Raw genomic sequence first — 117,784 nt, 5'->3', positions numbered from 1 at the left:
TCCCTCCGTGTCGAAACCCCAGCCTGCTGCGATCACAGGGGCAAGAAGGAATTCCTGTCTGGAGATGCCAGAAGCTGTTAGTCTGAGCAGCAGCGTTCACTCGCTCAGCTAAGTCCAGTCAAACAAGAGGGAGGGAAGATGGGGCTTCGTCTATACAAGGCAGTGCTCCGAACAAGCAGTCACACAGAGACGCACGATCTCCTTCATGCCTTTTTTCTAATTCGTTCTTTTTCCTTTTCCAGCCTCTTTTGTCTCTCTCCTTCTTTCTCCGTGTTTTCCTCTTGTCACCTAGCTTCCCTTCTTTTAGAAAATCATTTTTCCTCCTGTTATTCTATTCTTTTTTTTCGGATCTATCTAATTTGTCTCCATCTTTTTTCTTCCCATCTTTTCTTCCATCCATTAGCTTGTCGGACAGTCAAACTCGTCCTGTGTCTTTGTGCCTGCCTGTTTAACCGGCCAACAGACACTGAAAGGACAGAGTTCCAGTTGCACACTGAGCTCTGTGTGTGCATTGTGGCAGCTCTTAAACGCTGCTGCCTCTGTGGTGACAGACTGCTGAGCACTGTGGTTGATGGGACACAGTTAAAGTTACAGCAGCAGATGGTAAAGCATTACAGAGAGGCACTGAGAGCTACTTCACATGCCCCTTGCCTTTGTGCAGCAGAAGTATATATACAACAAGGTATTAAAAGCAGAGGGTCACATATATCTTATGCTCAAACACATCCTGGCCAACCAGAAAAGGGAGCCTCATGGCTTTCCCACACTGCATTTGGGTGAATTTTGAAACGTCCTTGCTCACCCTACTTCCTTCCTCATTTGTCTTTTCCTTTTTTTCTCTCCCTTTCACAACCCAATATTTGACACCTCCGCCCTGTCACTTCGGCAGGTGATTTATTTCCTTGAGATGCTATAGGGATTCCCATCTTGAATGATGTGAGGCACCGGGGAGGTGGCAGGCAGCGTGGTGTTCCAACACAGGCCCTAGCCCGATTTGCATTGTTGTCTCACTCCTCTGACGTCATTTGACATTCACAGTACCTACTTCATACCTTGCTGATCTTGTTACCATCCTGCAGACGGAATTCAAGGAGAATAAATCCTCAACAACGTTTATAGGGCTCCTCGGATATTATTTATCCCTGCAGCCAGAGGGATATCCCATGTGAGTACAAGGCATTCAGGGGTTAATGTGAAATCCTCCTTATTCCCCTCATACAGGGTGATTTATTCCTCCACCCTAAGTTGTAGCACATGTGTCTCGCATGGACAAAGGTGCACATCGGATATGACTGCTAGCCTTGATGCCTTGGGAGTCATTTGTAAAGGGTCCAAAAGGGTCAAAAAGTAAATTTGACCCAACAATCAGCCAAGTCTACCAACCATGGCGTGTATATCAGTTACTTTACATGTTTAACCTTCAATATTCTTTCTGTCGCCTAACAAGCAAAAAGGTTCAAATCATATACTAACAGCTAGCAAGCATAAGTGCCAACATCTGACAAACTGTTATGTTACACTGAGAACAGGGACCAAGCAGCCATTGTACACTTATCAGATTTCTGTTATTGACTCACAAGAGAGCCTGGATGTGACTGGAGGCTACAAATCTGTAAGAGCCATTAAGGTGAGCAGCAAAGGTTAGCAATCAGGATGTCAAAGCCTTGTCATGGCTTAAAATACACCATTGTCTGTATACAAGAGATATTTTCACCCTTCTTCACCATTGTTCATCCCCGTCTCCAGTATCCACTTGACTTCTATTCTTAGGTTTATTGTAGCTGGGATTACGGTGACATATTGCATATTGTGGCTCCTACAGCAGCTACAGCATCCGCCACCGCAGGACAGACACAGTTTGTCAGTACAAGTTACAGGTGTCTTTACACGCACTGCGCAACATGATAAGGGTATGTTTTTGATGAAGCTGGTCTATAATGGTTGAAAGTATTAGAAGGGACATTTCTGTTACCAGCTAAAAGGAGGCTTTTAAATAAAATACAACTGTTTGCTTGTTAGTTGTCAGACTTTGTTTTAGAAATATAAATAGTTTAAAAAATGTGTTTGTTCACTTGCTTCCCAAGTCTTTTTTAGGCCACAACCAAGGTATTATAATAAATAAAAATGCTTCAAAATGAACCATTTAAGCAGAAATGACTTTCTCTGATTAGTCAGAAGGGGGAGTTTTTCCCCTAAAACTGTGAATGTTTCTGCACAACTGCCAGCCTGCTCCATGAGTGTGGGTCACATAAGCTTTAACAACACCTCTTCACATTATTATCAGATTTGGGGCAAATTTCTGCTAAAACAATATTTGTTATATATACACATTTACACTGCAGCTTTAACTTAGCTTATTGTATATGAGCTTATTGTATAAATCCTGGGTGCAGAAAGTAAAATCTAGGCCGACTCTGTCCGGATTAAAAAAACAGCTGCCTGCACCTTCAAAGCTCTGTAACTTTGTAGGAATTAAACAAAGAACATGTAATATGTTTATATTACCTTTGAGAAGAAACAAGCCGAATGTTTCCCCCAGTTTACAGTCTTTGTACCAGGCTAAGCTAATCGTCTGCTCCTTTAACTAAAAAGGTACAACCTTTAAAAGACCTCAAAAGTTTCTTTACAATAGGATGTCAGGTCTGGGGTTAGTTAACTCATGGAAAAGGTTTTTTGACATCAGATGTATAGTAAAGAAACAAAAGACAAGTCATATCTGGATCTCTCACTTGAATAAGAGCAGTTATTTAGGCTTTGCAATAGTGGAGCTCGTCTGCAGTCACTGAGAAATAGCTTAATTAATTACATTGTTGCCTCATCAAGCATCCAATAATCATTAGTGATAATTTACAGTGTAAATCTTTTTCAGGCTGTTGACTTACTGCTGATTGAACCAGTGACATTTATGCTTATTAACTTGGAGAGAGCAGAGCCAACGATGTAATGTTCCTCAGAGGTTACAGTGAGCATGAGAAATGATCCTGTTTCAGTGCTTCCTATAACTCAATCAGCATCATGTTTATGGAAATGTCATTTACATGCAATATACGAATACAAAAATGAAATGTTGACTTTGGTGATCTCTGGAGTTTTTTTATGAAAGCTATCACACAAGAGACTCCCAGCCCAGCACAGAACAATGTACAGGACCAGATGAGGAGAAAAATGCAGACTGGATGTGAGATACATTTGTCTTTAAAAACACAAACATGTACAGAGCCAAAGTCAGGTCAGTCTGTCAATCAAGAAACCTTGTCTCGCTGCAGTGTTCCTCACTGCGATGATCAGGTGGAATGTTTTCATACTCCTCAACAGTTTGACCTGTCGTCCCATACTGCACCATCTGGACTAGCCATGTACTTCTTCACCTGAAATATAAAGCTTCCACGCAACAAACAATTTGGATTGTTACAAGACGAATTGATCTTCCTAAGTTAAAATCCCCCTCAGTAAAAGCAAACAACACAGAGGGAACATGCAATTTCAGTCATCGCAATTAATTGTACAATGATACATTAGAGGTTGCACTTTAAGTCTGATGACTATACATAGGTTTTTAGTGTAAATCTGTTACACACATCCGATTAAGTTGGTCCCTCCCTTTTTAACAGACTGTGGTGCTACATTGATACCGTAGGTTTGGTGTTGGCTTTTTTCTTTTTTTTAATAGATGCGTGCTTTATGTAATCCATCCTCTCCATTATTGATCCCATGTGCAACTAATGAGACTTCAACAGTATCTAATGTATGCTCAGATGTAATTCATGTTTTGGCTACACTACACACATACAGGTAAGGTTTCAGCCCATTTGAAGTCCATCTTGAACAGTCTTGCCACACTGTTACACGCTAATTCAGTGAGCCTCAAACAAACCAAGAACACAACTGAAACAGCTGCATTGTTTCCTATGTGGAAAGGATGAACAATTCTGATAATGAATTAACATGTGCCTCAAATAAGAAGTGGTGGGAAATAAAGGTCAAAGTTGACATTGCTTAAGCTGAAAAACATCACAAGACACAGATATAAATCTGGCAAAGTCAATATTAGTCAGATAGTAGAGATGAGGACTTTAAAGTAGACATCTCTACATCAATGCACCGGCCCCTCGGGGCTTTCAGAGTGGACCTTGCCCCACCTGCATCCCTCCTCTCTTTAAACTGTGCCTACTCTCCAGCTTCTATCTCATCTATCTCATCTGCACAAGTGCTGGGAGGCCGCTCCTGCTCCCACAGCTGCCTGCTCAGGAATCCACATACCACCTTTTCTCCACGCTCCCCCACTCCTGCCAAGTCCCCTTTAGTCCACAAACAACAAATAACTTACCTCAGCTGATGGATGAGTCACTGTGAAACCTTAGAAGGAAGCTTTCATCTTCTCTGTAGTGCTACTGACAGCCTCATGTCATTGGAGGAATAACACAGTTTAGGTCATTTGGGGAAAAAATGGCTAAAGAAAATATTTGTTCTGTACTTGGCTGACAATAATGTTTTATTATCATTAGTATCACATTTAGCCTTAGTGCATTGAAACTGCAATTTACACACAAATAGTCTCTGTTAAAGTTTTTGGTTGAAGACGGACGGCTTAAGGGCTTTTCTGCTTCTTCTTCTACTCTTCGACTTTAAACCTTATTCGAAGTTGAAAATGTTTCCATGATTTATTAGTCCTACTCTCACAATTCATGGCTCCTCATGGGACTAAAGTTATGATGTTATTTTTTTTTCATTATTTTTTATTCTCACAGTTCACAGTTACAGTGGCAGCAATAAGAAATATAGTCATTCCTCCAGAGCAGAGATATTCTAACCAAATGGAGTGTGTCTGTATTGAACTCTCAGTCTAATCTAAAGTGTATATCCAGTAGGAGACTGACATGTGCTTGCCAATGTGTTTGTGAGTGTTAGCCTGCATCCATTTAAGGTGCATTTGGATATTGTTTCTGCTGAAGCTCAAAACACCTCACTGCATAGGCCGAATAACCTATAGTACTGTTACTTGCTGCTGTTTTGTATTCTAGTATTAAATCTACTTATTAGCCAGTGTCAGCTTGTATTACACAGTATATTCCACTCCTGCATTCAAGCAAACATGTCATGACCCAGTTTCTTTCAAACAATTGTGCTCTGCAGGGACATAGCAGCTATGCTTCTCATCTTAACAAGAGTGTAAAACCGTATTTGTCACAATTGGAACTAAATGTTTAGAAATGAAACTGGCGTGTTCCTAATATTAATGATCTGTCATTGTGACTTTATTTAAAATCATATAACCACTCTGTTCATTTCCTTTGATCCACAATCTCTGTGCTATATATCAATCATTAAATCATATTGAATTTAATCTGCATTCCAATACAATCAGCATTCAGGATCTGAACTTCCAACACAGAAAAATAAATGATTTTACCTTGGATGAATTAGCAGTCAGCTGCTGCAGACTCAGTGTTTTTATCCCAGCTATCATCACTGTTGCACAATCCAATCAGCAGCCTGAGCCTCTCTGAGACATTTCCTAGTAGCTCATACAAGTGCATTAATGTAAGTACATTTAGTATAATGAGTCTGCCATCCGCTGATGTCCGAATATGTCAGTGTATGGTGGAAGTGAACTAGAAAGAGCTGGCGACAGCAATCCAGGGAACTCTCCTCGAACATGATACGTCCATATAGGAACTGTGACATATGGAAATAAAATTGAAAATAAGCAAAGTGTTCCTTTAATCTAAAATGAGTTACCTTCTGCAGCATAATTTGCTGATATTTCTGCAGCCGGTGTCTACAGTACATTTGTCATATAAGCAGGAACAGTCAGTGCACTGTGCAGCATACTGTATGTAGACTAATGGACAGGCAGTCTGCACTCCAACCACTTGAATCGCTCCCCTCATTAGGCTCTAATCAGACTTTAATATGGCTCAGTGTTGTTTTACGGCGCATGTGTGACTTATGTGTGACTAGTCAGTTAATCAGTGTACACTTACTTTAATGCACTCTTGATAGATTGAAACAATTTTGCCCCTTGTGCTCAAGCTTGCCATTTCACTGTCATTAGACATTATTGTTATGATAACCAGGACAAAATCTTTGGAATGGCAAAGGCCGAGGGAACATTTGATTAATGCATCAATCTCTATTAGGAGCACATACGTGGAATTTATGCTTAATACATACAGACGATAAAACCCGGTGCACTGCTGGTACAAATTAAAGTGACATTTATTTAACTTATCATCGGAACAGACCTACTTGTCAATGAAATGAGATGCCTAGAATATTTATGGGGAATAAGAGTGGATTTTAAGCTTTGAAAAATGATATTTCTCTGCCAGATTGTTCAGTATGAACTCTGGTCTATCGTGCCTGAATAAGAGCTTTGTAACAGCTGCGCGGCTCACTGTGCACTATTTCTGATGCGACCATTTATAACTGAAAAGTGTACCTTGGGTAAGCCACAGGCTCAACGCATGAATTCTCTGTGCACTTTCTGACATTGCATGCTGTCTGTGAAATGTACCACTCGTTGCCGCATGCTGCCGGTTTAAATGTGGCCTCCTCCAATCAGATTTTCTTTGGCTAAGTCTAATATTGTGAGGGAAATTCCTGATACACTATTCAGCCCAACCATTGTTACACAGAAAGTACAATACTGCCTGTTGGCATTGGCTTACATAGCTTATCTCATCCTTCCCCTCCCAGCTGCTGATGATAGGCAACGTACCAGCCTATTCTGTTCTCTATCTGTGAGATATGTTTCATTATTGACTTACCCTTCTGCTTTACAGTCACAGTAGGTTGACTGTATATGCAAACGGTGGCATGTATGTCACTGTGTGATAAACATCCACCAATAAAACTGAGTCTACAGCCATGTCGACACCTCTAGAACACTCTGTAATATTCCAAAAGTTAACTTAGACGTGCAAATATTCTCTCAACTGCATTACTTACATCCCAAGTAGCCTAATGAACTCCAAGTACAGCTAAATCTCATTACGAAATTTCAGTCAAAACCACAAACATGAACCTGATGGTGGTCCTATCAGGAGATCTCTAATGTCATTAGTACTCTTCCCCTGGGGACCATGTTTGCACAAGTGTCCTTGGCAACAATCCACCAAGAAGTAGTTGAGATATTTCAGTCTGGACAAAAGTGATGGACTGGTCTACCAGCATCTCCAGAGTGCGGCTAAGAACACAGAGGATTACTGTATGTTGCCAGGGCTCCAGTCAGATACTGAAAAGCAATAGTGAAAATGCTGTAACAAAGGCTCGGATGTTCTAATCCATTCTATTTTGTCAAATTATTATTATTTATTTTTTTTGCTGAGCGAGAGCCAACAGCAACAAACACCAAAGGACAAATGCAAATCCAACAGTAGGTATCCAAAAAAATCCAGACATTTCCCCTCAGAGGGTTGGATCATAAAGATTAAAGTAACACTAATCAGACTTCTTTAACGAAAACTTCAATTACATAATGACTCCTTAAATGTGCTCGTGATGAGCTTTCTTAGGCTTAGTCAAGAAGAAATTATCCAATATGTCATTCTCCACATTACAGAAGACTTTGATACTGTGTCTGATTTCAGTGTTAAACTGGGAATATGGATAATGTTAATGGTGTAATACCACCATTTGAGTATCTATTTCAAGGGCAACTAATGGGCTACTGGTGGAACAGTAGAAGCTATGGAATGTTTCAGGTCTCTCTTTATCAACATAGATAAGCTGTCACTGAACAATAGACACAGTCAAGCAAAAAGAAAGCGTTGTTTGTATTTTAGGTTTATAGATTTAGATTTAATGCAGATTATACATGCAAGAGGATCCATAAAATTGATGGAGAGCTTTATTTTGCAGATGTGTGGGTATCAGTGACCTCTGCCCTTGTATTACATCCCTTCAGTATTAATCTACCTGTTTTTTGTTTTTTTTTCCCACAGTGAACCAGCCCCTGACAGATTGTAGATGCAGTGACCCTCAAACCTGCTCCAACTGAATTACAGCCTATCAAAAGCTATTATATTTGGCAACCAAAGTATCTAAAGGTTGCACAGGCACCTAAACCTGGGAGGCATTTTGATTATCTGGATTATAAGAATCAAGTCCAGCTCATTGTTGGGCCTGTCACAACTACCCGAGAGGACAGTGAAGGTCATGTCCTCTGTTATCCTAAAATCCATTTACATAATGGCCTGTTGTAAACTACATGTAGCTCCAGGGTTTTTAAATAATTCTTGGGGCAGTAAATATAAAGTATTTATTTAAGAAAATGTATTTTTAAACCAATTTGGAAATGACTTTAAATCCGCATTCATATATTTATTAAGGGAAATAAAAAGACTTCATTTACAGGTCTGTAATTTGCTCATAATGTACTGGAAAGAAAATCAGCTACTATAAAAGGGAATAACTACTGGAGCAAAACAACATTTTGCTACATGAGGAAATACAATGTGACAGTTTCATTAAAATAATTGATTTCCAGGGAGATCTCGGCACTGTAAGTAATGTATGAAAAAGTCTAATTGAATTAAAAATATCTTATAACCTTCTGGTTGGTGTCTGTAGTTTGACCTCTGTGTTTAGACCAGATACTTGTTAAAAACATAGTACAGTGCTTCGCTTTGGTCCGTGTTACTTGATGAGCACAAAAACCTTCCAAGTCCTGTCATTCCTCTGACGCAAACCTGCCTTTTCCTATTTATACCAGAATATTATTAGGTCTTGAATAACAACATTTGTTTGGGTTCCTCTCCAGAGGAAGTTGGTGGAGAAGGTCAGGGTGGTTATGGCTGTTTGACAGTGTGGCTGCAAAGTTTGGAGCCCTGGAACTGATTTTTGGAAGGGTCTTCATAACAGAGGCCTGCCATGTTTCTTCCCCCCGTTGAAAAACTAGACCATGAGGCCCTCAAGAATAACATGGAATGCCTGGAGCAAAAATAATCCTCCCCGTATCACACAATAGGGGAGTATGTGGACTTTGTCTCCAGCACAGTCCTGAAAAATGTGCAGATTGATAAGAATGCTGTGTACTTTATCATATAAAACAAGCACACAGGATTTTCCTGAGCAGCCGTACCATGGCTTTGACTGCATTCATCACACATGAAGAGGTAACTGAAACCATGTTCCATGTCCTAAGCAGTAATCATGATTATATGCACCAGACACAGTAGATAAGTTGTCCTAGTGCGAGTACAGCTCATTGTAAACATAAATACAATAACAGCACAGTTATATAAAGATTTATGCAGAAAACTACATTCACATGGTGTAAAAACAAGACTATTTTCTTTAATCAACTAAAGTTAGCTCAGCATATAGACTGGAAACCGGGGAGAAGAGACAGTCTATGTCAAAAAACTGGAAAATAATTAAAACTTAAAGCAGTACTTTGTGTTTTTAAAATGAAAGGTTTTAATTTAACTGGAAGCTGGTTGTTGCTTCTTATTTAATGTGCTAATCTGAAATTGGTATCACTCAATGGCCAAACAATCTTTAATACACCCGTAAATGTAATGCATCTGAAATGTTTGGGTGCTGCTTTTTAGTTGTTTAGAGTCGAGATGAGAAGAAAAGAAAAGTGACGAGCAGCTCAGAGCCAAACAATGAGAACACAGAAAGAACAGTGAATCAGTAAGTGGTCTTGTGGCCAGTGGCCTCAATAACACACATTAAATCAATGGAAGTCAGAAATCCAGTAGTAATCTTTGGATGTCTGAAAGCAGTTCCCCTATGATTACCTGTTGCATCATATGCTCATTTGTAAACAGTTTTTAGCTTTTCTCCCCAAACCAAGCAATAAACAAAACCTGGAACTACATTACTGACCAGAGCGGTTCACCAGGAGTAAGGTCCTATATAAGGCTTTTCCCACTTAATGAATATACCCATTTTAAGTATCTTGGAACAGTGACACACATAAAAATGTTCCCTGTCTAAAACGCTTACATCCTGATGGACATTTTAATTCAAGTAATCAAGAGGCTAAGATGTAAATAGGAAATCAGTCATCGGAAAAAATGTTGGTTTGGAAGATCCTTAAAGTCGGGATTATTTTTCTGGAGTTTCACTGAAGGGAGCCCAGAGAAAAAAATTCATTGTTTAGGTGATGAAAAACAAAGCAAAGACCCCGGGGACAAACACCCAAGAGCTCCTTTGACTTTAGTAAAAGTGGCTTTGAACAAAAAATTAATTTTTTATAGATACCAAAGGACTGTAGTACATCTACTAGAGATACGTGTACGTGTTTAAGGTAAAACCTTAAAGGTGAACATTGTTGCAGACTATGGACCAAAAATTTGGCCTATTTCTGTCTTTGAATTTCCCAAAGTGTAGGATAAAATATTAGGTTCATATTGTGATCACCAGACAGAGACAGACAGCCTTTGATCGTGAAATATCAGAATGCAGACCTCTGGACACTTAGTCCAAATCCACATGTTAATTTGAATTGACTCTTTCAGACAGCAGCTTGCATTGTCTGCTCAGGAGAAAAGACTTTTTTTTTTTTTTACATGCCCTATACTAATATGTTGCATATGCAGGTAAGTTTCCACTTACAGGACAGGGATAGAAAGCAGAATATTTAGACAGTGCCTGTTGTCAAAATTTTTATTAAAATCCCATTACTTTGATATCCAGAGCCCAGTGTGTGTCAGCCGCAGTATACAGACATGCTTTCCATGACACGTGCTCCTGAAGGCAGCAGATGAAGCGATGATCTCAGAAATCTCATCACATTTATCAGAGTAAGTGAACATTAGTTAAACTGGCAGCAGACGCACTGCACATTTAGATTCACCAAAGGATTTATTATCCGTGTATTAAGAAGAGAAATTTCTATGTATTTCCACTATACACCCACCTGAACAGGCTGGATCAGTCATGGAACACGGCATTCTGTTTTATTGTCTGCAAATCCACCCAGTGATTTATTGTTATGAAAAGAAACTCAAAGCCAGCAGAATTATCTGGACTCGTAGGTGTAATGTGTTTCCTCCTCTCCTCTTACCGATGTAAAATTAATCGTGTGTGGAGAGTTAAGTGGCGTTTTTATAGAATCCTAATCGGTTCCAAGATTTTTTAGTATTCATTAAAACTGAAGCAAAAATTTGTAGAGAGAGAAAACAAGCACACTCAATCCATCTCTGTTATGACAAATGAGGAGTGGGGGAAACGCCAAGCTGGATGTGAAGCCGGCCAACTAGAGGCTGAGCACCACGGGAGCCGACCAATGGCATCAATTAGCAGCGTGTTTTTTCTGGGCTTGGCTGCTGCAGACTGTTGCATGAACCAAGCCCTGCACTATTCAAATCATTATATGCACTGTAAAATCCAATCGCTTTCCTAACAAATATTATTTAGGTAACTTTACTCAGTTATCAACAATATGCACTTCTTAGTTTTCAAGTTAGATGTATTTGCAGGGTGAAGAAACCCATTTAGCTATTGTTTTTGAGTGAGCAAACAAGTACAATAGCAATAAATGAAGCACTGACACCACTACACCAGTAGGAAGCAGCAATTTACAAAAAGGTACTTGCTGGGAAAAAGGGTAGGTAAGTATTAACAGGATCAAGTAAGTATTAATGGGGTCAAAGCATCTTGGTGCAGTTCATTAACCCGGTGAATTTGACCACTGACCTTTTTCTGCCCTTGAAACATCCTCTGCTGGAAACATACTTGTGCACAGCAGAGAAGTAAAGAGAATTGGGGGAGATGGAAGGAGTAGGGGGTTAGGGGTATATCGTAATATAGCATATAAAAATAAAGGGTTGTGGTATAGTGTAGGATTCTTATATTATACATAATATTAATGCACATTCCTACATTTTGGGGAGGGGTGAGGCTAACCATCCACTACTAAAGACAAAAGGTCAAAGTAGAAAGTCATGTATAACAATGGTTTGAAATACTAAAGTTACACAAATACTAATAGTTGGCAAATTCAAGGCTAATTATAATTACATTGCTCTTAACATTTTGCCAGCTGACCTTCTGATAACTGAATTCAAACTGAGGTGGAAATGTGTTTACTTTGTGTTTGATTAAATATAACTAAATCCAACATGGGCTTTTGATCACAGGAATAAAACCAACTGTGCTGTCACTACACCATCAGTCCCCTAGTTGGAGGTGTGTGTGTGTGTGTGGGTCTCTACAAACAATGGTTATGAGGCTTAGCAAACCGTGTTGGAGTTGGAACTAATGATTTTTGAACAGTAGCCCAGTGGGTGTCAGAGAAGATGGTCTGTGCAAAATGGATGGGAGGAAATGTGATGCCACCCAGTGGGTCAATCCCAGTTGCTGTCTGTGTAGCTTGATACTGGGGAGGAGCGTGTCCTTGATAGTGTACGTGGACACTGTAACTATCCCATCACTACAGCGTCCTTAAAATCCATATACAGCAGGTCCTTTGTCTTTACCATTTCATGCAATCAACAGCGCCGTCTGTTGGAATAGCATCACTACAGGGAGGCAAGAATCTGTGTAAACTTCTGTGTAAACCTTTGGCACAGGCACAAAAATGGTGGAGCCTTTTGCTTACAATGGTGCCAAAATGGTGACCAGTTGCACACTATTTTTTGCCCCAACATTTTCACAAAATGCAGTGCAAAAACTGGGCAAATCTAGCGATTTGGTCAGGGTTGGACACAAAGACAGCAGGTTAGGTTATGGGTTAGGTACTTAACAAACATAGTTGTCTGTTGTGAGGATGTTTTGCTTTAATCCAGTTATTCACCACATAATGGCTTGACTGAAGCTCAGGTCTCCTGTGGGAAAGTCATCTACTTTGATGAGCCAACAACCATCTCAACCTCATGCTGGTAAACTTTTCAATGACCCCATGATAACAAGTTTTCCCCTGCTTGTACAAGTGACCTACCTCGTCGTAATTTACAGGAGGACAGGTGGACACAGAAACATAAATCAAGCTTCAGAATTCAGCCCAATGTGTTCAACAATACAGCAGAACATATAACAGCAGGCATCTTTTGAAGGAAAAAACACTAAGAGCCACAGTGACCTTTCTTTAGTTCCAGCTGTGGGAGAAAGATCTTCACATCAGTGGCTAATCCTCGGGGTGAAAAATAGAATAAAACCAGGAGAGATAGTTGGAAGTCAAAGAAAGCATTAATGGAGGTCACGTTTGTCCACAGGCTCATCGTTCAGTTCTGGCTATATAGGCACCACAGATAGTTGAGCATTAGCCAATTTATCTACATGTATGATGTAATGAGCCATAAATCTTTTCCAACACGGATCTGAAATGTGTTTGTTCCTTCTAGCACAGTGAAAATGTCAGTGATGGTGTTAAGCGTTCAGCCCTGTTGATAATGTTTCATCACCATTACATTTTAATAGTCCCCACTGGCTCCTGGAGGGCTTTTCAGGCCAAGGTGAAATACTGGGAGCTCTCTCAGAATGACTTAAAAAACTGAGCCGTGTTTCCACAGACTTTAGCAAATTTGAGAGGAAGGCCAGAGACGATTTTTCAGAAATTAACCTGACATGTTGATGAAGGGTTATGCTAAAAAAATGACCACCAGATTCATATTTTGACCCAGCTCTCAGCTTTGGGAAGCAATGTGTCGAGTAACACTGTCTATGAACATGGATTTACCATTTAAGAGGCGAGACTGTGCACACAAGTTAGTGTAGAGCAGACGGGAAGAAAAAGATTTAAAAATAGGCTCTGTACTCTGCAAATCGCTCTGTTTCCAGGCGTATCAAAGCTGTGGGTGAACCCAGGAGGACATTCTTCCTTTTCCACAGCTGAAGGCTTTTATTCCCTGCCACAGCCAGCCAGGCTTTAGAAGAAAATCATCAGGCAGGACTTTCCTACCTGCTGGGTGGATTTTTAGAAAAGGGTGCTGGGCCACCCCCCCCTCCCCCCCTCCCCCCCCTCCACACCCTTGAAATCTCACCTCCGCTACTTAGCACTCAAGTGGTTCTCCTTTTACACACACAGACACACACACTTTTCATTCCTCTCCCCGTGTTCACTTCCTCTCCCTCCTTTGTGTAACTGGTCTCAATGGTAGACAATGAACATCAGATGTGTGTAACTGCTGCTGGGATTAAAGGCCTGGATGCACCTGTGATGTGGGAGATGAGACAATTACACACATGACAAGATAATTAGCACGGAGAACATTGAGTCAATTTAACAACCTTGAAGATTTCCTCATAAAATGCTGGTACAGGAGTGTTTATCGGTGACAGTGGCCATGTGTGTGCCATTATCAGATGTGGCTTTGGGCTTGGTTTGAGTCCTTTCTTTTGCTGCACACGTGGGATGGGTTGAAAACCAAAAGTAACAAAAAGAGAGTTTAGCTAAAAAGTTACTGACTAAAGCAGTTACTGTATTAACCTGTATAAAAATTTGGACTGTAATTTCTGTCCAGTATATCCCTCAAACAACTCTGCTTTTCATTAAGAGAATCTGTGAAGACCGTTATTTGTTTGATCATGTAAAACATAAACAATTACAGCAAATGAGAAATTAAATGAGCACCCTGTCAGAGGTTATCAGACAGTTTCACAGCTGGGGGGCCCCATTATCAAAGCCGCGAGTTTGGAACCATTAATGACAAAATGATCCTGAGGGGAACATGTGTAACAAATTTCACTGCAATCCATCCCATAGTTATCAAGACATTTCACTCAAAATCACACGTGAACCTGATGAGGTTTTCAAAGAGATAGTAGGAATCATCCTCTGGGGACCATACATGTCTGTATAAAATCTTCCTCATATTATTTCAAAATCTTTGTTTTATTGCGCAGCTGATAAAAATTTATGATTCTCTGAGGGTCTCAAAAAGAACGCAGGGAGTTTTCAAAGACCACAGAGTGTTAGAATATCACTTTTAATGAAAAAGATCAATGCTTTAACATTTACAGCGATTTTTTTTTTTATTATATTGATATTTATTTATTTATTTGTTTGTTTTTTGTATTTTCAGATAGGAAAAGCAACATACATTTAAAAACTAAAAGTGTTAAATGGAAAATCATTTAAAGAAAAGTGTAAAAGGAAAAAATAATTCCCTTCGCATTACACCTGCACATACTGGGTGTTAGATGCAGGAATGAATAGAAGGGTATGTTTGGGAAGAACAAAATCATGCTGAAACAATCTACCAGTAATGATTCAATATGCCCCCCCCCCCACCAAAAGAAGAAGAACAAAAAACAAGCAGACCCCAACGCTATTTTTTTTTTGACTCTCTGGAGTTTCTTCTCATCTTCTAATCCTCGGTAGCAGCTCGGCAGGACACCATTGCTGTTGGGGTAAGAATGATGCTCAGCCAGTATTTTCATCGACGCATGGCCGTATCACCTCAAAGGCACACAGGGAGGAGGGGGGAGTCATCCCAGAAATAAGAGAGGACAACACATGATGTTATCCATGAAAGTACATCTACTTCAAAACATGTGTACCACATACAGCACAATAGCTTCTGCACAAAAGCAAAATGATCATCCAGTGAAAATCTAATCTTTCCCTCTGTGCTGTGATATGTCTCACCCTTTTCTCAAATGCTGTAGCTGGAGGGGGACTGTTGTTTAGGTCCATTGTGTGTTTGGGGAGTATTCCCTCTCCGTCTGTATGTCAAGTGTCAATTACATCACTCAAGATTTTCTACAGGTAATTATAGAAAACCACAATGACTTAAAGCACAAATCTACCACGGAATCCTCATCTCAGCATGACGACATCAGTCTTCAGCAATCGGTTTTAATTTCACAAGGTCCATAATAAAACAGTCACGGTCATTGTGATATTACTTTATACCCAATATTCTGCAGTTTACACCACTCCAATACCAATATTGATATTGCGGCAATGAAATGAGCTGGACACCGCTGCGTTTCATTAGGTTTTGCAACTGGAGCATGTGGATAGAATAAGCTGGGCGAAATGCTGGGAAAGGTTTGAACTCACATTTAAAAGAACGAAAACAGAGGGAGTGACAGTGAAGAGTGAGGTTTTACTGCTGAAAAGTTGGAGAAGTGACTGGGATTTCATCCAGGCTGATCGTCCTGTGTCTGAGATGGATTAAACAGCTGAGCCAGGGTGCAGCACAGTGTTGACCAGCCAAGTCCAGGACCAGGACAGGTCGAGTTGAACAGATCCACCAGAGCCTGACTCAAGGTTTCAAAGGACACCAGAGTTGCTGCGTCTCCCTCCACACTTGTAACAAAATCCCCTGATCCCTGTTATGTGGCTGTAATGCAGTAAAAATTTACAGTCACACTATGAGGTCTCAACTTGCTAATGAATGAGAAAATAGTTTATGTTATTGTGTTGACTTGAACCCCCTTATTCTATCATAAAAACTGGAAATAGGGTAAAGAGCTAGTCTGGCTGCATCCGAAGGGGAAAAAATGACAGGAAATCATGTTTTATTGCTCAAGAATTCTGTTTCATTTCTAAGATGAGGTATTTGTTTTCCTTCCATAATTTATCTCAATTTAATCTCAGCAAAAAAACAAATGAGCATATTCTCGCAGCCATGTGCCTTAAACCTGAAAGTGAAACTAAAAGGAACTTATTAGATATTACTCTTTACTTTTTCCAGCAAAGCATTAGCCAGTTACTCGCTAAACACGCAGTTTGTAATGCAGCTTTCATAATATTCTTAGATTGTTCACAGATATACAGAAATAGACGTACAGCACATGCTGTTATGCCTTCACATGTGGCATGACAGGATTACAGCACATGAATGATCACCACAGTAACAAAGAGAGGAGACCTGCAGTATGACAGAGACCAGGTCATGACAAGAGTATAAAGTGTCACTGAGACCTAAGAATGACAAGGGTATAGCGAGTGACTTTGACCTGCCAGATGATATGGCTGCTGTATACGTGAGGTGTTGATAGCCTGCAGCTACTCTGCTCCCTGTGCACACTGTTTATTCAGTGATGAATTGTGCAGAGCAGTGTAAGTGTTGAGAAGGATTGGACAATTTTGCTGATTGTTTAAATCACTATGCACAGTTAATGAGGACATTGCTTTGGGATAAAGACAGAGCGTAAAGGTTCATTCATTACTGTCACACAAATTCACATACAAAAGCCCAGAGATGTGGACTTAGACAGCCCAGCTGAGCTGGTTTGACTGGTGTGTACTTTGTGAGGTGCCTGTGATGATGACCAGTACAGCAGACTATACACTGCAGCAGCACTGGACTCTAAAGTGAGCACTCAGCCTAAAAACATGAAGATGGCTTTTTGAGCAGGGAAATAAGGTCTGCTTATTCTCAGTTTCAATGACTGGGTTCTTGTTCTCATAAACTTTCAAATGCAATAATGACCTGCAATGTATTAGTGTTTCAAGCTGTGCACCTGCACAAAGGCACATGGGCTCACATGCAGTGCTTCAAAAACGTCTGTCCTCCATGATGGCGCAAGTGTCCTGTCTCTGCCTGAAGGATATGTCATTCCCAGAGGGCTTAGGTTTGAGGCTTTCAGACACCTGTAGGAGCTTAGCTGTGAGAGTAGACAGCCTGCAGAGTGACACATGGAGCTTATGGGATTGAAGAGCAGGAAACTGCTTTATGTGAATGTGGAAACAGATTCAAACGGACATTCAGCAATCATCTGTGTTAGTGGGATTCCTAATGGGGAAGATTAGGAAAAGTCCAACAGGTGATCTGAAAGAGAAAGCTTTATTTCCATGACTAATGGGCTAAAATATATTGATGGTAGCCGGCCATAATCTGCCCATAGCTCCTGAGGGGTGATGTGAATTTGAAGCACTCAGTGTGGTTCAAATGCTTTCACTTACTGTTTTTCTGTGTTTAATGTGACCACAATAATAAGTTACCTGGGGCCTCGACAACAAACTGACACAGTAATATCACCAGAATGTTTTACCCCCACAGGTGTATGGATATGTGAGGTCTGTGGTTCTCACAGCTGTGTCAAATGAATGTAAAAAGGTTGGGTTTTCTGTGGCCAACAAACTAAAACTATTTTTAAAAGCAAAATATTGAATAAAATGGATATTACTCCAAAAAAAAAAAAAAAAAATACAAATGATCAAGAGCCAGCATCTACAGTACGAGACTCACGTGTTTGAGCCGATTCAATGGAAGAAGCACCTGGATTCTATCTGCTGTGCTTTAATGACCGATGAAATAATGTTGTAATAAACCCATAGACATATCATTTGTGGCAAAGATGACCATAACATAAAATCCAGTGATGATCCAGCCTCAATGGTAATGCAACACATTTCTCCTGATTGGACCTCTTGTCATTACCGTGTTGCTGTGTACAGAGCAGTACTGTTAACTTTATGGGCTCTTTTAGAAGACGATACATGAGCAAAGCGAAGCTGTTAATGATAAATAAATTCAAATGTAAATGGCAAATTTTCAATACAGTGTGCCAGATTGTGATAAAAGTCCATGAAGTGAACCAAACCCATTAAGCCAAACCAGCTCCTTACAGACCTGAGATACCGGACTTCTGTCCATTTTTCTAAATGTTTCAAACACAACAACTTCATGGCTATAATTACCTCCCAGTGAAACTCATATACAAACTTAGGCAGTAAAAATGATTTTAAAGGGGGTTATGTAGATCCATGCCATTGGACTGCAAGTCTTTAATAACAAAACAAAACAAATTCCATACAAAAGTATATGTACATGATGACTTACTGTACTGAACTGTATAGAGTTTATGGAAACGATCTAATATGGTTCATCTATTAGTTTTAAATACAATACTTCTCAACAGTCTGCAACCACAGTACTGAATCAGAAACAAAGTGAGCTGCTGGTATAGAGCCCATCTATGTCATGGCAGGAGAGGCAAAGCAGCTGTCCACTTCAAAACCCACACACTGCTTATGATATCAGTCAATATAAATGAGTTACAACTCATGTGACAGGGGAAAATAAAACTTAAATGGATTTCATTTGAAATGAAGCACACACAATTGAAAGAATTAAATAATGAAAAAATTGAATACCAGTGCAAGCATTCGGCACAGGGAGACAGGGGACAAAATCACTGACAATGGGATTGAGACATTTGCACATAACACTTAGACGAGAGCCTGAGTCACACATTCCAAGACACAGAATAAAATTTTTGGTCTACTGAATATGACAATCAGTCGACATTACATTGAGGTTAATAGAAAAAAGAAAGAAAAAAAAGAGAACATAGAGATGGACTGAAAAACAATTGCACTGTATCCCTGCCATGTGCTGTGAGCTCAAACCTTCCACTTTTGGGATTCTCAACTTAAGACCTGAAGAAGAGATCTCAACTCTGTGTGGAGAATGATGAGCGTGTTGAGCTGTTGAAGCAGAAGAGATGCAGCGTGTCACAGTTGGAGAGTCTTTGATTGGGCTACTGGTTCCAGATCCCACCTCACTTTGTAATAGCAAAACCCTGCTGAGTTCAAAGGTCCCTGGTGAGATTACTTGAAGCCTTTAACTGTGATTGTGTGCTTGTGGTTGCATGCTAATGTGAAGCCCTCCTACGTGCACACACATACTGCCATGCACCCTGAACAGGAAGCATGTCAACATTTGCTTGTACAATCAAAGGTGCAAGTACTGGGACAGCAGGCTCTAGGATAGAAGATGATCAACTTTGATTAAACTTACAATCTATTCTGATAACAACTCAAGAAAAGAACTACCAATAAGACACAAGCAAAAATCTTTCTTGTTCAAGTGAAACTTGAGGTATAGGGATAAGGAAAGGAGTTTGGAGCTGATGCACTCAAAAACTTGGTGTCCCAAGGCTGCACTCTGGGTGTGGATGTTAAAAGTGATTGAGAGATGATGACGTTAGGGATTTTTTTGCAGTATTGATTACAAATGAAGTGTAACCAACATGCTAATGATACAGTAATAATTTAATTTTACAGTAACGATCCTTGGCATGGAACAACAGACAACATTAACTGTCAGTTAAATCCCAGTAATATTGTGATTGATGCTAGCATCAAAAATGTGAGTTGAGCTTACTGTTCCAGTACTCCCACTTTTAAAGGTACTTCATTTGAAAGGTTATTATGGAAATATTTATAATAAGTGCAAATTGGTCGTTATTTCAGAAAAGCTTCTATGATTTTTGATGCTGTGGTTAGGCAAAGAGATCCACACCATTGTCCTCTCAGTTCATCTTCCTGTCTTGCATTTGTCCAATCCTCCTGTGCAACTTCTTTTGTGCCCCTCTCGCTCTCTCCTTAGATTCTCTCACTTATCAGAGTTCTTGCGTGGTCTTCGAAAGCTGGACATGTTCTCATTTAGTGCATAGATGCGCCTAGAGAACTCTTCAAAACCAGCCACGTCCAGCTCACCCAGCACCTGTTCGTCACACTCCACAGCTACTGCGTGGTCCACTGGGATGCAGCGATAGTCTTCCAGTCGGGCCCCATCTGCTAGCCCTAACCCTATCCCTAATCCCATGCCCAGGCCTAAACCGGTGGCTTCTGTGCCCATTATTTCCTCAGCTTGCTCCACAGAGCAGCGCAGTTCTGGGACAAGGTCAACAGGTGCTGGTCCTGGAACCAAAGAGCCATTCATGGTGCCTGCGTGCTGAACAGTGGCCACTGTTTCCTCGCCAGTTTCCTGCACTGTCAAAGAGTTAGTTGCCGCTGTGCCGCTCCATAGTTGCTCTTCAGTCTCTTCTTTATCCACTTCAATCTCACGGTCAGAGCTTCTGCATCGCTCCACCTCCACTGCCGCCTCCCCATCCTGCTCCTTGTCTTCTTTCTGTTCTACCTCCTCACTAGCCTTTGTATCCTTGACCAGGTTAAGTGAGGCCATGCTGGCATCAAGAGAGGAGGACATATGTTTGGGTGAAGGCGAGGGTGGTGACACGCCAACTGGGAGCTGCTCTTCACCCATGGGTCTGTTATAACTGGGTGGAGCGTTATGCTTGTACTTCAGCTCATCTGTGTCTGAGCTCGCCCTTTTCCTCAGGCCTCGGTCTGGGGAACTAATGTGGCAGCCTATCTCCGAGGCAGCAGACACGCTGAGCTGGGACTTGGTCGGCACCGGAATGGAGCTAGATACATGGTGTCGGTCACTGTGAGGAAGAAAAAGAGAGACATTAAATGAGAAAGAACAAAATGATGAAAGCTTTAGACTGTAATCAATTTATTAGAGTAGGATTATTCTCTAAAGCCAACTTGAATGGAAATGTTCCAAGGGGGGGCAAAAAAGAGACCTCAGGTCCTTTTTGGAACTGGTTCTCCATTGATCACATCATCAACCCTCCAACCAAGGCAACCAGCTCTTTTCCCCTGATGCAGGAGAAAGACAGCTGCAGCTCTTTGTAAATCACGCCACCTTACAACATTCCAAAAACATTTGTGCTGCCTGTGAGACTACAGTTACGTTCTGCTGAGTCGAAGAGCGCAGTAGGCGTCCACCCAAGTATGTCAGACATTCTCCTTCATAACAGATAACAGACTCTGGATCTGGGACACCCCGCCCTGCGCCAGTACTAGAGCCATAAATTTACTTAAATGGGGGCCTCACCGCCTCTTCCAAGAGCTAAGGCCATGTATAATTCACAGGACTACTTAGAGGTCTGCTTAACGTGACCAGTCCTCTATCTCAGGAGCTGAGGCACTGTATTGTTGAGGTCAAAGGTTAAGAAGAGCCTCCCTGTACTCTTTGGAGATTTACATCTGTTGGTTTAAAAGTTGAGGACAAATCTCGACTTGTTCAGCTGGACATGCAGCCATAATAGATGAGCTTGTAAATTATCTTTCCTTCTCAGCACTTGCTAAGGAGGTCTTACTTAAAACAGCAGCACTTACAAATCAGTGATGAGAGTGATGAGAGTGCTGGTTGACACGCGCACGTATTGTGTACTAGTTTGCAGTCTGATGGATAGTTGCAACACCAAGCGCAGGAGAACATGTAAAAAGGACGCAACCTTGACCCATGCAGGCACCCTGCTGAGGTGGTCCTGACAGGGTTCACCAGCAGGACAATCTGTTGAGACATGTGCATAGGCCTGTCTAGTTTTAAGACAAACTTCAAAGTGCCTGTTATATTAAATGAGAACCATCCACTGTCAGATGGTACTTACTGTATATAACTGCTTATGGTAACAACCTGTAAATACTATGGCTAACACTTAAGCTAATTGGAGGCACACAGATGTATATGTTATACAGTCAACTTGGGTCAGGGTTAAGACAATAAAGACATCGCATAAAGACCTGAGAGAAAGAACAAGAGATGGACTGTGCTGTACTTGGCAGTACATGTCCATCAAAACATGTCATTTAAAAAAAAAAATAAAAATAAGGCTTTGGCCTACTCTTCGCTAACAAGCATATGGTTAACTCTGCAACAAAGCATTGATTTGCAATGTCTGACACTTATCTGCGACTTTCCATATGGAACCATGATGGGCTTTCTAAATGTCAGTCTAAAAATTCCAAACCTGATTTGGTGGAAAGGAAAAAAGACAGATATCATGAGAAATAAATTAACATTTAAGTAAGTGGAAAATATTGAAACACAATACAGGTTAGGAAACAGGACACAACCGGTGCTCAGTGAAAAGTTTAAAGTTTCCATGCATCATTTATAGGCTAATAAGTGACTACCACTTTTTTTTTAACTTGGACTAAGCGATGCCCCTCTGGCAATGCTTGATTAGATGGCTTTAATTTTAATTATTATCAGTCAGTTTCTTCCATTCTTCCCTCCATCTGCTTCTCTCATATAATCCATTTTCCCTTATTTGAAAAGGTCATCTATGCCACAAACAAATGTATAAATGACACTGGCACAAAATCACCCCCCCCCTTTTGTTTCTGTATGATGAGGACTGTCTTTAGGCAGTGTTATTTTGTTTCACTCGGTGTGTTGGTTCAGCCTGCATTTGTTCTATTATTTGTGTCATACAGTGCTGTAGCTTTATGAGTACCTGGGGAGATGGGGTGTGTCACTGACAACTTTAGCCCAACAAACCTCTAACGGTCATAACGTTTTTTTTTTTTACATTTTAACTGTTACACTGATGACATGTTTTTAATGCAGGTAATTAGGCTACAAATATAGCAACCGTAACCATGTGTGCTGGGAAGAAAATACTGCTGAAAACATTTCCTAAAGTTGTTTAGAAATGCTGGAACTCATACAATGTCGCTACAGAATAAGCACAAAAACTCACACTGCATGAGCTAACTTTGCCTCTTGTTACCATTCTTAGTGCACTGCATTAGATTTTTTTATATTCCTAATAAACATTTACTGTTGCCTTTCTGAATCGGTCCTACCCTCATATTAATCATTTGTGCAGGTAGTGTTTCTTTTTTTTTTAAGCAGGATTGCATTGTCCCCAGAGTTTAAATTTTGACTTAGTACCATAAACATTGTGAATATTGCCAGTGCTTAACATCATGTTAATGAGGGCACGACAGCATGCTAAAGGCAGAATTTTATCACTGTGCCATCATATAACCTCACAGAGCTCTTAGCATAACTATAGACCAATGACTGGGTTTAAATATCCGTTGAAGTAGAAGTGGCTCAGGCCTCTCATCAGGCTTAGGGATTTTAATAAAGTTACTTTATGCAGTAACTTGCTATTCAATTTTGGAAGAACAGCAATAGAGAATGTGAAGTCGCATCCTGCCATGTCATCTGTTGGGAGATGCGGCCACTTCCTTGTGAAATACTGTATGCACTTTATTTAGCTGTTCCATCTACAGTGGTTAGTGTGGGTCACCTGCATATCTTTTTGTTTTGCAAAAAAGCTGTTTAAAATCAATAAAACTTGGTGGAGATGGGATTAGATAAAAATGAGTAAAAAGGACCCTACCTAGAGCAATGAAATACCAATAGCAAGCAATAATATTTAGAAAAACTAATAATTATCAAGGCAATGAAATCTGCTGATTCAAGAGGTTTTCTCACAAAGGTAAGGCAGCAGCAGTAACCTACTGTGGCTACACTTTCCAGAATCACAAGAGAAATTCAGAACTAAGACAACAACAAATTTCTCTCATCTAATGTCTTCTTTTTCTTTTTCATTCACCTCTGTTTGCCCTTAACAAGCAGTTATTGGGGACACAAACCCTCACGGAAAAAAGAACAAACAAGAATTTAACTGGGAACTGCGTTGCACTGTGTTACACTTTCAGTGTAGACACTGTGTAACGCATTCATAATACGCAAAGTGAATTCATCATAGCACCCCGATATACCATACTTGCAGAAAAAAGGCCTGGAATGTATAATAAGCAGGTATGTAATAGTCCAACAGTAAGTTTTAAAAAGTCATTGGGCCCCACTCTGCTACATTATTCTGCCGGCAACTTCACAGCATACTGTAAATGGTGCTAAGAGGCCTCTGTCTAAATCGTCATGTAGAAGACTTGATATGTTGAGCCAGAAATAGGCTTCACTCCTCAAAAGCTTCTTGCCTGCTCTCTTCCTTTCCACTGCTAATATCAAACCTGGCATACTTCAGCTCGACTCAGGAATTCGGTAAGCCAGGTCCAATCCCCTAAACAGGCTTAACAACATGTCCTTCTTCATATCCAAATCCTGCTGAGGAGCCGTGATTTTGGTCCAAAACAAACAATGGCAGATAAGATTTGGTTGTTTGATGTGGTTTAGGGAAATCCCTGTGAAACAACAAGAGCAAACATTACTAAAAATTTGATATGCACTATGGTGGAAGTTTTCTTTTTGTTCTAAACAGACTTTACTGACTGCCCAGTCTTTGAAAAGAGGGAATCACCACATCACCGCATGAGCAAGATAATCAAGAAGCTGACAACACACTTACACTGCTTAACAGTCCATTATTAGATGTGTACCACATGTCAATACACTGACATAAGAAATAGATATAAATAGATATAAATAGCAATAATTATTTCCTCCAAAACATAACAACTTGTTTATTCTTTTTAGGCAGACCAAGGCTGGCTGTTTCCTCTGCGTATACTATTAAAGTTATATTATATCCTGCTATATTGTATATCATTTTAGAAATTTTCGAAGATTTAAGGACTTATTTAAGGATTTATCTCCATCCTGCCATATATCCATTTTCAGCAGCTTATCCAAAGTTGGGCTGTGATGGAAGTAGGCTAAGCAAAGAACAATGTTTTCCAGCTCTGTCTGGGGAATTTCAAGGCCTTCTAAAGGCAGATGAGATGTATAATTTCTCCAGCATGTTCTGGGTCTTTCCCAGAAACTCATTTCTGCTGCATGCATTTGTGATCTGAAAGTTGTAGATGGGCTTGTGTGTCCCTGTGATTCCGGGAGCTGTGTAGTCAGAGGTGAAAGTCCCTAGTAGGGTCTCTCAACCCCAAAAGAGCTGCACTGAGCCACCTCTGTGCCCACCATCTGCAGGGAGAGACACTGGGTTTGGGTGCTATGTCAACTAACTGCTAGGCAAGGTTGGGGACCTACAGTAGGCTGTTGATCTCTGCCTTTTAAATGTAAACCTTTATTTTGACAATAAATACACTATTGTGGTATAGCAAGTTTTTTGTGTTCGGTTAAATAATGGTTTGGATGAAAGAGGGAGAATTGAATTGAAATTGAATGGAAATAGCCGTAGCCCTGCTCCCAGGGTCTTGAGTGGGATTAAGGTCCTGTGAACCTTTTTATTCCCAAGTGGTGCTAGAAGAACCAATGTACTTTTGCAAAGGATCACATAAATGGGGAAAAAGGAAATATGCCTGATTTATCCTGCTAATCATCATCCATTATTGGAGATATACTAAATACAAAAGGGATCTGTCAAGCTTAATGTACCTTGCAAATTTATGGTATATACATTTTAAATATTACCCTTTTAGCTTTTATTGACGAGGTTGACATTGACTAAATATCAATCCTTTGGGTTTATCATGTAACATCATGTGCAGTAACACAAGACGGTGGGTGGTGGGTTGATGGTGGTTTGGGTCTTTGGGGGGGTTTAAATCCTCCATCTGAAGTGTTCCATTTGCCTGGTCAGGCGCTCTGCCACACCTTGCCTGCCTCTGTGTACGTAGCCCTGCTCCCAGGCACCCGAGTGGGATTAAGGTCCTGTGAACCTTTGCCAGGCCCTTAAACGGATGTGGAGCGGCAAATGGGAGCATGTTGAATGTGTCTGCTTTGATCTCAGCGAACTGCAGTTCCCAAAGCACTGGTCTTTGGTACTGTCTCTGTCTCCCTCTTGGTAATAGATCCACCTTTTTTCCTGTTGTTTCTAATCCTTCAGAAAGATTAAAAAAAGAAGAAAAGACAATTTTTTCCATTTTTCAGCAAAGCTGGACTTATATATAGTGACATGTTATGATGTGTTTCTAAGACAGCGCTGTTTGGAAATGTGTAGAGATATGATCAGCAGCTTGCCAGAAGAGCATCATATAGCACACTGTACAAAAAACATTCCTGAACTCCTGCACTGCAGATTTTCCAATGGTTCTCATTTCCAAGATTCTCTTGGTCTTTACACTTTGCATGCTGAACTATTGTTGTATGAATGAAGTAGCCTTTCCAAATATTTTCTAGAAACAGTCCCCTTGGTCATATCCACATTGTCCCAGTATGGATGCATGGGAGGTAGAGAGGTAGACGTAGAGCAAGAGAGAGAGAGGTGGCAAGAAGGGACAGAGGTAGCACATTAACCTCTCTCACACAGAATAATCACCTGCAGCAGCCATGCAGCATTTTTATACATCCATATTTCATAATCTGGGTCCCAGTGCTGGAAACTGTATCTGAATTTAGGGTTTTTCAAAATAGTGGGAAACAAAAACTGGATCTGATATGGGGGGGGGTCATTGTGGACGGGTGGTGGTGCAACAGTGTGTGAGGGAAAATCAGCACATATTCTCTATATTACTGGGCACTTTGAAACAGGCACCTCTTCACCCTCAGTGAAGGCTTTAAGTTTGCCTAGAAGTACATAGGTCACGATATCAAATTATGACAACGATGAGGATACCTGCCAAAATATCTCGATACAGATACTAAAATAATATCATGGCATAAAACTAAACTCTCAACTAGAAAACATGCTCAGTGAAGAGCACTGTCACAAACGAGGTGTTCTAAGCATTTGCATTCAGTCTACTTTAATTTTCCACAGCTTGTGCAAGCTACTCCTTGTTTTGAGCTTCATCACCATGAAGTGCTTATAGCCACAGCATTTATGTTTATTTTTATGCTCAATTAAATTATAGGTTATGTTTGTTAATAGTTTTATTTTTCCCAGTATTTATTAGTGTTTTTAAATCTCACTTAAGCTTTTATAGGGTTAAATTTATATATGCAGCAGCTATTACTTGAACTATGCTTAATAAGAGTCATGGGACATCTTTGGTGGCGGTCTGCACTCTAATGAATGCATTTTTTTAGTCATAGAAATTATTATTGACAAAAATGTATATGGCAAGATTATGAAGAGATGGTGACACAACCCATTTTTGGGGGGGTTCTTTTAACATTGGCTAGTTCAAGTACTTCCAGTTCACTGTTCGGTTCTCTTGTCCCGTTTGAAACGTGTTTATTGTAATTAGGTGAAAACATGCAATTTAAAAAAATCTAAATTCACTGGGGATAAAGCTTTGCACATTGCAGCAATAACCTGATGAAAGTGGCATGGATTAAGCACTGATTTCAGCTTTCACTCAGTTTTGAAAATGGCAAGACTGGTCTGCTGTGGTCAGTGATGGTGGATGAAACAGCAACTGTGTGCAAGCACTGTACAACTCATTAGGTTTTCAACCAGATGTTTGTGACACCCTGGTGGTGCATGGAGGCACTGCAGGTGGTCCCTGATCAAACTCTCAGGAATGTAGTAGTGTCAGTGGGAATATTTGTTTGTTTTGTTTTTTTTACAATTTATTTTTTTAAATCACCTTTACATGTATTATTTAGTTTGTGAATAAAACAATTTATGCAAATATATAAAATGCAGAAAAGCTTAGGTGACTTACTCTCATTTGTTCTATAATTTAATAGGCGTCCTTGTCTCTCTCTGTCTCTCCTTTTTTCACTTGCTCAGTGTGTCTCACGTTTAGTTTTCCTCTGCTTCCTTTAGTGATAATGGTATGACCTTACAGCAGCCCCCCTGCCAAAATTCCCAAATACATATAAAGACTGTGTCTGTTCGACGACCAAGTAAATTACATAAACCAAAAATGAACACAAGTGAAGTTAATCATGATAACTTAATAAAAGTTAAGACTACTACAGAACATAACCCCCAAACATTTAAATGTGGATTATTAAATATCAGATCTCTTTCGCTAAAACTTTGTTAGTAAATGACTTAATAAGCGATCGTCAATTTCATTTATTTTGTCTTACTGAAACTTTGCAGCACGAACAATATGTCAATCAAATGAAAATGTTTTGAACAAATTTAGGGTTCTTTCATCATTCCCTTCACCATGTGTCAATACAAAAGAGAGTAGCCACTGTTACTTTACTCCTGTACAAGTTGATTATCTTGTTGATAATTCTGCAGCCTCACTACGTACAATACGTGATACTTTTCCCCCTTTGAAAAACAAGGCAAACTCACAAGCTCGCAACTTAAATCACGCAACAAGAAAGTTAGAAAGGAAGTGGCATTACACCTGGCTTGGAAAAGGTTTTAAAATGGAGAAAAAACTCCTCCGTAAAGCCAGAACAGCATATTATTCATCACTAATAGAGGACAATAAGTGGTTTCTTATCAACACTGTAGCCAGGCTGACTAAGAGCCATATTTCTGTTGAGCCTAGTAATCCCATAACTCTGAGCAGCAATGACTTCATGACTTTTATGAATAAAATTGTAGCTATTAGAGAATAAATCCTCCCCCCAAAATATAATTAATAGATCTTCATGCACATCAGTACTAGAATCATCAATAAGGCCCCAATCCCTCTTAGACTGCTTTTTACCCATTGACCTCATTAAGCTACTGTAATTCCCTACTTTCAGGATGCCCCAGTTACTCCCTAAAGACCCTGCAATTAATCCAAAATGCTGCAGCAACAGTGCTGACTTGAAATAGCAAGACAGATTATATTTCACCTTCACTAGCTTCTCTCCATTGGCTTCCCATAAAATCTAGAATAGAATTTCAAACCCTGCTTCTTAAATATAAAGCTGTAAATGGTCAGGCTCCATCATATATAAAAGACCTCATAGTTCCATATCCCAGTAGACCAGTTCGGTCTCAAAATGCAGGCCTACTTGTGGTTCCCAGAATTTCCAAAGTTAGAATGGGAGGCAGAGCCTTTAGCTATCAAGCTCCTCTCCTGAACCAGCTCCCAGTTCAGATTCAGGAAGCAGACACCCTCTCCACTTTTAAGACCAGGCTTAAAACCTTCCTCTTTGATAAAGCTTATACTTAATTATAGTTAAGCTGCTATAGGCTTAGACTGCTGGGGGAACCATCCCCCGATGCACTGAGCTCCTTCCCTCCTCTCATCCCTCTCTCCTCTTCTACTACTACTAACCTGCCCAATGTTTTGATGTTGCTCTTTTCTTTTCTTTCTCCACTTTCCACTCACCCCAACCGGTGAAGGCATATGGCCTCCCACCCTGAGCCTGGTTCTGCTGGGGGTTTTCTTCATTAGACAGAGTTTTTCCTCTCCACTGTCACCTGATGTTTGTTGTGAATTGGTGCAATATAAATAAAATTGACTTAAATTTAATTGAATCACCCAGAGGAGTTTGTCATCATTAGATTATGTCATCTGGGGGAGCTGTGAAACAGCAGGTTGACCATGATTGCAAACTCCAAAGTATGAGCACACAACAACATAATCTGAACTGAAGTCTCCTTTCAAGTGATGTCATCTGGAGGAATTTTTTAATCTAGAAGTAAAGAGATATTTTCATATGGGGAAGTCAGAGGGAAGTTTAATTCCCTCTGGCATTTATCTACATGTACTACCGAAATTAAAACCAAAAGAAGCAAGTTCAAAATCAGTGAAGGCGTCCTTCAAATGCCCTACTTTTATGATATATCACTGTAGCATGAACAAATATCTTTAACTTTTAGTGAATATTGTACGCTCCTATCCTGACCTTTAAGGCAAACAGTTGTTAACCTTGTAGCCAAATCAATGAAACGCATATTGACTTTGCCAACGCCGCCCTTGCTTACCAAAAATATACCAAACCAATAAATGTGACTCCAGAAGTGTGATCTGAACCTTACTGTGAACTTTGCCAATTGTTTCACCCCTACATTATGATAAAAATGTACTTAATAATCCAAAATGCCCTATTTTTCAGGAGCTACTTGATCTACATATTGGAAGCTGTGGTTAAAAATATTCAGTTCAGCTTAAATTATTAACATGATTTCAATCAAATAAGTAACTGTAACTGACATGATGGAATCTTCTGGAGTCAAGATGTAAACCTGCGCTGAATTGTCTTAAGCTAGAAAAGTTATAAAAAATTATAAATTGCCATCAGGTAATTTTACAGGTTTCATAGCTGCTTCACATTTGTAGTAAAGAAATGAGATTTGTGCAAATCTCTGTTGCAAAACTCACTTTTAGATCACTGTCTAAACTACCAGCCCTGGTCCGAGTCCTCCCCATGAACAGAAATACATGTTTACAAGCCGAAGTGATTACTGGACCAAATGTCAGAAACCAAACAATGATGTCGATAAGCAATATTACAAGATTTTAAACACATATGGCTCTGCATTTTATTCACCGACACGCTGAAAAGTCACTTGATGGTGACAGTTTGATGTAATCCCAGCGTTCTTACCAACCACAAATGAGGAAAAAAAAACATAAAACATTGCAAAGTTTTGGCAAACAAGTGAGTTTCATACTATTTTGTAGTGCTTTTTCTTATCCTTGCTTCCTCAAACATCCCCTTTGTGTCAAGTCCACCCTGTTTAGGAAAGCTAAGAATACCCATGGACATATTACCAGAATGCTGTAGCGCATTAGGCAGTTCTCAAAATACATAAGTCTGTAGGACAGGACTCCACAGTTCCATATTGCAGAATTAAAAAATGTGGTCATGCTGTGGGTATGATAAAGAAGCCAAACACATTATTACTAATTAGTGTACTTTAAAAAGTGATTTTGAAATGGTTATGTTACATATTGAGGCATTGAGATGTTTCTTATCATCTCAATGGTAGATCTCCACATTGCATCACAATATGGATGAATAAATTTAAATGCACTACATACGTTTTTTTAAGCTGCTTAAATAAGTCTTAATTCTGTTGTGAGGACTCCTGACTCAGCACACAACAGCTTTTGTTCCTGTCTTGTTGTCAAACAGCAGCGTCACTCTGGAAAAGTTAGATTTCTACCAAAACGTCCATAAACGTGTACACACAAATAAACATAGCTTCAGGGTAAGTGCTTTCATCTCCTCTATCTTTGGGCCCTTCCACTTCTCATTTAGGAGTAGAAGGGCGATGGAGGATTGATTTGAGAGCTCTGGCTTTTCATGGCTTCTTTCCTTTCAAAACAAGAGATTATTCAATTAATGTGTGTAATACACATTTCCCCCTCGCTGACCCTGGGAGAGGGGTAGAGATCAAAGACAGCATTCTCTTTTATAGGACCATGGAGCTGAAGCCTATAGTAGACCAACTCCCAGGTTTTAGTAAAGGGTTACTTACAGGCCATAAGTCTGTAGAAGGAGAGAGGCAGAGATCTAATCATTCCACTTTACCAGGACATTTAATGGGCTACTCAAAATCTCATCGGCAGCTGTTTTTCTAAATGTGGAGCTACTAATGATGGGCAGAGGTAAAGGCCCAGGTTAAGGTTAAAAAGGCCAAATATAGCATTTCTAACTTTTACCTGAGACACTGAGTCAAATTGAACAAATTGAACTCTTCCACTCAATGTTACAGATCAGCAGTCTTACTACAAAGTTATCATAGAAATAATTATGTCACTAACTTGATACCAATCCTATACCTTTAGTGTAGTGTATGAACAAGATGATGTTTATGCCTGGATGTTAGATATAAAAAAAAGTACATTTAGTGAGAAGTAATTTCACAGAATGTTTAGTTTACTGACCAAACTCTCATAACTGTAGTGTTAGAGAGATGTGATAAATTGCAAAAAAAAATGCCCAAGTTATAAACCAATCCCACTTGTGAGCTATTATTTTGAGCTGTCTATTTAATATCATTTTTCCAGAATGCATCTTTCAGTTTGCGTTCTGGGTCAGGATTGTGGTGTGTTAGAATTTGATTTAATGTTGTCTGTTATGTCGGTGGGTGGTTTGACCCCTGTTTTGATTAAGCTGAGAATAAATAAATGAAATAAAATCATTATTAATAAAAAAAAAAAAAAAAAAAGATGGCTATTTTAACACAAGATCAAGATGACACAAATGACTCCAGACAGGGCAAGCAGTTGAGTTAAAGGCTAATTTAAAAAGAGAGGTTGTTAACATAGTGATACCGCCTCATTTCAAATAGGAGTTTAACTGAAAAAGAAGTCAGAAAACAGCATTTTCTATCACCGTAGAGGTAACATATGTGAGCAATGCTTCCAAAATAAGTCAGAGGTGGAGAAGAATCTAAACGGGTTTCTTAAGTGCAGGTCAATTTGTTCCGCGATTGCCCAAGAAAGCTGGTTTCTCTTAGAAACTTGGTTACTTAAGTGCATATAAATGCAGTAAGTTTCTTGCTGCATAATGAAGCTCTTCCAACTTACTTTTAATGCAATTCTCTATACATTGGCAGACAAAATATTTCTATGTACAACCCCAATTCCAAAAAAGTTGGAAGGTTGAGTCAAATGTAAATAAAAACAAAATGCTTGAGATTTGCAAAATGATTTGCAAATCTCATCAACCCATATTTTATTTCCAATAGAACATAAACAACATATCACATGTTGAAACTGAAAAATTTGAACATTTCATGGAAAATATTAGCTCATTTCGATTTTTATGGCAGCAACGCATCTCAAAAAAAGAGGGTGATGTTTACCATTGTGTAGCATCCCCTCTTAACAGCTGTCTGTAAACATCTGGGAAGTGAGGAGACCAGTTTCAAGAGATTTAGAAAAGTAATGTTGTCCCACTTTTTGGGTGTCCATGGTTTCCAAAAAGAACTTCAAATTTTAATTCATCTGAGCATAGAACATTTCTCCATTTTGCCCAAAACTATTTTAAGCTTTGGCCCAGAGAACAGGGTGATGTTTCTGGATCGTCACTTATGACTTCTTCTTTGCATGATGCTGCTTTAACTTACATTTGTGGGTTGCACAGTGAACTGTGTTCACAGACAGTGATTTCTTGAAGCGTTTTTGAGCTCAGAGCTGCTTGAGGGCCCAGAAATCACATGCATGGAGTTTTGACCTTCGGTATTGTCCCTTGTGCACAGAAATTCCTCCTGATTCTCTGAATATTTTGATGATATAATATACTGTAGATGGTGGGATCGTCAATGTCACAGATTGGTAAACCTCTGCCCATCTTTACATTTGAGAAGCTCTGCGTCTCGGAAATGCTCCTTTTATACCCAGTCATGTTACTGACTTGTTGTCAATTAACCTAATTAGTTGTCAAATGCTCCTCCATTCGTTTTTGATTTGCGGCAATTACTTTTCCAGCCTTTTGTTGCCCCTCTTCGATGAAATGGAAACATTTCTCAGTTTCAACATCTAGCGTGTTGTTTATGTTCTATTGTGAATAAAATGTGGGTTGATAGTATTTGCAGATCATTGCATTGTGTTATTATTATTTACACCGTAACCATGCTTTGCAGATCAGCTTGTATGGTTTGGATCAAGAACAAATCTATTCTTCCACCACACTTTGGCCTTTCCATCACTTTCGTAGATGTTAATCTTGTTAATCTCTGTACGTTTCTGCAAATTCCAAGCTGGTTTTCATGTTAATTGATCATATTTTAACAACAGTCTTTTTGGATTTTGCCAAATAAAAGCTAAATCCAAGAGTAGGCATTTAGAACTATCTTACAGGACACACCTGGGTAAATATGGTCATATGCAAAAGTTAGTACCCTCTCTTTACATTCTATGTTTTAAAGGTGTAAAAACAGGAAACATCATGTGATCATAGTGGGTCATGATGTTAGTCAAGTACAACCCCAGACGAACAACAACATATAACTTTGTTCAAAATGCCATTATTTACTTTAACACCAAACAGAATAAAACATGTTGGCAATACTAAGTAAGCCATTACTGTTTCAATGGGATTTAAAAGGGTAAGTTAATCCCAGGTGATGCTAATCATCAACCATTGAATAATTGATTATTAGCAGGTGTGCAGACCTCTATAAAAGCAGAGGTTTTGGCAGTTTGCTGGTCTGGGCCATTCAGGTTTTATAAGTCAACGCAAACAGGGAAAGAAATAAGCAATGGCCTTGGACAAGCAATTATTGCTTGTCCAAGGCTATATCAATCTGGAAAGGTTTATAAAACTATTTCCAAACTATTTAAAGTTCAACATTCTACAAGATTATTCACATACAGTAGCATTCAGGGCAGTTGCCAATCTTCCCAGGAGAGGATGTCCTAGCACATTCACGGGTCAGACCACGCAATGCTCAGAGAAATAAAAACAAACAAAAACAAAACAAAAAAAAACCAGGTGCTCCCTCTCAGGCCCTACAAGCCTCACTGAGCATGTAAATGGTTTTCCATGACAGCTGAACAAGTACAGATTGTTTGGAAGGGTTGCCCGGAGAAAGCCTCTTCTGTCTAAGGAAAAAACATAAAGCACAACTGAGTTTTGCAAAACTACATCTTAACAAACCAAGACTTCTGAAACATTGTCCTATGGACGGATGAGACCAAAGTGGAGTTGTCCAGCCATGTTTGGCTAAAACCGAATGGCGTATTTCAGCCAAGACATCTCAAAATCACTACCAAGCCCGGCAGTGGACGGTTGATCATTTGGGCTTGTTTTACAGCCACAGGACCTGGATACCTTGAAGTCCTTGACTGGACCATGAATGCTCTATACCAGAGTATTGTAGAGGCAAGGCCATCTGTCCGATAGCTAAAGCTCATTCAAACTTGAGTCATGTCACAGGACATTTGTCCAAAGCAGACGTGTAAATCTACATCAGAATGGCTGAAAAATAAACGTTAAAATAATAATAAAGGTTAAGGTTTTGAAACAGCCTAGTCAAAGCCCAGACCTCAACCCAATTAAAGCGCTGTGGCAGGACCTTAAGAGCATAAGCAAATGCCCAAAATCCTCAATGCCCAAAATTTTATTTTTTCAACAGGGAGAAAAAATAAAAAAATTCAATATGTTGTTGCTTGTACGAGGATTTATTTGCCTAATTCTTAAGACCCACTGCAATCAGATTATGTTTTTACGCATTGGCTAGCTCCTTGCAGGGCAGCTCTGCTGTCATTGGTGTGTGGGTGTATAGGTGAATAAAGCCCCTTTCAGACATGCACTGGAATTCAGACATTTTCGAGACTTTCTCTGGGGTGGGTGTATGTGTGAACGCAAACACCCATGTCTGTTGGCCCTGACATTATCCGGAATATACCCAGCCAGCTCCCTAGTGCAAAGTCCGGATTATCTCCACCCGAGCTCATTTTTGAATAGAGGAGGTAATACTCCAGAGGATTCACCATGAGTAAGTGGATTTGTTGATGTCATCCATTTCTTGAGACTGCCACAAAACCAGGCAAATACAAACAACCGAAGGTGAAGAACTAACGCAACTGCAACATCGAACGGGAATGACAACAAAATTTGTGAACTTCTGTCGGTAAGGGCAGACCTGGAAAACATTAAACAAATACAAGGACTAGCATCAGATTCTGTGTTATATGACCAGACTATAAAGCAAAACACTGTGATTTCCAAAGCTTTGTTTTTGCATCATGTCCCGCCCTGCACAAGTGAGAACGCATCTCGCACTGTCTATCTCCCGATGTTGGTTACATGTCTGAAAGGGAAACTCCAGGGAATGTGAGGACCATATCCTCCTGACATTCTTTTAGAGTTCATGTCTGAAACTGGCTTAAGAAGAAACATTGTTAAGTGCTTTGTCTGGTAAGGTAGAAAAGCTCTTTAAGTGCAGACTCGTCCATATCAGTCTTCTGATCCTTAACCCAAATGTCTACAGGTAAAACCAATGAATTTGCCTCAACATTCATATACTGTACTTCAACATCTGCCAGGATTTTATGGCCTTCGATGAAACATTTGGTATCTAAAGTGTCTTTTTAATTCTTACCATCGGACCAGCAGGCCATGTTCCAGAAAGTTTTTCAGATTGGGTAGTGTCTGCTGCAGGTCTGGGGTGGTCAAGCCATGTTGATATCTCAGCTGCAAAAAAAGAGAATAGTTGCTGTATCATTCACCGCAAACAACCTCCAAAATTGTACAGAACCACAATATTGTGTGTATTAGTCCAGTGGAGACCATGAAGTATGAAGAATTTCCATGTTCGAATGCCATCTGGAGAAGAAGAAATATCACCTACAGGAGAGGTCTGAAGTCTACATACTTTGACCGTGACACATTTCTACTCCCCCTCACTCTTGGGACAATTAATCATCTGGACACACAATGGGCATCCTTCCCTTATAACAGGCATGTGCACTAATATGTAAGGTGTGTGGAAAGATATGAGACTGGCAAGAAATGTGTACTTAAAACCTCTGGAAATAATGAGGCAACAGAGCACTTTAGATACACTATTACATACTCCCATGGTCTTTATCTATCTCTCTTTAGTAGACCCACATCTAAATTTGGCTTTGAATATTCCCGCTTTATACCACAGTACTATATTATAGGTGATAACATCGCCTCTGCTGAAAAAAAACTCACAAGGCCACCTATAAACTTCAACTCTGGTGCCAGAAATAGTTCTTCCAACAGTTGAGTGATGTTGCGGCAAGTCAACTCTTGTCCCAAAGAGTTTATTTAACCTATATTACTGAACAGCAGAGGAGCATCATGCCGCACGTCCAGCATATATCTCAGAGGCCCCTCTGTCACACACACTGGCTGCACAAGCTGACATCTGTTTTCTTTCCACTTTGGTGCTACGACAACCACTCTACTTTTCAGACAAACACAGACACATGCAAACACACATACACTTGCAGCTGCATGTTAATAAATAGATATCATAGAAATCTTTTTTAAATTTGGAGATTAGTTTAAGTTAGTTAATAAGTTAGTTCATAAGTAGTAAATCCAAGCTACCAGAGACCATCAAAGCACAGCCATACAAGTTTTATATGGCAAACTGTATAATATTCTCTCAGGACACTGCACATACCAGCTTTTGTAAAGATTAATGGCCAGTAGTGGTATAAAAGCATTACCATGAAAGGTCGTGCTTCTGGGAATGGATGATATAGGCAAATTTTTTTTTTAAATTGTTTTGTTTTTACTGGACAAATCAAATTTTGTGTCTACGTAAACAAAAAAAGACAAAAAAGATTCAAAAATAGAAATATTTGTTAGAATATGCTGGCAAGACTGTGGCTCAGGAAAGTAGAGCGGTCGCCCACCAATCTCGCGGTTCAATCCCCGGCTCCTCCGGTCACATGTCAAACTGTCCTTAAGCAAGACACCCTGACTTAGTTGCTCCTGCTGAGTGTTGGTCAGCTCTATAGCAACTGCCTCATCAGTGTATATGTGTGTGTGTGTGTGTGTGTGTGTGTGTGTGTGTGTGTGTCTGTGTGTGTGACTGTGAGTGCAAATAGGTGAATAAGAAGCAGTGAGAAGTGACTTTGAGTGCCAATAGGTAGAAAAGCACTACATAAGTGACCATTTATCAAGATCCTAACACAAGGCATAGCTATGCACCTACAACAAAAAGTAATAAAAATAATAAAAAGCAATTAAATATTGAACTCTGAATGCTTAAAAAACACGAGAATGCCTGAGCACCTCTACTAAACCGCAGTTGTTGCTAAAAGATAGTTTATGGTATGACTTATGGTACATGTAGACACATAGTGCTTTCTTACAGCTTTTCTGAATTGTTTACAGCGATTACCAGTCCTGTTAACTAAACATCCCAAACCATCCCGCCATCTGCCAAAAGTCAAATTTCCCAGTCAAAATTATTGTAGTACATTCTATATTGTCCGAAGATTGAATAATGTCAACTGGAGTTCTTTTTTCTTGGTTAGAAACATTTCGCTACTTATTCAAGCAGCTTCTTCAGTCTGAATAATGTGGCTGGTGACCCCAGTGATATCCTCCAGAGTAGGCCTTTGTTCCACCCTGATAGTCTCGTTAAGGTGGGAGGTGGGAGTCATCAAGATGTAACAATTACGACCCTAACTCCCTAAACCCCAAACATGGGAGTTGCTACGTGTGGCCCTCTTGGCGGATGTGTGAAGTGGTCTTAATCTTCCTGGGGATGGATGAAAGGGCAGCATGAAAAATGGGAAACGGGTTGTTCCTGAGGGCTTCTCCTCTGTTGAGAGAAGGGTTCTCCATGTGACTATAAATGGCTTCAAGTACTCCTCTCTTGAACCAACTGTCTTTTCTGTCCAAAATGTGTACATTGTCATCCTCAAACAAGTGTCCTTTGTCCTTCAGGTGTAGGTGCTCTGCTGATTCTGGTCCTGAGGTGTTGCTTCTCCTGTGCTGGCCCATCCTCTTGTGTAGAGGCTGTTTGGTTTCTCCAATGTAGAGCTCTGAGTTATTGATGACAAAGTCATTGGTGAAACTGTCAGGGCATCGGTGGTGGGGATGCCGGTGAAGAGGGAAGTGAGATCAAAGGACACCATGGCTTCATCAATATCCTCCTTTCAGGTTCTTATATGTGTGATGGTCGTCTATAAGTGTGGTGACTTTACTGTGGATATTTGCATATTTGTACTGTACATTAAATTTTTCATTCAATTTCGGCACAATTGACTACAGTCAATTAAAAATGCTGTAAAGTATTCATGCCTAATGTTTTTAGATTGTGTTCATCATGTAAAGGGGCTTGTCTGGAAAAAACAAAACATAACCATCCTCATTCATTGTAGTGACAGGTTTAGTATTGTCTTGATCTCACCAATGTGTAAGAGCTATTGAGTAGTGTTTGCTGCCATTACTCTAGCTTGTTGACTGGCATGGCAAACATATGCAGGTGTGTCCAAGGAAAAATGCACAGCTTATATTACAGTAATAACTCCAGAGAACTGCTGGTGCTGGTGTTTCAGTGATAGCAGACAAAGCTCTGATTCGGATTTTGCAATTTAGACAGTTAAGAAGAAGCAAATCCTTTAATGCATCAAATTAAATCCCACTCCAGTGTGTTGTGTGTTTTGGCCTTAAGTAGTTTTTCAGTGTGTCTCAATTATCTAGACTGTGGCAACTACTTCAACTAATGTTAGCAGTTCTTGTGTTAGGTGGCACTAATCTTGCAGGTCTGATCAGCTCTCTCCAGGACTGCAGAAAGCCAAATTGAAGCTGTTGTCAGGTGTGTGCTCTCTGCAAATCAGTGGAAAATCAGACTTTAGCATAAGCACCGCTGCGTGTAAAACAAAGATCCTTTATGAGGTGAGATGCATCACACTCCTGAACATTTGGGGTGAACTGTTAATTTTGCTCTCAAAATGCACCTGACTGTTCCATTTAGCTTCTTAGGGGAAGCACGCCCCAGGACTCCCTTAGCATGTTTGGGGTCCACCCAACATAGTCTCAAAATCCTGTGGAAAACACTGACTCTGTATGGAATTTAAAGAAACAAGAGTCATGACAGTATCAGAGAAGGATTTTTATCAAAAAACAGTTCATACTGAGGGAGTCAGACCAGGGTGTTGCCTTGAAACCCAGCTGCTGATGGTTTGGTCCAAAAGCTACGAGAACAACACAGAGATCCATTCATGCCTTAGAGTAAACCTTAGGGTCTGACCAAATGACGAAGCTGAAATGTCCACAGAGCTGGCTGAATGGAATTGGGTTTGAAACTGCAGTCCAAGATCAATAACACCACTAGTTTAGAAACAGAGAGCTTAGCAACATTGGCCGGGGGGACTGCTTGTTCTGTGGCTATATAAATCTCAATGTTACTGTCTAGAAAGTATAAATCAGAAAAGAATAAATATTATGGATTTAGCAAACATAAATAGCATTTGTTGAAATGACTATATCTTCATTTAATATTTAGTCAGAAGGCTTTACAAAATGTTATCCCTAAAGCCTAATACTTGGCCTGAATGTGTATATCTACACTTGTCTCTTGCTGTTTGTGTTACATATGGAGATGTTGCCAAGCATGAAGAGAAACTGGATATTGGTAAAGACAAGAGAGATGTGGGTGATATCACTGGCTTGCTCTGAGCACACTTGATTGCTATTTGCTCATTGTGAAAAGAAAAAAAATGTTACTAGGAAGGAAAAACAGCATGTTGATGGTTTTTTTTAATTTCACAAATGTGGATATATACATTTACGTAGGCTTTTGTCAAATATCTGCCAGTGGGCACCAACAACACTTTTACTAAGTGTCTAGCTGGCAGCAATGGAGAGCCACCAGCACTGGGTGACTGTTGCCTAATATTATCTTGGTAATGAGGTGTGGTAAATACATTTAGACAGGTTGGAAGTTCTGCAGCCCCACAGCTGACCCAATGCTCAGCAGCCAGACTATCAATATTCATAAACAGGTTTGGCCCTCCCTGGTGGAAATCGCATTAAGATTCCCTTCGGAGCCCACTGTATGTGTATGCATGTGTGCTGCTCTTGAACTCCGGGGAGGGCACATATCCTAGAGGCAGGCTGTCAAATATGCAAACATCAACCCCTTCCCGTCTTCTATGCTTGCTAGAGACAAACAGAAGAACACTAGTGACCCGGCTGTGTCATCTGGAGGAAAAAAGTGCACAGAATCTTGTGAGAGAGAAGGAAAAGTGTGAGGCAGCTTAAAGACCTGGAGCTGGGTGTCATTTCCACATGACAAAGCCATGAAAGCTTTGACTGCAGAATGGAAACAAACAACTTAGTGGGAAGGTTTAGATTCTGGTCTCTAAACCTAAATATTCTTTTGGAGTGCGTTGTAACTGATATGAAGCAATGGGCTGTAATTGACATGAAGTAAAAAAACAAAACAAAAACCAAAACAAACTACTGATTGAGTTCTGGTGCACAGAAGAACATATTTTTTTAGTCCAAAAGCCAGTAAAAAGCATCAAGACAATTAAGAAACAATTTTAGTGTCTTCTGTGTTGACAGCTTCAGATCATATCATACAAATTGCACAGAATCAGTCCACTTGAGACAGCTTGTCATTTTCAGTTTCCCTTTCATACATCCTTATAATGGATGTTGTTGGAGTCCTTTGCACGCTTGTGCATATGTGTAAGGAAGAGCGCTTTCAAACAGGCCACAGAGTTCTTTGTAATGGAGCTAACTGGATCGTGGTGAGAAATTCCCACAGCCCATTGAGGACAGCTGAAAGGCGAGAGGACCTAGTTGAGGAGAGGGTGAACTGGAGGCACACACTGGGGCTCCTTTACATGATGACATAGTGAAACAGAATCGGCTAGGTCTCCTCGTTGCTGTTCACACCTTTGTGTCTGAACACTCCCTTCCCTGTTTAGCCATTCAACAAATCCCACTCTGGGCTTTGGAGACTCCACAGCATGTGTAGTGGGTAATCAGGTGGTATGACTCTAAGGTTTGGTATGTCTGTGTGTGTGTGTGAGTCTACAGGATGAGCACAACTGACCCATTACGCATGAGAATGTGGGGACTCATCCTCATCCAATGCAAAGATAAAGTAACAGCCAAAAGAATGCAGCAGTTTATCCAGACCCAGCCTGCCAATCCACTGAAGCCATGACCACACATGAACACACTCAAACTGTTTACAGTCAGTTTACAGTACATGCCACCCATCACTTGGCAAAACCTGCTTGTTTGCACTGAGCTCTGTACAGCGGCTAAACAAACACAGCCAGACTTAGGCCACGTATTACTGTTTCCTTGAGTTTGTCAGTACAAATCACGTTCAGAACAGACCTCGAATGTGGGCGGGCTGCAAAGATTTTTGAGGTTGATTACTGATGATGTAGTGTAGGAGGGTAGCCCAGGTAACAAAGCACACCTCTCCCCTCCTCATCTTTTATGCGATGAGGTCACTGTAGAAGCTGCTTGACAGCACAATACTGAAACAGTTCAATTGGTGCATGTTATGCATCATTTGAGAGTAGTTTTTCATAGTCACTGGAGATGGGCAGTGGAGTAAATCTGGGACACAGGATATTTTCATCAAGAGGTTAAAAATCTTCAAATCAAGCTCTGGGGTATCCATGTCTGAGATGCACCACGGACAATTACCCCAAGATCTTCAATCAGCAGGTTTTTGTCCACTAGGGTAAAAATAGAAATGGTTATTTTACGGAGTACATGGGTTTACATGCTCCCTGGGGAAGATAATCAAGGAGCTCATTAGGTTCTATGACAGCATGTTATTGAGGGACTAACCACGTGTTCTTCCCTCCCTCTATCAAATTGTGGACTGGACAGCAGACAGGAGATTGATGCAGATTAAGTGTGTATGATACAGAAAAAAAATGATTTTGTGATTTGTTTAAAAAACATTGAGATTTGTTTTGTATTCACTTTTTCTCTGCTCATGCTTTATACAGCTCCAGTGTCCAGTTTAGCAATATAGTATTATGTGTTTTATGCTTAATTATTTCTGGTTGCAACAATAAACAAAAACAAATTCACATAAACCCAAGTATAAGGGAGATCAGGTTACTGCAGACCATATAGAACCTTTATGGGCCTTACGTCAGTCAAACTGACAACTATTTAAAAAACAAACTTACTGTAGTTTTAACAAAAACTGTTGGATCTCATTCAAATCTGGCAACTTCAAAACAACCCAAGTTAATAGTGCAAACTCTAATGTGCTGTTTATCTAAACTGATATGAGTGTCACTGTATTCATCAAAGGTTTCATTATGTGTAATTGCAAGTATGTAAAATAGCCAATGACCAGCAGTTTCTTGGCTTATGGGACCTGCTGTCCTCTGAAGCCATTTGGCTTGTGCAAAGAAAAAAACAAAACACACAAGCCACACAAAGTTCATGTTGTGTTTATGATCAGGCTCATGAAGCTGTCAACTCTAGCCAAGAATCTGCCCACACAATCCCTTCATAATACACTGCGATGACCAACTTTTCCTCATGGCTGCAGGTGAAGTTTCTACTATTGTTTCGTAATTATAGTTGTCATTAAGTTTGTATGTATTCTCTCATTTTAATGCTCTCAATATGTCTCTATGTCTTTGTTTAAGCAACTCACACAGTGGCATGTCAATCCAATTATTACTTTGTTTTTGTTTACAGCTCTATGTGTCAGCCACATATCTTATGATCAACATCTTCTTTTTCTGTTTGCCAACAGGTTTGCTGTTGGCAACTATTGTAAGACTGGGTCCAGCTTTAGATAATAAACAACTCATTCACCTCAGTAGGGCTGATATGGTGCAAACGTTAGAACACTGTATTTACATACAGAGATTTCCGTCTGATCTATTGTTTTGACGTGTCGATAAACACGTTGACTCGTCCAGAAGAATTACGACACTGGCGTTATCTTTGTGGCCAAGTTGTAAGCCAGACAGTATATTTATTTTAACCCGAAACGTACAACAAAATATAACATAACATAACTACACTTGACAATTACTACAAGCACAGGGAAGAAATCAATAAATTATTTTTGATTTCTCACCTTGAAGCTTAACCACAAAGTAAAAACTAGGTAGTTTGCCATGGTAACTGGTATTTAATATTTCATATGAAGTGTACCGCAGCACCCGCTTGAGGATACACTGTTCTAAATAAAAGCCTCAAATGTAAATAAGCTTTTCTAAGTTACTTGGCCATCTTCACTGTTGTTAAAGGGCAACTTCACTGATTTTCAACTTGCTTCTTGCGGCTGTAGTATACGAAGTAACACATTTTAATGGCCATAAAACATTATTTTTATTATCTATATGCTCCTAGCTGGACAATGCCCCAGATGACAATACTCCAAGGAGCATTTTAGTTCAGATGATGTCATATCATTGCTCCTACTACAGAGGTTGCATTCTTGGTTGACCTGCTGCTCTGAACTCCTCAGGATGACATCATCTGAACTGCTGATGATGCTGAAGCATATACTGCTTTCACACATGCACTGCAACCCTAAACTTCTCTAGACATTAACCGGATGAGCTACATGTGAGAACAGTAATGTCAAATTGAGACAGCCTGGATGTCACCCTGACTTTATCCAGAATTATTCTGTGACCCAACCCCCATCAGTCTCGGCATACTGTTCGGAGAATTCCAAGCTAGACAGAGGGCTGGTTGTCAACATTTCTATCAGGCACAGCATCATTGATTTTCCCTTTTTTTGACTGGCATTGCTTCTTTTTTTATGAGCTGCAAACAAAATCCTGTCATCTCCACAGCCCACTTTGTGTTTCATGCCGTACCTTCTGACAGCTCTGACCAGGCACCACTTTGCCCTGAAATCCAGCAGTTTCTCCCGATGTGAGAATGCGTCTAAATTTCCCACTGTGTGTTACATGTGTGAAACAACAATGTCAAGAGATATTTTAAAAAAGGTAAGGCAGACAGAAGTTTCTAAACATTAATACACATTCACTCCCTAAACTAGAGCCTTAAAACACAAGTTAAAAATTAGAGAAGTCAACCTCTAATTATACATCTACCGTATTCTGCTGAATAAATACAACTGGCTGTTATCAACACACAAATGTGCTTTTTATAATCACAAAGTTGAAAAGCTTACAAACATGCACAAAGGCACATGAATCAAAAATGGGGGAAATTTAGAATTAAAATGCGAACATTAAAACTGTTGTCCACAGCTGATATATATAAAATTACACTGTAAAAAATATATTGTATAGTATCGGATCTTATTAGACTTTTGTTCAAAGTTCTTCCTCTCGGTTTTTTCACGATTTGATTTATATCAAATATAGCCCCCCTTCTGAGAAGCTCTTTCTAGCTCACTGATGAATTTAATATGGTTGATTATGTTTGTTACAGTGCTGTGCTTCTATGATTCCACCCATCTGGCCTATGCCTGGCAAATAATGTAACTCACTCTGCACAGTCTTCAATCATCTAATAAATAAATTACACTAAAATGTTGACCAGGATGCATACAAAACCACTGCAGATGGAAGAATGACAACATAAGAAAAACATATATTGTACATTTTTAGAGCTCTTTACTGCTTAATTGATGTGTATTTATAGATATCCTTTGTCTTTATTCAGTGTTTTACATTTGCAGCTATGTGTTGGACAATGCTGGGTAAAACCTTACATGATGCCATGGTTCAAAACCTCAACAATCATGTGGTATAGCATGGAATATGAAGTCTAACTTGATTAATCACTGGGACCTTTCATGTGTCTCAATAAATATACAGAGCAGAGCAGAAGAGTTGTTTGAGTCTGGCTAGAGTCATATAATTCATTCACAACAGAATTTTACTTCCTTTAAACTCCAACAGTTTTCTGGCCTTGAATATGTGCCATGATCATAATTATCCAGTTTTCATGCCAAACTGGGAATCAGGATTCATAAACACAATAGCTCTTTGCTTACCACACAAAATATTCTCCCACATATTTAGAGGGTAAAGAATCCCTGCTGTCTCACACAAGACACTTTTTAAATGTCCAACTTACATCTTGAATTAAACATGTTCCAAGGAAGTAAAACCAGCACATGAAGCAACAGAGGATCACTCTCTAAAATGGATTATTCAGACAACACACACACACACACACACACACAAAACCAACAAACACGGAACTGAGACTGTAGAGTCCACCATGACTACAAGCTCACCAATGTCATAAAATATTTGAGAATATTTTAAGTAATTGATAGCTAGCCCCCATAAACTCCTGAAATGAGTAAGAAGTGATACGATATGGTTTTATTAACATAAACTACAGTTAACTTCACATTAATTAAATAAATATTTTTAAAAGGAAAAACAACGCCTGCTGTTATTTGTTTATGAAGGATTTAAATTTAAACTTCTACATCACCCTAGGCCAGGTTAGGCTTTAGATATACTTGTTCACCATCACGCATAGACAACGACAGCATCACTGGCTCAAACAGTTCAAACAGTTCTTTGGAGAATTTGAAGACTTAGCCATGACGGGGCAAACTCTGGCCTAATCCTCTGTAAAACACAACAATTTCTTTTTCGTAAACTCACACTTTTCCACAACACAAACAAAAGCCATGGCAAGATTAAAAGAGATTAATGTTAAAATCAATTGAGAGAAAATGGCAACAATATACAGTAAATGGCAGATGGCAATGGCAAAAGTGCAGGAGCAAGCTGTTCCGTCCCGAACTGTTGGGATGATTTACCGGGAATGAATGGGCATGCTTAAGACATTTCTTTCAGGCAACTGTCACTGCGTCTTTCTGTTTTTTTTAGATGCACGGCTCGAAACAAAGCTGTTTCTTGCAGCCTAATTTTTCTATCAAGTTGTGCCTCGTTTACGTACAGAACCCGCACTGAAACCAAGCAGAGTTTCATGCTGTGTGTTACATGTGTAAAACACAACTCAGGGTAATTTCTAGAGCCAATTCCCCAAGACATTGTCCAGAATTCATATGTTAAAGAAGCTATAGAGAATCAATTTAAAATACGAACGAAATTGTTCTAAGCGTCACAGACCCCTTAAATTGACTCTACTTATTATCAGAATTTTAGGAATATTTAAAGGTCCAGCAATATTTAAAAGAGCAGTGAAATTATTTAATTTCATCCCTATTCATGTGTTCAGGGAGCTGACAGGCTTGACTGGAGGAGGTCGCAACCACACATGCTCTGCCAAAAAACACAGAGCCCTGAGGATCATTCAGATTCCAGAGTCCAGAAGAATAAGAATTTTCTTTTTTGTTATTCTTGCATTAGGGAAGACACCACTGAACAACTTTCCCAGGAATGAATGGGTGCCATGTTTTGATGGCATTTACAAGAGGAATGTGAGGCATAAAATTCCCTATCCTACTGATTCTGCTACATTGACTTTGATCTTTTTTAGTACTCCTTTGAGTAGTCTTACAATTGTCATCTTAAGATGTGCAAGGCCTAAAGACTTTTACTTTTCTAAACATATTCACACCTTTACAAGATTAGATAGCAGATAGTGGACTAGTATGTTTAAGATTAAGGTGTTTGACTAAGTTATTGACTTTAGAAGTGACCTTATCACACTAAGCTGTTTAAGAACCAAAGTAAACCCAATTCTCACGTCCATGGGAACTGCCTGACTGCAAGTTCATACTATATGTTAAAGCAGTTCCTTAAAAGATGAAATCTAAGATTCTCTGTACTTCCTGTCTCTGTCGCGATTTCAAACAAGCATGTACTAAAACGGTGTTTAGTATTGCACACTCGAAGTTCTTCCACTTCATTTAACATCCTTTAACACGACTCGCTTTCTCCTTTTACTCTCCCTGTTCTCCTCTACTTTCTGTCTCTTCCAAACTATGGTAATACAATACAGGTGTGATGTACTCACTGTGCCTCAGTCCGATTCAAAAGCAGCCCTAATTCAAACCAGATTCTTCCGTCGCATTACTTGTTGTTACACTTTGCCGAGTATCATATTGCTGCCATATTCAGTCAACAGATTTACATAATTACGAGAACGACTGTATGAGATGAATAGGAAATTCAGTTAGGGAGACCACCAGTTACAAGACGTCAATACTAGTCCCATCTGACCCTAATCACTGTGAGGAGGGTCAGAGGTAGGTACTGCAATGCCTACTAACTTAAGGAAATCTCTTAGTGATGTTCTTATTTAGTCTGTTCATATGTGCTTGTGAGTGAAGGCGTGCTACACTGACATCTAAAGAGCCACGAGAATATCATTACCACCAGGGGTAATGACCCTTGCCACTGTAAAACTGGAGCTGAGCTAAGTAACCTAACACCCGCACATCCTGACCCTGTTTGTGAAGTCACAACACTGAGGTCAACTTCCTGTTAGTAGTATTGGCATGCAAGACCATCATCAATCCTTCATGGCAGCTCTCTCAAGAATTCCTGCTGCCTGGATGAGGCACACCTAAGAGAATATACTAACCTACTACTTTGTAGTTTTAAATTCAAAGCATACACATCTTGTTCTTGAGGGAAGCCGCAAACATTAGTGGTCTGTATGGCAAATGGTGACAAAGAATGAAGGGCACAAAATGTGTGATGGGTGACTTCACAAATCAGCCTTAGCATACATCCTTAGCTTAGCACAGGTCTAATTTCTTCTTCCTCGACAAACACAACAAACTTTGCCATACTTGTAGCATACCTTTTAAATAACACTGCCAACACTAAAAATATAGTCATTAAAACATCATTTTCATTTTGGCCAGCGTCTGATAACACTTGTTTTATTATTTGGAATGAAAGTGTAGGGGTATTTTACACGGGAAATTCTTTTAGTATACATGTATTTCCACAACGCCCCAAGGAAACTAGTAAGCCAGAGAGGAGAGGATGAATATTTGGTTTGTGGGCAAGTGTCTGCACTGGCTTCTTGCTGCCCAGAATTTCTCTATAACTCTGCTCCACTCCTTGTAAATGAGCAAATTATTTTCTTCCCTCTTTACTTTGTGGATGGCTTTACAACTGAAACTTTCTATTAGGATTACTATGAAACTGGGGGTCACAGGGAGACCTTGCGCTGGCAAAATGCGTACATTCCTCGTCATCTCTCTGAGTTTCCAACTTTCAGATATATTGTTTTCAAAGTGATGGTTGCTTGAGAGCTACTTAGCCAAATGTCTGCTTATTTAACTGTCCATTTTAACAAGTTGAGAGTGTAAGTGAATAATAACAAGAAATGAGGAATGAATAATAACTGGCATGGGATTCGGTTTGGTTGTTTCTCACTATTCATCACTACATAAAAATAGCAAACATTCGTATCTGCCAAATAACATTATAAACCTCTCTCAGCTTACTTCATAGAAACAGTTTGTCAAGTATGAATACAATCTTGTTGACAGCAAAATGACCATGTCTGGCCTACAGTACAACTGACTGGCCAAATACATGCCCTATCAAAACAGTAACTAGAGAGCCACAGATTAAAGCCCAGACATTCAGTATTTCACATAGGTTCACAAGCAGTTTCAGGCTGATCCTGCTGCTATTCCACCAGGATCAAATATGCAACATCGAACTGCTCTGTGCAGGAATTTGGGTCGGTGAAAATGAAGTACAAATGAGAAAACATGAGTTATTTTACTGTATATATATCTACATGGGGAAGGATTTAGCTATGTGTATCAGCAGCCATTTATGCATTTTCATCAACTGTACAAACAGTACTACAGATCTGCAAGATTTTTGTGTTTGTGTATCTGTGTAAAATTTGTTTGTGTGACAGAGTTATGAACATATTAAATATTAGCAAAAATCCCAGTCATAAGCTGAAAGATCATGCTGAGCAGAACAAATCTGTAAGAAAGTTGAGCGTTGCTCTGCTTAAAAAAAGTAATAAGTGAAATGACTGAGCTTGGGTAAGAGGAACATCACTGAGTAAACTCAGTGTCTCCTGTAAAAGACTCCAAGTCACAAATTTCACTGTAAACAAATTGTGCCGTAAAATGCACCGCGTATGTTCAGCGAATACAGTAGTGCATAAAAATATTTTTTGGAAAAAGGCATAAAAATTCAAAAGCAGCATAATGGTACAATAAACAAAAGTATCAAATTAAATTCTGCTATGGATTGGGAAGAGTATAGGCCGTGTCCGGTTTGCTTTGGAGAGCCTAGAGCATTCGCTGGTCATCTGGGTTTGTTCAACTATGACAATGCATAGTGTTAAGGATATTAAAACTTTTTTCTGTGCATTGGCAATGAGCTGCTGTGGCTGGAACTGAAACAGACTAATAAAGAAAGTTTCCTCATAATTAGATGCTTACAATCTGGTCTATGCAATGCTCTGCAGATTGGAAAGACAATATCTACTGTGTAATATATTTGATTTTACCAACTAAACTATGCAGTACACTAAGCCAAAAAATGGAGGTGTGATTGCTGCATTATTTGTTTTAATCTGATAAGAAGGTGTAATCTGTGATTAGACTGACTGATTCGCACAGGACTATGAGCTCCTAATATATAAGTGCTGTGCAGAATTCAAGCCATTCAACTTCACTGTCTCACAGTCTGACATACAATTAGGATTCATTTGCTGCACTTCTTCAAGCCTCCACGGGGGAATGGGCTCTGTATTTTAACAGGATACATATAATGAACAATAATGGCATATTTATGAAGATCCACCATATGATTTGTTTTCAAAATAAGTAAACACGTATAAATAGCTAGAGGTATTTTTTTTTAAAAGTTATCCCAATTCTCAAGAAACCAAATCCTTGGTTCTAGGACTTGGAGAGGCACAGATGAATGTGATACAAAAATCTATTAGGTGGCGAAGTTTTTTATTTTTTGTTTTACCCCACCACACTTTTGGTGGCCAAGTATGCAGATTGTTCCATTAATTCAGCATGAGAGGAAGAGTGTGAGATTAAATGCGTAGTTTCTAACTTTCTAATAGGCCTATTGGGGAATTAAATTCAAGGTAAATTAAATACATGTCAATCCAGCTCTTTTGAAAAACCCAATTCATAAAAAACATCCACTTACTTCTCCCTTGCCTGTTATCTCAACACTAACTTAAAAAATCCAAGGCCGCCAGAAATCAGATGTATAAATAAATTCTGTCAAAATGCAGGTAACGTTAAATCAAACACAATAATGGTGCTAGGTTAACAGACAACTGTTCACACTGCACCTCTCATCTGTTGGGTTATTGATCTTACCTCTGGGATGTAAAGCCTCACAACTGTTATAGTATAACAGTTGTATAACTGACTAACTAAGGTGGTCAGGTGAAGAAAGCTTTGTCAACGGGGAGGGAGGAGATGAATTATGATATTATTACGGACAGGTGAACTTCTCTGGCTGCTTGGCGTCAAGGGAAAGAGCAATAATCTGGCCCCAAAAGGCTTCAGTCTGACTTTTGTAATGGTTGTGAGGCGAGAGCAGAAACACATTAAAGCTAAACACATGTGCTGACAAAAGATAATTACAGCATGTGCATTTGTGTTTATATTTGTAGTTGGGTGCATACTTAGCTAAGGCAGGGTGTAGTTTCTGTGGAGAGTATCCTAATTGCTCTGAAAAGCACTAGCCAACAACTTGGCTGAAACTTGTTTTAAATAAAAAAAAAAAAATAAAGTTCAGTTCCCATGGTGAAAACAACAGTATTGACAATAATTTGTCCACTAAAACTTTTAGAGATGGCTGTTTAGCATCATAATGAGATAGTAACAACCAGGAGTACAACAACAAACATAAGGGATGAGAATCAATTAAATCTATAAATACATATGAGATAACCACATTGTAATAAACAGTATATTGGCTTGATAAAATATTCAGACTGCTTCACTTCACACTTACCTTGTTGTACTGCAGTTTTAATTGAACATTAAATATGGACTGGGCTGTCATTTTTTCCTATTAATCTACACAAAGTCTAGGTGTGCGTCTAAAGGTCAATTCCGATTTTTTTCAGAATTGAGATCAGGATTATTTGAATATCTCTATTGAATTTCAATATAATTTAACTAAAAAGCTAATGTAAATTTTAAAAAAATATTACAGCCTAGGGGAGACTGTCCAAGGGAGTCTTTCACGTGTTTCCTGACTTTGAGGTACAGATATTTCATCTGATATTTTAACAACCATAGCAGAGCATTTTTTCTGTGCTTGCAGTTTGCTGTAAGGTGAATAAAGGTGTACATTTGTCACTGTCACTTGTTGTGCTGCAGCTTATAGTTAGCCTTGGATCCTGAGAATCTGGAGTAAATCCTGAGGGAAATGAAGTCAGTTTTGGATAGATATAGATTTCCCTTCACCATAAACTAAACCAACCTTAAGATACTGCAACCAATTAGCCTCTGGATCTATTGTGTATTGTAACATTTGTCTGATACCCTGCTCTCTCTCCTGATTGACTGGATACAGCAGAAGAAGAGAAGCACTCACACATTTCTGTCAAGATGCTACATCTCTTAAAACTGAAAACTGAAGGGTGATAATTTTACAATGTGTTTACTAATGATGTCAAAATGGGTTGTGGAGTCTTACTCAAGTGCATAAAATTGATGAGGGCCACATTTACCATTGGTTAATTTAACTTTCTGCTCTAAAAGAGTACATCCAAATCTTATTCATCTTTGCACTATATGTATTAGACAGTGTATGCTTTTTAATCACATCGTGTCTGCCTATAGACTTTGCGGCTGTAGCTGCAACAGACCACAGGGTCAGTGGTTCGACTCCCAGTCCCTCCTGGATACATGTCGAAGTGTCTTTGGGAAAGACCCCGAACCACAAGTTGTTCCTGGTGGGTCAGGTGAGCACCTTGCATGGCAGCCACCGCCATCGGTGTGTGAGAGTGTGTTAATGGGTGAATGAGTAGCAACATTGTGAAACTTTGGATAAAAGCGCTATATAAGCGACAATTACCATTTACTAGGAATGTTGTTACTTATCGATAATAACATTCTTCATTCAGCGGGGAAAGAAAAAGTTGTTTCCAGTAAAAAGAAAGAAAAGAACCCCTTGCAGGCACCTTTTTAACTTGAGCTGCTGTTTATTTAACAGCTGTTTTCATGAGCCACTTAACCCCAATTCTCTAATAACTGTAAAGCGATTATGTGACCTCTGGGACAATGGGCCTGGGCTCATCACAGGCGCTTCATTAACAGTGAAAAAGCTGTGGCTGCATGGTAGAGAGGATGACATGACAGCACGAACACACCACCCATATCTTCACCTCATAGCAGAGTAATGGAGGCTGACATAAGCGGGTGATGCAGAGACACCACCCTAATGAGGTGTGAATATATTTGATGGAGAGGAGTGTTAGAGTGACTGATAATCAGTGAAAAACACTAATCCTGAGATTTACTTGACAAAGCCAAATTAGGGGAATGAGACTTTGACTCTCTTAACACAACGATGAGTGCCACTGAAAGAATTCTGTGGTCCAGAGCCGCTGCGTTAACTCAGATGAAAAGCTGTCGATTGGCCAGAGTCAAAGGGCTGTAATGAAATCCACATGGCAGAAGGAATTGCCCTGGATAGAAGGAAAAACAGAGAGCCAGGATAGCGGAAATGTTTTTTTTCAAATACTGACCAGATGGGGCCGGCATTGTTTTATTGTAAGAGCTGTCATTGAGACGCAATAAGGCCGACTCCTATGATGGAGTACCTCTACTCCTAAACACCCATATGACAGCACACAGAGTTTGATGAATTAACAAGAAAAACAAGTTTTTCTAAACTTGCTGACATAAAATATACTTGGACTCTGCCCTCACTATTTTTGACAAGTTGGTGGGGGCCTCCCAATCTAAGCTTGGCCAAAAAAAGCCTAAAAGGAGAGAGAATTCTTTTGTTTGTGTGCCTTGGGCCAGTTTTCCTTAACTTTAGGAAAAGAAACACACAATGGATATTAAAATGCCAGATATTTTAATATAATATGACATAACTATGATCAATGAAAGAGATTTAACATTATGTGAAAAAAGCGTAGTTATTTTAAAATACTGGTCTGATGGGCTTTTGTTTTTCCTTTATCTACAAAGCTGTTAGTAGCCTTCTAACCTATGCCAAAATTTTCAGATATTACCACAGAAACATGGCTACTGAAGTGAAGTTATTCATGAAGTTATTCATAAAAAAAGAGAATGTAAAAGAGGCCCTGGTGGTAAAGCAGAGTTATATACTGTATCATATAGTGAGACGAAAGGCGAACAGACTCCAAACAAACTGACCTCAGCTTCAAATTCCAACCAGCTGGAAACTGCAGACGCGCTATTAAGTAAATGATGGAGCAGAGCAGCCAACATTTTCCAAACACCTAGAATCAAAGCAAACCTCCCGCTCATTATGCCAGTGAAATGCACAGTCTGTCCTGTGAGAATAAGATATTCAGAGATACTTGTCATACCACAATAATAGTGATTCATTAAGAGATGAAACATAAAAGCAAAGTAAATATAGCAATGAAGCCATGACCTCTGGATCACAAACATACAGTGTATTATGAAATTTCTCATATACAGTATAAGTACTGAATATCCAAGTACCATGTCTACTCATATATTCACCATATCAATCTGCAAATGCCAAATCGAGACACAGACATATAAACACACAAAAACACATACTGTGCACACAGAGCTACACACAGACAGAGGATTACCCTTATATTTAGTGGAACTACCTCCTCTGGTACCTCTTTGTGGTGATGGACAAACCTGGAACTACCAACCACAAAATGTGGAAATTCAATTACACAAATTTAAGTGTTTCATAAAGTCATAGGTGGCTGTCCAGAGGAATTCCCATAAAACCCTGGTGCTCAGGCATAATCGCAGCGCACTGACGGCTTCACTACGTACACACGCCCATAACTGGAAACCACAGAACACTGACATACACTTACAACTGTGGTCTAGGAGCTTATGATAAATCGCAAGTTTTGGCTGACAGCAAGTAGAATGCTGACAGCCTACGAAGGCCACGCTCTTCATTGTACTGATGTGCTCTGGAGCATCCATTAATTCCACTGCACTCTTATTAAAAACAGAATCTAGGGCGGTTAAGGCTTTGCAAGCTCAACACCGCAGATGCACAACCGCTTTTCCACACTCTTCCTGATACAGTGCTATATATCTGTTTATGGAATAGTGCTCCTACTTCTGGTAGTAAAAAGGCTCCCACCAAGAACTCTTTCTAGCCAATAAGTGGCACTGGATTCAAGCTGTAGCTAACAACAAAAGTTTGTGATGGAAAACAGGGACCACACAGTAAGGCTATGAAAACCCATGGGCATACAGAGGTGTAGGTTAAGGTCTGGGTTTGGTTAATAGATAGTTTGAACAATGAGTTTCAGAGAACCACAGTGGGACTAAACCACTCAAAGCTTTTTTTCCCCTTCAGAGCAGAAAAATAACTTATCTATGTGTTTGTTCGTATAATAGCATCATTTCACATTTATACGGCATACAACCTAAATTAGGTAACGGTAGCATGGGCTAAAGACTACAACTTTTTGACAGATCTAAATTCCAGGACTATGAGAATAGCATATTCCCACCTCTCTCCTCACTCATCAAGAGACAACCATCAGCCTGTTGTCCCTGCTTCTGTCAGGCTGTTAACATTCTCAAACACAACCCACACTGCTGTCAAATTAACCCACGTATAACCTGCCAAAATAATCTCTTGCTTGAATTGAGATAAATAAAATGCACTAATGAAGTGATTTTTACTGTCAGTGGAGTACAGAGATTTTGTTAAATGTGGCACCTTAATGGCGTTCAAATGCAAAACACATTGACAGAGACAGGCTTTATAACTTCTTCACTATTAGATGTAAGGGGATGATTATCCAACATTTGTGCACCATGTGGCCATTTGGGAAATGACGCTCTAAGCACACAGAGATGGGTTATTCTTAACTAGACTACAGCCCCCCCCCCCCAAAAGAGCAGACATATTTATTACTTGGCCTAAAAGAACTCCACCTTGTACCTCTTTTCTTCTCTCCTCTTTCCTGTTGAAGGTTAAAGTGAGGTACATTACGTTGACTCAATGCTGCATTTTTGCTGGACCCATTTTATGTTTTATCATATCAGTCCCTCTAAAATGGAAAACGGATGTGGCTGTTATGGCAGGATGAAGACAATGAGTGGCAGCAGGCAGTTGAAATGGCCTGATTACTTCCAGGCTCTGTCAGTCTTAGGCTAAAGATGGTGGCGGTGCCTGGGGAACTGTGGTCCAGGGTTCAGGTAAACAAACAGCGTACAGTGGTCTGCATTATGATTTCTGAACATTGAGGAGTCTGTTTGTTAAGATGAGGTTTTGGCAGAGGTGGCTGGACAGAAGAATGACTGCTGTTGTTCAAGTGGGACAGAGGAGATGTAATTGCCAGTTTCTCAAATGTTGCCTGGATTGAACTGAGAAATGAGTCACAAACCGCAAGCCTTAGTTGGACCAAAAGACCAACAGGTTTCTCAGGGAATCCTGGAATAGTTGTGTCTAAAAGTGTCCCAAATCTCAGAAAGAACCTGCTAAAAAATAGGTATAGGGTGAGAAGTAGAGAGAAAATCTAGGTTCTGCTCTCATTTAAAGCAGAAGGTTAAGTGAACCAATTGCAAAGTTGGAAATAAAAAGATGGAAGATGGAGCAGAATGTTTTCACCTGGGAGCAATGCTCTGAAAATGGAAAGATAAATCCTTCTCAGCTCTAAATTAGTTTTCCCCCAAGTCCCTTGGCTAGGTTCATAATGGAATTAGACCATGACTGGTATTTTATAAAACACTGTAAAAACGTTGTAACAACTCCAAGATGCTAAAATGCAAGTTTTTTTCGCAATTAATGTGGCCCCTCCTACAGGGCGATTCACAAGACCCCAATAAACTCAGTTTCTAAGCAATGTCACCTTGCCCAGGTAAAGGAAAGTTGCAGTGTGAGCTTGGTGACAAGCAAAGTTACGGAACTACGCAAACCAATAAGTAGTATTGTAGTGGAGGTAGGGATGGATATGCTTTAAGTCCGAGCTTGTGGTCCATTGTAAATGGTGGACTGCTCCCTTTAGATTGAGAAATTCATTTTTAAAATCAAGAAACATCGTTTTTAATTTGCCAGGTGATCTCCATTTAAGCTCTGACTGATGGTTATTAGCTTTAGAATGTGACAAAGAATAAGTGGCCAAAATGTGTTTCATCCTTAGACCTCATATATAATAGATTTGCATACAACTATGCAACATGTCAACCTTGTGCAGCTTGCATTAATTTGTTGCATCAGATGTACACGTTATAAGAAATTAACGCTACACAAGAATCAATCCCGCATAATATCAGTGGGCGGGCATGAAACAATCTTGACAGAAGCAAGAAATCACAACAATAATACGAGAAGGTTCAATGAAAAACATTTTGTATAGATATTTCATGTCGTCACTCACCATTTATAAACAACATTTCTAACTTGTAGCTTAGGGGGGCTTAGTTTCCCTTCTTAGCAAGGCTTTCATACATACTATAAGTTTTTTGAGAGTTGAATATGAGCAATGATAGTAACAAGTATCCACAGACAGATCGGTGTGTTCGTCTGTGTGTGTCTCTCTCTCTCTCTGTGTGTGTGTGTGTGTGTGTGTGTGGAGTGACCAGTTGATGTATTGCATGCAGCTCTAAAATAGAATGTCCAAATCTTACTCCCACAAATAAATCAATGTACAGGAAACACCAAGAAATACAGGGCAGCTAGAACCAGATTGAGACCAATCAGATCTGGAACCGGCTGCTGTAGTTTACAATGGTATTTGCCCCTCTGTCTGGGTGGACCAGGATGGACAGACAGACGGAGTTTGATAACGTACATTTGAGTATTATACAATCAGTCACACAACTGCATACAGAAATGCACTATGGAACATTTCAGTTCATTTGCAAATGTGTTCACATACCCCAGTTATAGACCCTGTACAATCTCCAACAATCACATTAAAGGAAATAAGGTAATAGCTGGAGATACTTTTCATTGGGGAATTTTAACAGTCTTGACAACTTGGTCAGAGGTGGAGTGGAGTTATGAGGTGGAAAGAGAGCTGCGTAATGTTCATTTGTTCTATGTTTTCTGTATTTGCTTAGCTCATATGGTTTTTATTGAAGCACAATCACATAAGCTAATGGCCAGAAAGGGCTTTGCCAAGACTATTTCGTATCTCTTCTTACCAGGGTCATGAGCTTCGTTAGAGGGGTGAAGTGCTGAAGGAAGGACCTCATTTTGGAATTCAGTATGTAGAATTCACAAATATAAAGTAAAAGTAAACCGAAGAGACAAAGAGGTGAACAGGTTTGCTTGCAGTTTACCTCAACAAGCCCAGTGGTACATACAGTCAATTACTTATTAATCATTTCTAACCTTTTTCATTCATTAAACATTTTGAGGAGTACTGAATTGCTGAATACAACTATTGACCACAACATTAAATATAGCTGGTGGTTGTAAAGGAATAGTTTGTGGTTTTTCAACCTGATGGCTGTTTACCTGGAGTGCGAATAAGCTGTAAAAATAAGGGCCACAATGTAAAGCCTTTGTTCCATGGGAAAAATGCACCTTTTTTTTTACCTGAGACTCATATGCAATTTCCCAAAGCCAAACTGAATCCGAATCGATCAAAATTAGAGTGCATCAAAGAAAATGTTCCCTCTCTTTCTCCCTGATAGTCCCTTGACTGCTATGGTGCAAGAAGAAAAGTCCTTTGGTTTGTTGTTGTTCCAATGACCGACATCCTTCACAAGTTGTAAAGGGAGTTAACTTGGAAGAGTATTTTTACTTTGCAGGTTCAACCTCTAGAGTATTTTTGCAGTTTGAGGTTTTAGGACACAAATAAAATGTTTTATTTTTTTATTTTTTTATCTATGTTGTTTTGAAAGTGTTTTAAAGATTCCTTCTGAGAGAACCTGAAAAGAGCAAGTTCTAGTTAATATTAATCAAAAATTGACATAACTACACTGTATACAGTTTTTTACATTTATGTGGAGACTAAGATATTTATTAATGTACTTCAGTCCATAAATGCGTGGTTCTATATTTTAAGTTTGACACAACCTACATTTGTTATTCTGTTACTACAAGCAAGAGTTCTTACAGCATATCCTCCATGCAGAAATAAGAACAGAAAAGAGTGAAATCTTTTTCTTTTTTAAAAATAAATGCTGTTATTTTAATGCATAGCCCTCAAGTTTCTATAAAGACAAGGTTGAAATATCCCAAACTATTCCTTTAATAGTTTAGTGGCTGGGGGTCACCAAGGTCACTCTGAGCAGTCTTCAACTACACAGCCCCATATGCAGCAAGCTGTGATGGAGTGTGTGGCCAGACAAGTGTAACCATGGACAGCATTACATTTACCCATGCTAAACCCCCGTCCAACACAATTAAAACTGCCAGTTTTATTTATTGTTGGCGCAAATGGGTGTAAATGTCAACACTGAGTAAGGTATGAAGCATCTATCACTTCATGAGTAAATCATCAACATAAGAAATGTGTTAATTTATTGTATTTGTTATTACTGTAATTATTTTTTTTTTGTTGAAGTAAGGTACCCGTAACCTTTCCACATAGCTTCACTAATAATACATCAAGCCAACCAGCTCCCGTTCGGCTTGCTGCCACCTCCACTAACCGCAGTAGGTCCCCCTTGAGTCATAGCCATGTTTTATAGAGCCACAGTTGCCACCCTTAATGGCAACAGGCACTCTGACGTATGCTCCTGACCACCAGAATGGCACGCTGCCCACTGTGTTAAATTGCCCATAGTATTGAAAGGTGGAAGAGTGTACCCGACTTTCCCCAGTTGACAGAATTAAAGGTACTGTAAACTCCGAGGTGACCTGGTTGGCATACAACAGATTATTTTTAAATACTACATTTGTCAGTTTTCTGGGCATAAGCTCCACATAATATGATATACCAAGCTTAGTGACCAAGAGCTACTGTAAATGGCTTACCCCTCTCCCACAAACTAGTGATTTTGAGAAGCACCAGTTGCCATCTGACTGCTGGCAGGCAAAAGGATGCTGGTTTTGATTTGCAGTCAGTCACACAAAATAATGTATCTACAATTTGAAGATTTAACTGGGACCAAAGAGAATATATGCATACATACAGTATGACTCACTCAGGCATTGTGAATTTAGCAATATTTTCTGATTGCACAAAAAATAAGGAGTTGTATAAAGTCTGAGATTCACCTCAGATAGTTCTTCAAGGTCTAAACTTCTCTTTGTCAAACAAATTAACCTAAAGTGGCAGTATGGGAATGTGTTCCCACCTTACTTCCATAGTGCTCTAAGCAGCCTCTCTATCGTTCCCCCTGGCCTCGTGATATGAGACCTAATAAAAGCAAACGTCTCCCTTTGCCACATCAAAGCAAGGTTGACCTGCTGTGGCCCTGATCCTTCACCAGCGTCCCTGTATCACTTTCAAACACAACCACACAGGGCAATTTAATAAAAGATAGGAAGCTAATGTCTTCCACCTAGGAGTCCAGTCACTCAGCAAACCAGCCAATCAGCTTGGTCTGCTGTGAAATCAAATCTCTTCTTCATATCATCAGGCCAAACATTAGACTGGCTGGGCAATGGCTTCAAAACCTGCTTGTTTCAACCAAAGGAGGTAATTAAAGGCACAAAGAAGGAATAGTCAAGCAAAATTGCTCTAAAATATACCGGAGTAGTAAAGGAGTATGCAGTTTAATGCGGTGTGCAGAAATCAACCAAACTAGAGTAGGGAAGCTCTGTTTGTGGCGGGTTCTATTTTATTGACTGTGACATGTTTACCATTTATTCAGGTTTTAAACAATGCTCTATTATCACTATCATCTGGAGCTGGACAACTCATATGGCACCATTATTTTGTTTTGGAGTCAACCTGATAACTCATCCCTAACGTACATGTAGACAGGCACACATGGAATGCATAAGGCAAGGCTCCAAATGAAAGCTGAAATTTCATCCTGTAAAAATACTGATGCTTCACCACGCAGTTAATGCAGGACACGTTACTTCAAGAGCTTGTAAAAATGAGAAAAAGAAGTGTTTTCCTTACGGTTACCTTAAATTGAAGGTCGTTATGATCTTCACAACAATGAACAATTTGTTTATTTCTATGTGCATGGGCCACATTTAGATTGCTGTGGAAACTAAGTCACTGCTATTTACAGAAGTTACACATTAATAAGCGATAGAAAGAAACATGCTATCGGAATTAATCACTGCACAGATTACTCTTACAAAGTCATCATGCAGTCCTCACATGTGCCCACCTGTGTAATAGCTGATGCGTTCCATCTGGTTTCAAAACCCTAAATCTGCATTGGTTTCAGACACAGGTGTAAATGCCCTACAGGCAGGATCTCATTTTTCATCTTCAGTGGTTCAGACTCCTTTGAAGAACCATGCATACACTTTTTTTCCCTTTAATTTATTTTTTAGGGAGACATTTCTATTATGACAAGAAATATGTCTTGAAGTCCTCCCTTCATTCAAGTAGACATTTAACACAAATTAAGCAATATTATTTTAGATTTTATTGATGGGATGCTAATTTAGATACAGACAATTTATCTTGATTTACATGTGGGTTTTATTAGAAATCTAATTTAATTTTCTACAAGACTAAGTATGGAGTGCAACATTTTGTGGCACCACATGGTAAAGATTCATGAAACAGAGATGTCAGAAAGCTTAGATCATGATGTGCGGCTTTGATAAAAATGATTATTGTGAGGGGCATGATGGTTGATCAGTATGAATATGCATGCCAGATGATGAGAGGAGTAGATGCCAAATGCAGAAAAATTACACAGTAATTACATTATCTTTATATTTATCTATATATTTCTCTCTGAAGATAAACAGGGTTAGATATCACTACCATTATACACAACTCTTAACTTAGCCTACCAATCATTCTTTACCTAAATATGTTTCAGTAAAAAGCATTATGTTCAACTTGGAGGGCAGACCGTTTCCTACTAAATTTTTGGCAGGTCTGTTACAAATCTCAGTGGTGCTAATGCATGCTTGTGTGCATATATTAGCCATCAAAAGTGTGTGTGTGTGTGTGTCAGTTTTGATAGTTATTATAGTACAATAAAATCAAATGATGCTGACCTGAGTAGTTCACTTCTGCTAAAATTTCACCTCTGGGGTGAGAGTGTTTGGATTTACAGGCTGTAATTGAATAAGTGGCTGATTAGAGTTTGGTGTTAACAGAACATAAGCTAATAAGGTAGAAGACAATACCAACTTTGACTAAGGGCTATATTTTGGATGTACAGTATGATGCATAAATGATTATGTTGACATCTAGTAAGACTGTTTCAAAACATGCCACTTTTTCCTTCATTGTTATGGTGTGAGAACGCACCTGTTTAAGAGCTCAACCCATTGCCTGGGTGCAGGAGGAAAAAAAACCAATTCAGTGCATGATTTTAACTTGTGTCCTAAATGTGACCCACACATACTGTAGATAAAGGTTATGTTGTGATCTCCAGCTTCATAGAGTGGGCAGAGGTATGATATTTAAAAATTGTGCAGATATTTAGACTGTCAGGAAAAGGGTAGCATCCCCTCTTAACAGATGTCTGTAATAATTGTGGAAGTAATACAAAAGGAGACTTTGGAGGATAATAGGAGAGAAACGCTACGCTTCCTAAGAAGAGTAAAAATGTCATATTGTAACTTCTGTGTTCTCACATACACATACATTAAATAAAACTTTCACACAGTGTTAAAAATTGTGCTGATGTGTGTTTATATATTACCTGGGCAATGTTCTTGTTGAGTAAGTAGACCCCATATTCAAAATGAAACCTTTCTCCTCTGGGGTACAAAGGGAATCTGTGAAAGACAGAGGAGAAAGGCAAACTGAGCATTAAACAGAAACAGCTGATTTGTACCATTTGAGCCATTACACAGATTCAGAAAAATAAGTCTTAAGACCCTCTAACAATGCTGCTTATGCTGCATGTGAATATCACAATATAATGTAGGTCTATCTATGTGACAATGTTAACAAGGTAGTGTGAAATTAAAAAGGATGTGTTTTTTTTATTTCACAGTGAGGAATTTAAACAGAAGTTGCTCTATAGCTCAGCAACAAGGAATTAATTCCTCTCATTGTTGAAAAGTGCTTGTTCATCTGTCCAGCATTGTTTACAGTGAGTAACACTGGCAGACAGTTGAAGAAGCTGAGTCTCGGTCTATGCTCCCATTCTACCAAAAAAAATAAATAAAATCTGAAACTGAAATATCAAACAGGAGCAGAGGCGTGCAAAAGAGTGTCCATCCGTCTCTCGGCAAGAACAAAGAAAACTTCTCCTTTCAGCATGGTGGGAAAGTCCCATCTGTGCCAGTCAGATGTCTTAGTTAGGAGTGCACAAGAAGTGCTCTTGGGGGGGAGAAAGCCCTAGGTGCCGAGGTAGGGTAGAGAGTCAAGTATGCTGACTTCCACAGAGGGGAAATTCTCTTTGCTGCTAGGAACTTAAGGTTGGACTCATCCCTTCCTGTCATTATGTGCTTATGTCTGCTGATCTCCCACTGAGCAGGATAAAGTATATTGAGGCTTCAGCTTCACAGACAGATCAGGACTTCGAGCTAGTAAAACACACACACATACAAACACCAACACACTTGATACACACAGTTGCTTCTATAATATATAATGGCCTTCATTTTCTATTTTTTTATGTTAGCCATCTCTGAATTCAACCTGCAAATGCTTTACCTTCACTTTCAGATTAAAATAAACATAATCCCACTCTTAACCTCTAGCCCAAACACTACAACGAAGTGTTTTAAAGGAAGTTGGAAAATGTCTTAATTTTTAGAACATGTTACATAAGCTAAGTACTATCCCAGGCACACATACACACATGCGTGCTAAAGTCGCAACATCCATGCAGTTAGTTAAATAAACAGCTGTTGATTTATGGCTGCATAAGCTGTCACTGCCAAGGGTACACGCACCAAATAGTGACAACAATTGAGGGATGCTCACATCAAAACAACAGCACAAATTTATGTTTAGAGCAGCAATGTGATGCTTCTCCTTTAAAATAAAATGTATTTTAAATAAACCGGGTCTTTTACGTGAGAAAATGGGTATTCTGATCAGCAACTCTATCATTAATACAGAAGACTGGGGAAATACAGGGGGGACTTCAATGGGAGTTCCATGGCAAATTCTAAAAAGGGACCAAATCACATCAATAAGAAAATAAAAACAGCCGCAGCCTGTTTCCAGTGTGACCAATTCCATAAGACACATGCCTCTGGTATTATATGACAGTGCTGCCAGAACCAGAAGATGCCTTCTGATGTGTGCATTGTAGAGTAAGTGCAGACATGTGTTGAATGCTTAGCATGTGTGTGTATACAGTATATGTCTGTACTGGTCAGTATGTGCATCCGGCATGCCTCCTTCCTGTGTGTGTGTGTGTACGTGCCCCACGGACTAGGCCATGGTCATTTGTTAATCCTGTGTGAGAGCAGATATAAAGAGAGGCGCTTCACCCCCTCTCACTATCTGTAGGTGCCTGAGGTACTTGGGGGGGGGGGGGGGGGGGGGGTTACTCAGTGCTAACACTTCAGTGAACTTTACTGTCAACTGAGATCATGCTATTTTAATGTGCTTGTGTATGTTGAAGGCTGGGGTTTACTTAGATCTTGATGTTCCTTGAAAACAAATCTTTGACGACACCCACATTTTACTCTCTCAGCTGTAAAGACCACCGACCTAGGAATCTTTAACAAGAGATCTTCAAATTATTTGGCTTTAATCTATATCTTGGCTTTTTTTCCCTACTTATATCTGAGCATGCTTGAACATCACAGACAAATTTCTGGACTAGTACTCACTGTAAACACCTCTTCTCTCACACATTACACTGCAGCTCTGGGATGTTAATTAAGTAAACTTTCAACAGATGGAGATCATTCTAGTTCTAGAATAAATTTTAACAGGATGTTGCTGGCAAGCGAAAAGGAAGGCATTGTAGCCCGGGGACCACACAGCCCGCATCTTGATGGTCCTTCCCTATCCAAGACGTGCAGCCAGGGCCGCATGGAGAAAGCAACGTGCCATAGGTCATATCTCAGTGCTAGGAAGTGACGAACAGAAAGAGGAAGAACAACACAAAAGGCATCCCAGAGAATGTTGGCATTCCAAATATCACTTATCCACAAGCAGATAGGATTTGTTTGCTGATGAACACGCATGAAAAGGAAAACAGAGCCACTTCCAACACACACACGCAAACACATGAACACACATACAGGCTCCGTCACAGCAAAGTGATTAATGGCCGCTGTCCGTTTTTGTCTGAAATCACACTGGAGAGACTCCGGTTCACCAAACGCCAGGAATTCCTCCCAGGGACGTCCAGTAAAGTCAAATATATTATTACACAGCAGCGGGCGTTGAATCAAGGGAGGAAGTTTGAGGACAGAGGAAAGAGAGAAGGTAACAAAGTAGTGTGTGAACCAGCTGGGGGGAACATTTTACCAATTATCTGAAAAAAAAAAAAAAAACACACTGCTAAATGTCTAGTCTACAAAGAAGGGTTATGCTCTTCTTTCTAAAGCTGTCTACAGTATCTACAGATCTTAAGCTTAACAGGAGAGAGGGCCAAAACCTACGAATTGCAACTTTAAAACTCTTAGTTTTGAGTGTAGTGAGAGAAACAACCAAGAAACCCTGCTCATGGGACCTCGTGCTGTATTCGATCCCTATGTTGACAGATGCTTCACTTTAAAAGTATTCACAAGAATCTTAATTCTAAATTCTAAGCTTGGTCATGGCCAGCATAAACAAGAGGTGTTACATGAGGCTTCGTTAAAGCCCTGGTCAAGAGCTGACAGGCTGTAAATAGGCATAAAAGATCAAGAAGAAGGATATATTGCAAAATTCAGAAACAAATCTACAATATGCAATTAAAGCTATCAATAGCATGAGGCACAAAATCAACATTCTACTGTTTTTTAAGCTATGCAAAGTCTGCAAAATCCAGGTAGAAATCATAAAATTACCATAAGCAAGGACCTTTGAAACTTGCTAAGTAAGCTGAAGAAATCAATTTAGAAGTGAATATCCACACTGCTACCAGTGCTGTTCTATGAGTCCATTTTACAGGAGGCACTGACAGAACCTTTCCACAACAGGATCTGTTTTAAAGCACATTTTTGGTAAAAAGTAGTGTACACTTTAAGCATAATGCATTTTAAAAGTAACTTTTTTTCCTTTTTCAGTTTGCTCCTGACACAGTTTCAAGGACCTTGGGGACAGAGTGCTACTGCAATGATTTTTGCTATGACAGTAAAAATGTAAGTGGAATGTGTATGGAAGAGTCATAAGGAATCGGAGTAAGAGGACATAGAACGCCATTTTTAATTACTCAGCCAGCAGCAGAAGCATAAACTGAAGCAGTCCTGTATGCTAAACAGGATGAAATAAATTACAGTTCTGGAGGAATATGCAGGCCGGAGGAAAATCAGTACCCTGTCAGTCGGTCAGAATGGAGGGTCCTGGATAAACAGACACAAGATAAAAAGACTCTCACACACACTGGCCAGAGAAGTACAGCAAGTTTGTGGCATAAATTAAGCTTTCCCACGGCCTCAAAACATTTTGCTATCATGTTGTTTTTGATCAGGCCATGCTTCCCCTCTTACACCTTGTGAACAATAGTGCTTCGTTCTTTGTTTAATTTTATTGTACATGGAAATCAAATCATCTATATCACAGCAGTCCGCCTCGTATTTCTGCACTTTCCTCAATCAAGCCCTTTCTTCCATCAGCACGTCTCTCTCCTGCTCCCCTCACTGGCAGCTCTGTTGAAGGGTCATGTCCGGGAAACTAGCACAGCTGAGTATGACACCATAATCAACACAGCAACTCACTTTAGCATCCACTGAAAAGACTTATTACTGAAACATGAAGTCTGCTTTCATTTAGCTAATATTCAACTCTGCGTGCACTGGACCAAGAGATGAGAAAGGAATGACAGCGAGTTAAGTGCAGAAGTAAATCTGTCACTTTTTTCCTCTCATACAGTAGAACCAAATTGCCCTTCTTTTTTCTTTTAGGCTTCTGAGCAATCTCGCCACAGGATAGCTAACGTGTGAGTGCTGGCTCTGTGTACAGACGCAAAAATATGTAATTAATAAGTGTGGAGCCACGACATTGTAAAAAGACAAAAGCTGCATCTCACAGGAAAGTCCCCTGTCTTTATGAGGGAGAATATGTACACCCCCAGCCTGCCAGCTCTTTAACTGCAGGGTCTAGACATCCATTATCCACACATACAACCTGCAAATATAAAAGTACAGACTCTTGTTAAAAGGAGGAAACAACCAATATTCAGACAGCAATGAGATGAGGTAACAGGACGTTCACAGCACTTTCTTGTCCATTTTTTTTTAAACTCACTCTTTGCCCTGTTAAAGGTTCTTTTTAATAGCATTCTGACTTATATTTCTCTTATCTTTGGACGATCTTTAACCACCAGTGTCTACACCATCTCCTCAGACTGCACCCTGGGGGTCTCCTAGCAGGTGTCAGCAGCACATGACGTCTTTTATAGCTTCCAGTTAAACTGCTGCATTTGTGGGATATTTCTCAAAGAGAAAAAATAAGGTTACTGTAGTCAAGAACTCCAATGCAAGATTTGCTTTTTGTGGTTTTACAACAATGATGGAACAGAAATGGAGGACGCCAGGTCCATCTGAGCATTGTTTTTTAATTATAGATGTAATTCCTGTCCAGGCAGCCCTCTTAAAAGCAGTCTATTAGACAGACAAGGACACAAGGTCGCTGGGTGCAAACTACAGACAGCATGTATATTTAAGTTTGTTCAAGTATACTGGGCTCTTCTCTCTTCCCTCTTCAGTCCATTGTAATAACTGGAGGAGTGCAAAGGAGGATGTGGGCATGCAGGTGGGTGGTCGCACTCAGCTATACAGAGGTTGATGACAATTCAGAGGGAAGACTCTTAGTGACTGGATGACCCTCTGTAATGTATACACAGGCCAAGGTCTCCATATGTGGTGACTTGCCTGTTTAGACATCCAAATTAATACTGCAAATGTGCAAAACAACAGTTCTGTCTCACATGGTGGAGACGCGCCTTGGCCAGTACTAACACCGTTGCTTTAATGGTAGACATGGCTGGATAGGGGGTGGAGTGCTTGTGAGTTTCACAGTGTCTTTAATGTGCAATTTCAAACAGCATGAGGCCATTAATCATCTAGGCCTGCTTTTAAAAAAAACACCTGCCTTGCAACTGTCAAGGCCTTAATGGCAGTGGTTACTATATAAATCACAGTGAGCTGTAATTTTCAATATCTGAGAAATGATTACACTGAGCATCTGTCAGTGAATGCTATTTTAATGACCGCTGCTGCACTTAAGGCCCCAGTATAACTATTTGGCCATCTTGGTCTATGTCGTTAAAGTGTCTAATGAGTGATGTGACGGCTGCATGTTCTGTCATACCAGGTTTTCATCAGAGTCCTTAAAAATATCCAGGGTCTGCTGACCCCAGCTCCCAACTCCGCACCCCTCATTTTATTTTACTTCACTATTGTTTTCTTCCATTGTTCTAATTACAGGCAGAGATGGAGATGAAGGCCTCAATCTGACCAGCACTCAACATAGAAGTCAAAAGCTAAAGGCAAATTCTTAAATTCACGACATGTTACCCAAATCCAAAAGCCTAAGATTTTTGAAGCTTTTTAGAATTAGTATTTTATTCTAAACAAATACATGTGAACTTCATAGCAGTGCTAAAAGTCAAAGGACCACCAAAGTCATTACTGTGAGAAACATGAATTTCTGCATTTTCACTGCCAATGTTTTTCCCATTAAATGCTTTATATTTTTTCCTGTCTTTTTTTTTGCAACTTGGAGGGGGAGATTTTTCTTATATAATGTGAGGGTCAAAAGAAAATGTTGTTGGTGATTTTAAAGCCCAATCAGGCAAATTTGTGATCTGGGAATTGGGATATGCAAGTAAAATTTGACTTGAAATATTTCAGTATGGACCAAAGCAGTGGACCAACTGACTGATGAACAGGCCTTACAGCTAGAGTATGCTGGCAAAAAAAGAAAAAGAACGTCAGCTGACACCGACATAAAGTCTTGTACAAGTACAACCGATTTTTTAATTTATTCAACAGCATAAACAAGTAACCAAAACCATTCAAAGTTCTCAGCTGGCTGGGCCATTCTTTTCAACCTATGGCTTCCATTGGAAAGCCGCTGAGCACAGATGCTTCTTGTTATCTTTTTAATGAAGTATGGACTAAGACTGCTCAAATAAGCTGTGCAACAGCAGGGCTCCAAGATAAAGGGCTGCTTATGCAACTAACCTGTCATCCTAGAAGAGACTCCTTGACTTCTACAGAACTATTATAAACATACCATTCCTGCCATTGTCCTTGAGTGATTTGGCAGAAAACCGCAAAAGACAAGAAAACATTCTGTCCAGTTTGAAGGTCTCTTTGTAGTTGACATACAGACCTAAATAATGAGCTATTTGTTCAAATTTGATTTAAGCTCTCTGGCTCCTAGGTTGATTGCCTCCTTCATCTATTCTATGAGGAATACAGTAACTGAAACGTGTGCATATGACACTGCTTGAATAAAAGGATTTATTCTGTAATGCCAGACAAGGACTGAGTGTAAGGAAAGAATAAAGTCGGCACACTCAAAGAAGGAGAATGGTATCATTTGCCGAGATGGAATTCCTCTGATCTACGGTGTACTGTATGTAAAGAAAAAAAATCTTGGTAGATATCTAAAAACTTAGATAAAAATGAAACCTGATTGTGATACAAAGGAAAGCATATGTTTTTCTAATTTATATGAAATTACTATTTAACTATTAGTACAGAAAGAGCACAAAGCCAGACTTTACTTTGGGTGTTTGTGACATCCAATAATGTCGGTCTTCGAGCAGAATGCTTAACCTGCTCTGTAACCTAACAGTGCTGTTCCCTGTCACTGCTGAGCAAACTAAGGCAGGTCAGGGTGGTTTGGGTGTTATTCTCCCTCTCCTCCTATGCACATGGTCCATGTTAAGAGACGTGGAACTGCTGGAAACCCAGAACAATAACCTCTTTTCTTGGAGCTCACAGGTTCTTCTCGTCTTAAGCTGGCCTCCCTCCCCTGGCATTCACGGTCAGTACCTCCACCAACACTTTCTTTTGTGTTCCAACCAAGCAGTGATGTGTAAATCCAACTTACATCCCTTTTCCTTTAGCCAATGATAAAGAAAGTTTAAAAAAAAAATGATTTGCCTCAATACTTTGGAGCGAAAGACTATATGAGCCAATGCCTGCTTCTTAATGGCTTGGTTCTGTTCTCAATCAAACGCAGGACATCTGGATCACATCTCCCTACTTCTCCCCTATGCAATCAGAAACACTGGAACTGTGCTCTGCGCAAGACAAAACGTGGGTGCAACATGCCTTTAGCATTCACAAATTTTGAAGAAAATTCCTGACAGGCAATAGGTCATGGAGATTCCAAAAAGGCCAACAAATACTGTGTCAGAAACAGTCATCTTCCATGTCTCCTTTTCAGTCTTCCAGAACCACTATTACACTCTGCTCTGTGCACAACTGCTAGACCGTTCAACACATCTTCACTATATGACCATATGAATTAAAGCAGCCATTCCGCTGTCCCACAGGTGAAAGGAATAATGCAATATTAGACATTATTTTTCTTGCACAGCTATATGCTCATATCGATAAACAAGAGTTAATTTATACCGTATAGTATAGTAAATTCAGCTGAAAGGGCTAACAAAATGCACGCTGGTTGCTGCAGTAGAGCCAGACACACTACACTGCAAAACCAGGTTGACAGCAATTGCCATTCAACAGTGACCTAGAGTGCAACATGTCCCTAAAACAACATAAGGTTTCTATGTGCATACCATTATAATTGCCTGACTGCTCGCTAATCCTACAATGCTCTGAGAAACTGATCCCGAGCCACCTCACTTATCACCAGTGGCTGCCTCTTTCCGACACTTTAATCACCCCTCTTTTTTTTTTTTTTTTACCTTTTGGGGCTCTGCTAGTTGCTTTCTGTCTCCCCACACATCATTTTGCTGTGTCTGTACCTACTAGGGCCTCAGGGGTCATAAACAAGTTTGGACCCATTCATGGACACCTAAGCTGGGTTGTTGTGTCTATTTAATGGCCACACAGCCTACAGGTTTATTTTTTGTTGCTGGAGGCTGGTGTAAATATCCTGGATTGTCCGACTGGAAATGTGTAAAATGACTCCCAGTGAACTTCTCCAGCTGTTGCCATGACATAATCACACCCACAGAGGGATGGCTGATCTCTCACTTTGTTGTCTAAGAAAAATCTTTCTGTCTCACACACATTCTCCCAGCTGTTCGTCCTTGTGTGTATAACAAAAGAGGATGTGAAAGTGTCGGGGATTATTTAGACATCATTCTCATGCATCCACCATGGTTAAGCACTGACTTGCACTGACAAATCTGTTCAACATCCAATCGTAAACACGGCAATGATAATATGTGACAATATTTTGAATTTTACATAAAAATTCTGTAACAAAAAAATACACTAAACAAAAAGCATTGACTTTTTTTGAGCTGACGAGTACAATTGTGGAATTATCTCCTGCTATCATCTTTGAGCCTAGCAACACATCAATAGCTATTAGCAACACTGCTGATTATTGCATAATTTGTACTATTATTCTCTCACATACTGAAGGGGCTCCTGCTCATGTGGAATGTCAATATGCAAGTAAGAAGGATACCTGAAGCACGTGTACCGTGAGCATGCAATTATCATAACACAGCAGGGGTTTTTTGAGTAATGTCAGATGCATAGTTACAAGACCATAACAAATGCAAATAATAATTTCAATACATTGGCCTGTGCTGTAACTACAGAACTAGGTTCTCAACTTATCATTTGCTGTGCTCTGTGTCAATATAGTGTTTTTCAATTGTGCTATGTTCTTTATTCAACAAAAATGATGCTCTGAAGTTTGAAACATTGTGGTTAGAGCCCTCGGGTGTGACAGAGACATAGGTACATAATGGGCACAGTGATTTGCAGTCTTAGAGGATCTTCATTTTACATTCTCTCAACACCTGATTCTATTCTGTAACCATGGTCAAAACAAAACAGTTTATGAAGACAGCACCTCATGTCTAAGCTATGCAGGTGTGTAGTGGAAAGGAAACAAACTACTGTTATTGTGATCACTGCAACCTGGTTTACCCAAGACGGCTGTCACCATGACCAAGACAAGTGCCATAGTTAAAAAGTATATGTATAAATGCTATTTCAGGACTAACTCTCTCTCCCATTGTACATGTACTATTATATGAACAGCAGAGATCCAACACATACATTTTTGCAGATCACATTTATCAGCGCAGACTGACAACAAACAACTAAACAAATGATCATCTGCAAATGAACTGAAATTTTTGAAAGGTTGAGATTTTGCAGGTGGTAGCTTCACTGTATGTTAACTGCAAGGGATTTCTTAAAGTATAATAATGTAATTTCTGCAGGTGCAAAATCGCAAACTTATCAAATAATAGGCAGCAGTTTGCAAAATTTAAAGACGCAAAGGACATTTACTCTGCCTGCAACCAGCCAAGACAAACAGGATCGGTGAGTAACACACAAGCGGAGTCAAAGTTATTAGCTACAAAATGATAATATAGAATAGCATGTGGCTAGTCCATGCATTTGTTACATCTAGTATGGACTACTGTAATTCCCTACTTTCAGGATGCCCCAGTAACTCCCTAAAGAGCCTGCAATGAATCCAAAATGCTGCAGCAACAGTGCTGACTGGAATTAGCAAGAGAGATACTATTTCACCATCACTAGCTCTTCTCCATTGGCTTCCCATTAAATTTAGAATAGAATTTAAAACCCTGCTTCTTACATATAAAGCTCTGAACGGTCGAGCTGCTTCATATATAAAATACCTCATAGTACCATATCAGCCCAGTAGACCACTTCAATCTCAGAATGCAGGCCTACTTGTGGTTCCCAGAATTTACAAAGGTAGAATGAGAGGCAGAGCCTTTAGCTATCAAGCTCCTCTCCTGTGGAACCAGCTCCCAGTTCAGATTCGGGAAGAAGACACCCTCTCCACTTTTAAGTCTAGGGTTAAAACTTTCCTCTTTGATAAAGATTATAGTTAGATATAGTTATGCTGCTATACACTTACACTGCTGGGGGACCCCCCCCGGATGCACCAAGCTCTTTTCCTCCTCTTGTCCCTCTCTCCTCTCTTCTCACCCCACAATTGTCACCACTGTATTACATTAATTCTGTGTGTTTTCTCCCGTAGTAGTCTTTCTCCTTCTCTGTCCCCCTCTCTCTGTCCCTTTCTCCAGGTGTCCCCGGTTTTGAAGCTGTGTGTTTTCCGGTGTGCAGCAGCCACTCGTCCTTTTAATCTGCCCAATGTTTTGCTGTTGCTTTTTGTTGCTCTTTTTTTTCTCTCTCCACTTTCCACTCACCCCAACCAGTCAAGGCAGATGGCCGCCCACCCTAAGCCTGGTTCTGCTGGAGGTTTTTTCCATTACATGGAGTTTTTCCAATGTTGCCTATAGGCTGCTCAAGGGGGATTTGTTGGGTTTTCTTTACATATCTGTAAAGTCCTTATTTTATTATGTAAAGTGCCTTGAGATGACCTTGTTGTGAATTGACACTATATAAATAAACTTCAATTGAATTGAATTATAGAAAATGTCGAAGGGCCGAGCTAAAGACAAAACTAATTTAGTGTTGCTCATTCTGAAAGGAAAGATTTAAAAGCACACATAAGGATTTGCAGAATACATCCTGGGAGTGATTGTGATAGAATTGTTTTGATACAAAATAAATATGAATTTAAGTTGAATGTATTTTTTTCGAGATACTAAAACTTTCATAATATAAAGAGAGCATTACCAACACTTGAGAGATGAATGCTGGCAATAAAAGTTAGAAACAAGAAAAATGGGAGGCACAATCTTAGTAATCACCGTGCAAATTACATGCATATATTACTTGTCCAGGAGCTGAGTTTAAAAACGAAAGTGATTTCTGAATCCAAAAGATTAGCATATCTAATTGAGAAAATTTAAATGCCATATTAGACTGCCACATATACTTTTTAAAATTTTAATATCATTAAAATGTTTAAAGCAAGTATTCTACAATGTTGTACAATCTTCAGGACTAAGAGTGCAACCAATCTTCTCTATCAGTTGACACTAAAACTCAAGTTATCCTTTTTTTTTTTCCAAAAACCGAACGCATGTCATTTTAAACATTGTAACTCATGTCTTTTATCTGAACATGGATATTTTTAAATTTTAATTCGAAGGCGTCTTGTCAACAGGGGTGGGCCAAAAAGGGCTAGACACTGTATCTAGCTTGTATCACTAAGTGTGTAGTATAAAACAATGTACAGGACAAGTAAACGTGTTAGATTTCCTAACTATCTAGCTTCACCCAAGTAACTGCTGCCAAACTGCAAACTGTAGCAACTGTCTGAATGCCTTTACATATTTGTATAAATGACAGTTGCTCATACTAAGAAATTGCTTTACTGTATAAGCGCAGATCTATGCAAACAAAACATTCATGACTACACCGCAATGATAATTTATTCTAAGACTGTGTGAAAATACTTACTTGCATCATTTAGAGTAACATGCATTTCCGTGCGATTACTTGCGTTTGCTGGTAAAATCACTCATTTATCAAAAGGCAGAGTGTTGAGAACACATGTGGTGTTAACATCTTATGATCTCCACAGCTTGTTTCATGCTCAAAGCACTTCATGCCACAGTGCTAACACAGCCGTGAAAATAGAATCCCTATCTGAACATCAGTACACCTAATCCAAATATCTGGGGAAAGTTAAAACTAATCCCGCTGTCCACACAAGGCTGAGTAAGAGCTACAGTATATGCCAAAAGTTTGTTGTTGTAAAATGGAAGTATTATTGAGTATTATACTATGTCTTATTTGTACAACTAGGTAAACCAATCCTTTACATCTGGATTTGCAATTAGAGAGAGATACATGCATATAATGGTGTTTCAGTGTCACATTTGCAGTGAACTTACTCTCTCTCTTTTTCGGAGAGTCTATCAGTGATGGTGTCCTTAATCGAGGAGCGGGAACCCTTGTGGATCACTGGATACCTAAGAGGGATTTGCAGGAAGCAGGAGATCATGAGGACCAGGTGTGCTGTGTAACCCAGGGCAACAGCTATGCTTCCATCATCCTTCCCTGCAGGACACAAAGTTAAAAGAAAAAAAAAAAGTCTCTAGTAAGTCACACAATAACAAAAACATTTTTGCTCAGCACTTTTAAAATCCAACAGAAGCATCTAATGCAAATTATTCTGAATGGCATTATTTAGAATTTTGGCCACCACAAGTCAGTATATTATTACATCCAAAAACGTCAAAGCATACAGTCAAGACATGTTTGTGTTCTTTGGAATGTACTACTTTACATGCAAACGTAAACTGTCTTTACATAAACCACGTGCACATCTTGTTAATGCAAACAAAAATGTAGAAATATCCAACCAAAGAAAACTTAGGAACTAAATATTCAAAGGAGGAAGAGTCATTGTGTTTACGTGGAGAAAGTGTATTGAAAGTGATACAAAATGTGTCACAGCACACATAATATCAAAAACCAATGGCTGCAGTGGGATACCCAGTTTGATTTGAGATATGTGCTTGGGAAGCAAAAGCATCCTGTATAACTAAGCCCTCTGAACGTAAATATTTCAGGATGCCTCTGTGAAGTTTCTCTGATGCGGAAAGAAACAGAAGAGCATATCATTTCAAGTAGATGAAATGGTTTCAAGACAACTGGCTAAGTGGTTTCACATTCTCCAACAGCAGCAGGACACCGCTTGAGGCAAAAACTTTAAATCACCGTGGTTTTTATCTTAATGCTTTGAAATAATAGACTATGGCAATAGTGATTGGTAGACTTCTTGGCTGACTCTTGTGTTTTTCAACTTAACACAAAAAGCCTGTTTTGTATTGTTGTTTTTCCACTCCACAGCAACAGAGCACCTGGAGTAAACAGCTCTTTGGTTCTGGGGCTTTTGGATGATGCTTCACACTAACAGGAATATCAGGTCAGCTAGAGGGCATGTCGCTATAAGCAACACCTTGGGGTGCAACTGGAAACTCCTGAGGATGAGCTGACAGGGAAGGCTTAGGTAAATGTAAAACATAGATGAGCTTCACTCAGTCCCATTTTGACCTTCAGTAGGATTAGGACTGCAACTAACCCTGACCCTGGTCTCTAATGTGGAACATCCTCCCCCGTAGGCCTTTTGAAACAGACTTTGACACACATCCAGATAGTTCTGGACTTGAAAAGAGTCTCTCTGGAACAGACCTCACACAAATGAGACAAAGGGTCAGCAATAGGGTAAACTGGAGGGTTTCCTTTCTTCCTGTCATCTCTATGCAACATCTCTACATGTTGTGCTCGCCTTTGCAGGGTGTGTGTTGGTCACAGCAGTTAGAGGGCAAATATTAATGGAGTTAGCAATAAACGCATTAGGACATTCGGGTAGCCTTCATTTCTTCTGCACATGCTCAGTTGTTTACTCACACCAAAGTGTCCCCCTATGCAGGCCGTAGCAGGCACAGGCCTCCGCCTTATGGCAATAAGTAGTTGCTGCAAACACAAATGGGCTGGCTGTCACTACTGTCCCCTTGTGTGCACTGTTATAGATGTTAACAGGTGGAATGTGACAGCAGGGAGCGGAGGCAATTGGGAGTGGTATGTTTGAATTATGGCTTCAGAGGCGTGCTCGGTCTCACCAGCTGTGAGGAAGAGGTGCTTGAGAACACTGAGTGTACAATAGTGAGTTTGTTCTCGAGTATTAGTGCTGCAAACCATTCACTACCCGTTCAATTTCATGTTCCTCCTCAATTCATCTTAGCAGCTGAGAGGTCATCAAGCGATGAAGTTGTGCTTGCTGTGACAGCAAATGCCATTCATTACGACAAATACGGTGTGACCCTTACTCTAACCTGCCCCACAAGTCTAATAACTAGGAGCTTCATGGTGGTAACTGCCTGCTAACAAAACTTTAAAAGTTCTGTTGTCCAGTACTGTGTGTTTGATACTAAACAATGTGGTCCCTGTGGTTGTCTCTCAATGGGAGGTGGAAACGGATACAGAAGCGTCTAGTGACAAGACTCTACAAGACTGTGGTAATTCTGAACAGCTTCTCTTCCAGCAGCCAACAAAACATCACAAAGGCTAAGTGTTCAAAATAAAGAAAGAATGCACCCAAACCTAGTTTATTCTCCTCCCAACATGGCTCCAAATGGCACGTTTTTTCCTTTTATAGCACAACTACTTCCTTATGTTCTTAATAAATTCAGTGACTGTTTTTGTGTCCACAAAAAAAAGAAATTTTATGTCAGAGAAATAATAATAATAAATAAAAATAATAAAAAGAAACTCAAACAACCAAAGTTTTGTGTCTGTTAATCCGCTTTTAGAGACCATCGTTGCCACAGCAAAATAACTAAATTGGCATTCAGTCATTAGAAACTCTTCCGACAATTTTCATTAAAGATATGTTGTCACGTTTGGATAAATTGGGATGATTTTATGGAACCAGCCAGAATAAAGAAGGGTGTCAAACATTCCTAGCTACTTAAAGTATGGACTCTGTACTGATAACACAGTGTTGTCATTATGTCTTTTATGTATTAAAGTAACATACCAGTAATTTTAAAATCATGCCATTTATGCATGTTAAAGACTATAATACCTTTTTACTCACTATTTAAATTACCATCTACAGTAGCCAAAATGATGATCTTATAGATACGGTATGTATGAGATCATCAGCCTTGAAACTGTAAAAAAAATTAATTGCCCACATATAATCACAAGTATTAACTTCAAGACCAAACGTTTGTTCGGCATGCCTTACCACAGATTATCCTGCTGTAACCCTGAAACACACACGTAGGCACATAGTAAATTACCTTGAAAGTCTTCAGAGTTTGGCAGCTTCACTCCACAGATGACATAATCTGACTGATTAGCCTGTGGATTTAAATAAGAGGTTTCTTATTAAAGACAATGATCAGACAGCACAAACACACCCAGACGAGATAAAAACCCATATGGGATAAAACACCTGTTTCTCTGCTGGCAGAGGCGCTTGCTTTAAATCACTGTCTAGTAGTGTCAGCATTTAAAGTATTTTGTGTGTTTGGCTTTAGAACTGTTATATTTTTCAAAAAGTTTTTGTAAACACAGAAGTGATGTCTTCAGATGATCATCTGCAGCGGCATTGACTTTTAGAATTAGATATTTTGGGATTTTTAAAATAAGTACACATAACTCCAATATCTGCACCATTTCTGCTTCATCAAAGCCTTGGATAGATCTTTATAGTTGTCTTGCCAACAATGTGTTGTGCAGCAGAGTAACATCAGGTCTAACTCACCACATCAATGGGGTAGATGTAGGAAAGCTCAGACAGGAGCTGACGGCAGCGGAAAGTAAGCTGGGCATTGGACTTGAGAAACTGCTCTCTGGAGAGACAAAACCAGACGGAAGGATGATACAGTGAGTAACCAGCTCGCACAAAGAGTCGAAAAGTGCAGTTGGTGCATATCGGGAATGTAAGTAAAGAGAGAGACTAGAGAAATTCATGCTAGTTACTGCTCTACTGCAAAAACATAATGTTCAAAATTAAAATAATTAAAGGACGAATACATTTAAACTTCCTTCCTATGTTTTTGGTTTAGAACCATGTATATGTGTTAATATTCCATCTGCCTTCCCTATTATATTGTATCTTTCATTTTGTTTTCAGTTGAGATGATGTCATCTGGTTTTTCTGACTACAAATATTGTTGTCTTGGTCAATCTTCTCCTCCAGATGACATCAAGTAAAGGAGCTTTTTCCAGCTAGAAGAAAAAGGATATTTTTATATAAAGAAAGCAGAGAGACCAAACTAGAACCATAAGGAACCATAGAAAAATTGGTGAAGTGGGCCTTTAATGATGACCAGTGACTTTGTGTATGCTACATAATGATCTTAATGAAAAATTATAATTTCCCTCTCTTTTCCTTTGTTGTATAAAAAAAAAACTTCCAACGGTACTACAGAAATGTCATATTATGCTTATCAGGTTTTCTTGCATATGCATATACAACCACAAAGTTGGGAAGATGTGGAAAACATGAATAAAAACAGAATGCAATGATTTGCAAATCTCGTCAACACATATATTTTATTTGCAACAGAAAAGATGTTGAAATTGAGACATTTTACCATTTCCTGTAAAAATATTAGCTTATTTTGAATCTGATGGCAGCAACAAATCACAAATAAGTTGGATGAGGGTGAGGTTTACTATTGTGCACTATCCTCTCTTCTTTTAACAACTGTCTGTAAACGTCTGGCAAGTGAGGAGACCAGTTGCTGGAGTTTTAGGAGAGGAATGTTGTCCTGTTCTTGTCTGAAGCAGGATTTGTCCTGCTCAACAGTCATCCGATTTTATCACCTGCAAAATATTTTCTATTAGTGAAAGGCCTGAACTGCAGGCAGGCCAGTTCAGCACCTGGACTCTTCTCCTATGAAGCCATGCTGATGGTATGGATGCAGTATGTGGTTTAGCACTGTCTTACTGAAATATGCAAGGCCTGCCCTGAAGGAGACGTTGTTTGGATGGAAGTATACAGTATGTTCTTAAAACTCTATGTACTTTTCAGCATTGATGTTGCCTTTCCAGATGTGTAAGCTGTCCACACCATAGGAACTAATGTACCCCCATACCATCAGAGATGCAGGTTTTTGAACTGCCTGCTGATAAGCTGAATGCTCTCTCTCCTCTTTAGTCCACAGGACACGATGACCATGGTTTCCAAAAAAAAAGTCAAATTTTGAATTATCTGACCACAGAACAGTCTTCCATTTTGACCCAGACCATTTTAAATCAGAGAACACGGCAGCATTTCTGCATCTTGTTCACATATGACTTCTTCTTTGCATGACACAGCTTTAACTTACATTGGTGAACTGTGGTAACAGACATTGATTTCTAGACATGTTCTTTAGCTCATGCCCATGCTCCCACCAAATTCAAAATGATTTTGAAATGGTCAACTTTGTTTCAACATCCGATATGTTGTTTATGTTCTATTGTGAATAAAATATTGGTTGATGATATTTGGAAATCATTGCATTGTGTTGTTATTTACATTTTCACATCTTCCAAACATTTTTGGAATTGGGGTTGTAGATTTTCTCAGCAGGAGCAGGCAATTCTTTAAAGTCTATCCTTAAAGTCTAATTAATGAGAAACCCAAGTAAATCTATCGCAGTTCTTTTCATCATACTCAGTTTAAAAAAACAAAAAAAAACAAAAAAAAAAAAAAAAAAAAACATGCCTATTTCTGTATAAAAGACTAAATGTAGTTAACTGTAGTTTAAGGAATAGAAGATGTGTATAGAATGTGTGAAGGATGTGTTATACCCTCCATTAGTTCAAATGTCTTTTCAAAGTTTAAACATGACCTCCAATCTGCAGGTAAAGGAAGTCTGCATATAAACAGTAAAAACTACAAAAGTAACTCTTCAATGGATGCTTACACACATGCTCGAGTGGCCTTTTGTTGAGTAGCACAGCAACAATCCGTGGTTTAAAAACTTGAGTCAACTAACTGCTGTGGTTCGATGACCTATGGGTTTGTATATGCGTGTCTGTAAGTCTCCCACTTTGGGTGTCCTGCATAATACTTCATTCTTTCTTGTGGATGAAAAGGGATATGAGGGGAAAATGGTTACTCAGTGTGATGCTTCCTCCCACCCGTGCTCCTCGCCTTTCACTTGAATTTTTTTATTTGGTTTTCCCTGTGGTTAGCTGTCTTTTATCATTTCTCTTCCCCAGTGTGGAGCTACTTTGAAGAAAGTAAGGCAACAGATTAGCGTGTAATGATAGTTTAATCTGAAGTGACTCATCTGTCCAGCAGGATTTGCCTTATCTGATTGGTTAAGCCACAATTCAAGGCCTTAGCACTCCTTTTTCTAAAGCATGCAAACTAATGCTTCCTCTGATTTTCCTCCCTTATGTACGCTCTTAAATTAAATATTTGTTACCTTACATATAAGATAGCATAAAAAAAGCAAATATAAACATCCTAACTTGAGCCACAGTGAATGCATTTACATGCACTTATAATTACAACGAGAAGACACTTGTAACCCAAACCACTTACAATTAACAGACACTAGAGAAAAAAACTCTGGGGTTAAGGCTTAACCTGATTTGCCCTCCACCTTAGTCTTCTTTTGGAAGCCTGGCTCACAGATTTTAACTGAGTAGTGAAAGAAAATGCTGCTTTCAGGGTTTACTTTGTGTGTGTGTGTCACAGTAGAGTGACAAGGGGAGAGAGAGAGAAAGGAAAGAAGAAAGAAAGAAAAGAAAAAAAAAAAAAAGGGAGACACACACACAGCTGATCCCCACCGGGAACTGTCTGAATTTTAAAAATCTGGGAAAGTGACTTATTTAGACTTCTGTGAGGCACTATGTGTTAGTTGAATGATCTGTCAGATTTTAGGCAGACTATGTTTTAAACATGAGGCAGCATCTCCCCATTAAATATCTCTCCCTCATTCATTCTTTCACTCAGCTGCATGTTCCTAGCAGACTTTTGTTACGAACAGTTGGACAAAACCGATTAGAACCCTGGTTACATTTTCAATTCTTGTGCTAATGTAAAATAAAATAACTTAAGCTACGAGGCTGCTGGTACTGTATAGATGTATATTTGTATCGTATCAAACTTCTCATCCAACTTTTGTCTAGAAAGCAAAAACGTATACAACCACAATTCCGAAAAAGTTTGTTAGATGTGTAAAATGTGAATAAAAACAGAATGCAATGATTTGTAAATCTCATCCGCCCATATTTTATTCATAATAGAACATAAACAATATTTCATTCCCTGCCTTTCTGAAATGCTCCTCTTATAACCAGTCATGTTACTGACCTGTTGCCAATAACCCTAATTAGTTGTCAAATGCTCCTCCATTTGTTTTTAATTTGCGGCAATTACTTTTCCAGCCTGAACTTTTTTTAAGATGTGTTGCTGCCATCAAATTTAAAATGAGCTAATATTTTCCAATAAATGGTAAAATATTTCAGTTTCAACATCTGATATGTTGTTATATTATATTGTGAATAAAATAGGGGTTGATGAAATTTGCAAATCATTGCATTCTGTTTTTTTTTTTACATTTTTACATCTTCCCAACTTTTTGGGGAATTTGGGTTGCATTTTGCATAGTGTATTAGAAATCTCAGAAATCTCTCAGAAAATTGACTGTTAAATGCATGGATTCAAAAATGTATAAATTACTACTCTTGTAGACTCTCTTGCATAGTGTACATATGAGGGATTGTGAGATTATTCACAGGAAAAGGGTTATTGGACATACTGGCTCTAGTAGTATCATGGATACTGGATTTTAGAAATTATTCATATAAAGTACCAATACATTAAAAGTTTATTTGAGAACTGCTTCACATGTAAACTAATATTCTGATGTTCTACTGGTGATAAGTTAGTTTAACACCCCTTGAAGGCAACAGAATTTTTTACAGCACAGTGTTGTTATAGATCTACGACAGGCAAGATACCACATATAAAGGTAACATGACTATTACCTTTTAGACCCCATTTTGTAAGCTGTTATTGGCTGTAGCAGAGAAATAATCATGAATGAGGAAAGACAAAGAAAATGTGTGCATGTGCGTAGATAATCTTTCACTGGCTAAAAGAAGTTAAATAAAAAGACATTTCATTGAAAAACAACACAGATATTTCCAAGGAATGGATGTTAGGCAGATGTACTAATGTCGGGCTTAATTTCCTGTTTGCTGGGTCTCTTGGCCCTTGCTGGCCTTCCTGGGGCTCTGGTTTACCCTCTGTGACTGCCAGGTACTTCTCAGACAAACAAAGCTGTATCCAGGGTCGGCAACCACCGCACACATCTCCCCACAGGCCAAAGCAAACACAGGCCAACATGCTGTTTAACACAATCTGCAAAGTCTCTGTTGAGAACACATAAATAGGTAGTGCCAGGCGCAAAAACATCCCCTTGTTTTGAAGAAAGCAAGGTGTTAGGCAGATTGCAGGGTCTAATCTCATAAATTAATAAAACTGCACAACACATTTGGTCACGTCGTTCAGTAAAACTTGGGTGGCTGAGCGGCTCTATCTAGCTGCTGGGGATAAATGTACTGTAAGTGTGTTTTCTTTGCAGAAATCAGGTTATTTACTAATTGTATGTGCACACATACCTCTTAGCAGTGCATTCCTTCTGCTGCTTGGTTAAAGACTCTTTCTCCTCCTTCAGTCTTTCGTGCTGAGCAGAGAAGGCTTCCTCTGACAGAATTAAAAGGAGAAATAAATAAATTATCAGGTGTGGGTATGTTTTACTACATCTGAACATCCAGGTGGGCTTGTGTTTGGTTGGCTGCCATCCACTGTTGAGTCTTAAGCAAGATCAAACAGCCCTTTTCATCAATCTAAAACCATTTCCTTTTGACACCACATAAAACTAAACAACATATGTATGCAAATTACAGGATTTGTCAGACTCTGTAAATACAGAGCGGGGCAAATAAATAAAATCAGACAGATAAGGGACGGTGATGATACAGCATGTGGAAGTTGTGCAAACACAATACTGGCAGCCTAACCAAAACTCAGTGTAGCATAAAGACAGAAAGAAGACTTCTTTTGGGCTGAAAGGAATATTTCTTCAATCTGTGTTCATACAACACAAAACATGATGGGATGGCAGGAAAAAGCACCAGATTGTTGACTAAGCAATGATTTGAATATGAAAAAAAGAACTCAATGCAAATCAACAAAAAGGCATCAGTTTTGTGATTTTGTTTTCCGTTTTTTCATATGTCTAATGGGATTTTGTTTTGAGCAGCAACATTTCTAGATTGACAAAGAAATAATTCAGAATCATCTAAGACTCCTCCCAGGATTTCGCTGACATTTTTTAAACTGTTGCAGCCTAAAATGCTTTATTTTGCATCAGGTCGCTCAGAATCCACAGGGTGGATGTTTGCTACATTATTTTTCTCCTGCATTTTTATCCGCACTGCAGAATAAACAGGAGAAAGTGTTGGTTTATTTTGTGCTCTTTTTTTGATTGGGGAAAAATGAGAGAGAAAAAAAACAAAAACAAATTAGGTGCAACGACTGTGGGCGTTGTTTCAGACTATGATGATCAAGATAGAGAGGAGCCACAAGCTTTTTAGGCCAAAATAAAACTTTTTTTTTTTTTTTTTATGCTCACACATGTAGGGTGACCTTAACGGCAAATCATTGCTCCACCATAGTCAGAACATAAAAAGAGGATGCTTTTGCCTCCATTAAAAATATTATGAGAATTACATATTCAGGCTTAAACTGAAATGCATTCAGCATTAACAAAAAGCTTTTGGTAGTGACAGTAATGTCTGTGACTGCAAAAACAGGTCCTCATAACTTACTATTTACAGTATTGTGGAGTATTGGGACTCAGCCATAAAAACATGCATTTTTTTCCCCTTTTGTTATGTGATGGTTCAAGTTCTAAGCAAGACTGCAATAAAGCCTCAGTCAAGCAGGAGGACAGCAGCTGCCAGAGAAGTGAGCTTTGACCAATTTCATTTTCAAATCCCATTTGTGGTCAGATGGAAGTGAGTATCTGCACAGTGAGACTTCTAAAGACAGTGGAAAGAAGAAGATAGAGGTACTCAGAAGTATCTCCATCAGATTAACTCAGAAGACAGATAGAGTAAGACAGATCAGAAAGGCCCATCCGCGTGCTCTGAGCGATGACATGAAAACATATTTTTACACTGACTACGTGGGCCTGTATTGCACTTCTGCTTTCATGTAATGCCCAGCTCTGTCTATCAGCTCTATCTATTCATCTTTTCATCCTGTCATCCCTCTAACATGTTCCAGTTTGCATCACAGTATCATCACAGAAAATATGGAGAGGCTTTACCATGGTACAGAGGTGTTCCATTTAATGTTGAAAAATCTGAATCTGAATCTACTGTAAATCTTTCAGAGATCTCCCTGTGGCTTTTCTGAATTTAAAACATTAGACCATGTTAAGTCCCTCTGTCAGAAGATGCGGTGCTTTCTGGGATTCTTATGGTAATCTGGCTCAACATGGACAACAATTCCAATGGTTGTGGGGTTTAGTCAAACTGTCCTGACATTTGTTACCTCAACAAACTGGGAAAGTCCTAGACTGGCTTTAAAATTGTTTTTAGGGACATTAAAAGTTGCAAAAGTGTTTTGTTGTCTGTAAACCCACTGACCCGTTTTCTTTGAGCATATTTCATTTTTTTTTTTTGGTGGATAACTTATTAAACTAAAGTTTAAACGTAATAATCTTTAGTCTATCTGGATTAGACAGAACTAGTGAACAGAAATATTATGGTCATTAATTACACAGCAAAATGCTCATGAGAAAATCCTATAAAACACAAACTTTAAAAAGGCACATAGTTTCTGATTTACATTAACAACTGTAAATGAGCTTCCAGATCTATTGAAAAATTAAAAATAATTGTAAAATTATTATCATGAAACATCTAAACCATACAGCATTCAATGCAGCTGTGAAAATGACAATAAAAATATCCACAATTGAACAGCAAATCCCATTAAAGCTAAAACCAGTGAAATTATATATATATTTTATAATATAATAATTTAATTAATTTAACTGTTAAACTGTTTCAAAGGAATACATTAGACTAGTTTATGAGAAAAGGGATTATGCAAAATGTAGAAAATGTCCAAGAGACAATACTGAAATCTGCATGCTGGAAAACAAAGGAATGCGCCTTTGTTTTCAACTACAATAATCAACAGCTCTGTTATTAAATTATGCTATATGCAGGACAGCTTAGCTATGACTGAGAGGCTGAGGGGGGTGTCAAGGGAATTAAGAAAAAGACAGAAAGTAGGGGGAAAGACATCTTACTGAGTCATTAGGCACAGTGTTGGCCTGTAGTACCTGTCAATCCTTATCCTGAGTTAAGATGGCAGCCAGCTGATATAGATGGGTGAAGTTAAGCTGCTGCCAAAGGAGACCTAATGATGATAGCTTCAATATGAGACCTTTTTGGTGAGGTGACAAACACCTAAACACTCCATACCTTCACAAAGCTCCTTATACTTGAGAAACCTAATTACTGACAGCTACTGGTCAGGAGCCCTGGCTGTGTTATAGAGCGTGGGAATAACTACCACTACAATTAGCGCTGCATACAGACCTGATTTATGTCATCTGCTCAAGGTGGAAGAAGGCAAATTAGACAGGAAGAAAATGTGACAAGAGCGTGACCTCACCAAAACCAAAAGCATTAACTCTGGGGGGGAGGAGAAATAGTTTTATTTTAAACTGTGTAAAAACTGCGATCATGTTCATATGTCCTTCATTAAGATTTGTGTGAAAACAACATCTTTTCTGAATCTGCGCTCCTGTTATGATTTCACTGCCTTTACTGTAAATCAGCAAGCAGTGAACAGCTAGTCATTAATCTGTCATCAGAATGATACCAACTGCTGATGTTTTTTCAGTGCTTATTATGCCAACACTGTCCAGGACGGTAAAGATGAAACCCATAGACATGAACAAAGACCTTCATAGAACAGGCATCAGCAAGTTCGCAAGGAACATTCTAATAGTTACTTCACAAAAGTATGGACATCAAACTTTCATCTCATCTTTATCTGCTGGCTCACACATCCACACACACACCTGCAGAAGCTCCTCTCTATGTTTGGGTTTTGGGGGCCACTTGTTTTGAGAGAGGCGGGTTTCCTGGAAATAACAGGTTGATAAGAGTTATTTGCTAATGGGCTCTATGACTGTGTGAGAGATGGGAGGACCACACAGCCAGGTATAGCTGAGATCCTAAAAAGCATGACGAAGAATGGAGTTTAACAGTCCATATGGGATGCCCTCTAGGGATATATTGCATAGCAATGTACTTACAAGTACTGTTAAACTGTCAATAAAATGTACAAAGGAACCTGCATCTAATAAGCTCTTGAATGTGTGAAAATTCACCAAATTAAACACTTGTTTTTAATTTAATCAACATTGACAATAAAAGGGTATGTAATCATCAGTCCTTGGCCACTACTGTAGCTTGCCTGTTAAGCACTTTCTATTAATGGAACTAGGTTTACTTCTTCAAGCATGTGTGGGAGAGAAGGTCTAAATAAAATTTAAGCTACAACTGATAAAATCATATGCATCTCTGAAACGAAAGATGAGATCAAATGAAACAAACACATTCTGGTGCCAATCTAAATACAATCAGACAAAATTCTGCTGCTGTATGAAATACTATAAACAACTGTCTCCAATAGAATCCTGTCTGTAATTAATGCAGGGTTTTTTCCGATCATGAAACAAATGAATATGTGCAGGCTGATTAGAAAAGTTAAACAACAAGTTGGAAGTACAGCAAAGCTCCAGAGCATCTGGTTTTGGGGTTTTGAGTTATGAGTCCAAAGGACGAAAAAAAGCCAAAAGATAAATAAATAAATTTAAAAATAGCCTTATTCGGCTATAGCTTTTTAATTTACCCTTAAATACATTTTTACCTCTAACTTACTGAGGAATGTTTTTTTTTTTCCATTTCTTAATAAGCACCTGTCCAGTCTGGAGGAAAGTCATAAAAGAACAGCAGAGGAGGAGTGCAGCAAGCTTTTTTGGCTGTAGATGTAGTGGTGACAGCTAAAGAGGCGGAGGATTAGCATCCTTTTTTGGGCGTCTGTTTTGGTAAATACCACACAGGAAATTTCTCCCTCCAACCCACTAAGTGCTGTGTGAGTCAATGTGCAGACCTCAAACTGATCATTAATAATCCCCACTACCAGCAGGGTAGATCAGTGAGGTGCCCTAACCTTCAGACAGACAGCAAGCTAATTCCACAGACACACCGTTCATATAGAATCACCCGGGTTGCTTTAAGACGGCTGCTACTTATTTTCCTTCCAACTGTCACAAGTGGCGGAAAAACAGTCCTCCACTCTTCAACATCATTGCAGACTTCACAGGGTTAACTAAATGACACAATTGCACAAACATCATTGTTAGGGGCCTGGCACAGGCTGCATAAACCACAGGAATGACTCCATATACCGTACGTGTGTGCATATGTCTGTACCTGTTGAGTGACATTAAGTGCACCCACATCAATACACTGAAGCATTGAAATCTTAAGCAAGGTGTTTAAAATTTGACTTTCCTGAACAACAGAATCACTGACATGATATGCCTTGTAGCTCAAAGACAAATTCTGAACACCACTTGAAAAATTTATACTGGGATGTGTGTAATCAGTTTACAAAAATTGTCTTTATTTGCTTTTAGCTTTTTTAACAAACTTAAAACATTCAACAACATTATCTTTTTGGTTGGTGGAAATATTCTTGAATTTGATTTTAGAGAGATGCAACTGAGCAATACTATAAACAGTAAAATAAAAGGGAATTGAGAATTATTTGGGGAATTTATTTTAGCCAGCCCAAGCCACAGGGAATGTCTGTGTTAAAATTAAAAGGATCCTGGTTTGTCCTGTGCTTTGTGCAATGCAGACAAAGTGAACCCTCCCATATAACAACCTTCTTCTTACAATTATTATCTGAAACAAAGTCGTTTCTGGTTAATCATTAAAGCAATGGGGATTCAAATCACATTCGCTGAATGTGTTTGGACTGATAAGTCTCCCTAAAAAAGCTGAATTTAAATCACGCGTTAACATAGAAGACAACTAAAGTTGTTGCAAAAGGACTGACTGATTATCCAATGGTATGTAACACTAAATGTTTTCTCTTTTTTTATTACTATACAAAAGTTGTATCTATATCCCACCAACCCACCAATTAGAAAGCACTATATGAGGTTGAACTTCATGCAGAAGTGTCCCACAAGCAGCTTCTATAAAAAATAGACTAGGTGGGCAGTTACAGCAGGCAAGAACAGAGAGCCGCTGGGGCACGAATCTGCTACTTTACCTTTCTTCTGAAGCTGCATCCTCTCCTTCTGCTGCAGGTCTGTCTCCCTCCCGAGTGCTTTCTTCTGCCTCTGTAATTCACTGTGCAACACAGCAATGCGCAGCTGCATGCACTCCCGTTCTTTCTTCTGCTTAGAAACACCAGACAAGACAAACAAGAAGTGAAAACAGAAAAATAATATGAAGGAAAATCTTAAGCATGTGGTCCAAGAGTTCTTAGCTGTTGTTATTCTTTTTAAAGACTCCAAATTCCTACCGGCTCCCTCAAAAACAAAACAATATTTTTCAGGGTGATCCCATGCACATTGATTTAATTCCTATCTACTGAGCTAATATTCAAGTATCAACTAATGACAAGAAGGATGAAGATTAATTGGGCTATTCAAAACATGTCACTGAGCCCTGAGATCAGTCTTATTGGTGAAAAGGTTTAGTAATAAGCCCAAGTCATGGGAATGGCTCTGACTTAAATGGTGTGGAGTTCTGGAGGTTAGGGTGCAAGCTGATAAGATATGAGGAGATGAGGCTGGGTATCAAACATAGACCAACTCTGATACTGATTTAATTAAGCAATAGAAGCAGGGGTGGATTGATACCTGAAAAAGCTAATTTCTTAAATGTAATGTAAACGTGAAAGTTGGTTGCTGAAATTGGGTTAAGAGATCCTCAGCCATATATTTATATCTCGCTCCATCTGTAGATATAGATATATAAAACCAGTTTTCTAATCGCCTTTCCAACTGTACATGTGTAACAAAATGTTGCAGACAGGAACATGCAGCGAAGTGAAAAGTGGAATGAAGGATAGATCATTAATGGGGCGATGCCACCTCATTTTAAAACAAAGTTCAACTAGTGCGACAGAAAATTGAAATAACAAAAAGTGCTTTATAAAAGTAAGTTAATTTCCCCCACAATTTATTTTAAATTCAGACAGTTCCCGGTATGGATCAGCTGTATGCGTTTTCCCTCTTTTTACATTAAAAAGTCAGAAACCATTTTTTGCTGTCACTATACAGTTAAAATCTGTGCGCCAAGCTTCAACCGATTACCCGAAAAGATGATTACCCTGAGTACCCCAGTTACTTAGGTGCATGTAAACGCAGTCATGGTGGCTGGTGACCTCAGAAATCTCAACACAGCTTCACAGCTTCACAGCTTCCAGCTGAGCAGATGATGCAAGGTGTTTTAAAAATATAGCAGACAGTGACATTATCAGTGTGTTATCACAGTAAAGAATGTGTGTGAAGTAGCAGGAAGGAAGTCAAAGATATGCAGGATAGGATATTTGTAGACATTGGTTTGATTCTGTGGACATGCGGAGAGAATATGAAGAATCCGGGCTGTTCAGCCCCCCTGGCACTGAATGATATGTTGGAATAGCTAATGAACAATTACAGGGATGATTTGAGTAGGGTAGAGCTAGAAGAGGTCCAGTGTGCTCAGCTGCCTTTTACTAGAGAAATATTAAACAAGTAACTCCAAAAAAAAAAAACAAGTAACCCCCATCATACTGAAGATCCTGGCACTTGCTTGTGGACATATTCTCACATAAAAAAATAACGACCACCTGAAGGTTTATCAAGTCCAGATGAGTTTCATTCTTTATCTCTTTAAGGGAGACACTAGTTGAAAGTTGTGGGTACATACTTTCAACTAGTGTCTCCCTTAACACATGATTTGTGGTAGTGGCAGAAACAGCATCAGGCTTCAGGTGTCTTTATATTAGAGAGGGGCTGCAGCAAGCTACATTTACTGTGGATCAGCAGACTGAATTCATGGATTGATAGATGTGGTATACAGTAGATGAAAGGGAGCGATTAAGAGATATGGTAACCTTAATGTGACATTAAGAATTGCACGGATGATGTCAAAGACACTGATAATTGGAAGAGGTATAGGAGAAAAACAGAGATGCAAAAAGGAATGACATGGCTAATGGAGGGCTGTAAAGCGCTTGCTGGAAGGGCAGAGATCAGCCTTGTTTTTCATCCTGCAGCTTGCAAGGAGGGACTGTGGTATCTCACACACACACACACACACACACACACACACACACACACAGATAGTGATCTTAGCCAGGGTCTGAAAACATAGACATGCATCTTCTTGAAGACTTCTGAGGCATTTGTGACAAAAACAGAGAGGGGTACCAGGCTCAGAGAGAGGACTGATAGAGCCTCCATCTCTTCAATGTGTCGCACCCTTATGCTTGCATGTTAACCACTGCTGGCTTTGGCACGAACCGCGAGCCTCCTACACTTTCACTGAGCGGCACAGTTGACAAGTGGGTCACAGCCATGTGAGTCTGCATCTTAGAGGAACTGTACCACCACCACCACCAGGGCCTGTCTGACTCCTACTGAACATCAAACAGAAGTGGGTCAGCTGAGTAAATAAGCAGCCAAAATGGGGGGAGGGAGGACATGTTATAACCTAGCAGATAAATAGCGGAGAGTGGGTGAGAGGGTGAAAGGGCCATGCGTTGGGGTTGGTGGCCTCCACTCTTTCACCCTTTGATCCATGCTCACTATGACGTGCACAGAAGGATAGTACAGAGGCCTCCAAAGAAACTCCGAGAAACTCTTAGAAGAGCCACACAATGCTCCACTCACTCCAAGATTACTGGTTTCTACAGAAGGGTAGAAGATGAGGATTATGTGATTTATTAGCTGATGTGGGCTCTGAAAAGAGTTTTGATGAATGTTTTACTGAGGGGGAAATATCACAGACAAGTTTTTGAAAGGTATCCTTTGTGGAAAAAGAATGGAACCGCAATGTTTTTGTAGGAAGGCAAAAGAAGGCTGTAGTGGAGCTGCTTCAAAAGGTGGGGTGAAAGACTGGGGAGAAGAACAAAAAGTCAGCCATATAAGAAGCTGATGAAGACCATAAAGGAAAGCAACAGCTGTCTAAAGACGCACTTAAAACCTTTCAATTTGGTTTCTGAGCAAAACCACATGCACAACAAAGACAGTGTGGGGACACAAAAATCTCCCAACTGCCCAAATAAAATTTCAACGTGAAGAAATGTCTACCTGGAGGGTGAGAAAGTGCTTTACTGCCTCTATGCCTTTATCACAGCAAATGAGAGGGGATGCTTTTGAAATCAGTGTATACAATAAACACAATGTCAAAAATGGGATCATTTTCACAATTATGTGCCGACCAATTTCAAAAATGTAAATGTGCTTATTTCGCTTTGGATCTAGTTGAGGATATGACAAAAAGAGGAAACTTATATTATATATATATTATACTTCAGTCAAGCTATCAAAGCAGAAACATTAGTTGCACACTCTACATTAAGAGTGATTTGGGGATTTGGGTGATAGAAGCCGTAAAAATCTTGTTAAGTATTTAGTACAATACAGTTTGCTGATGCCTAATGTTAGTGTGGAAGTCAATAGGCCTGCTCTCTGATGCTAATGGGCATTCTTTCAAACATAATATCTCAAACTTGACTTATGTTTATACATTTTCTCAAAACATAAACTTCACCTCATCTTCATAAAGTTTCACTATAACATACGATGATAAAACAACAACATCAAGCTCCTAAACACTAATGTTGTAGTAGAGGTCTCCCAGTCTAACACTACAACATTCTGCTGCATAGAGAAATAAATTGATGTCTAAATGAATACTTGTGTGCAGCAGGTCTGTTCAGCGGTTCTTAATTAACATTAAATCTGTCAGTCACTCATTGGTTAAACTGTTGTAAAACAATGCAATAGAACAGTTTCTATTGCTCCAGAAAATCCAGCAGAGGGACGCAGCTGGACTCAAGAGTTACAGAAGACAGATTATGCCAGTTATTATTTTATTCAAATATCCATCATTTTCTGATAAACCTAATGTTATTAAACCAGGGCCTCCAGTATTTGGACCAAGTAGCTCTTTATATATAAAGTGTGTCTGAAATGCTATGTAGCTGTCATTTCTATGTGTCAGATACATTCTTAATCAACATTAACAGCAGAATGGCTAAATATAAGTATCAGATCAGCATCAGCTTCATCACACATGTAATATTAAAGCAATCAGTAAGGGGGCCAAAACAAACTGGATTTGGGTAATCTCTAATTTAAAGGTTTGCTGCTGATGGCTGACTGTGCTCACTCGTTCTGTGCATGTTGCTGTTGTCCTTAGCTTTTCTTCAATCTCCTTCCCAATCTTCTGAACCGTCACTTGAGTCTGCTTGATGGCTCGCTGGGTCGTGTGAAGCCTGCAGGAGGAGGAAAACACAAAGTCATCATCCTAATCATCACACACTAGACCACAAGTGTCGTTCCCAAGTGGCCACCAAGATGACTGGCTGAATAGAAACTGAGCATCAGTGTTATGATTTCACCATTGCATTGAGCTAAAATGTTTACAGTGACTGTTTGGCAGACATAAGAATTATGACCGTCTCCATCTGGAAAAGTTTCTTTTTCTTATTTACTGGAGTTGATCTTCATTGTTCCAGCCCTACTGCCAAGCCTCCAAAACTGTAAAAGTTGATGATGAGCTTTCACATTAAACAAAGGACAAAAGTAATACCGACAACACTCCCAGTGTTAAAAGTTTACAGTTCGTTAGAGCTTTATATAGGTTCTGCCAGACGGATAAAGTTCTTAAACACCACAAACCACAATTATCACAACAAAAGCATAATCACTATAAATTCTTTAATAATCTAACCACAATGTGAGATCAAAAGTTGTCCGAAAGACCTGAACCCATCATTTCCAGAAAGTGAAGACAACCTTCAAACCTACAGCTGATTCGCTGAAACCACAGAGATGGAGGCCCATTTCCGAATGCCTCGTCACTGTCATCAATAAAATAGACAACAGCAAAATCAGTAGACAAATGACAAGCAAGCATATTATTTAGACCATCCATCACTTTGGCAATTACCTAACAATGTTTTCTTCAAGTCTAGAGCCCATCCAAACAGGGACAGCACCCCACCCTATCACCCCAAACAACCCAAGGGACCCAACAACTCAACAACAAGCCTGGGAGGTGGGAGTGAGATCCAGAAGACCGACAAAAAGGGGGAGCTTGCAATTAGCAGCCATGTTAGTGTTTTTAAGCAAGACGTGACCTACTTTAAGAAAGCTTTATTAAAAATGAAGATGCTTTTTTTTTTTTTTTTAAATGGTCCTATAACCATTCTATTGAATATGCATCACAGCAAAAACTGGAGACCCCAATCACAACAATAAAGCAGAGTGTGATTTAAGTCACAACAGTGATGAAAGTTGAGCTTTCCTTAGATGCACTTGCTTTGAGACTTTAAGAAATTGCCCCTTGATTTGATATAGTGTAAGAGAGTCATTTTACAAACCCTCTAGGATTTGTTAAGAAACTCACACAGTAAACACCACTAGAAAACAACTTAAAAAGGAAATCTGTTTCAAAGATAATGTCAATAAATCTTTGGGGAGGAGTCCTATAGGAAAATCATTTCATGTTTCTGCCCGCATGTTTAATCTGTCTGAGGTGACAGTGATAGCAGTTGCAGATAGTCCTTTAGAGCATCAGGGCAAATCTGTTTTGACAGCTTCATCTGTTTAGGAGATTGCAGTGGGAGAATCTGATCTGGCCTTTTCCCCCAGGTGAGAATAGTTACGTATCTCTTCCCTCCTTTTCACGCATGTCTCCCTGCTTATCATTCCCTGAGCCTTGGCCTAACGCCTGCCTAACAGGCAGCCTTTGGAACCACATGGGGCAGGAGGACTCCCAGCGTACACATTCACACGGGGGCAACAGTTCAATCAACTGCCCAGAGATCAGCTCCTCATGAGCGATGACAACTTTCCTTTTCCATGGCATAAGAGGTACTTAACGACTTTGCCATTGGGTAGGATTTGCAGGAAGCTATGAGTGAGGCTGTGCACTCAACTCTTGACAGAGATAAACATCAGAAAAAAACGTAACATTTGCTCTTTTGACCATGGCACTAGGAGACGTCATACTAACCTTTGAAACGTCCAGATATTTTGATAAACAGAAGGCATCTTTTAGAAAATCTTGAATACCGACTATTTTGTGAGGTAAAAATCTAAAGCTTTTAAAAATATTAAATTTACCTTACAGCTGTTCATCACATGCACATGAGCCCAGTGTACTTATCAAAACAAATGCGGGTCAGAGGAAACAAGCGCAAGAAGTAATGACCTTGCTGAATTCATTTCCAGCAAGCATTTGTTAAACAGCACAGGGTGAACAGGGCAGCCAATTAAGCTATTCAAAACAATCTCCCAGACATTTGGAGACAACAAATTGTGGATAATGTCCCACTATCACACCTCTGGCAGGGACACAACAGAGAGCACAAGAACACAGGGAAATCAAAACAAACTAACCTAAATTCTGTCTGTATCTCATTGCCAAAGAATGTCAACATATTTAACGCTTGCTATTCACCTCAATTCACCATTGTCTCCATCTACATGGAGTGGAAGATAAGATTACTGGAGAAAAAGTTCTTTGGCAAACCTGCATTATGCTCCTTCAGGCTGAATGTTTTTGTTGTTGCTGCTGAATTGCTATAAGCCCTGTTTACATGACAACTACAACACAGATGCAGTGCAGCTAAAGAGATTTTATCAAAAGATATTTTTGGTCTCAACAGGGTCAATGGGGGTCACACACTTTGGATAACTACAGAAGTTAGGATCTTCAATAAAAGTTCTACATTCAATTCTCATCCAGTCATAGCTGCTCAAGGTGCATAAGTGATTTATGTAAATAAATAAATAAATAAATAAATAAATAAATAAATAAAGCAAATGTTGTATTGTATTAAAAATGAACAATAACATCAAGATGCTGAGATAACATGACACATCACTGCTGGGTAAGTGTCAAAGAGTATGCAATTCTTGTTATAGTAGGCAAAAAAAGCTGAGAACTACAAACAATTTGTCACATAGTACCAGTGGAAGGCAAAGAGCCTGGGGAAAAATAGGTCTCTCAGCCTTGAAAAAATTTATCAAAGTGAAAAAAGAAAAGAAAAACATTTATCAGTAGATAGAAAGGCTGTTGGAGGCCAAATGCATAAAAATACGAGGGGGAAAAAAAATGTGTTTACCACCTTAGAAATTTTATGCATGAGCACTGATCTGATTTTTTTCCACTCCAGTCATGTGAAATAAGAACAACAGCATTCACAATTATATGTCCATGTTGATTTATAGTTTAGGCAGTCCTATTGCTACTGTAGCCTGGTTGCTGCTGGTTGAGACCCCAGGGTCTGCCACAAATTCAAATACAGCTGCCTGTTTAACATAGACCCACACCAATGTCCAGTGGCTGAAAAATCCAACAGGCAGGCAGGTGGACATCAAGCGGTGACTGAAGGAAGTTATTATTACCTCAAGAGCTTATGGGACACAAGAGACCCCCACAGAGTGTTAGTAACACAGTGCTCTGCTTCTGTAAACACAGAAGTAACAGGGAGCAATGAACTGTGAAAGTTTTACTTAATGATATGACAACCAGAGGTGGGAAGTAAGTAAGTAAGTAGAAGTTTCAGGTATTTTTACTGTACTTGAGTATTTCTTTCTTTCACAATTTGTACTTGTACTCTCCACAGTATATTTGAATAAATATCTGTACTTTCTACTCCTTGCATTTTCAAACCAGTCTTGTGAGTTTTTTAATGCATGAGGGGAATTCTTGATTTTTTTTCATCAGTCCACTGCTGTTATTCACTTGCAGCAATGGTAGATATGCATAAGCAGTTATGTAGTGTGTTAATCTCAACAGTCTCAAGTCAGCAACTACACGAGGCAACTTACATGAGTGTTTATAAGCATTTGAAGAGCCTTGCAACTGGAGGGGGGTCTAATATCTCTAATTTCAGGTGACCAGAGATCTGGTTTTAAATTAATTGCACAAAGGCCAAATCGAAACATTTTGAGGCTGGATGGTGGTGAAAAACTGTTACAAATATTAAAATATTGAAAACTGATTTGCACATTAGAAGAAAGGCAATGCTCATGCTATTCTTTAAAGCTAGATGGTATCATCTTCCAATTATATTAATATAACATGAGATCCAGTTAGCTTTGTGCAAAAATGGTTGATATATAATTTACTTTTATATTTTAATTACATTTCAGAGGCTGTATGTTTTGTAGTATTAGTAGTGTAGTAGTATTGTACCTGTAGGTCTACTTCCGTAAAAATTTGTGTACCTTTGCCAGCTCGGGTGATACCACGTCATTATCACAACATTCATCCTCCACAAAAGTGGTGTTGTCATTGTACATTTTTAAAGTAGCTCTATAAGTCTTTGGTGTCAGAGAGATGTAAGTAGTGAGGGGGTCACATAAGTACATCCACTTCAACATGACACCTTTTACAACAGTGGGGTAAAAGACTTGCCTCTAATCATTATAAACTGGGAGAGCAGTCTCTTCTGCCACTCTCTGTTCTTTTTGTGGCATTTCAGCTACTCCAACATATGACGACAGAAAGTCAATTTTATCTCTACACAAGGGGAACAGCTGGATAATCTTCATCACTGTCTTCTTGGCTCTTTTTCTACCTAGACAGGGGTCCTGCTCTCTGTAAGATGGGGCTCAATCTCTATATCAGCCTCTCTGACAAAGGTTTGCTGATAAATGATCTGTACACTCCCTCTTCATCTCTCCATCTAAGGCACGTTGTGTCTGCTAGCCCCCATCACCATGTTACTCACACAAGAGAGTGGTGTTGTCAACTGGAGCCAAGAAGTAAAGCCGAATGTGAATCTGCTGACAAATTACTGTCATTAATCAAGTTCAGTACTTTCTTAGCAAAGTACTTCTCATCCCTTTCCATTAAAGCTCTGTGCCTTGAGAGATGTTTTTCACTGGGCCAAGGCAGAAAGAGAGAAGACTGGCTAAGAATATCTGACAGAGTGGGTATCCCATGCTGATATACTATACATCACTGTTCTTTGAGGCAAAATACGTATTTAATTCTAATTCTCTGGACAAGCCACTTTAATAGTTTTGATGACCAAAGGAAAGCACTATTTTATGCTCCATCGTTTGTTAGGGTAACTTGGATGGTGCAGAATCAATAGCATACGAACTTGAATGAAACACAATAATTAATCAATGTATTCAAGTTACTACGACATCCTACGACATCTCATTTACAGTTCTTTTTTTTCTTTAGGTTTTCTGTCTTCTAATTCTCTCACACAAGCGCAGAACATACATGCTTAGCCACTGACTGTGGATTCGGCTGTGACAAGTGTCACTTGTCGGCCTAGACATGACGCAATACAGCATTTCGCCTGCTGTTTCACTGCCCTTGCCAGTGACCATTCTCTCCCGTGACTGTGACTTGTGTGCTCTCTTTTAACATGGGACACAACAATGTTGCCTTCATCAACCTCATAAAGTGCTGGGTTTGTCTCATTCAGACAGTGGTCACCTTGACAGTACTGTTTCTGGCAGCTTCATTCCGACATACCCGACTGGCAGAAAGCACGTGGATACTATGGCTCTCCCAGTCACAACCCATACACATAAGATTATTTTAGTTTTAATAATTTAGTTAATGACAAAAGTTGACCAATAAACTATTATGCATCCATCCATTATTTTAATCAGTGGGGGGCTGAAAGCCTATGCCAGCTGTCAATGGCCAAGAGCCGGGGTACACCCTGGATGGGTCACCAATCTATCTCAGGGCCAATACAGACAGACAGGATATTTATTGATTAATTTTATGTTGCAGAGTAAAATGGGAAAATATCTTGACCTCTTGTGTTAAGCTTGTTTCAGGTATCTAACCAAAAACCCATTCTACAGAAGCACTCTGACAGGAGTGAGACGTTGCAGGCACTGCAATTTGAGGGAAGAGTAGGGTATCAATGTAAGTGTGTTAAACTTTGCAGAGTCCCACTGGGTGTGGACAGAAGAAGAGGATGTGGAAGAAGGCTGCAATAATAGATGAAGCAAGACCAGAGGTCATAAAAGTTATGATTCCAACTGTGCTTTTTTCCTGTAAGCTGCTAAGGGGGCAATAGCCTCCTCTCATATAAACATAAACCCTGACCACCTCTAGATGAGGGAATACTCTTTAAGTTCAGCCAGGATCCCTCTTTTTCCATGACACTAGAAAGGCCCGGGATACATTTATATGCACCTACTTAGTTCTTATAGTTGGTAAATGATAGTTAAAGCTTTCATAATGCACCTAATGACAGGATCCTTAACTTAATATGGAAAAACTTAACTTTAAACCTTCCAGATATGCGTTTATTTAAACCAAAAAGGGTGTAATTATATTGTTAAGCGAACAGACTTCGGTTAACAGAGGGTTTCCCTTCGGGGAAGCCCTGCTGATTCTGAAAGTAGTGTTTACATTCTACTCCATTTAAATATAAATGCACAACACCGAGCATATGTTTGTCAACAGATGCCAGCATTGCCCGTTGTCATTCAACCTCCTCATTACTGCACCAGGGTTCCCCTTACTGAGAGAATCTTTGTCTCCTTCTTCTGGTGTAGATTTGCACTGCAAGTATTACAGCCCACTTATCAAGTAGTTATGAAATAATATGAAGAAAACTCTGAATCGCAGGTATGAAGTTCCTTAATTCAGAGAGACTGCAAAAAGAAATTCAGTGTAGACTTCAAGTCTTGCAGCTTTAAATACGGTTGGAGGCCAGCAGAGCTGATAATTGGTCTAAAGATTGCCTTTCCTGTGGCACCATCTGCTGGGCTACAAATGGTCAAGATAAAAAAAAAAGAAAAAAAAAAGAAAAGGAAACACACAATAGCTGGTAGTCAAATCACATGACAACATTAAGCATGCACAAAGGCGAATAAACTATCTATTTCCACAAAGACTAGAATAGATGTAGTTTGAAATAAATCAAATCCAAATCCACCGCAAATGATAGAGGAACTGCTGTTAGTTCATTACATTTCAATGATGTGAGAAATGTGTTGACTGAGGTCTGGTGGAATGATGATGTGACATAATTCTGCTGCATGGCATGGATCTTACCTGAGCAAAGAGAACACAGTGTAGGAGTTCCTGACTGAACTCTGGTCCACCTGAAGCAGACTGTTTTTCTTCCACTCCGACTGATCCTGCAACAGCCACACATCAAGGTTTCACAGTGTGAAAGCGAAACAGTGTCCAGATAAAGCAAAGGAGATCAGGGCTGGGAATTCCATTATAACAGTAAAGTTCTGGAAAATGGACAAAAGGCTATACCCTGTGATCAAAGTCAGCTGCATAGTAGCCATCATTCAATCCAAAAATGATCTCATTTGGATTCCTGGATCGAATCTGCGAACAAAGCAAGGCAGCAGAGGGTCATTGTAGAGACAGAATTAAAGCGAACAAAAACCAGGGGTCATTTAAATTTGCATGAGACTGTGTTCTCTGTAAGCTTTGAAGAGCCTCACTGTGAAATAATGCCAATAACACAGACTTCTTTTATTTTACAAAAGCTTTGACTCAATTCCCACAGAGTTTCAATTTGCTGTTTGGTGCTGTTCTGATAAAAATACCGTTAGATGTATAATGTATTTGTTTTAAATTGTATGCAATATTTTATGTTTCAGGCCAAATTGATTGAGTGCAAATCGTTAGTTAAAACTCCACACAAACTATGAGTGCAAATGACAGTTGTACTAACAGAATTCTGCTCTCACTCATTTACAGTATCTGTCCACAGTTCCTGCCATACAGGAATACTGTGACAAAGCTGTAGCGTGTGCTTGCTGACCTGTTGTCCTGTGTATCTGAGGCCATCCAGATTAACCTTCCATTCTATGAGGAGCTGATAATGTTCCTCCTGTCCTCCCCATATCCTCACCACAAAGCAAGAAACTGAGGTGTCCAAAAGGTCTGGCAGCATGCCAAAATCCAGGCTCCGCCAAGTAGGATTCTGAAAAGCACACGTGCACAGGGACACACATGCATGGACACACACACACGGACACACACACACGCACATATACATGAGAAGTAGAATTCGCCTAGTACAGGGTTTAAGGCCAGATATAAGAGTGACGAAATCTAATAATTATACATTCAAACAACAGTCCAGTGATGATTTTGGAATTTGGGCCTCTTAAAATCAAAACGGATGTCAAAAGTAAACTTTTTATCTCAGAGTGCTGAAGCATTTAAATTTGTGTATGGCTAAGAGCCTGTATGATACAAAAATGCTTGGCAACTCTGTCAAATGCAATTTGATCTCTGTCCACTGTAAAATTACAGAATTACACTGTTCTATAGAAATCCTAAAGTCTGCACACAACTAAGCCTGTTTCACATATGAACTCCAGACAGTGTGAGAAGAAATCAGCCTCTGTACACTCTCTGTACAGTACACTTACTTTAAATCCTTCACGGGAGCGTCTCATTCTGACATTTGCATTCTCACATACACTCCCTCCAGACAAAGTCAGGAGAATTTCAGCACATGTCTAAATCAGGCTCTAAACCCTGTTGGCTGGTCCTAGAACTTACACACTGGCAGAGTAAAGTGTTGTTTGTACAGAGCACTGTAGCCACCAATATTATTTAATTATGAGCATCTATCACGGAGAAAATTGGAAGGATAGGGTGAAGAGGAATGTCAAATACATAAGTACAATCCATAAGGGTGGGAGTAGGGAAAATATAACTAGTGAGAGTGAGTAGCAGAAACAGAGGAAGACAGCAAAAGCATGGTGACAGGAAGAAGAAAGAAATGTCGAGAAGAACTGTCAGCAAGGATTCAAAAGGAGGAAGTTGGGCTAAGAGGTGACAAGTCCTGATTCCCACAGTGCACTGTACATTCTGCTGAGAATACTTAACAGCATGCCTGGAAAGTTGCTTAGGTCAGCTCATGACTCAACAACAGGCTGCTAGCTTTGGCTGCTTCCAAAGCTGCATGTGGGGCTGCATCTGCCACACAAAAAGTGGGACCAGCCAAAAAACATGTACAGTACTAAAATACAGCTGTGTCATTTACACCACTTACTGAAAGGTTTATGTAAGGATACTTACCAGTGAGTCTCGAATGACTTCACTTTTGTAAAAATCTAAAAAGACATCAAAGAATGCAGATTAAAAGGAGAAAAAAAAAAACACACTGAACAAGAATCAGTTGAACAACGTCTAAAAAACATCTGTATGTATTATCTCTCACACAAATCCAGCCACTTGTTACATGTCTATGGTTGAGATTCATTTCAATAGGTTTCATCACATAAACATAAACGTTAGTAAATAAATATTGTGACTGTATGAAAATGTATTAAGTTTTGCATTAGTATATCATTTCTATTCCATGGTTAATTTCCCTGTTAATACGAAGCACACTTGTTACTGGAGGTACTCACTGAACTAGCTAGCTATTTTTTTTTTTTTGTTCTTATCCCGTGAGATCACGGTCGCCACAACGGATCATTGTCCGCATGTTGATTTGGCACAGTTTTTACGCCGGATGCCCTTCTTGACCCATCGGTTGGGACTTCTATTGGGATGGGAAAGGACTGTTAGGGGTTCAGCGTTTTGCCCAGAGACACGATGACAACCAGCCGGGACCAGGGATGGAACACCTGACTCTGTGCTTTACCAACTGAGCTACAGCCGCCCCCTGAACTATTACAAACCATAAAATGACAAATAAATTAATTTGGATTTTATATTTTTTTTATTACCACCTTAGCTATTTAGTCTATGTTGTAAAACTATTAGTTCATATGGGATAGAAAGAATTTTGAATGATGATGATGCAGAATGTCTTAAGTATATGTATAATAGTTCACGTGTACTACATGTGAGGTCGTAGTTGAGGTAACAGAGCGAGTGACAGACTGGCATGTGAGGAATAGGTTAACACTTACCTCTAGATATGCGGTCACCTATACAGAGGTGGAGGGTGAAGTATGTGTCCAGTAGTGGGGAACCATTCTTGTTGACAATATTTCTAGCTGCAATGCTCCGGAGATGACGCAGTCGTCTCTGTTTTGGTAGGGGGATAACCAGAAAAAAAAAGGTTCTGTTTCAATCTGATCACAGTATGATTGTGGACAAATACTATCTAGATTGTCGTGAAGACACATAACCTGGACTGGGTCCAAGAACAAGTGACAAAAGATGCCTAGAGATCAATACAGTATCAATATCCGGAGTCCTTATGTACAGCCAGTCTAAAATAGCAGTTATTATTCAATCACAGAGGCCGCACCACCTCTGAAAAGTTTAAACAACAGGGCATGACGTGGTAGAGTGGCCATTTAACTTTACAGGCATGGTCATTCATGAGAACTGTATCAAGGTTTGTACATCTTAAAATTATTTATCAGAATTTACAAATCCATCCATCCATCATCTTTAGCCATTTATCCTGCTCATGCTGGAGCTTATCCCAACTGTTATTTGGCAAGAGGTACACCCTGGACAGGTCACCACAGAGAGACATACACAGACAGACAACCAGTCATTCACATTTACACCTACAGACAATTTGGAGTTACCAATTAACCTAACGTGCATTTCTTTGGACAGTGAGAGGAAACACACGCAAGCATGTGTAAACACCACATAGACCTTTAGACCTTCTAGCTGTGAGGCGACAGCACTCCACTCTACCATCGCGCAGCCAGAATGAAATGACTTCACTTTAAAGCCACCATACAGAAGCAGCAATGCAAAATTAACTCAAGTAAAGACCCGAGACAAAAAAATATCTACACAATTTATTAGTGACAGTCTAAAACAATTTATTACATCTATATCACTTTGAGAATAATTCAAACACCTTCAGGCAGAAGGCGATGGTTTATTAAGAATCTAATATTTAATAGAAATAAACTGATGTAAAATAAATGACTCAAAGACAATCATTTTATTTTTATAAAATAAATGATGCCTGGGAAATTTGTGTATAGATGCACAAGTTGGCATTTGCAAATTCCTGCTTCAGGCCAACAGCGAAAACACTACTTTTCCCTTAACCAGCAAGTCGGGTCTGTCCCCCGCAGCCATACTGAGGCTAAATCTAAATCATGGGATTCCGCATAAGATTAAGAGCCCCTTAAACAAAAACACTGTTTGTTCCAGAAAGAATTTTTAAACCCCCTCCCTTTAAAATATCAGCGCAGTTTTGTCTGCGTGACTTCATGTGGGTGACAGGCAGAAAGAAAAGGTTGCGATCACACTTTCGCTGTATTAAAATACTGTGGTGGGTTGGGCTTTCCAAAATAAAAGTACACTAATATCTGAGACTTTACTGTAGAGCCCACGAGCTTAGACAAAGATTAGGGTCTGTATTAGTTGTTCACGTGTCGTTACATGATCAAAAAGTCAGATGGTGGTATGTGACAAATTGATTAGCTGGTCATTAGCTAATCTTTTCCTGATCATCTGTAGTTCAGAGCCCAATTTTTATAATCTGAAGTAACTAAGCTCTGGTTATAAACAGTTAAGAGTTGCATTTTAAAAGGCAGGGGATATCCTTAAAACTTACAATTAAAATGGATATAAAACTCAATCTTGCAATATAATTAAAACATCCTACCTCTATACCTACAACCCCAATTCCCAATCCCAAGTTTGGAAGATGTGTAAAATGTAAATAAAAAAAGAATTTAATGATTTGCAAGTCTATTCAACCCATATTTTATTCACAATAGAACATAAACAACATATCGGATGTTGAAACTGAGCCATTGTTACATTTCATGGAAAACATTACCTCATTTTGACTTTGATGGCAGCAACACATCTGAAAAAAGTTAGAAGAGGGTGATGTTTAACAATTGTCTTTAAATGTCTGGGAAGTGAGGAGACCAGTTGCTGGAGTTTTAGGAGAGGAATGTTGTCCAATTCTTGTCTGATGCAAGATTCTAGCTGCTCAATAGTCCTGGGCTTTTGTTGCTGGATTTTGTGTTTTATGATGGGGCAAATGTTTTCTATTGATGAAAGGTCTGGACTGCAGGGAGGCCAGTTCAGCACCCGGACTCTTCTCCTATGAAGCCATGCTGTTCTGATGGATGCAGTATGAGTTTTTGCATTGTCTTGCTGAAATATGCAAGTCCTTCCCTGAAAGAGACAGTCTCTGGATGGGAGCATATGTTGCTCTAAAACCTCTATGTAGTTTTAAGCATTGACGCTGCCCACACCACAGACACTAATGCGCCCCCATATCATCAGATTGAACTGTTCACTGATAACAAGCTGAATGGTCTCTCTCCTCTTTAGTCCACAGAAATCAACGTCCATCGTTTCCAAGAAGAATTTAAAATTTTTATTAATCTGACCACAGAACAGTTTTCCATTCTGCCTCAGACAATTTTAAATAAGTTTTGGCCCAGAGAACATGGGCATCATATTCACATATCGCCATCGTGTTCAGGCAGTGCTTTCTGGAAGTGTTCCTGAGCCCATGCAGTGATGTCCAGTAGAGAATCATGCCTATTTTTATTGCAGTTCCACCTGAGGGCCCAAAGACCTATGCATCCAGTTTTTTGGCCTTGTCCTTTGCACAGCGGTATTCCTCCTGATTGTCTGAATCTTTCGATGAGATTATATACTGTAGATGATGGGATCTTCAAAGTCTTCGCAATTTTACGTTGAAGAGCTTTTCTCTAAAATTCCACAATTTTTGGGCGCAGTTTGTCACAGATTGGTGAACCTTTGCCCATCTTCTCATTACTTTTCCAGCCTTTTCGTGTCCATCTTCCAACATTTTTAACATGTATTGCTGCCATCAAATTCAAAACGAGCTAAAATGTGTTATGAGATGGTAAAATGTCTAATTTTCAACATCTAAAATGTTGATTATGTTCTATAGGGAACAAAATATGGGTTGAGGAGATTTCCAAACCATTGAATTCTGTTTTAATTTATTTTTTCACATCATCCCACCTTTTTTGGAATTGAGGTTGTAAAACAACAGGCAACCACGTGATATTGTCATTACTTTTTATTCATATAAAGCCACATTTCGAGTTTCCAGGCCTATTTGTTGTGTGTAAATATTTCTGAAATCACCATTATTTATCCCAAAATATTTGGACAGGATTGCATTGCCTTTCACATTACATTTGCTGCGGCTTTGATAGCATGGCTTCAACATTTGTTTTATATCTCACAGTTTTCCTACGAAGTTTGTGAATAGAGATAACATCAATAACAGGTCCTCAGTCTAACAAGTCCAACATTCACCAACCCTCCTGAATTTCACTCTATGTGCATCCGGTGCTGTCAATAGAACACTCAAAAAAATTTATTGTGAAACTAGACATCTTGTAATGAAGGTGGTGTAAAATCTTTCAAAAATTATAGTATATTAATCACATATATTTCATTTATATTTAAGAATGCAGCTGATGTGTCTACAGTAATTTCTAATCAGTGCAGATTTAAATTAAGCTTCAGCACTGGTCACAGACTAGTGACTTTAAAATAGCCATCTGGTTCAAGGTCACAAATATGACAGCACAGGAAAAATAAAAAGCGATCTAACAATAAAAATGCAGAACGTTGTACTCATTCTTCCACTGTTAACTGAATTAAACCTCACAGTTCCAGTCAATGTGGAGAACTCTACTGTAGATGTTTTAAACGATTGCTGCATTAATATGTTCACTTCTGGTTGCTGGGAGCCAATCAGATGCTAATTCATCAAGCTGCATAATATTTATAAGACTGTCAATGCAAAATGAACACATCCAGAAGTGTTTTCTTCCACTATAAACAATATCTAGCTTCAGGATACCACGTTATGGATATGACCATCCATGTCGTGTTGTCTGTAATTCATTCTGATGATTTAGATTTTTGAACTGTAACCTGCCAACTCACATTCATTCAAAATGAAAGAATGACTTACTGAATGAATGAATGGGAGATTGTTGGTTCATGCTTTGTAAGACTTCCATTGGTCAAATGACCTTAGTTCGTGATTGACACAATTTTATAATAGGGTTTAAAAAAAGACGTAAAATAAAATACACAATCACTCAGTGACTTTTGCTAACGTTGCCTTTCCCTCCGACTAAGCTGTCACATGCGCACCGACATAACGCCAAGTTAAGTTGCCATTAGCAGATTCACAGTAGCTTTGCACACATTGAACCCAAATAGCGATTTATGCGTTTTAAAATTGGAGAACACACACGAAGGGCATGGTTACAAATGTCTAACACCAGCCTAACTAATTTACTGAGTCAGTGGTATCAGTCCAGTTCCTGTGATTTTCATTTAGCTAGCTAACTGCAAGCTAGCAGTTGTTAGCTAACAACTAGCCTGACAGGCCTGCCGTTTCTCCAAGCAGCAGTTAGAAAAGACGTTGTAAACTAACACGGTGAGGTTTTCCTGTGTTCATTTGACCGCAATTTGTTATCAACGCGAGCTCAGACGCTTTGAATTTACCTGCTGTGATGTGAGCTCTACGTGTAAGGCTCGAGAGGATGAAGCTCCAGAGTTGGTGACAGAGGCGGCGGGGATGGCGAGAACCCGACCGGTGATAGAGTTCATCCTCCTGCCGGCATCAAGCGACTCCCCCTCATTCAACAAAACATCCCATATTCGACATCCAGGACACACGCTTTGAAGTTAACGAAGCTCTGAGCAACCACGAGAGACACGCACACTCGGCTGGTAGTATGGAGAAAGCGCTATACAACAGCTGTCAGCTATTCAACAGGACGTAAACAAAGTACAGGCTTATTTTGCCTTACTTGGCCGGAAATCCGTCTCTGGCTGGGAGGAGCAATAGCCAGGCTGCCGATTGGCTCAAATTAACATCTATTTTCCAAAGGCGGGACCTATTGACGCAACGTCGCTATGCCATTGGTTGTCCTACCTGCATATCATCCAGAATGGGCTAGTGTGTGTAGAAAAATGTCAAAGCTACAAAAATATGAGGAAGTGGAATTGAACAGCGTGACATGCAGGTGATAATCAAAACGCTGGGATCCATGCAGTTTTTCATAGAAAATCCATTAGAGAAGGGAAAGTTATATGTTCATAGCTATCTAATTGGCTTTCGCCAACTAGCGTTTTATATATATGTATACATGTACATATATATATATATATATATATATATATATACAGCTCACTTCCAAGTACACAAACATTAGGCCACTAACGGCAAACAAAGGGGGGGTGGCTTCATGACCCTAGTGACGACACAAATGATCGAAAATGTTTAACTTGTTTTCTCTATTTGAAATACTACTAGTAACACCAATTTACTCATCTATATAAAAGATGTCAGCAGAATGCAAGAATTGTTGAGAATCATACGATCACACACGTATAGGTAGTAATAAAGTAATGTGTATAAAAATAATAAAACAATTATTATTGATTTACGTCCACACTAAAGATTTGAAAAATAAAAGCACTTACATTTTATATTGTTAGAGGCTACTATAGATTGTTGTAATGAACATATTAATCATATGATTATTTTTGTTGATTGATTAATTCAGAGATGCAATACTTGGTTTCAGTGCTTTACGTAGTGTTAGCCAATAACAATTGTGTTGTATTTTATTATATGGTAACTAATTTGGTTTGGGAAAAGATTAATACCGCTGCTATAATCCAAATAGTATTTACACCTGAGCAGTGGTGGAATTTACTCTACCATCAGAATTTTTTGTCATCACCCCGATTGCAGAATATGTAACAACCATCAGGGGGCAGCATCCGCACATTAAGCACTTCTGTTTCTAAAGCAAACAGTAGTGAGTGCTTTCTGTTTCCAGTCTGTCTCCTGTATTTGAAACATATCCTGGCTAATTGTGGAGATAGTCATCAAATAAAGTGTTTCAAAACTGATGCTGTGATGGACAACTTTTTATTACTGAACATTTTATTTATTGATTGATCAATAGCAGTTGGCCTAAGTAGGCTACTGTTTAGAGGTGCTTGTTTTTTAGTTTCTACTACACTGTTCTTCCATTCCACATAATTTTATTTTACAGGTATAAATACTGGCAAAACATTTTTACTGGCAACGTTCATACAAAAAATTGTCAAGTAAAAGTTGGTGCATTTGTAAAGTAGCAGAAGTTGACTCAAGAAAGTATGAAATGAAAACATATTTACATGCTACAGCATCCATAATAACATTAAAATACTAACACAAAAATAACACTGACCTTTTTTTTTTTTTTTTTTTCAGCCTTTCAGCTTATCCCGTGATTTCAGGGTCTTCACAACAGATCATTGTACGCATGTTGATTTGGCACAGTTTTTTACACCGGATGCCCTTCCTGACACAACCCTCCCCAATTTCTACCAGGTTTGACTGGCACTGCACAACTGGGGGTGGGAATGGGCTGTTTGGGGTTAAGAGTCTCTCCCAGAGACACTTTGACATATAGATTTAACCACTGACCGTGTGGTCCGTGGACATCTGCCTTACCAACTGAGCTACAGCTGCCCCCATAAAAAGAACAGACTATTTTGAATAAAAAGTAAATTTACTTTTAATGCTTTAAGTTCACTTATAAAATGCACATATCAATTCCCATATATTAAGTAGAATATGAATACAAGGCTTGTACTAGAGTATTTGTGGCATTATTACTTTGAAGTTCCCTTGCTGCCTTGAAAACAGAATTTAACTAAGCTAACAATTTAAAGAAAAAATATTTTAATTATTTTCTGTGTTTTGAAATGTAAATCGGTAGGTGAACCTAAGATGTTTGTACAAGATCTGAGGTTGTTTCCTGCAACTGTTAAATTCTAAGGGTCTGTAAATAGTGACTGAATTCAAGACCAACCTCCCCCTTAGTTTTTTATGAAAAGAAACCAATAAATACGTGATTAAGATACACAGAATGTTTTAGTCAGGGATGAATTCTTAAGTATGAAATAGGAGAGTCTCTCAATCAAATGGTGCCTGCTGGAAAGCCAATTTTGCTCATTATTTCAAGTCATACAACCTCATGTCCATGTGTTGTGTGTGTGTTGTCCTTAAAAAAAAACAACTAGAAAATTTAAGTTCTAATAACTTAAAATTAACATATTTACATTAAGGCTTGGTTGGTCTTTTTAATGTTTTACAGTTTACTCCTACCAGTTTAAGTATTGTTAAGGTCAGACCTAAACTACCAGTGAGCCACTCAGTACAAACTCTGTGCAACAATCTAACCAAACATCACATTCAAATGTTCAATAGGCATCCAGCATGCAGAATGAGTAAATACCAAAAACTTCAGTTTCAGAGGCTGTGATACAGATTAGTTTCACAATATAAAGTAAAAAGACAATGGTAACATTATAGCTGCCTATGGGCAAATGAAGTCTGGAGGCTTGTGTGGTAGTGGCTTTAGATTTGTCCTTATGAAAGATAGACACACTTGAAATATCAGACAGAAGATGCCATTCACTATGTAGACAGGTCTCATCGCATTTATTGCTTGGAAATTCATTGTGCAAAGATTACACTGGTCATTTTCAGAAGTCACAATTGTGAAACCAAAGAAAAATTGCTCTTGTAATGACAGATAATTTACTTGACATCTCCATGCCCATCAACAGGACAACTTGTTCTGATTATACCCATGAAAATATTCACATATTTTATATAAGCACTAGTGACCACCCTAAAATATAACTTATAACTAAGGCTTTAACTTGTGCAATCCCTTCATGTTTAATTATCAGCCATGGCATGGTTACAAAGTGATGCAACGTACAGAGATACCAACCGTCAAGATTTAAAAAAAAAAAAAAAAAAAAAAAAAAAAAAACCCACACAACTGCCGGACCCAGACCTGAAGTTACAAAGGCATTTTTCTAGAGAAAGACCTCAGCATGTAATCAGCAATACAAAAAGTGCATTAGATATATTCATTGAGGGACAGGCACTGAAATTGGCTTCTTCCTCTCTATGAAAAATTAATACTATATGGCACAATCACACGTACTGTGCATTCACAATCCACTGTAGAATTCCTTTCAGTTTTTATACAGTAGAAAAACAGGCATGTGTGGGACAACATTGGTCTTTGGCTCAATCAACCTTTGGGCTCATTATCCCAATAATAATGTGGTACCTTCAATTTGCATTGTTTGTGCATTTAGCATATCCTCAAGAGTTTAGGGAGAATTACATGAATTCATGAGTAGAAGAAAACATTGGCACTCCCTCCAAATCCTCCATGTTACCCTCCAGTTCCAGCTAGAGTAACTCAACCTCTCTGCACTGGCTAAGGCAGTGAAAACCTGATGCCTTCACTGAGAAAATGAAAAAAAACTAAAAAAAAAACAAAAAGGCACAACTTCTGATGTGAAATTTGTTGCAACTTTATCCAGACAAGACTGTCTAATCTATTGACAGATGCAGGGAGAAGCCACTATTCTTCAAAACCTGACATTTCTTGAAGCGAATGTATGCTTAAGTGTGTGAGACAACACGAAAAGGAGGTTTCTTTAGAAAGCATGCTCATGTGTAGAGTTTGCAGTCCAGAGCTGATCCCACCCAGGCACCAAGATTGGACAGGGAGGAGGCAGAGGGGTCTGACAATGCTGCATCAGTTCAGAGCTTCAGTGCCCCCCCCCCCCCACCACCACTTCATTCCTTTCAATGGATATGCAGGATGTCACTCTCTTTCAGGCCAAAACGGGTCTTGTACTTGTCAAAAAGGCACTGGAGGGACTTGATGTACATTGCATGGTACAGATCTATGACCTCATCAGATGGGTCTTCAATTTTGGGCACTGTGATTGGTTCCCCAACTATTAAAAATAAAAGACAAGATTAAAACAAAAAGACCCAAACAAGATAATGACATTGTTAATCTATTACCAGATGATCAGGATATATCTGGTGATGATTGAAGAGTTAAAATAATTAAATACAAAATCTATTCTGAAATATGCTCACAAATTCAAACATTATCAGACAAACTTGCCTATGGTGGTGATAGGTTTGCAATAAGGTGCAATGCCCCAGGAGTTGCTAAAGAGGAGGCCACATCCATGGAATATACAAGGGGCAAAGCCTAAAATCTTCTGTAATCTCTTTTGCAGAGATCGCAAGCAGGTTCCCTCCTTGAAGACCACCTGCTTGTAGACATCATTTTCCCCAAAGGAATATACTGGAACCAAGTCAGACCTAAGGGAACACCAAGATCACATTTACCTTTAATGTGAGTTAGCAGCCAAGAACAAGGTTTGTGCAGAGCAGCCTTTTACTGAAACAAAAGCAGCAACAATATAACAAAATGACTAAGTAAAATGCATACATTTTAAATGTATGCAAATATTTTAAGATTCTATTTATTTTTTGCAAAGAGATATTTAAAGACAAATCTCTTAACAATTTTCCCTTGCTGAAACAAACTTTACAGAAGTCATCATTGTTTATCTCAAATACATTACATTTAATTTTTATTGTCATATGGCACAGTGTGTACAATAGCAAGGCAGGCAATAAGCCTTTTTAAGATCATTTAACCCAATTTAAATCAGGCAAGATTACTATAAAATATTTCAGTATAGTAGTAGTGCTTAGGACTAAATGAGTTGTCCCTCAATACCCAATATGTTGTTTATTTACGTGTAATGAAATGGAGCAAGTTACTCTGCAATAATTATCTAAAGTGAAATACCTCACACTGCTTTCAGACAGCAGGATGCTGCCATTTCCTGTTTGTTATTCTAATTCAACTTAGTATTGACAATTCACTAAGAGTATTTGAATTGTCATTTTATCTTTGATAACCTCTGACATCCTCTTTTGTCCAACTGCTCAAAAAAAAAAAAAAAAATTCCAATTAAGTTTCTTATATCTATTATTCTTTGTACAACTTTTGTGAGAGCCAGCTTCTATTCAGCGTGTTCACTATTGGAGAACTGACTGATTGGTTTTTGCTTTGGCAAGATGCAACAATTCAAAGAGGTATTATATACTTAGGAAACATTCTGTTCTGATCTACCTAGATCTGTACCAAGGATTAGAATTTAACCTTTGAGCATTTACAACATTTTTTGACTTAGACTTGAACTCCTGTTCCATTACTGCTCAATATCACAGCCTGTTGGTGTTTTACCTACATGAGCCAGTCTTTTTAGCACCAGATGTACTAAACCTTTTCGTATTCAATGTCAACTGATGGCCAGTTATCATAATTCCAGATTTCTAAGAACTGTGGGCACTTCAGTTATTTTTACCCTCAGACTGTTTAATTCAATCTAAAGATTAAAGACCCACCAAAAGAGAAATATTTCAGAGTTATACTACTGACCTTTCTTGACCGTTTTTATAAAGCTCAAAAATACCCCTTGTTGCTTTTACAACAATGAAGTGATGCTTTTATAAGCATCAAATAAAATCCACTAAAGATCCAGAAAGGGAAATGAATGTGACCTCAATTCACAGTCGCGGCTTTCAGATAGAATACCAACCCAGTTTTTAATGAACAAGATTCTGCATAGCTTCATGTCTTTTCTAGAAAGCTCTAAGCTTCTTTGGAGAAGGTGTCGGGCTGTTTGGGTTACCAAGACAACCCAGGGCCACTTCCTTTGCAATAGTCCTCCTTTTAATGCACTGCTGTACACATGACAATGCCTCCAAAAGGGGACTGCATGAAACAAGAAGCTCCAAGCTTCAGGAGACAACATTGCATATTCATATAACATTTGGTAATGCTGAGGTTATTTCACCCTTTCTGGGAATCATCATCTAGGGTTCTTTTATTCCAATGAGCCACTGCAGCCCTGAGAATGACATTTACATGTTGAAACTAGATTTGGTCAAGGCTGTTTTTAGTCGCTGTAAACACACACAGCTCACCCTTTCTGCAGGGCCAGCTTCACAAAACCTTTGCGATTCTTCAAGGTGACTGTATTCATGCCTGGCACACAGTGTAGAGACTCTGCTGCTCCGCCGACAACGATGACCACAGCATTCCCGGTCCCGTTCAAGGACAGCAAGTAGTCAATAGAGTTCCTGTTCACTGGACAGATACCTGAGAGACAAACAGTGGACATTAAAAATGCAGTAAAGCAGTGGGACACACAGTCCATAACAAGACAACTAAAGTTCCATAAATCAGTTGCATTAACAGATCTAAGTAAACAGCTGTGCAACAGGACAAAGGTCTGCTCTCCTAGAGATTAAGTTATCAGTCTTATCAGACATTTCAAGAGCACAAACAAGACCCTGTGGCTTCTTAAAGCATCTCACCTCCAGACATCAAGTATTCGCGAAGCACGGGTAAGCGGAAGTTTCCTGCCAGGGTTGCGAGGGATGGCTTGATCCCAGGGAATTTCTTGGAGAAGCCTGTGGCCTCTGTCCCAAAGTTACAGAATGCACCGAAACAGAAGATGCCATGGGGATGGTATCCGAATATGTAGTTCCGACTGGGCAGCAGGTTGTGAGTTTTAATTAGCTGAAAAACAAGAGCAAAAAGGGTTTAAAGTCTGTTTCCAATGGAGAGAGCAAACTGTAAAGAGGCCTAGAACATCTGATAGATGGAAATGAGCCATTTTCTATGAAAACTATTAAGCAATGCTAAAATGTTTCCAATAATATCGTTATCACCACTGTAATACATTCACTGTACTGTATAATATTAAACCAAATCTTTGAAGAGATAAACATATTGTAGTAGGAAAATATATAGGGCTGAAACTCATGAATTTCCTTCACTGAGTTGTGTAAATGTCAGTCTTCAAAATGCAAGACTGTAGAAAAAGATTTTTGTGTCAGTTTCTGGAGCCCTAAGACGACTTTTCAACTTACTCAAACCCCAAAAATGTTCAATTTACAATGATTTGAAATAAAAGAAATCTATATTTGGAGGCTCCTTTTGCTTGTAAAGTGTCTGATTTAACCTTGTGAGATTGTACTGGCAGCAGAGATGGTTTCATGCTGAAGCTGTAGAATCTCATAAGAAACTTTAACTGGGCTCTGATCTGCAGCGTAGACTTGGATCCATTACTATGTGTACACAAAAGCACCTTTAGTTGCAACGGTAGGCAAACAAAAGAGTTGCATAACTACATTAGCAAAGGAGCTCACATTCAAAATCCCCATAGTACCAAAGCACACAACCTGGCTGCCATGGTAGATGTGAAAGATTACAGTGGAACCAGGGATGAGTTTTAACTTTAAGACTTTGTTGCAGTAGACAGAGACTAGATCACTGCTTACTGCACTAAATCGATTGAGACTGGCACAGGCATCCACGTCACTGTTAGTACTCCAGACTTCCTACTGTTTTAATGGATGGTTTGAACTTTGACCAGTTGGTTTCCAACTCACACAGACCTAAATAAGTCTTGTGCTCATGATAGATGGAGAACACTTGCTCTACAAACAGATGAAGTAAGGTTATTTTGAGCAATCACACAAAGTAAAAGTACAATGCACCTTAAAATAACTTTTTCATCTGTTGTGACAGAGTTGAACTTTTATCTACGGACCTCGTGTACCCAACAACTCCCATTTCAGTGCTAACAGAAAGATTTGTTGCACAACAGCATTGCACAGTTTGTTTCTTTCAATATTGGGATTACTCAAAACAAAATCAGACTTATACGAGAGTGAAATGTAATCAAGCCTCAGGTTGATGAGAGAATGATTTCATCAACCCATTGGGAGACATGGCTACATGCTTCACAGAGGACAGATCAATGTGGTGAACTTTCAGCTGCAAAGAGACTTCAAATTTTTTTTTCATAGTACAACTCCTGACACTGCACTGTTAAGCACAGTCAGGGCTTAGGACTTTGATATCACAAGTAGAACGATAGATAAAGAAATGATACACAACTGTGTCCTGGACCCAAAGCCTGTATCGTTAAAATGTCTTTAGCTTCACCACCAGCTCTATACATTCAGTTTATTAAACACAGAAGCAGCAAATCATTTCATTGGAGAAGCTGGAAAAGGTTTGGAATTTCTGTTAAGTAAATGACTCAAAGGAATTCAAATGGACAGATTATATGTGGTGATCATTGTTGTTGTAGTCTCCTAAAGTCCTTAAATTTATTAATGCTGAATATGCAGAATACAGCAGAAGACACATATCCACCTTTTGAACACTAAACTTCACTTCTGACTTGTGCAGTGACAGTTTAGTCAAGTGTAGCATGTCTGAGTCATGCATTTATGCAGTGTGTTTGGTTGTGTGCCCATCTGTGCACCCTCACTTTTGACCAGGGGTGAAACACCTGAAGACAAAATGAGTTTGGCTATGCTCATCAACCTATTAGGTGGGACAAAGTCTCAAAGCCACCCAGACACACGGGCCCTCATCATAATGAGCAAAACAATCAGGGCCAACTTTCCTTTACCAGAATTTACAGACTTAATTATGGGCTCAAAACTCACATGTTTTAATGGTTATGATGCCTTCATTTCTGTTCCTAATTTTCAGGACTTTTTGACAAATAAACAGCGATGGACCAAGGAACAAAAAGTTACCTACCCTGATTGGGAAGTAGTCTCGGAAATAAGTCCAAACAGTCCAGTTTCTCACCCAGTAGGACCTCCTGCCACCTGAGGAAACAACAAATCATCACAGACTAGAAATCGTTTTTTTTTGATTGGTAAAGGGAAGTACACCTTTGGGGTGGTTACTTTTGTAGCATTTTCTCTGTTTCTGCATGAATATGATGTTAAAAAAATGAAAACAATCCCACCCAACAAAGTCCAACAAATATCACATCAAGTGCAAGATGTGGAATATCCCAGGAGGTCACATGCTACCCCTTGGTATGATCTTGGAAGTTAAAGGCCTCTCCTGCATGACTAATGCCAATAAACAACAACATCTTGAGTAGCAGCGTTACACCGATGAGGCCACTCTCCAAACAGCCTTACTGACAATCTACTGTCGGTGTATAGAAATTGTCAAAATACTAATGGGTTCACAAACATTCAAGCATCACTTTCGTTCTACTGTACATCTCAGAGCATTGTTACTAGAGCTGCAGCTTCATTGGCAGTTAAAGCATAGGTCCACATTTTTCTGAGTCCATCTCAACAGTTCTCACACTTCCACATGTAAAAAGATGATGTTTTAGTCAGTATTTGTTCCTGCATCTCCAGTGTGAGGATTTTCTGCTTTCCTTGGTCTAACAGAGACAAAAACTGAAACTCTTCTGGTATTTAGCAAAATAAAAAAAGCAATTTAAACAGGTCTTCAGTAATAACAGTAGGTTCGCTTTTTTTAACGTGTCAAAATGACGACATTCCAAACCTATAGTGAAACAGGATTATAGCTTTGATTTTACGTCCTGTCTAAACAGCTGCAAAGTGATTTTTATTAGGAAGAGGAAAATTATAATAACCGTTAAGGTTACAAGATGTCAGAATTTTCCAAAGGCCATTCTAACCTATTCATATTTGAAAAGAAGGAAATCCTCACTTTTGAGAAGCTGGAGCAGACAGATTTCTTCTTAACTATGTAAATATGTTTTTTTAGATTTCTACCAATCAACTGATAAATAACGTTAATGCATTGCCTTGTTTTGGGGTGTTCCAGTCGATGATGAGCCAGGCAGTGTAAATGGCAGCAATAATCCAGCAATCAGTGCAGAACATGTAGATCAATAATGCAGTGCAGGCAGCACCTGGAGAAAGGGGAGAGAAATTACAATTAAATATTTGAAGTGAAATACATAAAATCATTCACCAAAACTTAGATAAAAAGAAGTTAAAAGGTGAAAAAAGGCAAGAAGAAATATTGAGAGGGAGACGGCACATACAAGCAGTGAATAAGTCTGTGTGCAGCTTAGTGCTTTGACCTTATTATAAGACTAATGCGGCTGCAAGCTCCTAGATTTCTTTGCTTTGTTGCAGCTCAAGTAAAGAGTCACGGCAGCGCTCTGAAACAAACACGCCCATTTACCCAAGGCTAAGAATGAGATGACCCACTGCATCACAGAGATGACCTGTAGGTGTTTTTCCATCTTGGATCTGCAGGGCCAGAAAGCTGTCGGCAGGTCCTGCAGGGC

General features: G+C 39.2%; 2 protein-coding genes across 3 annotated transcripts in view; both read right to left on the bottom strand.

Moving 5' to 3' along the window:
• Positions 1–18,613: 18,613 nt before the first annotated feature.
• On the bottom strand, positions 18,614–107,547 carry uvrag (UV radiation resistance associated gene). 2 transcript variants are annotated; one of them, XM_067494317.1, is made up of 15 exons: positions 107,225–107,547; positions 102,691–102,808; positions 101,849–101,883; positions 100,578–100,739; positions 100,061–100,135; positions 99,848–99,933; positions 92,960–93,065; positions 88,842–88,971; positions 83,084–83,168; positions 78,216–78,303; positions 77,749–77,809; positions 74,830–74,995; positions 62,458–62,533; positions 36,214–36,305; positions 18,614–21,084 (listed from the first exon to the last, which is right to left on the bottom strand). In XM_067494317.1, the coding sequence occupies exons 1-15, from the start codon at positions 107,327–107,329 to the stop codon at positions 20,250–20,252; spliced, it is 2,220 nt and encodes a 739-aa protein (XP_067350418.1). In that variant the 5' UTR covers positions 107,330–107,547; the 3' UTR covers positions 18,614–20,249. The 2 variants fall into 2 exon arrangements, with proteins under 2 accessions (XP_067350418.1, XP_067350419.1); XM_067494318.1 differs by having other exon boundaries at positions 88,842–88,968.
• Positions 107,548–110,197: 2,650 nt separating this feature from the next.
• The window catches only part of dgat2 (diacylglycerol O-acyltransferase 2), a 9,102-nt gene continuing 1,515 nt past the window's right edge, over positions 110,198–117,784 (bottom strand). The window contains exons 2-8 of the mRNA XM_067494711.1: positions 117,679–117,784; positions 117,293–117,400; positions 116,254–116,324; positions 114,006–114,210; positions 113,613–113,787; positions 111,730–111,932; positions 110,198–111,553 (exon numbers count right to left, since the gene is read on the bottom strand). The exon at positions 117,679–117,784 is cut by the window's right edge and continues 23 nt beyond it. Of these exons, the coding sequence (XP_067350812.1) occupies positions 111,399–111,553; positions 111,730–111,932; positions 113,613–113,787; positions 114,006–114,210; positions 116,254–116,324; positions 117,293–117,400; positions 117,679–117,784 (1,023 nt within the window). The 3' untranslated portion in view covers positions 110,198–111,398. The remainder of the gene's footprint in view (positions 111,554–111,729; positions 111,933–113,612; positions 113,788–114,005; positions 114,211–116,253; positions 116,325–117,292; positions 117,401–117,678) is intronic.

The sequence above is a fragment of the Channa argus genome, chromosome 24, assembly GCF_033026475.1.
Source record: "Channa argus isolate prfri chromosome 24, Channa argus male v1.0, whole genome shotgun sequence".
Lineage (NCBI taxonomy): Eukaryota > Metazoa > Chordata > Actinopteri > Anabantiformes > Channidae > Channa > Channa argus.
The sequence above is the reverse complement of the archived record's forward strand: the minus strand, read 5'-3'. Positions and strand labels throughout refer to the sequence as shown.

Excerpts from the sequence above, each read along its gene's own strand:
- uvrag (XM_067494317.1), bottom strand. The coding sequence starts at position 107,329 with ATGAACTCTATCACCGGTCGGGTTCTCGCCATCCCCGCCGCCTCTGTC. Across the intron at positions 83,169-88,841 it reads GATGCAGCTTCAGAAGAAAG|AGGAAGCCTTCTCTGCTCAG; the intron begins GTAAAGTAGCAG and ends TAATTCTGTCAG. Across the intron at positions 21,085-36,213 it reads CATGGCCTGCTGGTCCGATG|TGACCGACACCATGTATCTA; the intron begins GTAAGAATTAAA and ends TCTTCCTCACAG.